The following is a 140,887-nucleotide window of genomic DNA, read 5'->3' as shown; positions in this document are numbered from 1 at the left end:
AAGTGATGATGAGTGATTTACACGCGAAGACTCGTTTTGACGCAGAGGCAACAGGCAACTCGAAAATGGCCTGTTTTGCCTTGCAACAAGAATTTATAAGAACTTATTTACAGGACTTTCACTGAATCAACTTTGGAAATGCGACCTCGCTTTTTCAGTTTATCCATATTGTAAGCCGTTTTTATACTCGCCTTATTAGCCAGACCCTGATGGACTCCTCTCATTTTTCAACTACTGGTGCCTACAAACTCTAACACATTATTCTTGGGTTTCGAGCTTTCCGTATTGCTTTAAGAAACGCCTCGTCAACCTCAAGTTTTTTACTTTTCGATGCAGCGCTTGTAAAAACTCATTCACTGAAACTGCTCTGAAAGAAGCGTGGCTCTTATATCCAAAACTGATCGCAACAACAACTAAACCAATTGAAGATTAGGGTAAGAGAGTTAATTACCCTTGAAAATGAAAATGGTCAAATTTGAGCCAACGACGCCCAACAATGTTGCGATCGTTTGGCCGGGGCTTTGTGCACCAGTCGATTAGACCACAGTCCCCCGGTTCCCGGGACATAGCAGGGAAGGTAATTCATCTCGAGCTATTTTTGATTAATTCCAGTTTCGGAAATCGCAGGAAGGTCTAAAAATAGCCAATCCTGTGTCGTGCATTTTGCTCACGTGGACAGTCCAAGCGGCTTTACACGCTTTTTCCAGGGCGCTTATATGTAGGGCGGTGAAACGAGCGGGTCCGAGCAAAAAGGTGTGATGCAGTAGACTGGGGGTCTACTAAGACGAGCAGATTTCGCTTACTTGCACTAGAACTTAGATTTCTGAAGAAATTCCACGAGACTCCCTTCTATATGAATTAGCAACCTCGTTTGGTGCATTTTTTGTTCTTAGGCAATGGGAAAAGGTGAGTTTTTTTTCAGGGTTGAAAACAGGACTTCAAATTTCGCGCTGTGAATGAGTAAGATCTGCTCGCGCTAGTTGTACGCGTAAGCTTTTGACTTAAGAATAAAGTTTATGCAAGAAAACTCTCTACTCTGGTATCGGGTTATTTCTCAGAACAATGTTTAGTCATAACCGAAATCTGTTTCGATAGTTTCTTATTGTTTCTGCTCGTTTGGCGAGTTTGCAGAAGCTTTTGAACCTGGAAAGGAAAATAAATCTGACGCGTACAAGTAGCCAATTTGCATAATGCAGCGCGTGCATTTTCTAAGTCCGAGTCGGTGTTTTCAATTGTCAATATAAAATCTTCACGAAGATCATTTCTGTCATCTTTTGTGCTGAGATGCTGCAACAATTATCACCAACGCTATAAGGCTACTAACTTCATGTGTGTTACTTTAACATAGTGAAATTTTATACTGCGAAAATGAAATAGATATGGAGTTTTGAGAACTCAAACAACAAAATCGAAATTGAATCCTTATTCGGGTTGATCAATGAAAGCGCTACCGTAACTGTGCTGATTGTTTCTGTTGTCTTCCCATATTTTAAGCCAAACTTTTAATGTGTTCTCAAACATTCATCAGTCTTGAACATATTTTAAGCCAGAGATATTGTTTGAGTTCGATGTACGTTTTTACACGAAAGAGTGGAATTGAAGTCCAATTTGTCATGTTTATAGCTACAAAACACGCAATGGCGGGCGCTCTTTTTCATCGACAACCAACGATTTATTGGATTTTCACCGTGACAAACAAAACTGAGCAGTATTTACAGACAAAAGTGTTTATGCCTTGATGAAACATCGAATGTTGATTGCAATTCAGGAGAAACTCAAACTCGCAAAATTTTATTACTTTTCGGTCTCTATGGCAAAATCCAAGCAAGCGTTTGCCAAGAGTAGGGAAACTTTGAAGTTCTGAAACGCTGCTATATCCAAATACATCCAGCTGGTTTTTTACTATGTTATGTAAAAGCTATCGATCTTCAACATATGTAAAATTTAGAGCGGAGTAATGTGGAGTACTCGTAAAAGAAGAAGCGGATCACGGCTTGGTCATGATAAGCGGGACATACCTGCAGTCGACACTGTCTTACCTCACTCAAATTTGGGCAGCCTACGACGAAACTACCTAAACATCATTACAAAAGACATAAACATATTGCATTTTGGGTCTAAAGCATCAAAAACACTTTTGAAAATACAGCACTGGTGGCTCAAAAATAAAGAAAGAAAATTTGATTCCGGTTCGTTGAGAGGAAATTTTTGGCAGCCATTAATCTCACCGGAGGCGCGGAAAGAGCGCTCGTGCCAGTCCTTCCCCGCATTACACATTGGACCAAGAGCGGACTGCCCGTTTCACCGCCCGGCCTTTTTCCGCCCTGCTTTTTCTCTTCACGAAACCACCAACGCGCGTGGTAATATCCGCGGAAGGACTGGGTAACGTCTTAAAATGACTTGATAGATGAGGCATATGGTTCTCTCATTTCTCATGTTCTCTTACCAGAGCTTAGTTCAAAATATCAACGTTACTCTGACACATGTCGCAGCTAAGTGGCTGCATAGGCGCGTAAGCCTCATTCGTCGCCTGTTCTTATTTTTCCTTTATGTTTCACACCGGTGAAAGGGAGGAGAAAAAAACCGTGACCTGTTTTTGCGACGACTTAATAATAACAAAAACAATAACGGCTTTTATTAGTAAATTCAAGATAAATTGGCTCTTCTATGCTAATATAAAAGGCTGACAGCTAAAAGTACAAGTTGCTTACAATAAAAGACACTAGAAATTAATTATACGTTCTAAAAGTTTTAAAAGGAAGTTAAAACCGAAAATTATTGGAAAAGCCTTTCTTTAGGTTTTCTTTTAAAATATATTTTAATCTTTAAAACATATTTTATATTTTATTTACTTATTTCGTGTGTTACAATTAAATTCGCCGGCAGGAAAAAGGAAAGAAATATAAACCTTTTACTTTTACATCTCGGTTCTTGTAGTTTTTATTCCACCCGGCGATAACGATTAACGATAATCACTAGTTTCACAACGATATTCACGGATTAACGATATCCACTAGTTTTCTAAGCGCAGGCCGTTCCCAAAATCAGTAAAAAAAAAAAAAGTAATTTAAGTACTCGATAGTATGCTAATCATAACAAACCCCAGAAGATAAATAAAGCTGATCAATGCATGAGAACCTCAAATGCCCAAAGTCGATCCCTCACTTTTCTCGTGTGTGAGCAGGTGTAAGTTTTGATCCTGGTGGTGAAAACTTATACATCCCAACTCTGTGATATCTAAACCGCCCACATAAACGTGTTTGAACAGCTTTTGAAGTGGCTAAGTCCAGGTATGAAATTTCAAAGCTGGGGAGTTAACACACTCTGGAGTTAAATTACTACTTTTGTTATGTTTTATAGTGTACGTGCTCGTGTTTACAAGAGAGAAAGAACAATCAGAAGTTAATAGATAGGAACCTAAAAGGATTTTTTTCCTTTTTTCGCGCTGGCTAAACACAAGAGAGAATGATCTTTTAGTCCTTCAGTAGCAGTAATTATCATTTATCTATTTCCCGTTACTGCTTTAGTAGGAATGTTATAAGAATCGATATGTTGATTAGACTATGAGTTCCTTAGCTCCCTGTTTTCCCGTAATCGAGTAACAAGCAATAAAGAGAGCGAGTGAACATCTTATGGAGACATCTTGTCTTCTCCCAATCAAATTCTCCCGAGCTTGAAGAGGTGCGAGTAAGGGGAAATACTCAAAAACTCTTTCAAAAGACATTTAGGAGTAGTGTTTTTTTAATTAAATGCTTCTTTGTTTTCTGTTTTCTGTTTTTGCTTTCGTTTTTGGTGTTGTTCTCCGAAAACTCCCGACTCGGCGATGCTTGACAATCTCGCCAGCGCTGTGTTTAGTTTTGAACTGGACATACTCAGCTCAGGGACCAGCTTATAAGATTACCAACCCGGCGAGAAGTGGTTTCTCTTAACACTTCCGGACAGGAAGAGTGCTTCCGGCGGAAGGAAGATAAAGATCGCTATATACAATTCCAACAGGGGTAGAGAAGTAAAAACTTTCAATCAGTGAAGAAATACTTCAAACATCACATCAAGATCTTATGAATATATAACATTGGATCACACTTTAGGTCTCTGCCGTGTTAAAAACCGCCTGAGCACCTGTGAGAGAAGACGGGTTACTCATCGGGGAATTTAGACGTGTTTTCTTGCATAGTGAGTTTTTATTAAGTCTACCACAGAACAGAGCTCACAGGAATAAATTACTGCTGTTTACGTCGAGCTGAAATTTCTTATTCATTTTGAGAAGAGGCACGTGTAAAATTATTTTCTTTTATGTTGTTTCTCTGTTTGGCATAAGAAAAGTGGGCAGCATATTTTCCTTGTCCCTCTCTCTCTCTGACGTCTTCAATCACCGTTGCCATGCAAGTTAGTGAACCTTCCTGACATGTCTCGTGCTTGATTGGATCGAATGTTAATATCGCTTGCAAATGAGCAGTTAGCATGGTTAATGGTTTTGAAATTTTGCATAGTTATTAAAAGTCAGTTTAACCCTCATCCCATCGTCATCAGCTAACAATCGGATCTGAGGGAAGAGCAACGCGAGATTTCGCGCAATGACTTTGTATATTATTTTGTTCGGGTTACTTTTGTGTTTAGCGGTACACAGTGATAAGAGGTTCGAAGATGTTGAAACTGATGGCGAAATTTACACCAACGCTTGGGCAGTTCAACTCGACACGCATGACGAAACAGTGGCGGACGAAGTCGCGGCAGCGTCAGGATTTAAGAATCACGGAACGATAGGTAATCTACCTGGATATTTCAAGTTTGTCCACGATCAAACGCCAAGCCGGCATAAGCGAAGCGCAGAACATCACACCCAGCCATTACTAGATCACCCGCGGGTCGAGTGGGCCAAACAACAAACTTTACTCTTCAGGTACAAACGAGGCTTCGAAGCATTGGATCGGTTCACGCGCGCCGAGGAAAACAGAAGATATTTCAATGATCCGGAGTGGAATAATGAATGGTATTTTGGTACTCTCAAAGCTGACGAGACCAGAGGGAATCTGGGTATTTTAGAGGCTGTTAAAGATGGTTACACCGGCCGGGGAGTTGTTGTTACCATTATTGATGATGGCTTAGATCATACTCATCCCGATCTAAAACGCAACTTCGATCCCCATGCGAGCTACGATGTAAACGACGATGATCCTGATCCACATCCAGATGACTCCAAACCAGACAATGCTCACGGCACAAAATGTTCAGGAGAGGTAGCAGCAGAAGCCAATAACGGGGTATGTGGGGTAGGAGTAGCCCATAACGCCAAAATCGGCGGTATAAGAATGTTAGATGGGCCAGTTACTGACGCGTTGGAGGCGAAGGCTCTGGGTTTTAATTGCGATTACGTCGATATATTCAGCGCATCTTGGGGACCGAAGGACGATGGAAAAACCTTCGGCAGGCCTGAGGAATTGGCCAGAAAAGCCATGAAAAAATGCGCGGAAACCGGCAGACGAGGTTGGTGTTTCAGGCTTATGTGTTAGTGTGTGTGTTGGGTTTAACAGTTAATGAACTGTCGCTGTTTTTCCTTTCTGCGACTTTACCTATTTCTTTTATGTTTTTGTCAGAGCAGTGAAACAGATGGCCGTATTTTATACTTCTGTTTATTAATTACGGCTTTTCTTGACACTCTCTAAGACTGACTTGTTAACTAACTGAATTATGCACATACGTTAACTATTATGATAAACAGTGAGTTGTTAGAACAACACTGGCTTGGAGCAACAATGCAATTAGCGTTGGCGGGTTAGATTTCCTTCTAACTTTTATCTCTATTTTTTCACACAAAAAATCCCACAGAGAACATTAAGACACGGTACAATGATTTCTTTATCTTAACAGTTGCAATTTTTTTGCAGTTGCTATAATTTTACATGAGATCGAAAGCAAATTCTGCCTCTGTTGTTTCTGTGGGGGAGGAATGCAGCGTAATATTGAATGTTTATGTTTTTGGCGGACACTTAAGGAAACAAACAGATTCCCACGTAAACTTGGAAGCAAAAAGTATTTTTGTTAATGACATTTTACAAGGTCGCTGCAGATAATAACACATGTTCTTTAAACTGTCTTATTTGAAATGCTATCGTGGGACTTGTAGGAAATCTCCTCGAAACGCATTTAAATCATATTCTGAACACGCTCTTCAATGTTGTGTCTAAATGTATTTGTAATTTGCCCGAGAAATGGTAAAAAAGAGTTCTTCGCAAATTTCAATCAATTTCTAGAACGTTTTTGCCTGTTATGATATTTTACCCGGCTTTCTATAAGCCACAAAGTTGTTATATAAACGTTATTCTATAAAAAGAGAATTTAGTTCGTATTTTAATTTTGAACAATTAATTTCGCGTGTTAATTTTCTCCTCTATTTAAACAGCTTCTCTAGATCCTTTTTCTTAAATACGTTCACTGTTCAAAGATAAGCGTTCAAAATGACTCTCGAACGTCATTTTGAAGGGCGACTCACAACTTGAAACCTTTATTGGAAGCGATCAACTTTTTTCAAGCGACCATGTTTGAGTAATGATATTCTGTCCGAGCCACCTGAAATGTTGGCGAAAGCTAGACTGCAGGTGTGTTTTAATACTAGCTAAGAACTTCAAGCTTAAACAAACCACGAAGCGACAATGGCAACGTAAATGTTGCCAAACAAACGGTTTCAATTCGTGACCGTTTCTCTCGATGGGTATGTACAGTCATGGCTAATACCAAGCCTGCTTGTTTTCATCGAAATCGTCTGTATATGTCGTCAGGTAAGACTGAACAGAGACTTCAAAAAGCGTCGACGCTAAAAGCCTCCATTTAGCTTCCAAATTTGGAGTAATTACAAATGAGTGTTTTCCATCGTTTTTATTGTGGGTTAATTTTAGACGGAAAACGCCTTAAAATTATCAACTAAAGGGAGAAACAATAGGCAGGTGAACATATTAGGTACGTCTTTCGGTCATGCGCGTAAAGGAATACTTCAATAAACTTAGGCCCAGTTCAGACCTTCTGCGGGGCCGAACTAGCACGGCAAAAGCACGTCGTCCGAATCAAACTTTTGAACTAAGTTCTTCAAGAAATTAAGTTCGACAACCTCTGTCGTGCTACACGACTCTGGCATGGCGGCGATTCAAACGTCGTGCTTCTGCCGCGCCAAACAAAATTCATAAATTATGTTAATGATAATGATCTAAGGTGCGTACATCACAGAAGTGGTGATGGTGGGATTGCGTTTCCGCAGGGAGTTACGAGGAGAATTGTTACGTAGCTTCAGTAAATCTGGACTGTGGTACGGCGCTGAATCAGAGTCCGACAGAAGCACGACGTCTAAACTGCTCCTTAGTCGCAAATCATAGTATCTGGTTATTTTTTTTTCTTGGCGATCTGATTTGCCACAACCTAAAAATAATCAGAGTCGTGTTTCTGCCGTGCTGAAGTCGAGCGTTATTAAAATTATGCTCGACATTGCAGAAGCGCGACGTCTTAACTGCTCCGTAGTATGAAATCATAGTATCTGGTTATTTTTTCTTGGCGATTTGATTTGCCGCAACCTAAAAATAATCATCTAGCTATAAACGTTCAATTATTCCTTCTAGGAAAAGGCAGTTTGTATGTGTGGGCAAGTGGAAATGGCGGCAATTCCTTGGATGACTGTAACTGTGATGGCTACGCTTCGAGTATCTACACCTTAACCATTGGTTCAGCCAGCCCTACTGGATTTCGACCGAGCTACGACGAGAATTGTCCGTCTACAATGGCTGTAGTGTACACAGGAGATGCTGGCGCGGGAAAACGGGAACCCTACAGTCACCTGGTTACCACCTCTCTGTTTCATGAGTGCGTCACGCATTTTTCTGGTACCTCGTGTGCGGCACCTCTGGCAGCAGGAATCTTTGCGCTGGTTTTGGAGGCGAACCCCGAGCTCACTTGGCGAGATATGCAGCATTTGGTTGTCCAGACTGCCGAGAAAAATGATCCTAAAGGGGCCTCTTGGAGTAAGGTGAGATTCTATGATATTCTACCAGTGGAATTGAGCGACGGGCCTCAAGCCAGGAATAGGAAACGTGCTCTGCTTTATATTTTCTTTTCGTTGCTTTGTTTTGTTTTGTTTTGTTTTGTTTTGCTTTGCTTTGCTTTGATTTGATTCGATTCGATTCGATTTGTTTTTTGTTTGTTTTGTTTCGTTTTGTTTTGCTTTGTTTTGCTTCGCTTTGCTTTGCTTTGCTTTGCTTTGCTTTGCTTTGCTTTGCTTTGCTTTGCTTTGCTTTGTTTTGTTTTGTTTTGTTTCGCTTCCCTTTTCTTTGCTATGCATTGTTTCTTTCTGTTTTGTGGCTATCATAGGTGCTGCGGCACTGGTGGCAAATAAGACCGTGAGAGATGTCGCTCGCAGCCTCACCTATCGTGCTGCAGTTACTGTAAGAACCTGCTCACAGACTAGATTGCGACCCGATTTTGTGGCCTCCGCTGTAAATGACTACTAGCTTCTCGGTTCGGCCTCGAAATCACCAAGAGATCGAGCCACATCGTCATGTCCTAACCTCTGTTTTTTTTTTTTTCAGAATGCCGCTGGTCATTTCTACAGTCGTTCGTATGGTTTTGGCGTTTTGAACGCGAACTCTTTGATAAAGAAAGCTAAGGAATGGAGGCATGTTCCACAGCAGCTTTCATATAAAGTACCAGGTGCCTTAACAAGAGATAACGCAGAGATACCTTCTAGGAGAGAGACGGTTTTGAAGGTGACAAAATAGATAACAAGTTTTTATGTTCCTTTATATATTTGTTCGTTTTCTTTACGTATACGACGCTTACTGTTTGTAAGAGTTTGCAGCGTTTGTTATTCACAGAACCGAGGTGGTCAAAAAAGCAAAATAGCTTTTATTGCAATATTATCAGCGGTTTGTCATACAGACGAGGCTTAAGGCGGCGTCCACACGAGGCTGGAGAAATTTGAAAGCACAGCTTTATTTCTACGTTTAGGCCTACCGTCCACACTAATCCGTCGCGAAAACGGAGCTTTTCGAAAACGCTCTTCAAACCGGGGGAATTTGAAAATGGCGGCTTTTCGTTTTCGTGTGGACGGAAAACATTTTGAAAACGGAGCTTTTCGAAAACGAGAGAATCATACTCTCTTTGTAAAGTAAAAAGTTTTATTTGAGATTTTGCCTAGACTAAACAAGTTATTTCTCGTTACTAACAGCTAAACAATAGAAAAGACGACATCAAAAAGTTGGAGCATGTTCAGCTCGTCTTATCGGTAAGCTACCGCCGCCGGGGGGACATGGTCATTGATCTTGTTTCCCCTCAGGGGACCACTTCCCGTCTTTTGGCCAAGAGACCATTGGATAGCTCTAGTGACGGTCTTGTCAAGTGGCCCTTCACAAGTGTGGAATTCTGGGATGAAAAGCCGCAGGGAGAATGGACAGTGACGATCAGGGATGAAAAGGTGATGTACTTTGCAAGCAAGACTATTTTACAACGTCGAAAATGTTCTTAGAAAATAAAATAAAGTAAATCTAAAACTTCGTGATCAAAAAAGAAGAAAGCAACAAGAAAAACGAATAGCATAGACGGTTTGAAAAATCAGTCATCGATCGATTCCGCCGATAAAAAAAATGCTTTAAACGAGGGTATAACTCAATTTTAAAAACGCTGCGCAAACTGCTGACTTCCTTGATGTCGAAAAGAGATTTAGAAGACAATTTAGTGCGAGACAAGTCATATGGTAAAAATAAGCAACTAGGAATTGCGCACGATTTATATACAGTCGTAGCTTCCCAGCTCGTCCAAAAAAAAAAACCGTCGTGATTTCTTTTTGAAGGAGAAATTATCCTTACCCTCCCCTGCAGAAACCCCACATGTCAGTACACAGCCAATATAAGTTCAGCCAGAACATAAGTGGCCAGCAAGAAGGCCAGTTCTAAACAATTTTTAACAGCTAGAAAATAGAAAGCCAAAACAATCGTAGATCTAATATGCAAACTCAACGGTATTCTCCAAATTTAAATCTTTCTTTAACCACGTGCGTACATTCTTTTGACAAGTTTCTTTGACAATTTTCAGTCTGAAAACGAGTTTTCTCCGAGACACGGCAGCGTAATGTTCGACGAAGGAGAGTCGCCTCAGAGAGATCAGCCCGCTAACATCGCCAATGATCTTTCTTACGGTCGCTTCAAGGAGGATTACATGAAGGTGACAAAAAGATCAGTCGACACGTTCCCTCAACGCGACGATGAACCCAGTTTCCAGCGCGAGCTCTCTCACGGACGCTTTAAGGACGATTACATGAAGACAGCGGATGCACCAAAGCTGCCTAACAATATGGCCAGTGACGAGGGAGACTGGTGCAAACCATCAGCTGATCTACAAGGACCTGTGGCTGGGTGTGTAGCAGAATGGTCTCTTGTCCTGTATGGTACAGCCTAAATGGAATCTTAATACAAAACTTTTGCCAATTCAAAAAAGAAAACCTTTTAAAAGCTTTGGTCACACTACACATCTCCCCTATTTGGTCAGAACCTCCAAGCATGCGCACAGCCAATTACCCGTGGAGTGGTAGCCACATGGAGCTGTTTTGTTCTTTTTCTATTTTTGTCCTCGTAAAGACCCTCACTAAGCAATGAACGAAAGCCGAAAACCCGTTCTGGCCAAACTGCGGGGTGTGTTGGGTGACCTTAGCTTTTAATGATTTATTTTGTAGTCCCATCCCAGGGCAGTTTTCCAATTCAAATCAATTCAATTCAAACCTTGAAAGGAAAAGTGGCCTGGGGACGAGACGAAAGGAATCGTGAAGCGGAAAACTGGCGAGTTTGATATTTTGAGATTCGTCAATGTTTTCTATTGTTTTCTGGCTGACCTCTGCGTATATAGGCCCCGTTCACACTACACAGGAAAAATTTGAAAACGCAGCAATCACCGGCGACAGAAACGCTTGAGTGCGCCCTAGAGCATGCGCATAGTAAGGGTCTTATTAAATCCACGTGGCTACCCTGTTGTTTTTCCCGTCATCACATGTTTATCGTTACGTCATCGTTTTCGAAAAGCTCCGTTTTTAAAATGTCCTCTGTCTACAATGAAACGCAAAGCCCATGTTTTTAAATTCCTCCCGTTCGAAGAATGTTTTCGAAAACCTCCGTTTTCTGTGGGCAATTTATCCAGATTTGTTTGGACGGTAGGAAATAAAGAAATAAAGCTGCGTCTTCATATTTCCCCAGCGTAGTGTGGACGAGGCCTTAGAAAGAATTTTGGGGGACCTTGCGTCATACATATAATTTATGTTAAATTCGGGGTGTTTGGGGGTTTAATTGAATTTTCGTGTTTCGTATTTTTGTTAAATTATGACTTATGTATTTTACAAATATGCTCCATCCTCCTTTCCTCTCCCCTCCCCCTCCCCCCCCCCCCCCCGTCCTTCCTTTTCGTCTTGGAAGGATAAAAATAACGAGTGACGGCATGAACAGTAATTAAACAAGTTTAAAAAACCACGATTATGGACTGTAATTGGTAGAGTGCGATTCATTTTAATTGTTTCGCTGGTTGAGTCGCAGTTATCATTGACTGCAGCCAAAAACGCGATCGTAGTTTCGCGTGTAAATGCCGCGGGCGGCACCGAGAAGGGACCAAAGAACTCGGGCATGTAAGCAAGTGGTATTGCGTGGCGACAACTTTTAGGACCGCTAATAAATACTGATTTGACCTAATTATTCTCTTGCAAGAGCAAGAATGCGAACTGTCCCGATTTCACTGAGAAGCAAAACAAGCAAAAACCAACGAAGAAAAAATAATATGCCTAAGTGTTGATTGATTTGATTTGAACGGAGACTAGGAAAATCGGACTGGTTCACAGTCTTATTCAAGTCATACCGGTCAAATCGGCCAGACTTACTTGAATTATTTAGTATAGGGGATAAAAGGGTTGAGTAGAATTAAATCTTAGAAAATAAACCTACTGTCCTCGTTACAAGCTAGTGTAGCAACAGCTAAATCTTTCAAGCTCCGGGGACGAATTGAGTGTATCAAATGGTTGATGTGAGGGGATAAAAGGGAAAGTAATTTATGATCTGTAAACCTAATATGTAAGCCTTAGTTGTGCCTGAGAAGAATTATTATTATTTTCAATGAGACTTTTACGTTTGACGAATAAATTTCTTGCTCCATTCGCCCAAAAAGTGACATTAACTATTCCAATATTACAAGAAAATGACAACAATTATATTAACAATATATATATTGATGGAATTGTTGAGGGTTGTTCGCTTAACAGTGAAAAGCTGTTTTTAATGGTTATGTCCTATAGTGGGATATAGAAATAAAAAACATTTTTATTTCGATTTAGGCTGTCGACATGTCTTGTTTTGTTTCCTAGCGCCTGAGCAACCCAAACGTTTTTCAATGAAGAGAGAAATAAGTTTTGCCCTGTTTCATTGACTGCTTCGCTTATTTCTCTGCTTCCAAGGCTAATCTGCTTTGTATGAATTTAAAGTGGCTCTGACATCTTAATGGCCGTTGATAACGACATCTTCGAACGTCTGTGAAAGTGGCTCGCTCCAGCCATGGTGTAGATATAATAACAGTTCTCTTGGAATCATTTATTTGTCTCAGTTTCACGAGACAGAATGAAAGGGCGATAAAGGAAACATTTTATGGGGATGGTCTTATTTAATCTCCACTGCATCTTCTCAAAAGCAGGATCACTATCCTCTCTTATTATTATGATGATGATGATGATGATGATGATGATGATGATGATGATTATTATCGTATCTACAACAAAATTGTCGATCGTGATTGGTTCTCCGCGCGCCTATTTGTCACGTAATCGGCGCGGGATCACGTGGGTGTCCAATCGCAGGTATACAATTTGAACTTTTTGTAATTGAATACCTATAATTGGATACCCATGTGATAGCCAGCTATTACCCAATTTAATGAGGGTCTTTAATTGGCAACCGACCTGTTTTCATGTTCTGCTTTTTTTCGTTAAAATGTGTTGTTGTTGCATTGTTTTTGAAAAGCTCTCAGTTTGTTCGAGATCAGCTCTGCTTCAGTCATTCAGATTTCTCCAATATTGCGTCGCGGATCTGTGCCGGATACAATCGAATTTCTGTTCCAAGCTACCTATTGAGCTGAAATCCCTGGGATAGCTCAAAGCAAGAGATTATCAAGGTAAGAGTGTGAATCCCCCATATAGGCCTTGGTAATCCCTCTTACGTTATTTTTAGACATGGTACCCAGTTCTTTCGGGGATGCTACTCGCGCGAAGCGTGGACAGTCCAAGCGACTTTCTCGAACTACCTGAGACGAATGGCGGAAAATTCATTTTATATGTTTGGATTTTCAAATGAAGTTTCATAGCAGAAATGTTTTATACACTCTCATCCGTCTCTTTGTTCGGCTGGGCTTTGGTTTGTTTTGTGCTCGTTTTGCTGTTTATTATTATGCGTGGTTATGCCGTTTATTCGGTTTTAGGGAGTTTACGTTACGTCAAACGGCAAACGGCAAAAATGAAACTTTTGCTGTCTTCCTTCAGCTGTCTGTACAGTAGAGTGAAAATATTTGTATTTGCGGTGAATAGTAGAAGACATTTTTCTATTTTTGTCTGATTTATTTAAGGATTACAAGAAAAGAATAAGAACTCAGAGGTAATTTTTGTCGTTTGCCGTCTGCCGTAGACATCATGCTTAAACTCTCTCATAAACAAACTTCAACGGCAACGGGTACAATAGGGAGCTTAAGAAAACCACGACGACGACGGCAACGGTAACGTCACTGAACAAAAGGTTTACTGAGCAGCACGATGGCTGTGCACGTGCGTCATAGTTCTTGGTGCATTTCTCTGCCGTCCCCTGCAAAACAACAACGTGAACTGACCAAGTTCTGCGTTGTCTGGAGAACGTGAAACAGAACGGCTAAATTTTTTGATTGTTATTTCAAATTTATCGCTGTGTTCCGGATTTAGTTTTGCGATAATTTTGACAGTGATAAACAAAGTAAAAGACCTTATCGCGAGATTAATTAATATATCGCGAGATTAATTAATATAAATTCATTTTTAATCGACGTTTTCCTCGGCGTCGTTCTGCATATGCACATTCTGCATATTTGAGAGAACTACGACGACCAAGTTTTAAAATTTCTTTTTCGAATTTTGACGCTATCTTACATATTCTGTTATATATATTATAAAAACCCACGAAAGACCACGAAGCAATGTAAACAATATGGCGTCTGTGGTGTATTTTCGTTTCCTTTCTGAGTGCCGCTTTAAAGCTCAAGGGCAAATGATTTTTTAATAATTTGCTACCATCTATCAGGAATTCCTCTTCCTTGGTTACTTCCTCACTTCAGCGTCATGTCTTCGGCGTCACTTCCACTCGCAGCGACCGAGAAAAATCTCATAACAACGATCGCAGCTTTCCTCTCAGAGTCCCACGCGGATTTACGAGGCTCGCAGGAGTTGTTTATTCATTTATTTTGGGCATCTTTCCTACAGAATGTGTTGGAGAGGAAACGTCCAGTGAAACTAAAAAAGAGGTAGACGGAAAAACACCTAAAACACAGCCCATGAAGATCGATAGTTGAATTTCGTGACACGTTTGGTCGCGTTTCGTCGTTAAGCTTCGTTTGGCAAAATTCAAAAGCTAATAAAATAAAAACGAAACGAAACAAAATGCTCGAGCAGTTACTTTACTCAAAGGCGATATGGCGAAAAGAAAACCTCGTTTGATGGGGACGAGGAAAGAGTGGTACAGTCAGGGTTACGGTTAGTGTCTCGGTGAGATTGTTTAGTTTACTTCTAAATTTTCAACGCACTGGTAAAACCGCCCATGCGAGCTTTGAAATTGAATGAAACCACTACAAGCGATCGTTTATGCACATAAACGTGGGCTAATATACATTTATCAAACCCAACCTAGTTTTAATTTTTATTTTCATTACTCACACATTGTACATATTTGGTCTTTTTATTTTTTTTTTATTAGATGTAAATATTGTAAATTAGTAACGCCGGTCCACATCAGCCAACGGCTGCCAGATCTTTTTAACCTGCGAGACCAAATTAAGTATGTATGTATACATGTATGTATGTATGTAAAATGAAGATGTGAACACCACAGTTGTAATGATGATTTAAGCAGTTGCAAACTAGGCGTGAAAAAAGTATTTCTGGACTTGAATGTCCACGAATAACAAACAACATTAGACAAATGAACATTTCTTGCATTAAGACTTTACAGATATTCAAGCACATTTATGCAAACTTAACCCGCCCGATTTTGTCACTTTTCTTCTAATCCATAAAAAGATCGAACAAAAAAATATCTCCTAAGAAAATACAAATACTTCGTACTAAAGCTCTAAGGTGACATATGTCATTCCATTACTTTGTGGATTGTTAATTTCCGCGCGCGTGGACTCGATTGAGCGCGCGTGAAAACTCCGCGGATACGTTAATACGGATCTTTTCGATTCGAAATTTGTCCTCATTTTCAAATTCGCGTGTCTATACCTCCGCTTCTAGTCGGTAAATTTTTTTTTAAATTTTCGGTGACGACTAAGAGCCATTGGCTGCGTATATATACCGATATATACGCAGCCAATGGCTGCGTATTATATAGTATATATCTAGTATTAGTACCTCTATGTAAACCACTTTTAGTGATGGAGCTTCCTAATAAAAGATTGTTACTACTACTATATTTAAAAAATTCTGTAGGAAGGAAACAAAAATAAGAAACGAATTACTCTACTCTACAGAATTTTTTAAACTTAAGAATGGCTGACTGTTAGGATCGAGAAACGCCGGTCAACGTCCCATTTGACAAATCGCTCATATTTTGCCCAAAGATACCCTTAGGTGACCTAATTCTAAAAATCATATTTAAAGGTTCCAGCGAATTTTTATTTTTCAGAAATTCGCGAAAATTTGAAAGCGCGGTCAAAGTGCGGTTTTTCGTGTAATAAAATGACCGAAATAAGGTGCGAGGACGAAGCGCTGCTGAAGTCTTAAAATAAACTCAATTGACTTCAAACTTCACACAAATTTGGAACAACCACTCTAATTTATTCCTCGCTTTAAACTAATCTCAGATATGTTGATATAGTGGTTTTCCGAACCATTTTAAAGACAGCTATGAAGCGTGTGAAAAATAACGGCAAAATATAGGTCATGTTTAACAGCATAAAAATGCATCTGGTACCTCACTTTCCGATTATTTTACTTTACAGCCTTAAAATATCATTATTAAAGATATACCATGCCAAGTTTCATGCTCGAACTCGCAGTATTTCCCTTTGTGAAAAACGAAAATCTATGTCAATGTGTTGGGCGTAAATAACACAATAATTATGCACGAACCAGAGACAAATCAATTTCAATGGCGAAAGTAAAAGGCTATCATTAATTAGAATCCCGTCAATTCACTGCTATCAGTAGAAACATAACGTCCACTGCATAAAAACTGTTTTTAGACGTTTTCGAACCATTGCGCGTTAACTTTGTTTAATTTCGTGTCCGCCGTCATGTCTAGTTTGTCATCGCGTGTATTTCCTTAATGTCAACAACACGTGAATGGTTGTCATAACAAACGCAAGAGATTTCCTGGAACCTTAATGTTTTCGATTCACCAAAACGCTTTAAGTTCGTTAAGACACAATAATGTGTCAACTTGGTATGCTTTTTAGCATCAAGGACGTTAAAGGACTGTAAATTAATCGAGTTGAAATATCTTGAAGCAAATCCGGCAAAATCGCGCCCTTATTCTAATTTGGTAAACAGCCGATCTCCGCTCAAGTTCAAGAAGTCGAGAGGTTAATCCGGCAATGTATTACCGGTACAACAACAAAATCAAACCGAGGTCATAAAAAGTGTAAGTTTAAAAGTGTAGTGGCAAGTTCCAAATAAATTTCGCCTATATAAATTGGAAACAAGATGTGAAACGGTCTGACCCGAAACAAATAAACAAAATATTAATACGACTAATTTAACCCGAAAATGTTACAGAAAACATACCTAAAAGCCGTCGATTCCCCTCGATACCACTCCGCATTGCCTTAAAGAGCCCAAGCTTTCTGCTGTAAGAATCAGGGGCCACATGAATCTGTATTTATTATATCGGCAACCATGCTGCGTGGCTGATATTCGAGACTCAGTAAAAGTTGTCACACAACCGTACGAGCAGCCCAGTCACGCTTTCACTGCTCTTGCACAAATGTTCAACATTTCGCAATTTACATAAACCGACTACAAGTTTAAAGTAGTGACAGTAGATTGAAATGCGTCTTTTAAAGCTGTCCTATCGAGGAACAATTATTTCTTGTTTTTGAATGGTTCTTAGTTGTAGCTACAGTCGGGGAGGCGGGGGGGGGGGAGGGGGGGGGGAGAGGGTATTCCCGGAAATTTCGGATATCTGTATGCCGTGGAAGATTAAGTGGTCTCCAGCTCTTAACGCCAACACTGAAACACTAGATACTTCTCGAAGTATCACAGGGGTCACTAAGCTAAATAATTTTGAGTGTAGCACCGCTGAGTCAATTAACCGTTGGCGCGCATATTGCATTGACTGTAGACAGGTGGAAAAACAGTTAAACCGGAAAAGCCTGTTGCACATTGTAATTAAGCGTTGTCCAACACGCAGTCGGTCTGGTTGTAATGTTAATCGTATTTGAGAGAATCTCAAGTTTTCTTTCGACACATACTGGGGTGACATACTACTAGATGGGCGTGGCCGGGAGCCACGAGTCAAGTCAGTCAATTTGCCATGCTTAACCGAGAAGAGTGATAGTGAGCCACTAGTGGAAGGACTGCAGATGGTCCCTACGCTTTACCCTAATAGGCCTCTGTGTTATTCTAATGAACTGATGCTGAGCTCGCTCCAGGGGGGTGGTGAGATGAGAGACCCTGGGAACGAGGTTGAGACGATTCGGCCGTTAGTTTTTCCTCTTAAGTGTCTTCCTCCTCTACTCCCTCCCCTTCTCTACAAAAATTTAGCGATCCTCCCCCCCCCCCCCTCCCGCTAGAGGTGCCGGTGTTTTGCCAAACACTGGCAGTTCCTAAGAATACTTCCGCCAAGTGCAGTTGTTAGTAAAATACTTCAGAAGCGCCGAGTTTGGAGCTTTTCCGCGCACGAGTGGGAGAGGTATATCTAGTCCCATGTCTTCGCACCCGCACGGTAGCATACACAGTTTTAGGTTCTTTAGGTCACCCTCCATCGCCAAGGCATAGGAGTCTTGCTGGTCGTGTACCAAAGGATGCTGGAGCTGGAGTATTTCTACAACTTCCTTTGCCTGACTAAAATTTCTCTCCTCTTCAGATGCCTGAACATGCATCTCATCAGGATCACTTTGGCGCATTGCGGCACTTAGATGAGAGAAAAAATAGCACCTGAAAAAGACGAAAATTATAAGGATCCCTGGCACTGCGCATTCCCGCGCCACCAGTTCGGCGTCAACCTTTCGGCCTGTCGTTTGACCAAAGCGCAATTTTGCCATAAGATACGATTGCTGCTTGTCACTGACTGTCCTGAGAGCCCAAACCTTTTTTAAAACAACGAGGGCTTCCTGGTGACCTATTGTGGCTTTGAGTTAAGCGCCAACGCCTGCTCCAAGGAAGGTTTGTAGCACATTTTGGCTAAGTCCATAAGGGAATAGCTTTCCAGGGACTGAGTACATTTCTCCAGCGACAAGCGCCTCTCTAAAGTAGACAGCCTATAAAAGACACGAATGCAGCGGCCTTGAAGACATCAGTACACCCCTACCGTGCATGGTTACTATCTATGGAAACCTCAGCAGACGCTTCCTCGGTCACACCCGTTGATAATGGCACTGATGTTAAGGTCGCAGTCACTCCTCTCGGTTAAGCACGGCGAGTTGACTGACTTGACTCGTGGCTCCCGGCCACGCCCATCTAGTAGTATGTCACCCCAGTATGTGTCGAAAGAAAACTTGAGATTCTCTCAAATACGATTAACATTACAACCAGACCGACTGCGTGTTGGACAACGCTTAATTACAATGTGCAACAGGCTTTTCCGGTTTAACTGTTTTTCCACCTGTCTACAGTCAATGCAATATGCGCGCCGACGGTTAATTGACTCAGCGGTGCTACACTCAAAATTATTTAGCTTAGTGACCCCTGTGATACTTCGAGAAGTATCTAGTGTTTCAGTGTTGGCGTTAAGAGCTGGAGACCACTTAATCTTCCACGGCATACAGATATCCGAAATTTCCGGGAATACCCTCTCCCCCCCCCTCCCCCCCCCCCCGCCTCCCCGACTGTAGCTACAACTAAGAACCATTCAAAAACAAGAAATAATTGTTCCTCGATAGGACAGCTTTAAAAGACGCATTTCAATCTACTGTCACTACTTTAAACTTGTAGTCGGTTTATGTAAATTGCGAAATGTTGAACATTTGTGCAAGAGCAGTGAAAGCGTGACTGGGCTGCTCGTACGGTTGTGTGACAACTTTTACTGAGTCTCGAATATCAGCCACGCAGCATGGTTGCCGATATAATAAATACAGATTCATGTGGCCCCTGATTCTTACAGCAGAAAGCTTGGGCTCTTTAAGGCAATGCGGAGTGGTATCGAGGGGAATCGACGGCTTTTAGGTATGTTTTCTGTAACATTTTCGGGTTAAATTAGTCGTATTAATATTTTGTTTATTTGTTTCGGGTCAGACCGTTTCACATCTTGTTTCCAATTTATATAGGCGAAATTTATTTGGAACTTGCCACTACACTTTTAAACTTACACTTTTTATGACCTCGGTTTGATTTTGTTGTTGTACCGGTAATACATTGCCGGATTAACCTCTCGACTTCTTGAACTTGAGCGGAGATCGGCTGTTTACCAAATTAGAATAAGGGCGCGATTTTGCCGGATTTGCTTCAAGATATTTCAACTCGATTAATTTACAGTCCTTTAACGTCCTTGATGCTAAAAAGCATACCAAGTTGACACATTATTGTGTCTTAACGAACTTAAAGCGTTTTGGTGAATCGAAAACATTAAGGTTCCAGGAAATCTCTTGCGTTTGTTATGACAACCATTCACGTGTTGTTGACATTAAGGAAATACACGCGATGACAAACTAGACATGACGGCGGACACGAAATTAAACAAAGTTAACGCGCAATGGTTCGAAAACGTCTAAAAACAGTTTTTATGCAGTGGACGTTATGTTTCTACTGATAGCAGTGAATTGACGGGATTCTAATTAATGATAGCCTTTTACTTTCGCCATTGAAATTGATTTGTCTCTGGTTCGTGCATAATTATTGTGTTATTTACGCCCAACACATTGACATAGATTTTCGTTTTTCACAAAGGGAAATACTGCGAGTTCGAGCATGAAACTTGGCATGGTATATCTTTAATAATGATATTTTAAGGCTGTAAAGTAAAATAATCGGAAAGTGAGGTACCAGATGCATTTTTATGCTGTTAAACATGACCTATATTTTGCCGTTATTTTTCACACGCTTCATAGCTGTCTTTAAAATGGTTCGGAAAACCACTATATCAACATATCTGAGATTAGTTTAAAGCGAGGAATAAATTAGAGTGGTTGTTCCAAATTTGTGTGAAGTTTGAAGTCAATTGAGTTTATTTTAAGACTTCAGCAGCGCTTCGTCCTCGCACCTTATTTCGGTCATTTTATTACACGAAAAACCGCACTTTGACCGCGCTTTCAAATTTTCGCGAATTTCTGAAAAATAAAAATTCGCTGGAACCTTTAAATATGATTTTTAGAATTAGGTCACCTAAGGGTATCTTTGGGCAAAATATGAGCGATTTGTCAAATGGGACGTTGACCGGCGTTTCTCGATCCTAACAGTCAGCCATTCTTAAATATTCTGGAGATCATTGCTGATAACATCTAATATAGGGGTTTGAGAAGATTTCGCCGACCCGTTTTCTAAATAAGACAATAGATTCAAATTTTGAGTGCACAACTGAATGCGTCATATGATTGCCATGGTAACAGGTTTTGGGAAAAAAATATAATGAAATGAATCTATGATGTGTCTTTCATTTCCGTGGTAAATTTCATGCTGGTACTATGACCAAACTGTATTTAGAGGAGAATTTGCAAAACTTGTTTGGCGTACAGTGAAAACTATTTCGAGCTACTTTGCAATTTGGACCATCTGTTTGTTCGGTTGCGTTGTGTTTGGGCGTTTGTTTGTTTTGCACTCATTTGTCTGAACATTTCTCTGCGGTTTATTCAGTTGTTTTTGTTTGTGCAGGGGACCGTCTGTCTCTTATTTAAACTTTTATTAAAGTTTCGAAATTAATTGAAACAAAACGAGGGCCGAAGCTCCTTTGCTTGTAATCAAAATATCAAAGAAGTCATCCCACAGCATTGGAGGTTTCCTTTTGCTTTGAAACGAAACGAAACATAAGCAGATCCTCCACGCACACATCCAGGCAACACGCGAGTAACATCTGCGAAAGAACTGGGTACCATGTCTAAAAATAACTTAAGAAGGATTACGTTGGGTACCTTGATACTCTCTTGAAGTCAGAATACCACGTTTTTTAGCTTCTGGTGACAGGTTTAGCATATTTTTACCAGGGTTGGCGGTTCAACGGGAGACGTTAGTTTCGAAAATGCTCAAAAAAAGGCAAAGCAAACAGTGCCAGCAGTTACAATTTTCGACTTTGCACCTACACTCACCTCACACAGCGGATTTCTGTAACGAACCTCTGATTCAAAAGTGAATGTACTGAAGAGTATACAAATACAAACCGGCTTGTATACAAACCGGCTTGTCAAAATGGAACAGCAAATTTTAGTCCCACCGGTCAAGTATTCCGGTCGGACCAAACCGGAAACCAAAATTTCCTGAATTTTTGGCATAATGGCGGGAAAGATGTCTTTGTAAACTTGTGGGATGAGCGGTGTGAGACGAAAGAAACAATGAGCCGACAATAACCGACACCCACGAGAAACAACATAGATATCCTCTTAATTTCAAATTTATTTTAAACACGTTATCTTATGCTTCGCCCCCGCTCCCTCCCTAAACCGATAGCGAGCATGTTGAAAACCCCATCATCGCTTCAAAATTTTTAATTAGCGAGTTCTTTTCTTTTTTGATTCCGGTATATCTTTCGCCGACTTTGAATTTCCTCTTGCGAATCGAAGTTTCTCTTCGAGTCATCGTTTTAACTTCTGTAAGCCCCCACTTACTATCCCCTCAGTTCTGTAAAGCTGTTGCCAGTTTTTAATTGTCAGTTTCATTATACGCTTAGCGTATCCTTACTAGCTTGCTAGTGATACCAGGCAGCTCCATCGCACAACGCAAATAAATGTTTGACTCTGAATGATTTATTCATTCCTTAAGGATTTCACTCTTTACGGTTTTGTCTGTGGTTTTGAAGAAAAGACAATCCGGACTTAAAACCGAGGAAGGCATCTGTGAGTCGTCTGTATTCCTACCTGCTTTGAAAGCGTTTCTTTCAGACTCTTTTCAAATTATCTTCGAAACAGTCACCGAGGCAGGCTGTTTGGGATTGTTTTCTATTTTCAATGAATATTTTGCGTGGACTGTTCACAAAAAATTAAGCAAGTCAACGCCCTAAAACTCACGACGTCAGTTGTAGCTGACAAAAATGAAAAATTTCAGTCACCTGAAAAAATCAAATAAAATAATTAATAGGAAGTGGACAATGCCGGAGAGGTAAAGGTCATTCTATTGGCGCAAGACAGCTTGAAATTGTTTTTTGTTTTGGTCAAAAATCTGCGGTCAAGAGACTAGATCTAGTCTCTTATCTGCGGTATATTCATTCTTTCAGTTGGGATAATTGATAATAATTCGTGTCTGTTGAATAGTCGGATTATTTTGCATGCATGTCAGCTGCGCCAGCTATGTTGTTCAGCCAGCTATGCTGTTCAGTTGCTGTTGGCTGAACAGCTGTTGAAATATCCTTTCTTCGAGTTGACTGCGAAATTAGTCATAACTGTTTCAATAGGGCCCCTAATACAGGACCACATTGATCGCCCAAACAAGTCTAACTTTTGCGAGCTGTGCAAACTCCCGGTCTTGCAGATCCGGCCAGCACGGACCATTTTTATATGAATTCACTGGGAATTAATCAAACACGACGATAACTTTTCAGTAAGATCTACAAGGTATTAAACCATTTAGAGCATTATGCGTCTAGCCCTGAGAACGACAGTATCTTCCAGCTTATATAGTAATCCCACATAAGATCTACAAACAGACTTGAAACAGCAATATAGTTATTTGATAAGAGCCGTAAGTCGATAATTATGATTTACACTGGGTGGTAAACATCTTGCTGTGCAATGATCATTGCATATGAACTTGCTCTTAAGCCGAGCCGGCTTTGAAAGCGGAGCTCGAAGCGAGAACAGCCACTCAAAACCCGAGTTTGAATTAGATGAAAAGCGCGAAAAACATTCATGCCAGGACTACCAGCAGGCAAAGGACTTCGAGAAAGTCCAGTGTCATGTCAACCAGCAGCTGAGTTGAATTATACTGCTTTAGGCTTTAGGGCTTTCCGGGCTTCCGCTCAGCCGCAAGGCTGCAGCACACGCTTACTAGCACGAGTAAACTGGCCGCTCATTACTTACTAGTGTGAAAAAACTAATAATCTGAAAAAGCAACATATTAGGGAATCTTAGTTTACCTTAGAAGTGACCAGCGAATTTTAATAGGGCTCAGTACCTTAGTCGCCCTCGATTTTCACCAAACATTGTTGTTGTAAATATTACAGAAAAGTTCTAGCGGTCCGTCATATTCCTCTCGGCACTGAAGTGGGGGAGAAGGTCGATCGACTGTTTTTGTGATCTTGACACTTGAATACTCGGCCATGCACATGCATAACTCAATTGTCCCTGAGAGGCTAAATGCATTAGCATGTACATACGGCCTGTTTTATCTTGAATCCGATGCAGTTTTCACACTTTCTTTTGCTTACCGGCTGAAGCGGAAGTTTTAACAGGGTCATAGCTAGTAACAAGCGAACCAAGACACTTGCCTCATACATTTTCTTTCTTTTTTCACTGTTTATAGTCATCGTGAACACCTTAAGTTTCACACGGACATTGCCTCATGATTTTTTTCTGTAGCTATGGTCATGTTTAATGAATGACAAGAATAATCGAAACTTTATCCAAACTCACCCAGAATCATTTATTGGTCTCTTCAAATCAAGCAGAAGTATTCCTCTTGTGAGAGAAATTACAGAAGTACTCGTTTTTGGGAAAAAGCAACAACAACTCTACATCGTGTCTACCATTGTTCGCCGAGTCAAGACTAAGGAATGTTATTTTACTTAGGGTTAAAACGTGAGCAAAAATGTGTTTACACAACACCGGCGGATTAAACTCTCACAGGCATATCTTAAAACTCTCAGTCTTCCCAAAACAAGAAAAATTGTTTACAAAAATAAAGTCAGTTGACAATTGCTTCAGTGTGCCTCGATTTACCTTGTCAAAGCCGAACATGAGAAGTTTCTTGATCAACAGGGTGACGGCCAGCGCAGAAAAGAGGTTTAATTCAGTAAACGAGAAAATCTTATCAGTCTTTTATTTAACATGAGAAAAAAATCCATTGTACTCTTTAAAATGAACTGTACCTGACGTTGATCGTCAAAAAGATAACTTTACGTCTATTGAAATTTAGTTCCTGAGAGGCGGAAAATCCTTTTCGTGAACTTTCTTGCATTTCTACTCATTCAAAAGCTTTCTAATTGCACCGTGTAGGCCCTGAATAAGCTATCTTTGGCCTTAGATTTTAATAGGTTGCTATATTTGTCTTTGTCACATTAGAAAACATTATTGTCATTACAGTTTACTTTTTTTTGCTTCCTCTGACGTTGAAAAAATCCTCTCTCGTTGCAGCTGCTACCAGCTCGCTCTGTTGTTCTCAGTTTCAATTTATACATCACTAAGTAAAAATGAAAAAATAAAAACAATAAAAAAATAAAAAAGCTCCAGGCAAATTCTCATTCAAGCACTCATTCATGTCCCTCTGTGTGAAAATAGTGAGTCGAACGAATTTATTCGAAATGAATTTGTCTTCGAATCTTAATAGAACCTTCACCACTTTTTAAATGTAACCAGATTTTCGTCTCAGAAGCATTTGTACTTCTAGGAAAATAACCATGATACAAAATAATATTCTTTCCTTGTAAAATGAAATCACATATTAGGCATGTTATAAAACCCTCTTCCAGTGAACGTGTGAAAATAAGGTTGCGAAATAAGTAGTCTGAATCTGCCGGCCTTACCCAAGTACCGTATCTATTTTCGGAAAAAAAGTATTTTATTGCAAAAGCCATGATTGTAAAGTTTATACCATGTTTACTTTATGTGTCGTCTCATCAAGTTTGAAAAAAGCTGTCCCGTTGATTAGCAATACTGGCTTCTTCTATTTGCATTTCGTCGCTAAATTTTCCGGAGTTCTTAATTTTTAGCACCCACAAGGCTTCAAGCGAACCAATGATATGGAACTACGAAGAGATTTAACTAACGATAGGAGGGGTGGAAGCAATTTGTCACAGAAAATAGCTCGAAAATTGTTGATCAAGTTGAAAACTTTAAAACTTTAATGCATTTCCCGGACGTAAATTTGAGTATAAAACTCATTCAAGAAACTAATTCTTAATCGTCGTCTTGAAATTCCACATTTCTGTTGCAATTGAGAAACTCATTACCGTCCCACCTGGGGTAGTGTCCTGTGTTGTCTTGCGTGTGAGGATGTTGTGAAAACAACAGCCGTTAGGCATAATAATGCCTTTCGGTCATCATTATATAAACGTCGGGTCAAAGTAGCTGTCGCTTTGTCGATAGTTAGGAACGGAGAATCTTCTTCGTTTAATAATCCTTTCAAATGATTCTGAGAAGACTACTTTTCACGTCGCTACTTTTTGTAGCAGCTTTAACAATCCCTGTTCAACAATATGAAATGGAAGACGAAATAGAAACGAGCGATCATCTTGGCGAACTTTTCGAAGATGGCAAGCGCGTGTACACAAATATCTGGGCGGTCGAACTAGACGAAGACAACGAGAAGCTTGCCGATGAAATAGCAAGAGATTTTGATCTAAAACACAATGGCAGAGTCGGGAACATGCGGCGAGTATTCGAGTTTGTCCATGAAGGAACGAATGCTCGAGTCAAACGTCGAGCAGTGGAAAGAACGCGGCAGCTGAATGATCATCCTAGGATTAAATGGGCCGAACAGCAACTGGTACTTGAGCGCAATAAGCGAGATTTCTTGTCCAATGGTTACTTGAGAGAACGAGAATTGGAGAGGAAAGTCCGCGAAGAACGTTACAAAAGGATATTTAACGACCCAGGATGGGAGAAGCAGTGGTATTTGTTAAACTGGGGACAAAATGATGAGCATTTGATCGGGGCCGACATCGAAGTGCTAGATGTTTGGCGTCGGGGTTTTACGGGCAACGGTGTTGTTGTCAGTATACTGGATGATGGTTTGGATCACACACATCCTGATTTGAAGAGAAACTACGATCCAAAGGCCAGTACTGATTTAAACGACAACGATGATGATCCTTTCCCTAACGACAGCGATCCTTACAACGCTCACGGCACAAAATGCGCTGGTGAAGTTGGCGCTCAAGAAGATAACGAAATATGCGGAGTTGGAGTGGCTTTCAACGTCAAACTTGGCGGCGTTCGAATGCTTGATGGAACTGCAACAGATAAGCTAGAAGCGAGCGCCCTTAGTTTTAAATCTGACTATATTGATATTTACAGTAACTGCTGGGGTCCTAAAGATGACGGGAAGACTTTCGGAAGACCAGGACCGTTGGGAAGGAAAGCTTTCGAAGATGGCGCAAAATTCGGACGAAACGGTAAGCTTAACGATCAGTAATGACAACATGGTAAATCTCTTCTCGTTAAAATCGGTGGGGTGGAAAAACGATGCGTTTAGTGTAATAGTGAAGCAATCAAAATCGTTTGATCATGTGCTACTAAAATATTTCGTCTTAGTATTCGGAAAGTTGTGGTTTCCATTCCGCATTAATAATGCATTTTCTGACCCTAGAATCAGCTCTCAACTCTGACTAACACATAAACATCTTACTGTAATGTAGAAATGTACAGAATAATTTTATCTCTTCAGAGAAAAAAAGATTTATGAATTATTATATTTTGTGATTTTTTATTTCAAATACCAAATACCGAATATCAAAATTTTAAAGTCGGACACGATATTTATTCAGTATTGCGTGGGAGTTCAGCTTTAATGTTGCCTTGACGTACTTATTTCGTAGGTTACCCCACTCGTTTCACTTAATCCACACATCTTTCAAATTAAAATTGAAAAGGTAAAAGAGTTTTGTCGTTTTTGCGTACGTCATATGAGTGAAAAGAATCACGAAGAATTCTTAGCTCGATAATCGTTGGATTCTTAGCTCGTATTACAACTTTATCTGATTTTGCATGTATGCGGAAGAGGAAATTAAAGTTATATAATAGTGGATGTGTTTTTTCACAGGGTGTGGAATTTTGAAAACCTGTGAACAGGGTACGTTTCACAGTGATAAAACCTGTGAAAAAACCTGTGAAAAAACCTGTGAAAAAACCTGTGAAAAAGTCTCTTGTTCGGAAGCTTTTCATTAACAAATAAAGAAGCCTAAGCTGTGTATTACACTGCGATAAAACACCACAGGCATATGAGAACACGATGGAAAACACGAACCACAGACGAGTGTTTTCTACATTTCTTGTCTGAGTGTTCTCAAATGTCCGGAGTGTTTTATCACAGTGTAATACACGGCTTAGGCTTCTTCATTTGCTCAATGATATAGAGGCAATGTGGTGAAAAACAATAAAACATGCTTTTTATATGTTTTATACTCTGATAAACATGGATTTTTGACCAATCAGAGCACGCACAGGGTCCTGTCAATATTATAACAGGGTCTAAAATCTCAAAACCTGTGAACAGGACACTTTTAACAGGGTGGCAATCTGTGAAAAGACCTGCAAAAGATAACTTTGTTTTTGAGCTTATTTACAGCTGCACTAGCACTGTTACCCGTAGGGTCTAAAATTTCAAAACCTGTACATGTGATATTTACAGAACATTTTTCATAGGGTTGAAACCTGTGAAAAACAACCTGTGAAGAAGAAGTTTTGAAACAGTTTTGAAATGAAGCCAATATGTACAACTTTCACCCAAATTTGCTATACTAAACGCAAGTACAAAACGTGCACACGTTAATTCCTTCGCGTTGTCAAAACGGTGTTAAAGCGAAGTTTGGTTCGCTTAGATCTGAGTGATACTGTAGATTTGTCCATCAAACCAAAATAAGAGTTTCACAGTAGGGGCAAATGTAGGCAAAAACAATGCAATTTATTCTCTTCTATAAATTATCATTGGAACACATTTAACACATTAAAAATGCAAATTTCTAAACAGTTTATTCACATTTCTGCAGAAGCACTCAAGCATGAATTGTAAGTTAATTTTATACCTACTGTTTTGCATTACTATTCAGTTAAGAGACTATATGCTTGTATTACAATTTCATTTGCCCCAGAGGCAAATGTGTCAATTTGCACTTGTGTTGCTTTGCTTTCACCAAGAATTTTGCATGATTAAAATCTTTGAATGGTTGTTGTACAATTGTCACCTCAATTTCAGAATACTCCTTCCTTCCAACTCAGTGCTGATACAGTTGACCCTGCTACTGTCTCTAACTCGGTTTTCTCCAATCTTCCCACTAAGTTGAACAAAGTGAAAACTTCTGTCAACTAATTTGTCGATCGTTCCTGAAACATTAAAACAAAGCAAAACAAATATTAGTTCTTTTTAAGGAGATTAACATTTATATTTACTGTCCGTCTGCATCCTTAGGCACATGATACTTTCAGTCATGCCAATGATATTATGCACATGCCATGTCACGACTCAAGCATGCAGGCTGAGAATAAAACTGGAAAGATATGCATACCATGTAGCTAAAAATGTTGCTAGTGGCTGGTGTGATGATTTGGCATGCCTAGTGTCCAGTTTATTCTTTTTGTAGATCACTTCCTTTGGTGATTCTTTTCCTTTTAACAAAGGAAGACGAAAATTCCTGAATGAGAGAAGTTGTATTTACAGTATACTCACATGCAATCAAATTTTCGTACTAAGAAATGTGGGTAAATGTTGGGAAATGGCTACATTACTTTCAAGCTGACTTAAAAGACGTGCCATAGGCAATATCGTATTGCGAGTGCCACACAGGAGGAAAATTAATGCTTATGAGCTCTTCTTTGCCCTTGCAGTCACTTAACTACTAGCTGATGTCAAATATCAACAAGTTATTTTTCTTACCTTGAGTTCTCAAAACATGGGAAGGGTGATCAGCCCCAGCAGAGGCAGTTCCAAGGGAGGGGTTGAGGGGGTTGCAAACCCCTCCCTGCTATTTGAGCAACATTTTTTGTTACTTGTTTGACTCATCATAAAAATGATAGAATGTAATAGTTTTACATGCAGTTTGTTTCACTTCCACCAATAGACTGATTGTCAAGTTGAGATTATTGAGAACTTCAATAGAGGTTTTTATAAGTTGTAACAACTGTAGGGAAGATTAAGAGGGAAGGCATTAAAGTTTACATAATAATAATTGATGGGCAAATAGTATAGGTATTCAATTGAAGGTAACCAGTTGCAAAAAGTTAAAATTGGAAACCTGAAATTGGACACCCATGTTATCGCACACCAATTCCTTGACAAATAAACACCCAGAGAACCAATCATGAGTGAGAATTTTGTCAGTGGTGCTGTCAGGAATTCAAATCTTTCAGCAAAATATTGGTTGGAAATGACAAGCAATGTTCTTCAGGATTATATAGAAAGACGTGTCCAATTTTTTGAAAGGAGCCACGCCACCATTTCAATATTTCAAGAAATGTTTTTGATGTACAAGATTCCTTTCAAACTGTAGAAATAAAACAAGTTCATTGAGGAATACATCAGAAAGAGAAGGATAAAATAATCAAGAACTTGAAACTAGCTGTATAGTTTCCTTTTTAATTTGTTTCTTTACTCTATAGGAAAAGGTTCAATATACGTGTGGGCAACTGGAAACGGAGGTCTAGCTGATGATGACTGCAACTGTGATGGTTACACTTCAAGTATTTACACAATTTCAATAGGAGCAGTCAGTCGTTATGGTCTTTCTACATATTATGATGAGCAGTGTTCTTCTACCATGGCTGTGACATACACAGGGGACACTCATCGTGGAGGTTCCAGTGAAGCTGACTTGGTCACTACTGATCTCAAGCATAAATGTACGACAAGGTTCCGCGGCACATCTTCGGCAGCTCCATTGGCGTCCGGCATCTTTGCCTTGGTTCTGGAAGCCAACAAAGATCTTACCTGGCGTGATCTGCAGCACCTGGTTGTTCATGAAGCAGTGAAGACGAGCCCACAAGATGATGGCTGGATCACTAATGCTGCTGGGTTGCTGTTTAATCACAAGTTTGGCTTTGGTCGCCTGAGTGCTAGTAAGCTGGTGACAGCCGCACTGAACTGGACATCAGTTGGTGAACAGCATAACTGTTCAGTGGATGGCCCTGTTGAAGATGGACACATTCCTCTTGGTGGTACTCTGGAGTTAAGTGTTGACACTGATGCTTGTAAGGGGACAGAGAGGTACGTCAAGAAGCTTGAACATGTGCAAGTGACCGTCAGCTTCAGATTAGCCAAGGCATTCCGTGGAGACATTAGCATAGATATTGTCTCACCAGGAGGAACAAGTAGTCAGTTGCTGTCAACCCGCCATAGCGACAAAGACACATTTGGACTGACTGACTGGGACTTCATGACAGTGCACTTATGGAGTGAGTCAGCAGAGGGAAAATGGAAACTTCTCTTTCATCACAACAAGCTTGCGACAGAGGAGCCCAAGAAGCCAGACATCGAAGAGCGAGAACGTGTCCTCATACAGCATGATCTACTGAAGGCCCGCCGAGATGAAATCACAGATGATTACGACGATTATCATGATGAAATTCATCATGGCCGGTTTGGAGGAGACTACATGCGTGATCAAATTTTCCCAGTTGCAAATGATGAGAGTGATCTGGATGGGTTATTAGAAAGCAATGAAGATTCTGCTGCTGCTGGTGATTATGCAGGCAAGGTGACCAAATGGAAGTTGACACTTTATGGAACAGGTGAATAATGATTTATTAACATTATTATACCACATGGTAAATTGAAACAAATTTTCCTGTTGTACAAAGTTTTAATTTATTTACTTAATGTAAAGGTTAACCTATGTGTAGTTAATTTTTGTGTCATAGTTTGGTTTGGTGTGACTTAACATAGTTAAATGCTTCTAGTATTCAGGGTGACTAGATGCAGAATTGTCTGTTCCTCTAATTTAGCACTCAATGTTGTGTAAATTTGACGTTGTATGTTCTTTGTAAAGAAGGCCCCTTATTTTCATTTTCAAAAAAGTGAATTTTATTATAATTTATTATTAAAACAGATTTTATTTTGATATGTGGAAATTACCTTGAAATTTATTTGAATTACTCACAATAGACGCTCCTTTTAACAAATTACATGTAAGTACTGTTATGTAAGATAAATTTGTTTCAAATACAGGCATATCAATAGATCTTACATATTCTTAAAGAAACACTGTTGTCTACAAACTACAATAATTATTATTATTATAATTTGAAGGAAAGTTCTGAAGATTTATGGCAATTGAAACTAGAATAAGAATGGAAATATAGAAAAAAAAAGGTTCTAGTAAAATTTTCAAGGGAATCCAAGTCAAACTAACTAGAGTGTTGGAAACTCGGCTTTAACAGTTCCTTGTCATCACCATCCTCAAGTTAATGGCTTGTAGTCAAGAGTGCTATTTTCCAGAATCAAATCACTGTTGAATCTCCTATTACTTATGCCACTTTGAGCTTCATAAATTATACCAAAATATATATTGGACAGTGCTAGCATTTATTTAAGATACAATCATGAATGAGTCAAAAGAAAATGATTCAATTATAAATTCTTATTAATATTAATAATAATGCAATACTCATAGTGGTGCCCATTGTATTGTCTTTTTTTGTGGAGGAGGGTAATTGACTTGAAAATAAAAGTTAGAGTATCATAATGAGGATAATCATCATGGATATTGGCTCTCTGCTAGTTCCAATATTACGCAGCTCATTCAAAGCATGTCCTGTGAAGAAAATGTCTATCACACTATTAAATGGATCTTTTTACAGATGTTACACAATATCAACAATTTTTCGTATTTTTCATATGAAGGAAAAAAAAAACTCACGCTTTTTCCCTCTGGTGTACATTTCTTTGTATAAAGTGGCAAGTTTGGGGTCCCACATTTCCTTAAGTTTGCAACAGATGGTTATGAAACTTCACATTTTACTAAATTTGGCATGATAAAGCAACTGGTTGGACTTAATTTTTGTTGCAATGGAAAAATTGGAAAAGTGTAACATGGGTAAACAGGTCCATTAGACTCAAAGGTGTCTCTTCAGATCTGAAGAGCACTTCAGGGTTTTTTTTAAGATTTTCTGTAGGAAGGCAACTGGTTTTCACATTCAGGCAAAACTATTTAAACTGAACTCCTTTGTAAGAAAAACATTCCTCCACATGGTCAAACCATGTAGACAAAATTGTCTTCACAGCCAGTCAATTTGCTTAGTTGCCAGCTCTTATTGAAACCCCTTGATGTTCTAGTCATACAGACGTATAATTAGCAGACATTGTTCAAAGATTCTTCTTGCAAATTCTACAATAATACCATCACATTATGACATGTAAATATACTACAGTACGTACTGGATTCTATCAGCAAATTATGATATATGTTAAGTTATAAGTTAGTAATGGGTGTATGAGAATTACTACCGTAGCAACCAGTAAATACCACAAATGCCACAATATTTTTGTCAACTAATATTAATTAATAATAATTAATTGTATCAAACAAAAACTGAGTAGATTGGCTTGAAGTCCTTCTGATCGCAGTTTAACTTGTCCACATTTACAACTGTTGAACAACCAGTAAATTTATGCTAATTAAAACAATAAGATTATTTGCTTGTAATTTCTGTGCAGGAGAGTTGTTTCTGGTTGCGCTCCAGTCCATCATCAGGTGATAGAAATCCTGAGCTCATAATCTAATTTTTAATTTGAAATGAATTATCATGTATGCCATGAATTACAACGGCATCCTCATTGAGAGCTGGTAAAAAATTAGCAAAATTATGCACTTTTCATTGTCAAATGAAAGAGAAAACTTGCATTGGGCAATGGAAGGTAACTACTTCAAGCTAAATACGTAACTGACAATTTTTTCTTCTTCATTCATGTAGTTACAGTGAGGGTACAATTTAAGGGGTGAAAAATAGTGACATCAGTAAATTATTGAAGCATTTGAACACTTGAAAATCTTATATTTTGTGACTACCATAACTTCATTTTGGAATTTATTGCTATGATATTGAAACCTTGTTTTAAGGTATTAGCTAGTGTAGTACTTCCTCCTAGTTCTTGGAATGGTGGCAATAAACTTGAAATCAGAGCACTTCATTCTTGTGTTGTTTTTACTTTGGCTATTCCTCCATTGTTTCTGAATCAAATTGAAGTAAATTGAGTGAATTGGGAAAGTGTTGGTTTTTGTGGAGGAACTGTACAAAAATGCTCCAACCAACAAGAAACTTGGCCCACATGCAATGCAGGGTCGGGAATTTAATCTGGCTACATTGGTGGGAGGCGACTGTGTCACACCTGCTCTCCAATGTAAGTGAACACTCATAACCTAAAGTTGTATATGTATAAGGTGCCCCACAAGTGGAGATCAGGGCTGTAGCCAGCAGGAAGGAAATCGAGGCACTTGCTTCAGTTAATATTTTTTGGGAGCAGGTAGGTAAAATAATGCTGAATACTTAGGAAGAGAATTTGACCATGGACATTGCCCCAGCCATAATTTTTTTTCTGGCTACGACCCTGGGGATCCTCTTGTTGTGGATATGTCTGGAACTCATAAGTACGCCAAATGTAACTGGAGACCTTCCATTAGGTGGACATTCCCATAAACAGTATTCATTTATACACCTGGCTCCAGTTGTTTTAAGGGTGGATAACACAATCCACTGGATAACACATTTCCTAGTTGATAGTGTAGTTTATTTCGTCAACACTTCTCCACTGCATAGGGATAGCAATAATTTATCCACGCTTTGAACAACTGGGCCATGGGTGGAGAAGGGCACTATTACACGACACGATGACCCCACCAGTGTGCAAACTTGGACTGTGTTAGTCCAGTGAACTAACCATTTGGCCACTGTGCCTCGCGCAGGGTAAACAGTCAATTTTATTTCAAATCAGAAGCATATCACCTAGAATAGGTGATACGCTTCTGTTCAAATAATATACATGAAAAAATTACTTGATTCTGATTGGCTGAGAGCAGTGCAATTTAAGTGTAACACCATTCAAAAAGTGTAACACCAGTGCAAATTACACATTGTAATTCTGGATTATGATTGGCTAAAAGACAACAGGAAATTCTCTAAGCCGATGATATCACATGAAATGATGGCAAAAATTTTGTGTAAACTTTGAAAAAAGGTTTCTTGAATGAGAAAAAATGGCTTCAAGAAAGATCTTCTGGCACTTCCTCCACACGAATATTTTCATGTTTATATTATTAATAAGTAATCATACAGTTGTTCTCGATCAATTTGCAATTAATTTGCACTTGCGAGTTTTTCGAAGCGGCTCGTGCAATTTCAGCTATTTGAAAAACTCACTTGTGCAAATTAATTCCAAATTGAACTTGAAACTGTATGATTACCTATACAAATTTCTTTTTGTATAAGAAACTAATGATCCCATCTTCAAGAATTTTTACATGTATCAATTTTTCCGTAAAAACTACTTTTTAATTTCTGTCAATCCACATTCAACACAAAGCTATAAAATGTATCCCATTTGCTATTTGACTACTGGAGAAAAATAATGGCAACTTACAAAATAGTTTATTGAATTTGTATCATTTTGTTTCCCACAAATTATGATGAAAAATTGTTAATAAGTTGGTGGCTGGCTCGTAGAATCAAATGGAAGTTAACATAAACAAAAAAATTGTCAGCACTTTTAAAATTATAAAAGAAACAAACCAAACATCAAATAAAACTTCTTTTTAAAGAAGTCAAATTCACCAAACATACCTGACAAACACCTAAATTACTTAATTTGACAACCTTATGTTCTTCTTAGAAGAAACAAATAATTTTGCCAATCCTTCATATATAACCTTATGTCAAACAAAGACACATTAATATATAGTTAGAAGAATTAACAGTTAAAAAGAAAATAAATAATATTGCTACATTTGGTTGTGTTGTGACACTCATCACAGTGCTTTGTATTCTGGTGCAACACTATTTTCTACAAGGTAAACAATTTTTATCTCAAGAAAAATTCTTTAATCTTTTATACAAACTGACCTGTCAATTTCCTTCAAATTCAAATAAATTAATATAAATATGAATTAATTCTTTAAATAGTTGGCTATTGCCTCATAGAATTCTATTTTCTGGACAGTAAATGAATAAAGCTTGTGCTTATATTGATAAAATTAATAGAATAATTAAAATTATTGTGCATTTATAATTATACTGAATCATAAATCAAAGTGAAATCAACTAAAAACCATTGAAAAAGTTACTATTCTCGCCTTATTTCCAAATTGCTTTCACATTTTATCATACCATTTTAAAGCATATATGATATGCTTTTAAGCACCCAAATGGTTAAATTTCAAAGATCATTCTAATCTAACCAGAACAATGCTCTTAAAAAAATTAAAAAGGCACTGGAAAAGAAAAAGAAAAGGCTATGACGATAAGAATAACTGTTTAAAAGAGAGCTTTTGGCAAAATGTCTAGAGGTATGTATTCAGCTAGGTGCTCTTCATTCTTGATAAACACAATCTTGTTTGATGTCACCTCATGTAACCTATAAGAGTAGAAAGCAGAAAACGTTTTTAAAAATTTGGTCTATAATATTTTCTGTAATGCTAGCCTTGCATTTCATATCATCTTTACTGCAACTTGAGTGTCAGTCCTGAGGAAGATCCAGAACAGGAATAGCAGTATTTAGTTTTTCATGTCCTGTGCATTCAAATGGTTGGAAATATTGTTGTACTGTAAGGTGCTTTACAGACAACAGGGAATGATTAGAGATGTACAGACAATGAATATTAATCAAATAAAACTGTCCTGGAGGTTGTGGTTTGGACAAATAACAGTTTTACATTTATTGATAAATTTACGTCATCTAACTTTTTTGTCCTTGAAGTTTCTGTAAGTACTGGATAATTTTGTCATGCACAACTTAAGGTGGCTTACTACAGTTTTTCTGAGACTCAGTAGCGCTTTAGCATTGCCTGCCAGACGTCAGTATTAATTGCGCATGCAGAAATGACGCAAGTAACTCAAAGAAGAAACGAAAACTACTTCAGCACTTGAAAGGCGTTAAACCACATCGGTTTCAAACTCTGTACAAACATGTGTTTAGGCCTAGGGCCAAAAAAATATGACAAAAAAGCTCTATAAATAACCGGTAAAAGAGCTCTACTTTACTCTTGCTTTCTCGCATGCAATATGTGGCGTCACATGAGCACGCGCTTAAATAAAGAGCATGCGCAATTCAATTCTCGTCCAAGGTTGTAAAAGCTAGTCTTGATCGAGGATTGCTCGAAAACCTACTGTACAACCCATAATAAATTTTCACATTTGACTTGTGGGGGTGAATTGCGTTTAGAGCCAAAATTAAAAAAAACAATCAGACAGATTTTGAGCTATTTTTGATCTCACATTTTCTTGGTTTGCGGAAAATCTGTGTTACAGATTTTTATTTCACTTTGCATGAAAGTTAAATCAGAGCCAATTTCTTATTCCTGAAATTTTGAGGTGGGGTCATATGGGTAGATTTTGAGAAAAACGTGATATAACATACTAGTGCCCAGTCTCTTCATGGGTATTTGGTCATTTATTTTGGCCATTTGTTGATGTCAAATTGTTCAAGTTTCATATAGAATGGTAAAAGACTTCAGCAAACAGTAAATAGAGAAAGGAAAATCGTCTTGGAACATTTTTGGAAAGAGTTAGAAGTTGGGTTGTCATAATCCATCAAAACTATAGTAAGCCACCTTAAGCAAGTTTTAAAATGATAAACAAATAAAATTTTCTCAACTAAGCGATATCTTGCCTAGAGTTTAAAGTTTTTAGATTTTCATAGCATTTGAGATCTGCAAAGTTTAATGTATATTACAAATTTTGTTATTATATCATAAATTAAGTTATACAATATATATTTGATGCAAGATTGAAACCAACCATAATCTGATAAGAGCCCAACAGCCTGTGAAAATGAATGGTGCATTAACAATCAAGCACTTTCCAAGTCTCTCTGGGTACCGTCTGGACAGAAGCCAGATAAGCTGTTTCACAAAGCCATAGTCCATATTACTAAATGAAAAACCCTGTGAACCAAACAGGAGTAGATTAACGATATAAATTTTTTAATACCCTTATTGCAATCTTGGGAAGTTCTTTCAATAACTTCTGAAGTAGGGAATGTATCTAAATTAGATGGCAGTGGTTCCACAGTGCTGATTGTGTTTAGTGGCAGCCTGAACCTTTAATACCTTAAGTTTAAACCTCTACTTTTTTGTTTTCTTTCTTCAAGATTATTTGGATACACTGACTCAGAAGGTGACTGAGAATTAGGGTTCTTTAGTCTCATGTAATTCACCTACCTTCAAATCAAAAGTGATGCAGAGATTATCAATCACGTCTTCATCACATTTTCTGGTTGCTTCCTCCTACAGACAAAGCAGTATAGTAAAACATTATGTCCTGGTAATTAAAACAAAATTGAAAGAGACACAGCTCAAATTTTTCTAGCTAGGCATGAGAAATTGGTCTGTAGGCATGAATGGGCAAGAAATCAAAATTTTTGACCTGCAAACTTGAGTTTCAAGCCTGTAGGCTTGACAGTTGACAAGATAGTATAAGTGCCACTTTTTCTTGGATTATAGTTACACTGGAAGTTCACACAACAGACTCACCAAGATGTAAATTATAAACTTAGTGATGACATTTAGGTCTCTGCTTCTTGCATCATGATTCCTCACAGTCACAATAACAATAGGCCTAAAGATGAAAAGAACTACTGTCAGGCTAAGCAAAGCAAGTGGTTTGTACCGTGGTTGGGGTGGCTATGAAAAGGATGACAAACTGACCTTCCTTTGTGGTCAGGGAAGTCCAGGACTTCAGCTTTGTCCAAAGCTATCTGTTCTTCTATATCATCATCTCCTCGGCTCAAACAGTTCACACCATACTCCTCTCTCCAGTTTATGTACTTAATTAAGGCAGCATATGCCTCATCAACATCTTCAAAGGCACGCAGGAATCGTCTCAAGCAAGAATCAGTTTGAGCCTGAATTAAAAGAAGAATTACAGCATACTGTGTTCTTTGAACTTTCTCATGCATATATAACTCTATAGAACTGATGCACAAAAATCATGAACCAATTCTTAGGTTTTTAGAGGGGTGGGGGATGGGTTTCAAACCTTACCTGTACCCTATCTCAGACCAAAATCTGTGATTTTCTATACCTTAGTTTCAGACCTAGTCATATCTATAACAAAATTCTCAATCGTGACTGGTTTTCCTGTGCGCCTATTTGTCATGTAATTGGCGCGCGATCATGTGGTTGTCCAATTACAGGTATCCAATTTGAACTTTTTGTAATTAGATACCTGTAATTGGATACCCATGTGATTCACACATCAATTACACACGTTTTAATGGCTTCCTTCGCATTGTTTCGTACAGTTTTCAAAACTGTAATGAAAAGCGCTACAGACGTTTTCACCCAAAAGAAGTTCCCATAATACAAATTTTAATTCCCAAATTTGTCATAGATATGATTCACTAGTAATTCAGGAAAGTAATAGTGCTCATAATTTCAAATTGGCCTCGCCTTTGCGTTCGTCCAATTTTGAAATTACTCGCGTGATTACTCCCTGAATTGTACTCCACTCATTCCAATTACTATTATAAAGTGAAAATTTGATACCCAATTTCAGATCTCTAATATTAGTACATGGCTCTAATATATGACTGCGCCTAACCAGAAATGGCTTCCATTTGCATTAATATATTTTGAGAAGGGCTACAAATGCCAATGCTAATGTGGAAAAAATAGCTCCTTGTAAACAAAATATCCAATACCAAGCCAGAGTGAAAAATATACCCTATTTCAGACCAAAATGGTCTAACTCTATATATTTTTCAGACCAAAACCGCTTATAAACCAATTCGCTTGTAAGACCGCACATACTAATATAGCCCATACAAGGGAGTACCCCACTGCAGGGCCTTGGGTGTGAACATTTTCTGTGACACCAAAATGCACCAAAAACTGCACACGTGCCACTGCTAGTGTTGTTAGTTTTGTTGTCATTTATCATTGAATAGTGACTTAATTAACATGTCAATAGCGTTTAACCTGAGTTTAGAAACCATGCACCTTTGAGGCTTCTTGCTTTCATCTAAATTATATCTCACAAATTTTTTTCCTAAAAAATCACAAAATTATGGAATTTTTTTAACACTTAATCATAACCATTGCCTTGAAAATGTCAAGAACATTTTAACCATTTCAAAGCCACTTTACTATTATGAAGCAATCACATCAAAATTATGTAAAAAATGTCTTTGACATTTATAATCTGTATGTTATAAAACCTGGTTTTTTTAAAAGTAATTTTCAAAGAACAAAATTTCAAATTTAAAACAAGTGGTAAGGTTACTTTTGCAGCAACGACCTCACCTGCAGGCTTTTATACATCATAAAATAAATCATTCTGACATGTATTGTAGTCAAGTTAATACTGTAAAATATGTAGGCTTTTCAGACCTTTTCACATGCAAATGAACTTCAATGACAACAAGAAAGTACATTTGCTTAATAATCTGAAGGCGCCACGACATTTCGCATGGTGCAAAAGTGAGTTGAAATCTGTAATTTTTTTTATTAATTTAATTGCAGATACAATATCTAAGATACGTACCTTTAAGGGTTCTGCATCGAATAGTGGCTAAAATGGAACGTAAAAAGTTCATGTTAGCTAAAACCATACAGGTAGTTAAAACAGAAGACAGCACACGTACAAAGCCGTTTCTAGGTTATAAAGAGAAATCCGACAAAAATTTGACAAGATAGGACCCATAAGCTTGTGAAACCTTCCAATAACTTGAACGCTTTTCCAATTTAGGCCCGTCCTAAGACGTCCTAAATGCGTAATACTAAAAAAGCAGCAATAAATGCACATGAAACGGATTCAAAATGGCTAAAATCACCTCGAGTCGATATTTCAGTTCTTGGAAATCCTCGTCGATTGACTTGCCGGTTCTCTCTATAGACATGTTTCGTTGAATCTTGCCATTTTTCGTGTCCGTTTACAATATTTACGAAAACCCGATGTAAGCTAAGGTAAATGTATCCAGATGGTTAATAATTCATCTCCGATTTAAGGGAAAACCTGTGCATTACCAATTTCAACCGGAACATAAACATACGGACCACAGTAAACAGAATTTGACAGATTGCGCGGCTTGAAAGTTGCCCGCGAACAATGTGGGGAAAAACAAAATCTGATTGGCTAAGAAAATAAAAAGGATCAATCAAGTCACTTACACGAAGTAGCCAGTGGAAAAAAGAGTCAAGATGGCGACTGCAAAGCTACAATATGAACACATGGAGCCTTCTTCTAGTGTGAAACCTTTTGTCGGTTAGTCTTTCGGAAAATTGTTCTTTTATAACATTTAGTGACTGCAGAAAAAAATGTCGACTTACTTTCGTTTAGTTTTAACCGCGCCAAGCAAGCGCAACCACAAACATAGCAGTGTCACCACAACAAAGTTCTTTCTTGGGTGAATTCTACTTGTTATTTCCTAAATATGCCTCTAGGTGTGCTTAAACTTAACATTTCTGTTAATTTTGACCAGCTCTGTGAAAAGCAGTGTATACTTTTTGTGCTACTCTTAATATATTGGGATAACAACAATAATGTTGTTGTTGTTATCCCGTTTAACTTTAAGAGCTACCATGTGTTTACTTTGTTGGGAGAAAATATATATACATATACATATCTATCTATCTATCTATCTATCTATCTATCTATCTATCTATCTATCTATCTATCTATCTATCTATCTATCTATCTATCTATCTATCTATCTATCTATCTATCTATCTATCTATCTATCTATCTATCTATCTATCTATCTATCTATCTATCTATCTATCTATCTATCTATCTATCTATCTATCTATCTATCTATCTATCTATCTATCTATCTATCTATCTATCTATCTATCTATCTATCTATCTATCTATCTATCTATATATATTGGGATAACAACAATAATGTTTTTGTTGTTACCCCATTTAACTTTAAGAGCTACCATGTGTTTACTTTGTTGGGAGAAAATATATTTCCTCTGCAGTCTCTATCTTTTTCTTACTTTCTGCATCAGCACTTTTTCCTGCTTGATCCTTCTTTTGTGTTGTATTTGACTCTCATACAAAAAAGATGGGGTGCTCATTGGAAATTTTGAAAAGACCCCCTAAGAGGTACCAAGATCCGGTTTTGTGGGGGTGGCTCGCAATTTTTTTCTACCCTAAGAGGTACCAATTCTCACACAACACATAATCGCCTGATAAAGCTTTTTCGGCTCAGTATCCTAAAAGGTACCACAAAAGCTGCCATTGTGCACCTTTTGAGGCTAAACAATCTAAGAGGTACCAAAATGGCATTTTTAACCCCTTAAAGGTAGGACGAGCACCCCTGTCATTTTATATGACAGTTTCTCCCAGGGATTCACACCCATGACCTTCTAGTCCAGTTCTGGCCCTCTGTCTGTCAGACAATGCTACGGGTGGGCTCTGTAACCACTGAGCTACAGAGAGACTCTTGGTGAACCAGGCCATTACTAGGTTCATATTTGACGTGCATCCTACTAACTGCTAGGATCAGCAATGTCCAGAGCATCATGATTGTGTCTAGTAAAAGAAACCTGATAAATATGCAGATCAGGGAATTTTGGTCATGGGTTCGAATCCTGTCAGGGACTCGGATTTTTCTTTGTCCCATGCTTGTGGCAACATTTCTTCGTAATCATAGTCTTAACTTTATTTCTTTGCTTTAAAAGACTAGTACCTAAATTCAAAGCACCATTACTGGCCAGGGTCTTAGAACTATATTTTGCAATTCAACCAATAACATTGCTGCTGTCCATTCTGCAGTCCATTTCACCAATGCTGCCTTGAAACAAAACATAGGTGATAAAAAAATACGATTTGGTTGTTACCAGTGGGCAGACAAGGCAGATCAAAGGAAGAAGCAAAGACGAACTGTGGTAAACTTTTGAAAATATTACATTATAAATTTTGTAGTATGTTGCTTATTTTAATTGAAGGGGTGAGTGCAAAACCATGCTAAGTGACGATTTGGGTGAAAGAAAAAATTTCACAAAAGGGCTTGAATTTTTGCATGTGGTCTTCAATGTAATAGAAAAATGCGGCCCTGTATTTTTGTTGCTGGTTTTTGCTTCGTTTTCGAGTTATAACGTATGCAAAAATACTTGGCTTTTCCTAGCCATGTCTTTAGGAGTTTATTTGTTGAATAGCAAACAGGCAGACTGTTTATAGTGTATGAGGTCAAAATCAAATCTCACAGCATATATAGAGCGGAAATCTGGGAACAGATTGTTTGCATCGGTTATTGTGATGTCAACACAACATGTGAATTGATCGAGTATGAAACGAAATACATCAAACAAAAAAGAGATGTGCCGCATTAGAGCTCTGTCAACTAATATCTTAAGCACATACCTGCCTGGTGGTTGAGAGGCATCATAAAGTCTCGATAAACCCGTAAGTCATCAGCACGTTTTAAAGAATCAAAACATCCTTGCTGTCACGTGTTAACGTGAAATCAACATTTTAACCTAGTTAGACCTGAAATCAACATCATTGAGCTTATGCGCTGCGTGAAATCAACATTTTGTTGGTTTCTAGGTGAAACCAACATCCTTGCCGTCACGTGTTATCGTGAAATCAACATTTTAACCTATTTAGACCTGAAATCAACATCATTGAGCTTATGCGCTGCATGAAATCGACATTTTGCTGGTTTCTAGGTGAAACCAACATCCTTGCCATCATGCGTTAACGTGAAATCAACATTTAAACCTTTTTTGACCTAAAATTAACATTTTTGAGCTTATATGTTGCGTGAAATTGACATTTTGCTGCTTTCTAAGTGAAATCAAAGTCCTTGCGGTCGCGGCGGGCCGATCCTTTGTTATAGTAAACTGAGGTGAGACTTCGACTTATAACAAAGGCTTGGCTTGGCTAGGCTATTATAACAAAGGATCGGCTCTGTTTATCATAACAAAGGCCCGGCTTTGTTTATTTGAAGGCCTCAGCGGGAAAAGGACGTTACTTAGCATGGTTTTGCACTCACCCCTTTAATTTTATTATTAGACACAAGCTGGAGGGATTGATGTAGTCAAATTTTTGGACCTCTTGATTTTAATAATGCTTTACTCTGATATTGAGCATTTGGTTATCTTTTAGATTGCAGAAACAGAAGAAATGGAATATATTGGTCAAAACTTTGGACAATTTTCCAGATCTAGTGGTTTGTGCAAGTAAGTTCATATATTGATTTTGTTACCTGTTTGTTTCCAGTAACATTCCAGTAAATTATTTGTAAAGAAGTAGACTGCGAGCAGCCTGCTTTATGCTGTAAAATCTGGGGGGAAGAATGTAAAAACTGAGTGAAAGGACATAACATGTTAGGACCAAGTGGCATTAAACCACAAGATGTAGTTAGCATGGTGTCAGAAGACGAGCGAAAGAGAAAGCATTCAACTTGTTTTTTGATACTGAACAATAGTATTGAAGCCCTTTGACAGTTTGCCGTTGTGATACCTCCCACCTTTTTTAACATGATTCTCCAACAAATGCTACTTTACCTGATTAAATTCAAGTAAGTGTCATTCTGTTATAAGATTAACAAAGTTAATATGTGTTCCAGGTACGTCCTTGGTGTTTATGATAAGAAAACAGAGGTCATGAAGATGTATGATACAGAGATGATCACTCTTCAACCACAAATCCTTGGTAATGATTTAATGAACTCCTTATGTTCAATTTGTTTCTGATCTGCGCTGTTCATGTTTATCCTCTGGACATCTTCGACTCCCATTTATCTTTCATGGGTGGACATCTCTAGTACCTCCCATAAAAATACAACTCCTCTAGTACGCGGCTACATCTAAAAGGCTGCAGACACCTCCTACGAGGAGAAACCTCTCATAAGCAGATGTTTCACATTAATGGATGATAGTAGCAGCAGCAGTAGTTACTGTAGTGAGAAAACTTCATTTTAATATAATTGTTTTTCCATTCAAGTCAGGGGCTGATCCAGAAAATTCAGACAGAGGGGGCTGAAGAAATTGCAGCGGGGTAAAGGCCACTCCTCCCCCCAATCCAATGAAAAATGTTTTTCTAAAGACAGTTGGTCAATTTTTTTGGATTATACAACAAAAAAGGGGGCATTTCCTTAGCACCCTCCTTAATCCTCCCCTACAGATAAACTTTACAATTCTTATTAAATGAGATAAACACACCAGCTACATGTATACTCCCTCACAACCTAATGTCTAGTAATAAAATTAATAAATTCATCTGCTTTCCAAGGATGCTGGGCAAATATCTGAAAATTACTAAATGAGCTCCCTTTGGAAAGTCTCATGTTTTGGGTGTATCCTTTAATCAGACAGCTCCCAATTAAGCAAACACCTCTAATAAGGATGTGCCTCTCCTACACCGTAAATGGTAATCTTCAGTAACCAGATACAGTACCATGATCCTTACTTTGATATCTCCAATCAGTGGACACCTTTATTAAGAAGTCACCCTCCAGGAACAAACATTTCCCATAACTAGCTGACCAGTGACTTAGTGGCAGACACTTGCATATAGACACTGCTGCTCAAACAATTATTGGTAAGCAATGATTTGAAGTGAACACGTGCATTGTAAAATGCTTATTTAATTCTGTATCTGTTCACAAGGTACTGCTGGAGCAAACCAGGAAGAGGATGCTCCAGATAGTAAACTAGATCTTTCTTTCATGGAAAAGGTAATTAATAAATATCTGTTTTAACTTGAAAACTCTGGGTGGGTTAACTTTGTGACCTTTGTATTTTGATGTTGAAATCGAGCACAAAGAATAATCTCCCACTTATTCAGTGCTGTTATAGCCTGGATAGGAATTCAAGATCCAAGAGTTTGGTACTAGTGATCTGAACAAAGGACACTGATAACTGTTTTGTTTTGACTATTCTGGAGGCAACAGTACAAAGTTCCTTCTTCCACCAGGTATTAATTTTTTGCCAAAAAAGTACCTTTCTCACACACTGCTGGGAGCCATGCCAAGCCAAACCACACAGCCTGACCTTTGTTAACATAAGAACATAATAGTCTTACAATGACACAAAAAAGTGGCTAGAGAATAATTTCACCTCAACTTAACACATTCTACAAGTACTTCATGGGTGGGTGAGTGGGTGGGGCATGTTGGGCAATGGCGGATGGCAAAACAAAAACTGAAATCTACACAAGCCACGTGACCTGAAACCCCCTGCACACCTGTACCCAGACTCTCAGCCGTGTGTGAGGAAAAACGTTTTCTGCTTCTTTCGTTCCTCAGCCAGCAGAAAACCACACTTTACAGGAACTTTACAAATTAAGCAACTGGTTTTTTCCACAATGATAGTGTGTGTTTTTGTTATTGAATAAAAGGAAAAGGGGTTGATTTAAAGTTACTGTTAGCAGTAGTTTTACATTCCAAACCGAAGATGCAAGACATCGAGATAGGTGTTGTCAGGTGGTTCATGCATGTACACACCCATCACTGTCATGTTATTTTCAGAATGACCTTCTTACAGAAGCCTTTGGCAGCAATAGGAAGAAGCGAGCCATGGCTTCTCGACACCGGAATAAAGTTGACAAAAATGAGCTAAATGAAACAGTTTCAGATGTTTTAGAATCACTAGCCAAGGGACCAATGGATACTACAGGTTTGCTGAATTATGTTTATTTAATGTTGTATTTAAACCTAAAGCTGTCACTCTGGCCCCAGTAGTTTGAAGCTCGGATAATGCTATCCACCAGATAAATCACTATCCACTGGATAAGTGTTAACAAAACAAACCACGCTATCCCCTGGCTAGTGATTTATGCAATGGATAGCGTTATCCACCTTTTGAACAACCCGGACCTAGAAAGCAGTGTGCGTCCTTTGTAAAGACTAAACATGTTTAAAGAAGGCTAAAGTAAATTGCAGTTTTTTTTTTATTGGCTTGAACAGAATTTAAATAATAGAAATATAACTTACGCAGGGCCCTTGTTGATACCAGCCAATGACTGATGGGGCCACCCTGTGTAAATAAGTTTGATTCAACTTGACTTAAATTTCAGTGTCAAAGTTGTTCCAAGCTGTGAATTGGAAATAGACTACCTCAATTACAGTTCAACAGGCACACTTGCCACGAAGGGTAGAAAATGTGTCTGTTTTAGCCTTCACATTATGTCCAAGTTAATTTTTGTGACGTAAAATGCATCAACAGTATTTATTTTCTCTTGCATTCAATCTTTCAGCAACAGTGTAAGTCATGATCATATTTTTGACACCATGTTTTGATTCATTGCAGATGGTGGGGATGAACAGCATCCATACCTTCCACCATTTAATATCAATGCTATCACAGCCACTGACGTTTATAAACTGGACGATAGTATCCTTTTGAGCACGATCAGTCAGGTCGAAAAAAACAAACTTGCTGAAGCTATGTTAGTACTGTGAGGAATAGTAAGACTGCCGGTACTTAATTTTTCCTTGTCTTATGATGTCCTGTCAGAACACTCCTTGACTCACTGAAGTCATTACTCCTTTGGAATACGAAGCTTTACAGCCAGCATCTCTTGAAATCAAGAATGCAAATAAGCAGAAGATAAATGAATGGAGAAAGAAAGAGAGGTTGTGAACTAGCAAATATATATTTATCTTGTTGTGTCTTGTTGGTTAAGTCTGCATATGTGCCAAGTGGCCCATCAGGCCTGTGCTCATCTCCAGTTTCTATAGCATGAAGCAACTAGGAGTATTTCTACTCTCCTTAGATAGGATGCTAGTCCATCGCAGGGTTACCCCCAGCATTAAATTCACCAGTACCCACCTTGGTTTAGTGAAGCATTTTGAGTGTGAAGTGTTTTGCCCAAGAACACCACACAATGTCCCTGGCCTGGGCTTGATTCCAGACCACTTCATCCGGAGACGAGCACGCTAACCATGAGGCCACAGCACCTCTGTGCCTCCATTTTGGTGAAAGAAATTTTTTTAAAATCTAATTGTTTACCATTGTTGAGTACGTAATATATATTGGGCAATCTGTTTGGAAAAGGGAGGAATTTGCTGAAACTTGCATTATGATAACTTGACTGGTTAGAATCCTGGGGCTGGTGGGAATAGGCCATTAGGTCAATTTCTTTGACCTTACAAGGAGGTCAAGGTGAAAGTGTTTTGTGATGAAAAGTTTAGAAATTTCACCTTCAGTAGTCACCCTGAAACACTCTGGACAGATACCTCTTTGTAATTTCTACATTATGGCACTGCTAACTGTTTCTGGTGCAACAGTTTTAAATAAGAATCCAATTCTCAAATTGTAACATTTTGTGAGCATGCTGAATTGATTCTGCAACCCCAAAGTATCAGCTCCCCCGCCCCAAACAATTCTGGATCTTTGCATGTCCAGTGAGTCTACGGTGTGGTGTGGCAAATAATTGTTGGAGGCAAGCTGCTGGCACATTTTGACAGGGCTGTATATTTACATAATTTGCATAAACTATAGCTAAATGCATAACACAGACTCTGTATAAATCTAAATTAATCCCTTACTATGCAATTTTTTAGGTTTCCAGAATATGTTTTACAGCATTTAGATAGGATGTCAGTGAACTCGTCACAGGGACTTCATCAGTCATGCTGTTGTCTTCTTTATTTATCTTACATGATGACAATGTATGGTCTTACTAATAAGGACTTGAAAAAGAAAGGTAAGTAAACAAACAAACAACCAAACAGGGAATGGCTTTGGTGTGTATTCAATGAACAGGAGGTTTGTTAAGGTGGCTCGATTGGATTTTTCAATAGTGACACCTTCTAACTTTAAATATAAACCACAACTCAGTAAAACATAATACAGGAGATTGATATCCACACTCTTGCTAGGGATAGACCAAAGTTTTGAGTGCAATGTATTTTATCAAGATCAGAGTTACCATAGCAATGCAATGACGTCATTGCTGTTTTAACTCGCGGTCGATTTTCTTGAAATCTAGAGGCTTCCTTTCTAAACTGTCTACTGTACTGGTAGTTTAGATAGTGTGCGTGATGTGTAACCTGATGTGTAGCGAATAATGATGTGCTATCCAACATTAGTATCACCCAACTAGTGGACTAATGCAAATCCTGCATTTTGATTGGCTACGCTACTAGGGGACTATTAGTAATAGTCATCGAGTAGCGAAATTGGCGCCATCGAGCGTGACGCTTTCTTTCGTTTTATTCCCAAATAAATATTTCTTCAACTTGCATTTGCTAGCTTTATTATTACCTTTTCTGTCCGACTAGTTGGGTGATACTAAAACAATAATTAGACCCTTCGCCCTCAAGGGCCACGGGTCTAATTGTTAAGTATGTATCCACTTAAATATCATGAATTATGTATACAATGTGCCTGGTTTGGATTTGATCTCTGCTATTTTGATTTCCAGATCCTTTGCCTAGAATGCCAAGGGTAATAAAGGAACGATTGCTGTCAATGTTTTCTTTGGAAAAAGAAGAAGCTAGGTAATACAGTGAAACCTGTATTAAGGGGACCCCATATTAAGTGGACTCACTCTTTTAAGTGGATAGCAGCCTGAGTCCCAAAATTTTCTTCCCACATTAATTATTATTTTATTGTAAAATAAACCTGCATTCAGTGGGTACCTCTGTTAAGCAGACGCAGACACCAATATTAAGCCATTTTGTTGCACAAATAAGCAGACACTTCAAGGGCTTTTAACTTCTAAAAGCTCAGCTCTGACACATTTACCCGAAACGCTTTGTTATTCATGCAAGTAAACCGAAACGGCCTTCTCAACAAACGCCTGCAACTGCACTGGATGACAAAAAAGGTTTCTGCATTTTACCATATGTCAAGGGCACTATGGAACTGATTTAAAGAATCCTAAGCAATTACAATATCAAAGTTGCTTTAAAACCACACCATACCATGGGCAATTTATTTCCCAAACTAAAAGACCCAATCCCGAAAGATCAGACTCGTGGTGCAATTTATTCAATTCCCTGTCAAGGTTTTGACAAAAGCTACATCAGGGAAACGAAACGAAAATTTTCCACCCGGCACAGAGAACATCAAAAAGCGGTTGTAAACAAACACTCGCACAAGTCAGCTTTAGCATAACATTGTTTACACTCTGGCCACACCATCTCCTGGGAATCTTCAAAGAATTTATGTACAAGCACAAATTGGCGCAACAGACGTATTTTAGAAGCATGGGAAATTAACACTTGTAGGAATCCGCTGAACCGCGGTGATGGCATGCATTTACTGCACGAATTTTTAAATTTAGCCCTAAGGGACAGGACATAATTAGCTCCGATTTGCTGATTTGCATAGTATAAGAACGTTCCTTTTTACAAATTCCTTGTCACTTTCCCCTGATGAAGGCTGAAGTTTTAGCCGAAATGTTGGGACTTTCACAAAAATTTTTACTAACATTTTTACATTTTTAAACCAGAGTAACGTTTTTCAATCATGTACATTTAACATTGTTTAGCGATGTCGTTTTTAGGCTAAGTATAGATTATTCCAGATTGTTGCATTGACTGACTGGACAGTGTGCTATGAGCAGTCTTTGATCTTACACTGTGTTACACTGAGTTACAAAATGGTTAATATATAACTATTACTGCACAATACATTAGAACCTGCTTAGAGTGGACACCCTGTATTAGGCAGACATTAGCGAGGGTCCCAAGGGTGTCTGCTTAATACAGGTTCACAGTAGTCTCATAGTATGCAAATAATCTTGTATTAATTATTATATTAAATAATAACTATAATAAATTTTTATGTTGCTTTTTCTATCAGATCGAGTGCTTTACAAAACTGAAAATAGTCATTTGAGCACTGAGTTTACAGTTAAAACTAATGAAACAAGTGATTCAATTATAACCACAATTATCTGTTGAGTGAGGTGTGACTGAAGTTTGGTGACCAGGTTTTACATTAAAATCGTGTTGTTATCATAGGCAACTGCCTCCATCTTCAGTGGCAACTTGATGGCCTTTTGATGTCATTAGCAGCAAAGCTCACAAAATTGTAGGTGACACAGGGCTGTTGATATTGTCACCATTGGAAACAAGGGAAGTTGCCTGTGACAACACTGTAATTTTAAGGCCAAACCTTCATCATCAAAGCTCCTTCATACCATTCTCAACTGATAATTGTAGTAAGTGTTCACACGTTCAAATAGAGGCTAATGGAAATGTGAGTTTGGTGAGTACAATATGTGGGTTTGTAAACACCAGCTGCAAGAAAGTCTTTACATAGATACTTTTTAGCTGTTATAAAATAAAGGTAAACAATGATGACATATCAAAATCATAACCGCATTTAACTTCATGCAAGAAATGTGTTTCTTTCCTACAGGGAGGTTCCCCGGAGACTGAAGGATAAACTTGTGTCATACATATTAGTGCTGGCCTTGATGATTGATGAATTTTCGCTGGATTGCACAGTTATAGTGAGAGATCTTAAATTGCCCATGCCAAGGTACGGAAAAATAATTTGCTTTACTTACGACTAACATCACATGTTAATTTCATTGTGTGGACTGCTAACTATCCCAACTACAAATACTAGAAAATCACTGGGCAACTTTATAATTATTATTAACCCTGATGTCTCATACTTTTTCTTGTTTTTGAGTCAGATACCCTCGCTGGACCATGTGTCTCTTCACTTTTGAGACTTGTCATTTAAATAACATATTTTATGGTTTCCACTGTACACTTCAGATAAACCTTTAAGTGATCTAAGGTATTGCTTTCCTCCCAAGGCTTTTTTTGTTGGCCATTGTCATATTAAAATAATCATTTTAAGCTGCAAGTATAACCCATTATGTAAAATTGAATACTGATATGATCAGACGAGTACCATTTTCAACAAAAAATGTTTCAACACAGTTTTCAGATTGTGGTCAACCTATTACTAAACTTTAATCTCATGGAATGTTCCTGGTGATGCTTCTTTAAATAACAGTAACAGATGGACTGGGGGGGGGGGGGTCAGTGTCAGTGTTGTACTATTTAGGGACATATGGTGTGAAACAGCCATAATGAGATTTCAGGACTCCATTAAAACTAGCTATGCTAAATTGGATGCCCCAGAATAAATAGATGTTAAATTAGATTATTCGCTCTTGATTTATCTTCACAATAGAAATCTCAAGCTCATAATTTAATTGTTAAATGAAATTAACCCCTAGTCTTGAGTTGCTGAACATGTTGTCTATTTCACAGGTTGATCAAACATCTGAGAGCCGTTGGTTGTGTTATAACATCATCAAATGTACAGAGAAAGCGCAAACTTGAGGACAGCAATGGCATTTCATCAAAAACTGCAGTTCTTCAAGTTCCACTACCTCCTAATTTTCTAGGCCACAATTTACATGGGAAATGAATGCCCCTAAATATTGAATTTTGATCATGGAGTGCACGAAAATTGTGTTAGGATTCTGATCTTTGCAGTGTTGGTGGTTTTTGTTTTCAAGATTATAGATTTTCCTTCATGAGCTTATTACAAAATTAAAATGATAAATAGTATATTAATTACTGTATTAGTTCTACTTCGGCCAAAGTCCAGTCCCACCATGTTGCCCTCATAAAAATTTCAACGAACCTCTCTCATGGTGATCTAAGAAAGTATATGGAACATAAAACCAAACAAACCACCCATGCCAAGATGATAACCAGTTTATTTACAAAAAATGTTATTTAATCTGACATCTTCGTTGGATAATGTTATAAGCAATAACAAAGACAATTTATCATTAAACTAAGTTTTACAGATTGAAACAGTTACAATAGTTGGTTGCTTGAATATTACAATAGAGTTTTATGGTGCCAAAAAAAAATCCAGTTATTTATCAATTTACAGTTGATAAAGGTAAATAAATATTAGTTATGCAACATTTTTGAGTGGTATATCATGAATATCCCACAAGTCACTTGTACTTTCTTGGTATACACACAAGCCTTTTGGTGAGTGAGGATACCAAGAAAATACAAGTGACGAGGAATATCCCATGTTATACCAGGAGAGAGCGTTGCATAACCATTTTATACCATGCCATAGAAAATACAGTGGCCAACACAACCAATGCGACGGATGCATGGCACACAATGGGTAGGTTGAGTGTCATACCATCGAATAAACAACGGCTTTCCTGTATTTTGATTGGCTGTATTTTCTATGGCATGGTATAAACAGCTGTAGGGAGTTTGTGAGTTTGTTTGAAATTCACAAGCTTGATACCATTATCAACTGCAAGTTGATAAAGATAAACGTTTCATTTGCCACATACAAAGCCCAGCCCTATCTTTGTTCATTTACCAACACCCATGTCTAATGTTATTAGTTTTCTCTACATAATTTATCAATACCTTGTCAAGCAGGGGAACAGGGTGGGGAAGTATTATTAGAAAGGACTATTAGAAAGTCCAGATGGGTGTCACCTGTTTAGGTATAAATCAGTCAGTGTTTACAGATTAATATTCCCCCCCTGCAGAGTTAACAGTCATGGATACTTTACTATTTGTCAAGTCTACAATAATGATTGATTTTCCTAGGACTACCACAGCTGGTCATTTCACAAGAGGGCACACTCTGTCACCATCTTCTGAACAAGTCATTTCTTTGTATTTTTTAACTTCCTCCATGTATGCTTTCCACGCAGATGACTTGCTCTCAGCCTGGCAGGAAAATAAAGTAAGAGACAGCTGATAACACAAAATAGCTCCTAACAATATCCAGCAAGCCTCCGGACTGTATCTTCCCATGAAAGGACAAAAGGGGTAGCAGAGAGACGGGCAGAAAGTCCAAGAACTCTGAATTGTAGTTCCAGCAAATAAATTGTTTTGGCCTTAAAATATGGTTCACAATTCCTCAAACAGCATATTTTTATCAATGGGCCATTCCCTCTATAACACTTGTACGCAGGGAACCATGGTAGTGGTATTCATCTCGCGGACAATTTCTTTGAGACATTGCATACAACTACCATGATTCCCTGCATGTATGTTTCATGGAAGGAATGGGGTGTAAGTTTGCCAATTCTGTTAAGGCAGGCCACAATGGCCTGCCTTAACAGAATAGACCATTTTACAGTTGTCTGCTTTGTGACCTGGCCTTTGGATGACAGCAAGGCTGGAGTTGACCTTGTTTTGATACAGACCTCACTGCTTTTGTCATGTAAATGCACCTAGTTAGCATCAGAGCAACTTGTTTTACACAACAAAAGCAGTGAGGTCTGTATCAAAACAAAGTCAGCTCCAGCCTCGCTGCCATCCAAAGGCCAGGTCACTGAGCAGACAACTGTAAAATGGTCTATTGGAGCAACCAGCTGGAGCAAGTTGCCACAGTGTCAGGTAAGTCTGTTGTGAAAAGGAAGCAAAATTTGCTGAGCAAAAGAATGTTGCCATCATCCAATAGCTGTTATTGCAGTTGAGTCTGCAGTCAAATATTCTTTTGTTAACAAGGGATGCGAACAAAGCAAAAGGGTCAACACAAAGGAGAATTGACCCTTTTGCCTCATTTGTATATCAAACTGCCATAACAGCTATTGCTTGGTTATTGCATAGACTTTGAAAATGCTTCTTAGTTCTAAGAATTTGGAGATATATTGAGACTATTTTTCTAGGTTTATGACTTGTCTGCTTTTGATATATTTTGATCTATCAAAGAGGGACATTTTACCTCTTCCTCTGCCTTTTTTGCTGCTTCAGCGGCTTCTTTCTCTTTCTTCTTTTTCTTTGCGTGCATTTGACGTGTGGCGCCACCCATCTTTCCAACAGCAAATGACCTCTTTCCCTAGATTTATTAGATTAATACTAACACCATAAGAAAACATCAAGCTCACAGAGCTGGTAAATGCCTCTTGAAATGCTTTAACTCACTGCCTGATTGTGATCATTAACAATATTGCAAATTAAATATGAAGTTTGATTACTTCACGAAATACACGTTATTCTCATATGTTGATTAATCTAGTATTTTCACCAAAAATGTGTATAGTACTCAATTCAGTCATTTTCATGCAAAAATACAAAAAGTAAGAATTTCCACGCGGACATTTAAAAGTAGGACTTCATTCGTAAAAGATAAAATGGATAACAGCAGATTTTTAACCATTATAAAGACAAAACACAAGTTAATTGAAAAAAAAAGAACCATTTCGATGCAAACCCTCAAGACTCATCCTTTTGGTGAAAAACCTATCGTTAGGTCTTAATCGATTGAGCTCATTTTGAATTTCAAAGCCATGTGCCCGTCTTAATAATTTTTCTTACAGTACACCGGCTCTGAAGTTCTCCCAAAGTGGTAAAACCCTAGAATTCTTTCTTCACTTAACCAGACCTGCTGTGGTAATGAAACTGAAGGTCCAGGAACCTTTCCCTCACTAAGTTTCTCTTGGCAGGAGCCTTCATCGACTTCCTTTCCAGCTTTCTCTTCCCGATCCACAGTTTGCTCGACCGTACTTTCGGTTTTTGGTTGCAATATTTGGGATTCCGCTTCCATTCGCTTTTTGAAAAGTTCCAGAAAGCTGCCGTCGTTCGCAAATGTATTCATCGCGATTGCAGCACCCCGATTTTGTCCCTCTGTACTTGTAGTACTCGATGATGAACTCGCGTGTTTCTTCGCAGGATTCCGCGCGGAGGCCATTTTTTCGACTGAATTGAATAACGCTAAGACTTCTGGGACTTCTAAATTTTTACAACAGCGAGAGGTATTGGCACGAGTGTTTCCCCTCGGGTCGTCACGCAATGCTTCTTTTGCGTGACAACTCATAGCTGACGACCCCAAACAACAGCCGTGGCTGCGACTATCGCGGTTATAGCTCCTCTACCTCGCTTTCTTCGCACACAAGTTTTGAGCACCGCAAATATTCTTCTCTCCGAAATCGACTTTCGCGGCTCCACGCGTTCCAGCCACCTGCTTGACTACATAGAATTTTTCCTTTCGCGCGTACTGATGCAAAAACTCATGGGACGGTCTGTCAGCTCCCTTCTACCTTTCTTTTTTACCCGTAGTGGATGTGGTTCTTGCGCAATTAGTTTTTGCACCAGTCAACGCTTACGCGTCGCGCAAGCGAGGTACAATCTTTGCCCATGCGCCTATGTACACTACATATACCCGTCATCCAGTCCGCTCGTGCAGAAACTTGATGAACATCAAAGACCCTAGGCTCGATTACCAACCGCTGTTTTGGAACGTAGTAACCTAATTAACTTAGTGTTAGCTCGGTGACATCCTCTGTAAATATTGTTATTATAACAGGAGCCATAATCGGGGACGGAGACCGTAAGCGCGCGCCATTTCTAGTATTGGGGTTGTCCCCACGATATGGGACAATAATTCTATTTTTAGTTAACAATTATAACATAACTAAAGCAAAGCGCGCGCTCTGATTAGTTAATTTAGCGTCTACTATTTGCCCATAGGTGTACGCTGCTGACGTGTGTGCTAATGTTCACAAAGCAAATCTTTTGACAGACATTGTTTCCAAAGTAATGGCCGACGTCCTTCTCCGAGAAATGCGAAACTGTCTTCACAGTTGTGTGAAGATGAAACTTTATCGAGTTACTGGTGTGCAGTCGGTTGTCATGAATGAATTTTCGCGCGCTTGTTTTCTCTTGTCATGTAAGACTACATTGTTTTGTGATGAAGCTCAATAAAAAGACTTCTGTTGTTCCAATGTTTCAATGTTATGTTATAAAACAAATGGTAAACGCCGTAGCGTGTACTATTGAGTTATGGATGCACTTGGGAGGTTTGCTAAGCACTCAAGAAGCTAGAGTCGCACTCAGCATATCGCCTCGTGCGACTCTTACGCTTCTTTCGAGCGTACTCTATAGTTTTTTTACAAATATGTTTAAGATTGATAAATGTTTGAGAACATATTAAAAGCTAAGCTGAAAATAGGTGAATAAAGCAGAAATAATCAGCAAAGTTACGATGACGCTTTCTTTAATCAACTTGGAATAACGATTTCGATTTAGTTGATCGAGTTATCAAAACTCCTTGTCTATTTTCATTTTCGCAGTGTAAAACTTCACTATGCTTATGTTGAAGAAACACACATGATGTTAGTAGCCTTTTTGCGTTCGTGAAATTTGTCACAGCATCTCAGCACAAAAGATAACGAAAGAAATCTTTGTCAAGATTTGTTGACAATTGAAAACACCGACTCCGACTTGAAAGTGCACGAACTGCACTATGCAAATGAGCTAATTGTACGCGTCAGACTTTCCTTTCAAAAACTTTTGCAAACTCACCAAACAAGCAGAAACAACAAGAAACCGTGAAAACAGGTTTTGGTTATGATGAACCATTGTCTGAGAAATTCACAAATTAACTCGATACCAGAGTAGAGAGTTTTCTTGCTATATTCTTAAGTCAGAACAAACGCAAAAGCATACGCGTTAGCTTACAACTAGCGTGAGCAGATCTTATTATTCATTCCCAGCGCGAGATTGAAGTCTTGTTTTCGACCCCGAAAAACCCACCTTTTCCGCTAGCTCAGAGCATAAAACTACATATAAGCGCCCTGGTTCGTATTCCCTGCCTTATTCCCTGCCATCGCTGTGAAAAATACGCAAGAGGATCTCTCAACTCTCACCATTTGATCACGCAACGCGACAACATCCACGCGAGAGCCCCCGACATGTGCGTGAATCCGCGCGGATATATGACGTCAGGATGGCGCAATTTGTTCTAAAAATAGAAAAATTGTTCCATATCATAGGTGCGCGCGAATCCCGAGACTTAAGGTCTCCGTCCCCGATTATGGCTCCTGATTATAATTATCATCATCATTATCATTACATTATCATTATCATTATCATTATCATTATCGTCATCGTCATCGTTATTGTTATCGTTGTCGTTGTCATTGTCATTCGAGAGAGCAGCGAAAAACGGAGGACCCTGCTCAGGTTGCCCGTTGGATCTCAGAGGAATAGAACTGGTAATCACAGTAAAATAAGACTTCTGTTAGCAAATCGAACAGTCCCCAGTGAGTGACCGGTCAAAAGTACAAAAGAGTGCTGTCCATTTGTAAAAATCTCCATCGCACCTACATTCCTTGCAAGAAAATCCAGACGTTTAATTTCAGACACTTTTTATCTCATTTGGTAAAATTTTGGACAGAAATTTCGGACACTTTGCTGAAACATAGCCAAAGTGAATTTACGTGTAAAAAACGCGAATTAGGTTAAAACATCAGCTGTGAAACCCGAGGAGAAAATCATACCGTTACATATCTCAAGCAGTGTTGCCTCAACCAGAGTTCCTTTCAAAAGGTAAATCAAGAGCTTTGGAGCTACGTTAAAGTTTACGACTGAACTGTAAATACTTCGGACGCTTTAGTTAAATTTCGGACTGTTTTATTTTCCGACACTTTTTGTCCGAAATTAAAATCGTCCGAAACTTTTTGCAAGTCATGTACAAGTTTTTGCGACAAATTGAATAAACTGGAACCTTCCACAGTATGAAAAGATAACTATTATAATTGTGTAAATGCAATGCTACTTTTCCATTTTTCTAAACATGACTTGTGCACTCAGTATACACTTTAAAGTTTCCCCAGAGAGTAAGTAAACAAAAGCGAACTTTAAAAAATCGACACAGGATGACTCGCTCACATAGTTAAAAAATATTGATTTATTTTGAAGGAAACTGTACGATGTACTTGACAAAGATTACTGGTAAGTATTTTTCTTGATAATAGTTTGTTAAATATGTAAAATAAAACTTTTATTACGTAACTGCTTTGTTTTCAGAGAGGAAGTCTCGAAAGCTTTATCACACAAAATGAGAATAAACGTACTAAGTCCAATCTACATATTTCTCAGTATTCTGTCTTGTATACAAAGCTTCACTGCCGTTCATTTCTACTCCGTCTTGTACACAAAGCTTCACTGCTGTTCAAACTGCTAGAAATGTTTTTCACAAAACTATCCCTGATGACATTCGACACCACCCGCATATAAAATGGCTTCAAATTGTAACAGTTTGTCTGCAAATATAAGCCTTAATCGTCTAAATCTGGTTCTATTTGCTTCGAGCTAAACACCCGCAGTATTCTAATTCTCAATTAAAATTGTTCATCCTTAAACACCGATGCGCGCATAATTCTCATCGAAGGATTTGATGCATCTTTTAAGGTACTCCGTGCATTAAAGTCCATATAAAGACAACCCGCTGTATTAGGAGAAATCATCACTCTTAGACCTTACACTAAAGGGGCCTGGTCAACCATCAAAGCGTGTACATAGCTGATAAACAATCTGGGCATTTTCTACCACGGCGACAGATGTTTCATCTTTGGTATAATTACATAAGCAAGTTAAATTACACTTTGCCAGTGGTAAAGGATGCTTCATTCCAAAATCTCAAAAGCACACAGTTTGCATTTTGCGCTCAAAAGCTGTAAAATGTGGGAGTCAGAGTTACCATCCCTTTTGTAATAGAAGTTCTTGTTTACAGGGTTTAAGGAAATTTCTGCCTCGTACGCAAGAATGACTTCGTGTCACCAGCAAATTAATTTAGAACGGCGGTCGAATTTCAATGTATAGAGGGTTTTAGAAATCTATAAAAGAGTCTTTTACAAACTGCCAGGTTCTTTTTGATGGAAGCGTTAATTGCTTATAGTATTCTTCAAATTATTTTTCTTGTTTATACAAAAATACAAAATTACAGCAAAAATTACGTTACTTGTCGTCGCATAAAAACAGCTGATATAAAAATAACTTATCCCAAAAAAGTTTGATAACAATACTTCACAGAAATATAATTATATAATAACCAGTATCACGCTTAAAAGGGCTAGGTCACACGACCTTCGATTTTCCTGTCACACGAGTCACGCTACTCTTTATTGTTTCTCCTGCCATATAATCTATTGTGGTCCTCAAATGAAAAATGTTCAAATGATGACAAGAACTACAGAAATAGACAGTTGTTAGAGGAGGACAGAATTTGATTTTCGATTTTAAACGCTTATATATGTTTACAAAAATGAATTCATATCAATTTGTAGGAAAGTTTTTTTTCTATGTTACAGGGGTGATCCTATTTGTTACATAGCCAAGTTTTTCTTCAGTAAATAAACATATTATTTCATATAAATAAAGGTGAAAGAATTGCCAATAAGGGGTGAGACCTAGCCCTTTTTCTGATACCTGGTACACATTCACTACTAGGGAACGGTGATTATTTCATCTATGTTGACTCAATAAATTCTATTGCGCCATCTTTCCTAAAATTGGAAGTATCTGGTCAAACCGTGGTCTTTTAGTTGGATCATTATTCCAACAAATAGAAATAAGCTTCGACATTTGTGATGACACACCAGGGGGAACAGATGGCCTTAAACCTTCAAGAGCGACCTAAAACAAAAAAAAAATCTGTCATACAAATTGTTACTCACTTGTTTCTAACCTTGTCTAAATTGAAAATTTGGTTTGAAAGTTCAGTGAGAATAAGAACATTAGGCTGAGTCAACTAAAATCAATGAAACCCCAATAATAAATATTCTAACCCATAATAAGAGGGAGCTTTTTGTTTTAGTTGTAGAGGCACGGCCAATGGCCTCATGGTTAGTGCACTCACCTCTGGATTAAGCAGTTCGGGTTCAAGCCTTGAGTGGGGACATTGTGTTGTGTTGTTAGGCAAGACATTAGTTCTGCATCCTTGTCTCTAATACTGTTAATTCAAAAGTGTATCACCCTATTACCTTCATGCCGACTTCCATTGGCGACAAGTGTCCAAAAGGCACTTCTCTTGTGACAAGCTCCCAAAGGATCATTGCATAACTCCACATGTCCGCTGAACGCTGATCAACTTCCTCAGGGCTTTTTTGAAGAACTATAAAGAACACATGTTACCAAATTTGCATGAGACAAAAATATGCAAGTAGTGGAAAATTACGAAATTTCAAATAAACAAAACACAATTTGATTGCTCTGTGAAGTCAGTAAAAGGGGTTATAACGTTCTGATAATACAATAGTACATGGTTAACCTTCTGGAGCCATCCAGTTAGGGCTTTCAATTTTGCTAAGATTCATGAAGGAAAATCTATAATCAGCCATGCTGACTCTTGCTGTTAGGTCATCATCAATCTAGAACACAAAAGGTGATAAATATTTCATATTTAATAACCAGCTACACAAGTCCTAGTATTGGGGCTTACAAAACATACTTGAATATAGTAATTAATAGCACATCTCTCACTCATTTAGAAAATTGAGTAACTTGCAAGTGTAAATGCATGCACTCGTACCCTACCACATGAACATCTCTTCCATTTTAAGCCCTCCAACCATTTCAAAAAGTCTAGTTAAGCCTTATACTTCCCTATACAAAGTTTGGCTTTTGAGATACCCACTCTCTTAGAATTTCCAGTGACCTTCCACAGAGCAAGGGATGTAGCATTGAAAGATACACTTTATTACAAAAAAGGCCTAACTTCCTTAACTGGATCACAAATAACAAAATTGTCACAAAATAACAATCAGCCCCCATTCAATGTTGTTCATGTATGTTGTGTACATGATATTGCTTAACTACAATATTGGAAACTAGAGGTGGGGGGAATTACATGAGATGGTGCAGTGAAGAATTGTCTCTTGTTAAGGTAGGATGTCTCAACTACTTTTGCAACTGGCTGTAGCAGTTGATTCAGAAAATACTAACAATGTTTCCCATTGTGATTGCTGTCACATTTGTTTATCTTCATTTATGTTGCAAGGGAAAAACAAATGGACAGTGTATGATCACAAAACCCAAAGTTATTAGACAAGTTTATACTTACCATGATGTGTGTACTTTTCAGATACAGTCTTGGAATAAGCTGATCTAAAGAATGAAGGTATTCCATTCCCTTGGCAATATCTAATGCAAACTTCATGCCTTGCTCATGATCCACAATAATACCTGTCAGAATTATGATACAGATGTACTGTTAATTCTGGGTCTGGGAAGAAGTGGCACCTACTGGAAGGCGTGAAAGAAGTTTTGTTTCAAGCCTGGCTGGTGTCACCTTGTTGCTAGGGTCCCTGTAAAAGTGAAGCCTTAGAGCCGATGGCTCATAGCTGCTGGAGCTTATCCCGATTTCTGTAGCATGAAGTGGCTAGGAGTGTTTCTACTCCCCCTGGACAGGATGCTAGTCCATCACAGGTCACTCCCCCGCAATTTGTTAGGTTTCCCCAACAATTCGCCGGTACACATTTATACTCCTGGGTGGAGAGAGGCACTGTGAGAGTTAAGTGTCTTGCCCAAGAACACAAAACTGTGTCCCTGGCCAGGGCTCGAACCCGGACCGCTGGCTCCGAGGACGAGCGTACTGACCATGCGGCCACCGCGCCTCCCTTAGGGTCCCTGTGCTATGTTCAAAATTCAAAACCTAGCAAGAAATGTATCAGATACACATCATGGATGTCTATTGATCTACTGTTCTCAGCTTGTTCTTTTTGTGTCAAATCTCGATAATTAAATTTGTCCCTTGACTCAGGAGACAACTGAGCAGGAGAAGAACCAAGCACACAAGGAGAGATTTCTGTTAAGCATAGTTGGTTCTTATAGAGTTCAATCAAGAGATAGGCTTGATTGCTATCTGTTTGTGAAAGGCGTTCAGGGAGGAGTCAGGGAGTGTGAACGAAAAATTATTTGCTTCCCACTCACCTGTTCCTTCGTGTAAGACATTGTAAAGTGAGCCAAATGGGAGGTACTGTGAAAGCACTATCAAGTGCTTGGAGTCATTGACTGCACCAATTACAGGTAAAACATTTGGATGGGAAAATATTCTGGAAATCAAAAGAATTTCAGTCTATATAAACAGCATTGATAACTAGAATACTGAGATTTCATGTTTAAATTTTTTAATTCAAGCAGTGATGTGTTTTAAACTTCTCTTTCCGATGACACACAAAACAATAATTTGGATAAAATAATACACCAATATGGATATAACTACAAAAAGTCTTGATAAAATGCTAATTATGATCTTCCTAAGGTATTAATTTGTGGAACCTGTAGAACTAAGTTTCGTACATCAAACAATTTAAATTGGTCTATTTTAGTTTCTTCCCCTTTTAATTTTCAAAACAATGATATGTAAATGATAACAATAGATGTGGGTTATTGAGCAAGCCTGAGGTCAAAATGGCTGGATGTTGGGCAAGTATTTTTTAGCATGTTTATGGACATGCAAAAAAACCCAAAAAGAACGAGGCCAATATCGAGCCATCTTGACTGCGCAAGCTTGACCAATAAAAGATTTATTATATGGAAAAAGAAGAGTGTTTTCTTGCGGGACACAGGGGTTAGTCCGAGCAGGCAAGAGAGTGCCATTTTGCCCTCTCAGATAGCCAATCACAGACAGCACAGGATTCAGTTCATCTTCTCCAGTCACAGAGCTAGCCATATAATAATGGCATTCATTAACTGTTATCTCATTATGACAGAAAGCATTACCTTAATTTTGAGTATTCTTCACTGAAGTCTCTGGATATTCTTTTGTTGACAATTTTTATTGCAAGTTTTTTCCCAATAATATTGAGGTCATTCCACTTTCCTTTCCAAACCTGAAAAAGTACATACAACACAACAAAATAATTTAAGTGGACTTCTAGCTTCTTTATGAGCCTAATGTTACTAGCTACAATAATAAGTAAATGAAAACACAATTTTATTAAAGCAAACATCCCATGCAACAACATATAAGTTAGGGACTGTATTCAAACGTACATTTGTCAAGTCTTTAGGTTCTTATGGAAACTCCCAAGTGGAAGAGTTATTTAATTTAAGCCCGTACCTCTCCAGTAACAGTTTTGCCTATCTTGTTTGTCAAGTCAATCTCCTGTGGCTGGATCCATGAAAGTCTTGACTTGATATCCCGTAAATCTTAAAAATGATGGGTAAAGAAACATAAGTTCATAGCTATTACTGAGAGAGTATTAGTAAGATTTAAATCAAAGGGGAAAAATGAAATAATTTTCAGAATTAGCTGGAAGTAGCTGTTAAACTCAAACAATTCTCAAATACTACTGAAACAGCTGTTTACAGAGAATTAATATTTTTGACAGAGGGTAGACAATAGATGAGCAAGTGAGTCATGCTAGCTAACTTAACCAGAGTGCTATTACTTAACAGAGTGCTATTTTGGCTAAAAGGAGTGTTATTTAGAACTAACCAGCTAACCTGCAAGCAAGCCATGCCTGGGGTCATGTGAACCAATAATTTTTACTGGTTTTAAGGCTAACTGCAAGATAACTACGGAACACTACTCTTGGAAGCTATAAGCTAACCAGGTTCTATAAATAAGCTAACCAGACAGTTATTTAGACTAAATTGAATGGCTTGCATGTTGGCTTGCATGGCTCGCTGACTCACACTTTACGCACACCCTTTTTTCACCAGGCTGTCAGTACAGTGTGATTCAGGTTCTCATGATACATTTTCACTTCTTACTGTTGTTTAATGAAAGAAACCCTAAGTTAGAGCATAATGCAATAAACACAATCAAGCAGTCACTTTCAAACTTCTTCATGACAGCATCAAGAGGGTCAACAGGTTTTTGACTCATAATATCATCAGTGAGAAACTTGATTGAAATGCAAAGAATTCAAGAGACATATGACAAGCACCTCAAGTTAAAAAAAGACAAACATTGTACAAAACACCCTACCATCTTTTCTGCCCAACTTTGAATGATGATCTAGAATATAAAACGATTTCTGACATTACTGTGCATTATTTATAAACAAAATCAGCCACTGCATCTACATGTATGTCCACCACATGGCAGATGATTATATCAATTCTAAGTAGGACAGCAGTGTAGAAAGTTTCATTTATCAACACTCTAATCACTGTAGTTGTGATTAACGTATTTAATATTTTTAGGAGCAAGGTTTGTATGGAATGGATTAAATAAGAAACACTGTTAAATTGTTTTTCTAGGCACCTACTTAGTATTAAGCTTCTTTTTACCATACTCAAGCACACATTAGTGGAGGTGACAAGGCTATATTGGATGCTCTTTAAGCGGTATCACAAAAATATCATCCAGAACTTTCTAATTTAGTTCTCAGTAAAAAAAGAGTGGTATCTGGAACGACACCATATCACCAAAACATAAAAATGCCCTTGTGTTAAGGCTCTCAGCATGAACTTATTAGAAGTGTTTGCTAAAATAAGAAGAACTCAATTAGATCATGGTCCAAGCTTGGTTCTTTTGTTTTGTGTGAATAGAGAAATCAGATTTCTGGTAATATTGACTTTGTTAATCACCTTTATATGGTATTCTTTTAAGGTCCTGCCCAAGTTGTGCAGCCAGATCTGTGGAACAGAACATAATATTTAATAGCAACATTGTTCTGTATCTTCCTGCATGATGCATATCTCAAGCAAGTTTAAATGCTTGCCACCCATTGCATAATTACATCTCTCTGTTGGTACATTGTGTTCTGATATGTAATGTCAATAGAAAATGGAGGTGATGAGAAAGTAGGCAGTCACCTTAATTCAGTAATCAACTCTCTCTCTTTACAAGTTTGTTTCAAGCAGCCTCTCTCCTCTCTCAGAGAGTTATGTCTGAAATTTGATCCATATCAAACGGCTCTACAATGATCTAGTATAGTGTCTCTGAATAGCTGAATTTCTGGGAAAATTTGGGTACAGTAAATACCTAATCGAACCATTATGTTATGCTTTATGGCATGCAGCATTTCAACCATATATATATCAAGCTTGTTTGATCTCGTTCTATTTCATCTCAGGAGTAGTTTGGCACAACCTAACATGGCCATTACACCAACAAAGTGCACTGAAAAGCTAACATTAGGTATTATAGCCAATAATAATACAAAGAATTTATTTAGTAACAAATTTAGTTTACCTAATAAGGTGGAACCCCGTTAATCTGGTCACCAATGGGCCACAAAAATCTGGCCGTATTGATGGGGTGGCCATAGTTAAAGGGGTTCTTTAAATACGAAATGAAAGACTGAGCTTTTGTTAAGGCCGGAATAACATGGCCGTAATAATGAGGTGGTCTTATAAGCGGGGGTGACTGTAAGGTGGGGTTCCACTGTAATATCAAACTGGTGCATTTTCTGTGAAATATTCAAATGTGCCTGACAGCAAGAATATATTATACACTTTACACACAATTTTGTTTTCTTACCTCTTAAAATTTCTGCCAAGTAGGGTTTGCACTTATCAAGTGGAGTCTCTCCATACCTATTACACTGTGATACCAAGGCACCCCGTTTGACAAGTTCCTATAAATATATGAACAACATAACAAAAGTCAGCTATGGTCCTAACTATTATTAGAGGATACCTCAAGGACTGTCTGAGTGTAGTCTTATTTGAGACCTCAGGTGTTGTCCTCTGGTGAATGCTATACTGGTACTGGTGAGCCCCCTTAAACAGGAGGTGTCACCTTGTTTGCGGATGCAGTTTTAGTGGAGTAACTGTCTGAATGGCAACTAACTGTTCTCTTGCAGAAATGAGACAAAGAGTAGTAAGTCAGAGTTCCTGTTTTATGTGCAGTGGAACCTTGATTTAACAAACCTTTATTTAATGACGTTCTTGGTATAACAAATAGTATTAATAATTCTCTGCCCCAGCAATAGTGATATGGAAAAGAACCCTCATACAACAAAAACCTTGTAATAGCGGACATAGTTTGCCAGTCCCTTGACCCTTCATTATATCGAGGTTTTACTGTACCATGATTGTAGAATTACTGCATTACCTCAGCGCAAGTCTCAGAGTTCCAAAAACATGCATAATGAAGAGGTGTGTTTCCATGATTGTTGATTCCATTCACTGGACACTTATTCTTAAGCAGCTGCAAAAAAAACCAGCCAAATGAACTAAGTTCAGCCAGTGTGACAATAGGTTAGAAACAATCAACCTAAGAATGTTTTATGGTATATATTTATTATATGGATAGTATTAGTAGCGGATATAACATGCGCTCTGATTGGCTAATTCTAGGGCATTATTCTCCTGTAAAGCCCGGGGGCCGATTATGGGCCTGCCAAAACAAAGCAAAAAGCCATATAATACAGGGGTAAATCCAGGATTTTTCTTAGGAGGGGGTGCACCACCAAGGAATGGCGAAACTGACTGGTAAGGTAAACAAATTTAATAAGTGAATATGAAGGAGAAGGCTTTATCTCAAGGGGGGGAGGGGTGTGCGCACCCCCTGCACTCTCCCTCTAGATCCATCCCTGTAATAAACAACTTATTAACCTCGGACACTCAGTCTTTACAGGAAAATCTCAATTTTTGACTTTGCCTTATTGACCTTGCTATCTTGCTCGCTCAATACAGCAAGGTCTTGGTTTCAGATTTTCCCATTAAGACCTCGCTTTCAGTAAATAAGTAGTTTCAATAGTAACTTTGGTAAAGTTGCACTGGTCCTGACGAACTAATGGAGTCCACCACAGTTTCCATAGCATTAAATGACTACAAGAGTTTCTCTCCCTCTGGGTGTGAGGCAGGTTACATCAAAGCCTTTTATCAGGCTGCAGTGAAAGTTTGTTGGTACCCATTTGTACTCCAGGATGAAGAAAAGGCACTGTGAGAATCAAGTGTCTTGTGCAGGAACACAACACACCAACTGTAACCAGGTAGGGTTGCAAGTGGTAATAAAAAAAAATTGGGTCTTGGAAACCTTTGTTCTGATCTAGAAATTTTCTGTGTTTTCAATGATATCTGAGTCTAAAACATATATTAAGTCTAAGTCACAGATATAAAAAAAGGGCTTGGCATCTTGGCAAGTCAAAGATTTAACCAGTGATCTAGCCTGCAGAAACAGCCGTCCTTCATCGCTCTCCGCCCCAAGTGACATTTCGCACGTCTGTGATTTACCACTGAAAATGTAAATTGCAGACTTCCTTCTCGCGAAACGCCACTTGGGCTGGGGCATAAAGTAACCTGCAGTGCAGGCATCTTATAGGGGCGAGTTAGCGTTACAACCTTGCGACTGCCATGTTAGCCCGCCATGTTACCCTATCCTTCCTCTTGCCTATCATTCACCCCCTTGGTAAAACCTTCTTGCTCTCTCCAGTCTTCCACTGCATGAAAAATTCAAGATGGCCGCTAAACTTTTTGCGATGTGAGCGCTTGCTTGAAAAAATCTCATCTGCTCTGCAGGCTAGGCATAAAGAAGGATGGCTGTTTTTGCAGGCTACCAGTGATCACCCTCACACTGCCTGTGCTTGTTTAGCCTTTATGCAACCACAATGAAGAACAGGGGTTGTTATAAGTGGTTTGTTAAAACTGCTCCACTCCAGACAGAGAAGACTGGGTTTGATCCTGGCCAGGTTCCTCAGCTGTGTTCTTGTAACCAAGATTTCCTTACTGAAGGACACACCCAGTAAAACAACAAAATTGATAGTGCTGTTTCAAAATTGCTTCAGATGTAAGAGATCCTAACAAAACCAACTCAGTTGAAAACAGTGTTGTTGTGATGTGTATGTAGTCATGTGGGCAAAAAACAAAACAAAAAAAACAAAAACAAAAATTAGGCCATCTCAATAACAATCTCCATTTATGAGATTTGCAGCTCTTTAATTTACACCCTTTGTCAGAAATACATTAGCATGTGAATTAAAATAAAGGTTACATTTGTTGAATTTTAAAGGTTATCGCGTATTGTTCACTGAGTCACTTTATTTACAAGACAAAAAGAAACGGTTAATTTGTTAACCCATCCAAGTTTCAAGGTCATAAAACACTCCTTGATGAGATCTGTTGTTTACTTTAGCAAATCTCGAGTTAATTTTCTTGAAAGCAAATTACTGCGCTAAACTCTTCATTGTTTACATGTAGTGACTGACCCCCGATATTTTAGAATTTTCAAGCAAGGGATTAAAATATGCCTACCCGTTGAATAATTTCCTTGTTTCCTTTACTCGCTGCCAAATGCAATCCATTATCGCCGCCATCGTTCAAAGCAGTTATTCTTGCTCCCCTAGACAAAAGTAAATCGAACACAGCCGTCTGGCCTTCTCTTGCTGACCAAAGCAACGGGGTGAAGCCATGGTCGTCACTGTAATAAATCATAATAAAGACGATCGATTTGACACCAGAAGGGTAAAAGAAACACAGTTTCAGCAGAATGCAACTTCAAAAGCGAATAATCCATATTGTTGAACTTTTTAAAAAAAAAAATAAACAGCTGTAGAACAATACAGTACAATACTACAGCTCAATATGCTGGAAAACTTGCGTGAAGCCAACAAGCTGATTACATTGAGTTCTCATCATAAAAGCTAGCTGAATGGCGAACGAATAACGACTATTTCTAAAGTTCAAAATCTTTGCTTCTAGTCATTCCTTGTAGTTCTTTACTAAACCAGAAGTGACAGTGTTTTCAATGTTACAATCTGCTCACCCTTGATTTAGGTCGTTCGAAGTGTTTTCTAGCCATGTCTTGACAAATCGAAAATTGCCTTCCCGCGAGGCCGAAAATATATCTTCCATCGCACGGAAATCGCTCCGATGTGTACAAATTTAACAGCTTAACTTGCTAACAGAACGGAAGCACTCGGCAATACGCATGATTAATGCACAAGGGCTTAATCAAAGGCGAGAAATTTCTTTGGGCGGTGAGACGTAATCACTTCAGGAATGACAAATATTGTACGTTTTGGCGGGAAGCCGCTGAGCAGACAATTGTTGTTGGTGGGGTGTGGAGCATCGAGGGAGGGGTGTGTGGATTTTGCTTCCTGTTCCTTCACGCCCCCTTTTCTCTCGGATTCCTTTTCCTTCCAACTGCCAGACCAGGATCATCCGCATTTTACACTGGTTAATACAAGACCAGACAACCACTTAGCCTGTGAACGCAGATGTATTTCCGGCTGTCACATGGTTCCGGCAGAACCAAGTGACAGCCGGAAATACATCTGTGTTCGCAGGCTAACGATCACCTGGGTTGATACACTACCTGCTCTATGTCTATCAACTTCTAGCAGCCCTCTTTTTGTTATAAAAATTCAAAGAAAAACAAAAGAAAAGAAAAATTGAAAACTGATAAGGTGAAGTGACAGGCTACTGATAAGGTAGAAAAATGTCAGCGTCATCTTTTCAAAAATCGCAAATGTTTTGGGCATAGCCCTTCTTCAGTGTCAAAATATGAATTTAAAAAAATGTAAAAAAAAACAAAATAAAACATTTCATAAATAATATGAATTTTTACATTCAGGATCGAGGGAGAACAATTTATTTAAAAAAATTTAATTTTTGTACATCCTAAACGTTTTTCTTTTCATTTAGTCCATTGAGCATGGTGTGGTAGAACACACAAGGGGGAAATGGCCCTGCTATATCAGAGGGTAAGAAGGCAAGTGAAAAGAAAACCAGTAAGTTACAATTTTATAACTCATATGCTAAGCCTGAGACCTCACATTTTAAGGGGTTTTGATTTTCTCTGCAGCTACTATAATTTTTTTGCTTTAATATGAACAGAATGCCTCCAACAAAAACCAAAATCAAAGTCAACACTTTGTTGTTTCATTTAATTTGCCTGAATTAAATATCTCTTAAATTTTCAACTTAAAGCCTCTAATTGCTAAACAAATAACGATTGTTCTCAATCCCTGTGCAGTAAACACTTTTTTTGTAACTTCATCAATTTAATTCAATTCAATTCTTTATTTACACTATAAAGGGCATTTACACACATTTTATATGCATCAGTTCTGAGTTGGTTCTAGTTATTTTCTAATGAATTATCATAATTTGTAAAAAAAGCTAATAGTAGTACTGTGAAATGATATGCTTCATTTTTGCCAGACCAGCACATCATTTCACTCTGAACTTATGACATAATTCACTTGTTTTTTTATTGCTTTCTTAGATAATTGATTTTAAGTTTTATGTCTATCTATAATAACAGACACAAGCCTATGACAATCTCAGCCTTTGTGGCTTATACTTATCACACAATCTTTAAAGAAGGTGCTACTGGAGTGCTAGATGAATGTGAAAATGTTTTAAGGAGTACATCAGCTGCCATGCCAGGAGTCACATCTCCATCAGCGACTAACTTCTCATAATGAATAATTTCTCTCTGCACATCAGGATTTGACTTAAATCTTCCCATAATTTGCTCTTTAATGTGATTCCACATCCAGATCACATGCTGTTTACAACGTCTTTGTTCAAGTTCTCCATTTTCCAGCATGATGTGGTAAAATTGTTCCATGTTTCCCCAAGCTTTCTCAATTCCTTCGCCAGTTTGAGAGGAAACACGCAGAACCTAAAGGAACAGTAGTAACCAAGAAGTGATCAGAAAAAAGTTATGAAGACCAAGAGGTTGCAAAGCCTGCATGCAGACATCTAGTATTGCCTTTGTGTTTCACGAGTCAAAGAAACAAAGGCTATAGCAGAGGTCTTCACACAGGCGAGAGACCCAGGGTAAGAGAACTGCATAGGATGAGGTATAACGCAAAAAAATGGTTGTGCAAGGAGAATCATACCGAAGGATTCCACTGAGGTGATTTTTTCCTTAACAATTTCAAAGCACTGATATATTCTGTCTGAATTCTTTGTGCCGGAATGATAAGTTCTCCATCAGCTTTATTAACTAGTACAAGATCAGCCATCTCCACAATGCCTTTCTTGATTCCTTGCAACTCGTCACCACCGGCTGGTGGAATTAACAACACAAACATGTCAACCATGTGTGCAACAGCAATCTCTGACTGACCAACACCAACTGTTTCCACTAAAACAGTGTCATAACCAGCAGCTTCACAGAGGAGAATGGCTTCATTTGTACTGCGGTTTACACCACCTAAACAGAACAAGATAATATCTTACTGTTTGTGGCAATTTAGAATCAGTGTTGGAAGTCTCTGTGTAGTCAATTTTTTCCTCATGGACAGTTCTTTAATAAAGCACCTCCATGTTACAGTAAGTTTATCTGGTCCCATAGAGACAAGAATTCATAATTATCTCTTCTCTAAATAGACACCTGGATCATATGGATACTCTGATCTCACCCTTTAGTTTAGGTAATAAAGAGGTTTGACTGTAAAATTATGATCCAACCTGGTACTGTTTCCTACACAGGGAGAACTGGCAACGATGATGATGACGAAATAAATAATGCTTTTCAGTTACAACATGTTTTGAAAATTTAACAATAATAATTTAACAATAATGTTATTACCCAGAGTTCCAGAAGAGGGTGAGGGTCTGATGTATGCATTAGGATTTCGTGACAGTTCAGTCATGCGAGTCTTGTCACCCAGTAGGGATCCTCCTGTTGTGGAAGATGACGGGTCTACAGCCAACACAGCAACTTGATGCTTCCTATTGGTCAGAAAAGTCCCAAATGTCTCAATAAATGTAGATTTACCCCCTCCAGGAGGCCCTGATAAACCAATTCTAAAAGAACAATGTCGGCCATTTGAGAATGGAGGAGCATGTTTTGAGTACTTCACCACTCTCGCGAGCAGTTTTTGGGCGTGATGGTATTTACTTGGATGAAGTGTTTCCACCAATGTAATTGCTTGGGCTAAACTACCACGGTCCCCTCGAATTATTCCCTGAAATAAACGCTGAATTAGGTGACTTTCACTCGAAGATTTGCCTTCAGAACTTGTAGCAAGGTTTCTCTTGGCCCCTAACGGGCGAAGGCTCGTTGAAATGCGAGTAGAACCACTTAAAACGAAACGCCAACACATTTCAGACTTTTTACGATTCCGCCATTTTGGATCTCTTGGACAGACGGGGAACGCTTGGAGAGAGTCACGCCTAGTCACGCAATCTTTCGTCATTACGTGCGAGCCTGCGTGGTAGGGTGAACATCCTGCGATCCTTCACGTAGGTGACAATAAAATGTTTTGCAGTGGGATATAAAAGTCTGTGTTAAACAAAGAAGCAGATGCAAACATGATTTGAAGTGCCTACAGCATGAGTGAACGTCAGGAAATTTTTTCAAAAAAATTTTGCCAGTGAAAATGGAACAAGACGGGGACGCGATTATCTTCACCTGCAACGACCATCTTATAAAAGCTCTCAAGAGAATGGACGGCTTTCGGAAGAATTCTAAACTTTGTGACATTGTTTTAGTGGTTGGGGAGAAAAGGATAAAGGCTCATCGCCTTGTTCTTGCTGCTTTTAGCGATTACTTTAGCGCTATGTTCACTGGCGACCTGGCCGAAAATCGCCAAGATGTCGTTCATTTGAGCGATATGGACCCGCAAGCAGTTGAAGCCCTCATCCAATATGCCTACACTTCTCACATTGAAATTCGAGTGGATAATGTCGAAGGACTTCTCTCTGTGTCTTGCATTTTACAGATTGATGAAGTGAAAGAAGCTTGCTCGGAATTTATGAAGCATCAGCTACATCCATCAAACTGTTTGGGCATTCGTGCCTTTGCTGATGGCCACAATTGTACCGAACTTTTCAAAATTGCTGACGCTTTCACAAAAGAACGCTTTGTTGAAGTTGTCAAAAATCAAGAATTCCTGCTTTTGAACGCCGAATGTGTAGCACAGCTTCTTTCTAGTGATGATCTAAATGTTAACTCGGAATCTCAAATTTTTGATGCTCTATGTGCCTGGGCAGAACACGATGAAGAAAATAGAAGAAAGGTTTTGCCGAGATTGCTTGGACTAGTTCGGTTGCCGCTGCTCGCGCCAGAATTTCTTGTTGATAAAGTCGAGATGTCATCTCTTTTTCGTGATATGCCCTGCAGGGAGCTTATTATAGAGGCCATGAAATACCAACTTCTCCCCAAACGGCGCTTTCAATTTCAAAACTCAAGGACAACTCCGAGAAAATCGACAGTGGGAAAACTTTATGTAGTTGGTGGTAAGTGGAAAGCATGACTAAATACGCTTAAAATAAAGAATAGGCTTTCTCCATCTTTTTTTTTTTTACTCCTTTGTCCTCTAAAATGTCAAATCAAAATTGAAATGTTGGTGTTAAGTGCTACATGACGTAAATTGCATTTAGTTTACATGTTAAAGGTCAACTCGTGTTTTGTGGTAAGCTTTGAAAGCTTACATCTTTATTATAAGCAAGCGTAACCGTTGCATATAAAACTCGTGTTTCAAATTTAGAACAATGACATATTCGGACCACAATCTTGTCAGGTTGATAGATAGCGTTTTCTGGTCAAAATATTAAAAGGCCTGTTGTTTTGCTGTGGAGTGTATAAAAAAGCGCTTCAAGGGGTTTTAGCTGGGTGTGACTTCAATATTTCCTGATCTTTACAAACATCAACTGTGTAAATTTCCCAGCTCTCTGTTCAAAATATTAGTTCACCTTTCTTTCAATATTACTTATGACAAATTGGCAACACATCAACAAAGACAACTTCTCTAAGTTCAAGGCTTGTTTATTCTCATCACCGTTTTTGAGGAGAAATTTAATTTTGATCACTCGTGGGTTCTCCCATTCTTCTCTTTGCAAATGTGCCAGATATGGAGTAAGATGCTATCAATACATAAAGTATGTAATAGACAGTTTGCATAAATGCTGCCAATGTAGCGGTATGGCTTTTTATTTTCATTGGTGTTGTCTGTGTTATGGACATGCTGTAAGGAACAAAAGGCTCTTTTCTTCCAAATTTAGGAATGGATTCCTCCAAGGGAGCGATTCAAATTGAGCATTATGATCCTCGCAAAAACCTGTGGTCTGTGGTGTCGCCAATGGTCACCAGAAGGCTGCAATTTGATGTGGCTGTAGTAGATGGCAATTTGTATGTTGTTGGAGGCAGAGATGGACTGAAGACGCTGAATACTGTGGAATGTTACAATCCAAGGACAAAACAGTGGAGTCCTGTGCCATCCATGAGTACCCATCGTCATGGATTGGGTGTGGCAACTTTGAATGGCCCTCTCTATGCTGTCGGTGGCCATGATGGTTGGTCTTACTTGAGTACTGTTGAGAGGTAAGGAGCAATTTTGGGACCTTACCATATAGAGGCAGGTCTTTTGATCTGTATGCCAAAGTAAATCTTGGCTATTTGTCACTGCTAGCATTGATCTCTTAAAGATCCAAACAACTGATAAAAGTGCACAACGAGACACCAGCAGGTGACTAACTATCACATATTTTATTGCATGTCAAGGAAGCCCTTAGTTGTTACTGTCTTAAACAGAAACTGAAGCAGTGATACATTTTCATTTTCCAACTTTTTTTATTTATGCTAGCTGCACATTTCAATATGCACTCTATTATTTGGAATTTGTGCTAAGTTTGTGGGTATACTTAAGTATACAGTGTAAGAGTAAAATTAATTTGTAAAATAATCATTTTGTAGAAAATCAATTTTATGATGAACAAATTTTACCCATTTCCCGTGTTCATAGAATGGAACCCTGCTTTACGGCCACCCCATTATTACGGCCACTTTATTTTGGCCCAAACAAAAGCTCGGTTAGTCCTTTTCTTATTTAAAGAACCCCTTTAACATGGCCACCCCATTAATACGGCCAGATTTTTGTGGCCTGTTGGTGACCGGATTAATAGGGTTCCACTGTACTAACATTTTGAATCTTATGATGTCAAATGGTTGTCTTGTAGATTTGATCCAGATACCAAGCAGTGGAGTTTTATTGCAGCCATGACGACGGCAAGAAGCACTGTTGGAGTCGCTGTTCTTAATGGCAGACTGTATGCAGTTGGAGGTAGAGATGGTGCTGCATGCCTTAACTCAGTGGAGTGCTATGACCCTCACACTAACAAGTGGTCAATAAGATGCCCAATGTTGAAGAGGAGAGGAGGTAACATTTTAGAAGAATTTTTATGTCCTGGAAATGCCTGTTAGAGTGAATTTTACATGATCTAAAGCTGCTTTCAATATTGATATTGGTGTAGATTAGATTGTTTAGTTTTACTGAAAACTGTAAATTAAGTAGTAAGGTTTCAAGTTGTACTGTGATATTTTTATACCTTAATTTTTTTGGTATTCAAGCCATGTTTGTATTAAAATACCCATGGCAAGACCAATTAAGCCATATATGCTGCCTAAGCAACCAAAAAAGGTATGTTAGGGTATTTACTGTATCCAAATTCAGTCAAGTGACCATATCAGGGTTGTAGTTAAGAAAATAGTCTCCCAGCTAAGATTTTCATTGAGCCGGTCACCATTTTTCACGAGAGACCTGGAACAAAATTTTTGTGCCCAATCTTTTGCAATGCCTTGAATGTGGGGCTACCAAGCTTCATGTTTACAAGATGGTGGATGCAGTACGTGGAAGGAGAACACACCAAACAAGTGCTTAAAACAAGGTTTTTTTCAAGTACTTTACTTGTTATAAGGGCACCGATAGTCAGGAATTTGTTCCAAACTTTTCGTTTAAACGGTTCGTTGGCAACCAGTGCTTAGCAACAACCCTGCCATATGATGATATCCTAGCCATATCAGGTCACTCATTGACTTGATATCAGGATAGGATATCAGGCCCCAGTTGTTCGCAGACTAGATAATGCTACACTGGATAAATTGCTATCCAGTGAATAAATGTTAACAAAGCAAACCATGCTATCCGCTGGCTACTGATTTATCTGGTGGAGAGCCCTAACCCCCTTTTGAACAACCTGAGTCAGGACACCACAAGTTGACATGGCTTCTAATTGGCTTATGTGAATTTGGGGTTAAGTAAATGCCCCATACCCATAGTGTTAACTGACTGTGTGTTGTCATTTCTATGGTAGGTGTGGGCGTGGCTGTTCTTGATAATTTCCTGTACGCACTGGGTGGACATGATGCACCTGCAAGCCAAGACTGCTCTCGTCAATTTGATTCTGTGGAGAGATACAACCCCAACACAGACCAGTGGACTATGGTTGCACCTATGATCAACTGCCGTGATGCTGTCGGAGCTGCATGTCTTGGTGACAGACTGTACGCCATTGGAGGATATGATGGATACAAGTATTTGAGTGCAGTGGAGTCATACGATCCTGAGAGGAACAAGTGGGAGGAAGTTGCCTCTCTAAACTCTGCCCGAGCTGCAGCATGTGTTGTGTCTGTGCCAAACAATCCAGTTGCAAGTTAACACTTGTGGCACATTGCAAGGAGGCAACTATGTATAATGTAAACATAGTGTTGACACATTTTAACTCTCATACCCTTCTCTCCAAATGTAAGCTAACCATTCTCAGCCTAGCACAACTGCTGTCAATCAGGCTGTCAATCAGTTGAACTGAAACTGGTTTAGAATCGCTCACAGATAGTCAGAATCCAAAGTCAGATATCCTTAAGATTTATTCTAGTCAAATGCAGATCATCTGATTCCATAAATAAACATTTCAGCTGTAAAAGTACAAGTAAGGTATTTATTAGACTGTAAGAACAGTTTTTCTTTGTTATCACTAATCAGGGTGTTTACTGTTGTTTTGTTAAATAGTAAAATGCAAAATATAAGTAACTAGAAAAAATCCCTTGTGGAATATTATGTAAGTTAAGTGGTGTTCTTCAGATTTTTGCCATGGTTTTATAATTTATTGGGTTCATATTTACATATAATTTTCTTTGTAGCAAGACTTAGTGGTCTGAAGTAAAACTTTTCCGCAAAAAAGATAAAGATATGCATCATCCAGATTTCCAAGCACCTCGATGTGTTATGGTTTCTATATTTTGACTCATTGGAAGTATTTCAAGAAAGGTTTTAATTAATGGTCTGTTTGCACATGTAATATTTAACAGAAGTTTCATGCGCTAAAAGTTGTGTTATCAAATGTATATTGATATTTATGAACAGAATTATCTTGATCTTGAGATTTATGACAGGAACTGTGAATAAAAGCCAGTTGGTTCTCTAGATTCCTACACAAATGTCCCAGCTCGCAGCTCATCACACCATTGAGAAGAAAGACTGGGTGATAAGGCACAAGGACATCTGTGTAGCAGGCTGGTGATTCTCAAAAAAGGCAAAAAGAACAAAATAATATCAGGGCCAAGTTGTCAAAAGCCGATTTAAGCCTACCCAGGATTAAAAGTTAACCGAAGTATCAATTTTTGTTGTGTGAAAATGTCTTTCACTGCTTATGTTTTGTGTGGTTCAAGATTATGCAAGCTCAAAACTGAAAGACAAATAATATAAACATAAAACCTCGTGGAAAAACTATAAAACTGAAATCAAAATTCTCACTAATCCTGGGTTAGCTTAACTGGGCTTTGAACAACCCGGCCCAGGTATCCTGAAACTGAACCAATGAACTCTGTACAAAGTAACAGATAGTAAAATGATATTGAAATAAAGTTGTTTAAAAATGAGCAAATATCTTTTTCCTTACATGTTTTGTGGCAGTTGATACTTCAAAACTGAAGGAAATGATTTAATAACACTTACGCACAATCAATAAGAAATTATCATCATCATCGTCATTAGCCATAACCCCCTGGGGGTATTGGGCCAGCAAAAATAAGAAATTATGACGAGGCAAAATATATTAGCATGATTATAACAGTTATTATTGCAATGGATGACTTTCAGATTATGTCGATTGAGTGGAAATGTCAGTGATAGAGGTTTGGAATAAAAATTGGTCCGAAGACTGGTGAACTCCACTATCTCGAAGTCTAAAGGAAATGAAACAATTTGAGATCTTGTTGGTTCAAGAGAGCTGTTAATAAGTGATAGAAATTCAAAGAACTATATCCAACAGAAAATGATTTGAGTTCAAGTTTGCTGGGAATTCAAGATAACCAAGGCTACAATAGCTAAGTTCCACATAACTGTAATTCCAAACTCGACACATGTGTTGTTTGTTAATATTATTAATAGATAATGGCAGGTTCAAGTGATAGTCAGAAAACACTGTAATGTAATCATATTGATGCCATTTGTTAATAAAATAGCTGTCCATGAAAATTACTTGATTGCATTCCTGTTCACTCTTGTGAAGTTTATATGAAATAGTAAAGATCATTCTTCACTTTTATCCACAACCGCAGTTCATATATGAATTATTTGATATAAACTTCACATCATTTCACTCCTCACGGGAAGATATGAACTCGATTAATTGACCTCGCTCCCAATGTGTGGCTTCATAGCTCAGTTGGTAGAGCATCGCACCGGTATCGCGGAGGTCACGGGTTCGAATCCCGTTGAAGCCCTGATTTTTTTTCAGGCTTCTTCTTTCCAATTGCTTAAATTGGAAAATTAACTGCGATGATCATTCTTCACTTTCATCCACAACCGCAGTTCATGTATGAATTATTTCATATAAACTTCACATCATTTCACTCCTCACGGGAAGATATGAACTCGATTAATTGACCTCGCTCCCAATGTGTGGCTTCATAGCTCAGTTGGTAGAGCATCGCACCGGTATCGCGGAGGTCACGGGTTCGAATCGCGTTGAAGCCCTGATTTTTTTCAGGCTTCTTCTTTCCAATTGCTTAAATTGGAAAATTAACTGCAATGATCATTCTTCACTTTCTGTTCACTCTTCTTTCAGGATTGTGTTTTTTGCTACAGTACCTGTTAATCATAACAACAAAGATATTCAATCTACCTTGAAAAACCAAACAAACAAACAAACAAACAAGTAACATGAATCAAAACCTACAATAAATTATTCACATTTCTGTATACCTTGTGAGGTCACAAAAATTGCAAAAAATTTTCAGTCCATTATCTGACAGTCAACTGGAAAACACTATAATGATTAATTACAGGAATGATTAATTACCTCCGAATGCACTGGGAACAAGTATGGTTACCTATTTATAGCACCCCGGTTAGTCTGCTTTTCACTCAGGTTAGCCTACTTTTAACTCAGGTTAGCCTACTGTTCACTCTAGTTAGCCTAACTAGGATACCGGTTAGTCCACAGAGCGCTCTGGTTAGCCTACTCGGTTAGCTCTTAATATTTGCAATGGTAACATGATATACTCTTAAAATAATCTCTTTCCGGCAGCCAGCTCCCTGATGGTGAAGTGGTCACGGGACTCCCTCATGACCCAAATGACCCGATTTCGATTCTGGCTTTTAAGATTGTCATTTTCTTTTTTCCTTGTTGAGAGAAAAAACCTCGGTGTTTGGAGCCATTCCTACAATTAATGCCATGGGGAAAACACTGTTCCATTCACTCTCAGAAATTGCTGGAAATTTGAACAGTATTTTGAAAGAGCCCCATGCTTGCATGACCATATGCAAAACAACTGCGTAACTAATCAGAACATGGTATATTTTCAAAAAGGAATAAAAGCACGTCCACATTTAAATCAAAACTAATCTTTATTATTTTTCTTGGAGAGTGAATGAACATTCTATGAAAACATGTTCATCTAACGAACGGAAGAATGCAATATAATATATAGCACATCATGTAAAAGTACTGCAATATAAAACATATTAATGTGAGGGTGGTAAAGGGGGTTGAGTTTACATCTTGTGGAAAATTAAAAGTTTTATCCCAGTTCATGACCATTCAAAATAATGTATTACGGGTTGAAGCCAGAAAAATCAGTTGACACCCAACTAAAAACTAGATTCTTGTCATTTAAGTCAAATTAATAGCAGTTCAAGCTTAAACTTGTCCAAATGCTGAAATGAAGAGACGCAAAATAACTTACTGTTTACTGGGCAATTCTGAACTTGGCACTCCCAGTGGAGTTGAGCTCAGGCTATGCCTGCCACACAAGTAAATCTTGACTTACAGCTGTTTACCCGAGCATATCATGAACAAAGGTGGTTATTTGTTTCATGCAAAAAAAAAAAAAAAAGAATGCTAAAGCTCAGTTTGTGTTCACATCCTTTACCAACCTCACTAAACAAATACATGAAACACAATATTAGTTTGCTATCACAGATACCAAGAAAATGATAAGTTTAGCTATAACACACATAATAATGAATTTTATTGATCTCAAGGCCCAAGCCATATTTTAGAAGTGTATATGCAAGAGTATCATGACAGTAATATAAGCACCTCAAAAGATTCTTGGAATCACATTTTTGGATACATGTAGAAAAATGTTTATATATTCTTGGAATTTAATTCTATTTACATTTTAATTGCTGAATGAATCACCAACTGACAATGATTAACTCCTATCTTCTCTATACCTCTCTTGGGAATTAGTGCAAATATAAGCATTTTAAGTTTATTTTTTTGATAAGACCGTCAAGACAGTATATTATTTCAAGTTATCAATGGTTGTGGTGTGAAATTACAGGAGTGTAGGCAGGATTCTCTCAGAGAAGGTCCTATGCTAGCATGTAGTTGCAATACTAATATCATGCTCCCACCCCACCCCTACCTTCTCTTGAAAATTTGGAAATGCAATTCCAGAATAATTCTCCATTGGAAACAAATATTAAAAATGTGCCCACTAAATTTTAGCATGTTTAATTTCATGGATTAGTGATTTTTGTTATTTATTCTTTACAACCAGTGGGTCACAAGCACCCTAGTAACTCCCTCGCAATGCACTTGCGCAATACATCTGCATTCTGGAAAATGTATGGAAAATGATAAGTTTTGGCTAGAAATAGGGAAAGGGTTTCAACACCTCCATGAAAATTTTCCCAGAAGTGCTGCCCCACCCTCACTGGCTTCTTCATTGTAAGGACTCCCACATTAAAGTGACAAGGGTGATCACTGGAAAAGAGTGTCTCAGAGGTAACTAGCAAATTGCTGATTGCAGAAACAACCAGGTAGTGAGTCTGATTATTTTGCATTCCTTTTGCCTCTTTGCTGGGGGCTGGGGGGGGGGGGGGGCGTTTCTCTGGAATGAGTCATAAATTCAGATTTTCAAAACTGACTGAAGTCTATCTTTCAGATTTTAATCTTGTCATCCAGGAAGTCTCTGATTTCATCATATTTTGAAAGATATCAGTATAATTCCAGGTAGTCATGTAAGATATTTAAGTTCTAAGTTGTAACAAGCCATTAATATGATTATCACCCAATTCCCCTTTATATGGGACTGACCCCTTCCACCCCCCCCCCCCTTACTTCCCACTCCTGCCCCTTCTAGAGGTGAACCTGATTTCTACACAACTATTTACAATATTTTATATTAAACGTAACATAACTAGGCCTTTTCGATAACTTATTTTCAGTTGGCACAAGATTCATCCAATTTTGTTGTCCAGAGTTTTGAGGTACTCTTTAAGTTTTTTAACTTCCTCGCGCAACTGTCTGTTCTCCTCTTCCAGTAATGCCGCTTTCTCCGCAACGCACATTTCTTTCTGTCTCTTTAGATCTCGTGATTTTTTCGCTGCTTGATTGTTTTTTCGCCGCCTTTCCCAGTACTTGTCATCTTTCGCTTCGTCGTCCACTGATTGCCGGGAACCTCTCTGGCATAGCCCAACGAGTTTAGACGTTTCACCTTCGTTCACGATTGGTGCTGAAGCACCACTCGCCGCTTTCTTGTCGGCGTTTTCCGTCTTTCTCCGTCTCCTCCTCGGCGCTGCTTTCTGAGTCGCCGTATCATTTGCTGCAGATTTTCTCTTCCTCTTCCGCGGCACCACCTTGTTGTCGTTTTCGTTTGAATTGAGCGACTCGCTGGAGCTCAAGGAAGCAACATTTTCAGAGCTGACACTCTCACCTCTTCCTTCGTCTGTATCACTGCCAAAGCAACTGGGAGATAGCTGTGGAGTATTGAACTGGGAAGACGGCAAACCGTAGATGGTAGTGTTATCTTCATCGCCCACAAGATTGGCAATGTCCTGATCTATTTCGTCCTCCGAGTAATCACTTTCGGTCCGTGAGAGGCCAGTACACAAATCCTTGACGGCCAGGAACTCGTCCAAGTCCATGTAATCCTTTAAGAAATTGGAATTCATGGCGTTTGCGCTTCGATCTGAGAGAAAAACGGAAAGGTTTAGGCAAAAAGTAGAATCAAGCACTGTACTTAAACGTCTGCAATGTTGTTACCGACATTGAGCGTTAGCTTTATATGTAACTCGTAAACCAAAATACCGTATTGTTGTTTTCCCCACCTGGATGTTTCGTACACGGGCTGCAGCTGATCTCTACATTCAACTGAATCAGTTACGTTTGTGCTCTTCTCTTTTGGAATTGATCTAAGCTTTTAATTTAACTCGCGCTTCTTCCACAAGCCGTTTCCTCTAACCGTTTTCCTCAATTCCTTGTTTATTTCACGTGCCGGGAAAAGATTTGCGAGCGAGTGCATCATCCGCGCTAAAAACTGAGGCTGCCGGGAGTTATCAAAACCCCTTGTGATTGGTCCGCAGCTGTAAACAATAACATTTCTTCACGTGCAGAATTTGTTTATCATCACGCAAATCACTTGGCCACTTGCAAAAAAGGTGACTTGGTCACGTTTTCTGGGCATACACCGTGAAACGTGCATGCGGATTGTTCCATGTGAGCTGTTTCGCCGCGCGATCTCAAACGGCTGGGAAGTATGAAACGTTTCTTGCCTAAAACGATGAAGGCTTTTAACTCAGGCGAAAAACGACTTAAGATCGATCGACTTGTGATCTTGGATTTGAAACGTTTCTGTATGAAACAAATCGCAATATACCAACTGGATACACCTATCCAACCTTATTTCAAATCGGATTTTAGAGTAGCAGCAAATACTCTAAGATCTCCGAAATCGTGATTTTATTTTGCATTTCATGTTTCTTTTCGTATAGAAACTGACAAATATAAACTCTTGATTTCGTGTTGCAGGTTTTTCGACCCAAGGCCTATTAAAAATCATTAAGTGTTATTTTCGCCGACAGCTGTGCCATATGCCCGTACATGAATAGCTCAACATGGGTATAAAATAAAAACACTGAAACGCCTCGCTCAATATCAAGAAGAACAAATATTCCGCAATGAAGCGATGCTATCATGTGAATTTAACTCCAGAAACGTTTTTGACCGGTTGGAGGACAATTTATTCGAGCGTTGGAAGCATCGAATTATGCACGTGTCGTGTCTGTTCAGGTGCATGTGCCTCGTGCGGCAACTTATCGCACGTGAAAAATACTGAGCCCTCAGTTGCCAAGCAACTGGTATCGTCGTGATGGCGTCAAAAACCTTCGGAGTACTCTCGATCGAGCGCTCGTGCTGTTCTGATTGGATAATAAAGGTCGGGAGCTAGCTGTGCTCGAGCGTCGCATAAATTCAAATTTACCAAAATAAATAAATAAATAAATAGAAAAAATCGAACTGGATCCCTTCCCCCTACTCTTGCGACTATGAAAACACACAGCCGTTCAAATCGAAACGAGCGAGTGATCTTAATAACTTGAGAAATCTTCATCCATGTGCACAAGAACGTAAAATTTTAGCCTGTTGCCGGCTACATTTAATAATAATAATAATAATAATAATAATAATAATAATAATAATAATTTTTTTAAATTGTAATAATAACAATAATGTTTATTAGTAACTTATAAAAAATTACAACTGTAAAAATTCTTAGGACAATATATATGTCAGGGAAATACTAACTTACAAACGAATTACAAATTACACTCATTCTTTACAACCCTTATAAATTTGTCTATTGTCATTTGTCGAAAAAATTTAAATAAGAATAGTAAAAAATACTCTACACATTTAAATGGCAAAAATTCTACTCTAAAAATACACTGTAGCTATATGCAGGTCCACCTCTTGGCTCAGTGTTCGTGGCTTCGGCTAGAGTTCCCCAGAAATAGTATTCTCAATTGCCTTAACGAATAATAACATTAATAATAATAATAATAATAATAATAATAGTAATAATAATAATAATAATAATAATAATAACAATAATAATAATAATAAAAGCGAGGAGAAGAACTGAAAATATTCAAGACTGGAAAGAAAAGCCGTTATATCGACAGTTTGCAAGACGGGGTGAAGAACAAAGAAGTGAGGAAGCATGGACCTGGTTAAAAGAAGGAAAGCTCAAGAGAGAAACAGAAGCTCTTATCATTGCTGCACAAGATCAAGCAATACGAACAAACTATATTAAAACGATGGTTGACAAGTCACAGAATGACCCGAAATGTAGAATCTGTAAGCAGAGTAACGAGACCATCAGCCATATTGTAAGTTCGTGCTCGAAACTGGCACATGTACAAAAAGAACACAAAAGGAGACATGATAACGTGGCTAGAGCAATCCATTGGGACCTGTCAGGAAAATGTGGGTTTGAACGAAAGGAGAGATGGTATGACCATGTTCCAGACAGTGTGCTTGAAAATGAGGATTACAAACTTCTATGGGACTTCAGTGTGCGAACAGACCATGAAATAGGGGCTAGGACACCGGGTTTGGTGATCATTGACAAGAGAGACAGGAGCTGTGAGATTATAGATGTGGCAATTCCAGAGGATAATGGGGTGAGAGAGAAGGAAGATGAAAAAGTTGAAAAGTATCAAGATCTAGCAAGAGAAGTTCGAAAAATGTGGGGTGTGAGGACAAAGGTTATTCCAGTGGTAGTGGGAGCATTGGGATCAATACCACTGAGATTGAAGGACAATCTGAGAGCCATTGAGGTGGGCATTCCTGTTGGACTGATCCAGAGATGTACATTGTTGGGTTCGGCAAGAATTCTTAGAAAGGTGCTGGAGATGTAGAAAGAAGAGAAAAAGCAAACAAGGGGTGTTTCTTGGCTTCCCTAGGCAACTTGTTGCCCGGAGCCAATGACGAAACCAGCTTCAATATCATCAATAGCTGTGCGAATCTTTAATAATAATAATAATAATAATAATAATAATAATAATAATAATAATAACAATAATAATAATGACGATGATGGTGATGATGATAATAATAATGATAATAATAATAATAATAATAATAGGTATGCAAACGAGGCGAAAGGGCAGCAGGGTCAGTACAATACAGAATTGACCCTTTCGCCTCGTTTGTGTGTCAAGCCGCTGATAACTGCTATAACAGCTATTGGGGACACCTAACTTTGGCGAGTTACATGTATCAGGGCTATAGACAAATTAAATTTTTAAACAACGTAATTATTTAGAAGATAAAAGCCTATCCATCAAAATAAAAAATACAAAAGTGAATAAAGTTACAAATTAAGTTAACTAAGTATGAAGAAACTAAACAAGTTGAACACATAATGACATTTGCATCCACTGCTCGCATCAATTTAATATTCATAAAGTCTGACAAATATGCATTTGCCAAATTTAGTCAGGCGCAGCATTTTTCCTGTTGTAATCAGTAAAACAGCAAAAAGATCTGCGTTTGTTTGGCGGCTGATCAACGTAAGCGATGGTCTGGTTCCAGCTCCGGTCCACTGAAATGCCGTCACTTCGGCTTCTACAGAAATTCTTCTGGAGGACCCTAGTCAGCCTCGCCATTTTCGATGTCATTGAAATTATTGATATTGCATGGTGAAGCGAAATCTTATTGCCTTTACTCCAAGTTGTGTCCCTGAAAGCATGTTTAATTATCTTTAGAACTGAGTTTCACAGTGATTTCCTTCGTTTCGACATGCTCCGTATAAAATATAATAGCCAGATGCTCTCAAGACAGAGCCCTTTAACTGGGGTGGCCAACATTTTTCCTCTTTGAGGCTGGTTGCGTGTGCAAAGGCGCCAGCCTTTATTGGGGACTGAAGGCAAGAACCCCCAGAAACTGTTTTAAAAACGTTGTTTTCCAACGTTCTTGAAACCGGAAAAACAGTTTACCTCAATATTTCTCCTGATAAAGTTATAATGTGATAAGCTTAGGCACTTAGTTGGGAGGAGAAAGGAATCGGAACAAAATCATTTTCAACGGACTCAAGATTCGATCAGACTGAAAATTTGTTTTTTGATGGCCTTTATTTTTATAGCGGTCTGTTACGCTCTAGTTTATGAGTGACTTGCAAGATACTCGAGTAAAGAATAAACGGAAGTGGGCATGGCCGGTTGAACAACTGGCCAGGTTTACCCATGAAATACCTGCTTTGTTATTGAAAAGTTCGTTTTTCACGTGTTGCATAGAGTTTCACGTGTTTCTATATTTGATTTCCTCCTCGCCTATACAGCTCCCGACGCGTGCACGTGGTAAAAAACATGTCCCCAAGAAATTGTGCTTCTATACCCGCCAAAATTCGACTTTCGCTTTCAATGTTCAGCTTACATTTTATCTTTGTTCTCTGACATTCGACATTAAGAGTTTCACAATGCGGCGTTAGAGTTTCAGAATGCGACATTTGTTTTTCCACGCGACGTTCGTTCGTTTATTCATCCCGTAAACGTGCGAGAATAGGTCCGTCATGTATGAGGACACAAATTGTACCGGAGCAAACTGGACCTGGGCGAGAGCGCGGGAAATGTGGAAAAATGTCATCATCGCTGGATGATCGAAAAAATATTTATAACAGTTCTTATGAGGACGACAGTTTCGAAACAGCAGAAGAGTCAGTACTAGCTGGTCATAGAAGTTCTCATTTCGCGATGGGCAGACGCGAAAGTGTATTTCTTGCAGAATCTTCCACTTCGGCAGAAGAAATTCAAGAGAGCTCACCATTTGGGCAAACTATTAGTGAAGGCTATGATGAATCGACTCCCAGCATAATTGCGACAGTTTCCGCGAATAAAACTGGTGCAATAACAGAAGAACAAGACTATTCTGATCAATTTGAGTCCATAGCTGATAACTTTAGCGAAGATGGATCATCTACAAAGGTGTATGTGAGCGTATTGGCTTTTAACTGTGAAGCTCGGAAAACCGTCGATTTGATTCTGACAGGTGTACTGACCAACCACAATAACGTTCAGAACACTCAAGGAAACCTCAAAAGCACAAACAATATTACCGTTAGCGTTTGCGGTTAACTTTTCTCTCACCGTATTGACTTTTTTCTTGCGACACAATAACATTCCTTAATTTCTTCTGGTATTCACGGTTTTCCGCGTTTCAAAGTAAATAATTTTGTAACCTACTGCTGGTTCTCACTAGCTCATAAGAATAAGCCGAGATACATAGAAGCAGTAAGGCGTTGATAATTAGGCAGTGCTTTTTTTAGGAAAATTTCCAACAAAAGCGCTAATTATCAAAATCTTACTGCTTATATGTTATTGTCATCTTCATGGCATAACAGGTTACCATAGTGATGATGCTGGTAAGAGCACCTTAATTTTAACTTAAGTGTGATATTATTCAAAAATGGCCCCCAAAAACCCCTATTTTGCTGTTTTATAGTTCTGGAAATCACACCATCTACAAATATTAACAGGCTTTCATAGTGTGCTGTTGTTATTTCTACTTTTGAATGGTTACTTTTAATGTACTGTGTGGTATTTCGTTTGCCCAGACTGACATGTGTGGTAAAAGTGGTCAGACAGCAGGTATACATGGATTAAAATCAAACTTATCACATCCCAAAATTTACTGTAATATTTTGATAATTTTAGGATGAATCTATCAGTGAATCAAGAAAGGAAGAAGTACAAGAGAACTTTATTAAGAAGAAGTTAGCAATACTTTTATCCAAGCAGGCCAACTCCAACACAAAGAATTATGGAAAGAAAGATGAAGACAAAAAAATGGATGGTGGGAGCTATTCACTAGATTTTGCAATATATCACTGATGTCAACTCTCCCAGACATCCCTAGACTGAGGAGTCTCCCCAGATTTCCGTGTCCCATATCATATGGGTCACCAAATTCCCCAGAGACTGAAAGGCTCTAAGTACATTTTTTACACTGATTTTGGCTGATAATTTTTTGACATAATTTCTCAGGATAAAATTTATTTTGGGGGCTGAAATGGCATAACTGACTTTTAAACAACATAATGATGGTTGAGAAATAGTCATTTTGGTAACTTGATGTTTATGTCATTTTAGTTGGCATCTCTGAATATATTAAATTTTTGTCTCATAAGATGCCAGGGTGCATCCATAACTATGGCCTCTGAACTTCACTTTATTCCCCATATTGAATACCGTATCTTGGCTGATAACGGGCATCTTCAGTGATCCATGCGAGTCCAGATTTTTCCAGTGAACATAATACAAAGAAAATTGGGATTATTTGAAGAGACCAATAAGAGAAAGAGACTGGATTATGGCTGGCTGTTGGCAGTGTGGCGTGAAATTTAAAAAGCCTTGGCATATCTTAGGCGTGCAAGTCTTGCGGAATGCACCCTGGATAAGATGGGGGTTCTTATGAAGAAAGAGGGAAAAAAGAAGGAAAAGGCAGTTGTGGGGGACAGGGAGCACTCTAGTGTGATAAAGACCCCTTCATTTGAAATTATGGCAATTTTTTTATAATTGTGAATCTTGTTCACCACTCTTTCTTCTTTGTTGTGACTACTTTTGTCATCACTCTCATACTGAAAACTGAGAAGAAATTCAATCACAGTTTTATATCTAGCAAGAGGAAATAAGATTGTAAAATTAATAGTCTGAAAAGGAGTGCTGATCAAGGTGGATTTCCAAAGCAACTAAAAAATTATCCCCTGATGTCCCTCCCTGAGTACCTCGACAGGCAAGACTAAGAGCTAGTGAATCAGTTTGGGCATCTTTATTAACAAGCGAGAGGGTCTGGAGACTCAAGTGGAACTCCGGGAGGGAGGGAGGGAGGGTGAATCAAATGACTAGAGCAAGCGAACGAGAAACAAAGAGAGGTCAAATGACAGCTGATGATAATCAACAACTGACCTAGAGTCAGTTTGGAGAACCTTGGGCTAACTAAGTTATTCCTCATAAATACTAACCATGTCAAAACCCACCCCTGCATATAAACATACAGTTAATGGAAACCAGGGTTATTGATGGCAAGTGTTTATCATTGAGTTTAAGAAATATTAATTATGTGAACATTATAGTACAAGATTTGACGCTTTTCAGTCAATTGGTGAAAATCTTATAAGGATGAAAACTGGCGTCATTTCATTGTGTTCAAGAAAATATGGATAATCCTCCCATTGAGGTATTTTGGTTTGATCTCCCCTCCCTCTGGAGATCTGTCTGGTTTTGGTTCACACTTAATTCCTTTAAAAATTTTGGCTTTGGGCAAGGGACCCTGCTTGGAATTTTAAATAACCCTCCTTGGGGTTGGTAATTGGATATTTTCTGGAACCTCGCATTCTCAGTGACCAGAATTCACAACCAATTCAATCAACTGGTATTTTTCTCTGACAGGACCAGACATGAGCAAAAAGTGGACAAACTCACTAATCATTAGAACTTCATTCTTTATCTTTTAGGTTACCAGCAAGAGAACAACTTCTGTTCAAGAAAATTAAAAATTGTAGAACTGGGCAAACAACAGGAAGATAACCATAGACATTGTAAGCAGCATAAATATTTTAATTTGTTACTTTCAAATATAACATATATTTATGATGTGCAGAACATTTAGTTTTGATTTTTTTTTTTTGCATGTTGAGGATAATAGATAAATTACACAACTTGTGAGTTTTTGTGGAGTACAACTAAATGTGTTTGTTTATCTCAATTGGTTGCACAAGTTTTACAGGATTGTACTTAGCCGTTGACATTATTTTCTTTAGTTAAAATGTATATTATAATTAAGAATGAAATACTGTCTAAAATATATCTATATGCTCTACTTTAAGGTCAGTTTTAAGCATGAACCAATTTTTTTTTTTTTCGCATCAAAATGAATTAAAATATTTTCGCTGGAGATATTACCTTTGATTAACTTTAGCTAAGTATTAGGGCATTGAGGTTTAAGCTAATCTGACTAACGTCTCTCTAAAGAAGAGAAAATGTGATGAAATTATCAAATATGAAATTTTTTGTTGCAAGCTGCAGGCAAGAGAACTGTGTCTGCTAATGGAGGGAACCAGCAGACTTTACAACCTATCGATGGGAACAAAAGAAAGATTGAAAGTTTAGGAATTGAAAACTTGATGAGGAAAACAGAAAAGGCTAGTGTTATTGATTGATTTCAATAATTGTTTAGAAACAATAATATTATGCTAGGAAAATGAAGACTTTTGGCAAGAAGGGCAAGACGGGTTTTTTGTAGGAAGAACATTACAGCTACATTAAAGCAAAGTAGCATGGTCTTGTCCTTTCACAGGAAAATCTTTTCTGGAGACAAGAGAATGGTGTGTATAACAGGTCATGGCCAGACCAGTTCAACTCTGCTTAAGTGGCCATATGAGAACTAGTACAGTGAAACCTGTATTAAGCAGACCCCATATTAAGCGGACACCCTTGACTAAGCAGACACCAGCTCAAGTCCCTAAATTTTCTTCACACATGTACTGTAAAATAAACCTGCATTCAGCAGGCAGCTCTGTTAAGCGGATGCAGACACCAATATTAAGCCATTTTGTTGCACAATAAGCAACAAAACTTCAAGGGCATTTTACCTCCAAAGGTTCAGCTGAGATTCCTTTAACGTTTTTCAGTGATGTCGCTTTAAAGCTAAGTGATTATTCCAGACTGACACATTGACTGACTGGACATTGTGCTATGAGCTTTCTTTGACTGTTTTACACTGTGTTACAAAAGGGTGAATAATTAACTGTTATTGCACAACATATTGTAACCTGTTTCTAGTGGACACCCTGTATTAAGCAGACGCTAATGAGGGTCCTAAGGGTGTCCGCCTAATACAGGTTTCACTGTATGACATAATCAGAATTTTTGAAACATTACTGAAGAATCAGGCAGTTGTCATATCAGGCTATTACCTCACTAGCTTTGTTTAAGAGTTCCTGTTTATTTAGTATTGTTACCAACTACTTGTTTCTGCTTTGTTATGATAATTTTTTTTCATCTTATCACATCTATTTATTTGTTTCCTGAATAAACCATTATTGCATTGTTTTGTATCAAATCAAGAAAAATCATCACAGTAGTGTATTCTTGATATCATAACTACTGATGACAGTTTCAATAGTATGTGTTACATACTAATCAAACTTCCACTTCTCTGCTCATATAACAGTTAAAAGAACAGGAATTTCACAACCCAAGACATTGTAATGACTGTAGGTAATCATCAATATTCACTTCCTGTGTTCTTGTTTTGACTGTTCAATGGGTAAACATCAAAAGGAATCTGTGTGACTATGACTCAGTCTTGTGCATGTGTATATGAAATTACTTACACTGTAAAAATGTTTAAGTGAACACAAATCTCACAACATTCAGATTTGAGTTTTATATTCGCTGACCAAATGGTGGATGGGTATTGTGACTGTGTGTCAGGGATGCTTGTCAGAAATTTTGAAAACAGCCAGACTACAATGTCCAGGATGCAATAAAATAATATCAGTAACTAGTACCTGTTACACTAAGAGGTACAAAATAATATGAATTAATATGGAGCTACTATGAAATTTTAAAGTAGGACATCCTTTGCATTACCAATAAGACCAATAAGTATTAGTGGAAACACAATTTTTAAACCTAGATTTTATAATAATTTCTATCAATGCTATGAAGGAGTTCCCTCCCCAGAGGTTGCTGTGTGTTTCAAATTTTGAAATCTCTGTATAAATGTCTAGTTTTTTATGCCTTTTGGAATAAGTACTTAGTTTTCTGCTATTCCTTTCCAGGAAAATGAAATCTGATATTGCCAACCACTCATTCTTAAAGAGAAAATTAGACATAGTGAAGAGAGGTGAATTTGAGGAGAGGCTACAAAAACACATGTATCAAAAGGCAAGTTTTTATGTTATTTTGTGAGGTGCTGGTGGTGGGGTATGTTTTACCCTCGTAAAATAAAGTCTTACCTACCTACCTACCTACCTATGTGTCTGTGTGGGGAGGGGGAGCAGTGGGCAGGGTAACGGGTGTTGAATAAGCATCCAGGATAGCAATATTCAAGTTCCCTTCTTCTGGCTTCACTGGTGCACATTCTGCTTTTCTAGGATTATAATCCATCAAATATTTTCACTCACGCACGATTGGTCTAAACATGTCACACGACAGAATATGCCCTAGCTAAATCTGGGTAATGTCTTAGTGTCTTAGTATTTTCGCTCGCGCACGATTAGTCTAAACATGTCATGTGACAAAATATTCCCCAGCTAAAATTAAGCAATTTTCAAAACTGCACGTGTTGCAAAAAATATTTAAAGGATAATAAACACGATAGCCTCCATTTGGCGTGAGAATCTGCTCAGATATTTGTCTTCGGACATTATCTGTTCCTTGAAGCTCACAGTTTTCCTTGAGCCATGCTCTCTCAAAACTGTTCGCTTCTTGGAGCAGATAAGGTCTACAGACAAATATCTTAGCATAATCTCATGCCAAAAGGAGGCTATTGTTTTGATATTCCCCAATATTTTGACAAGATCACATGTGTTGGGAAAAATATCTAAGGGATAATAAACACAATATGCGCAAAAATATGCTCTTGCATATTTTTCCTTGGACATTATTTGTTCCAAGAAGAGAATAGTTTTCCTCAAGCTTTGTTTTTGGAAACTGTTTGCTTCTTGGAACAGATGATGTCTGCAGACAAATATCCTAGCATATTTTCATGCCATTTTTATTCTATTCTTGCAGGATTCTGCCACCCTCCTAGCTGAGATAGTAAATTCTTGTACAAAGGCAACTGTGCCTCCAAGTGAGGTTTGGGAGATACTACTTCACAAAGAGGAAAACAAATAATTACTGGAAATGATGGTACAGAGAGAAACAGCACATTTGTCATACTCACTGACAGAAATTTTTCATAAATTTTGAAGATCTCTAAAATTGATTTTGTTTTTTTCTTTTTTTGTTGCTTGATCTTTAAAGCCAAGTTATTTTGCAAGAATAATACTAGGGGTGGTGAATGGTAAATGCTAGACTTTGTGAGAAGGTGAGACTAGCATTTTTCTTTGCAAGCCTGAGACATTTGGACTTCATCAATTGCAAGCTCAAGACATTCAGATTCTAAAATGTTCAGACATCATTTACAAACCAATGACATACAGAGTGCATTACTGAGTAAAGAAAACAAACACATCAGTACTTCAAGACTTTCTTAGCCTTGCAAAAAAGGCTAAGAGACTGCGAGCTCAACACAGCTTTGTGAAAAAATTGAGACTGTAAGACTGCTTAAACAATAGTGCAAGATCCGTGAAATTTGACAAATTTTTGCAAGACCCATGGTTTTTGAATGACCATCTGCCACCCCTAATATTATTAAGTACCCTAGAAAATATGTGGACTTATACCCTGGACTTACAATTAATATGAAATAAGTAAAAACGTTTGGGACATAAGATAAGAAAAGAAGATAAGAACTTTATTAATGTGTTGAAGTCGCTAACATACAATGTATATAATTGGGGACACCTAACTATGATTACTTATCTAATAATTAATAAAATATGAAATACATGTACGTAAGTGTTTTAAAATATATATATATAAAACAATGAGTCATGGTAATGCTTGTTGGCCTTTTACATTGGCCCACCTTTTACATTAGTTCCACTTTGATGTTGGAGGTTTATGTAAGTAATTTCATTTAAACTTTCAGGTACATTCAAGCAGGCTTTTAGCTGGGCATCCAGACATGTTGACAATAATGGAACAATATTTAATTAATGATAATTTATTTTAATTATATTTTATTAGAAAACATGAAATTAAAGTCAGCTCTTTATGAAGAAATCAAAGGAGCTTGTTTTATTTGTCAAGTTTAAAGCTCAGTTACAAAAACCTGAATTGTGACCTTTGCACCAATTATTTACTTTTACAAAATGAGCATTTATATAGGTCAGATTTGTTAAGAGGCAACAAAACAGAAAGTGAGACAAAATGTCCATTAATGCCTTGCCTGAAACAATAGTCTATTTCCAAGTTACATGTTGTCTCCATGTCAAGGCGAGAAGTCTTCATGCAAAACCATTCTTATGAAAAGGTGTTCCACTTGTGTGTTCATTTCATGCAGATCAAACTTGAAACTCTTCTTTGTTCCCATACATTTCCCATAAATTTCAAAACTACAGCTGCCGCACAATTTGTGATTCCAATGTGAACTCTTCGAGCAAAACTTCACAGCAAAATGTGTACTTTTACTGTACACCCTTTACCTTTATCTTATATATCGACACAAAGGTTTAATTGTCCAAATTTTTATTATCTAATTCCACTGAAATTTACATGGATGTTTAATGAGAAACTACTTATTTACACCTACTGACAAATAATATTCAAGAACTAAATTTCTTAGCTAAACAATTGCACCATAATAAATTATTGAACATGACCTAACAACCTGCCCTTAAACCTGTGAGTACACAATAGCTGCACATGATCTGATATGGATTTATTCATCACTGACAGTTTTTCAGTAGCAAGAATAGTAAACTCATTAAAACAAGAAAGCTTTTGCACTGCAAATTTTCAACATCTAATCTAGTGCACTTTGAAGCTCTCAAGTAATAAATATTGCAAATTATCTGATGTGATTCTCATGTTACCCACTAAACTTTTACAGAACTCTTTTTAGTGATGAAAGATAGAAAACACCAGAAGGGGGAAATTCCCACCAGGGAGGCTTTCCAAGGGGTAAATGTGACAAGTGACACAACCCTGAAAACCAGCGACATGGGAATTTCTAATTAGCAACAACTAAATCGAGTGGGCCACTAACATTCAACAGTGACACAGAGAAGCACTAGAAAAGACAGTGACATCGACCCTTTCGGACATTTTTTCCTATTTAGAAATTGTATCCTCTTGTAAAGTCTGTAAATTTCGGAAACAATAAAATTCTAAATGTTTAAACCATGCACTGCATTAGTTTAGAGGGTTATTTTTACAGGAAAATAACCTGCTAACCTGTTTGACAGCAACATATGACTTCATGCAGAAAAACGATGGCGACATTTGCCTCTGCTAGTTGGGCAACATTGGTACACGAAAGGATGTGACATGGCCACCCCCCTTGGAAGGCCTCACCAGGGGGAGGGTACTCCCATGTGAAAGAATCAGGGATGCTTGTCATCTTGCTTAGGGGTTGAAATCATGGAGTTTGGTCTCACTCGGGTATTCAGGATGAAATGCCACTATTTTTAGTTGTCAACGAAGGTATCTTTGAGGGTTTCACACGGAGAAATTATGAAAAATGTATTCATGTCTTTCTTAAAGAGATATCTTTTAAGGGTCAAATAAAGCCTGAGCCACGCCCAGAGAGGTCTCCTTTTTCTGACAGGCATCCTCAACCTTTTTACAAGAGAGTCCCCCTCCCCAAGGTAAAATAATAGCCCCAATTGAAGTCTTCAGCATAGGATATTGATTGTGTTCTAAGTACCGTGTGAATGAATCATGGAAATTCACAAGAAGGGAGAAAATGTAAATATAAAGTGATTTAAGTGACAACAAAGTGCCTAACTCATGTTAATGTTAATATTGCTGCTTTGGCTTAACTTCAAAAGAGTTCCATCTGACTCTTCCTAGAGCAATCTAGTGTCACCTTTTCACAATTTTGTTATCTGCAATATCTTAAGAAATAATCGGTTACTGATCTCTTTTGTAAAACACCTTTGTTTAAATCTTCTGGGGGTAACTAACACTGTCAGAAATGCTAAATAATTTAGAAGAAATTATGAACACCAATATTACTAAAAGGCCCAGTTTTTTATAGGCCAGCAGTTAATGGGGTCTAGCCGAAGTGAGTATCATGCCCATAGAAAACAAGGATAGGCAGTCAGTCTTTAACAGTTAAATTTGTTTGGTAAAAGTCTAATGGAAAAACCAACAAGATAACCTGAGTGAATTTTGTTTAGGGCAATCCTTGGGATAATCAAGATCTGTCAGTAAACATTGATAATAGGAAGAGAACACCAGTCAGGTTCAGAAAATGTAGAATAATAAACATATGATCCACAGCTAGGACGGCAATCACCTTGTCCGTTTCAATCTAGTTCTGTTAGAGTGCTGTCCTCTGTTAGCGAATAGACATTCTTAAGTGCAGCTGTGCCTGAAAAAAGAGTAGATGTAAATATTTACTGTTATTGATATTTTTATTAAATCAAAGACCTTTATGAAATCAAACAAACGACAAGGCACTATTTTTCATTTTGGCGTTAATTGAAGTTGAATCAATATCCACATAAATAATCATCCAGCTTTGTACATGTCTAATTTTGTTAATCATTAAATTACAAACAGAACTGGATGAGAGTCTTATTATCACTGTTGAAAAGAGGACGCCCTATTAGGGTTTTTATGGGAAACAATATTTAATAGGTAGAAAATTAACGGGATGTGGGAACCTCCAACTTCCCACCCCACTGATAAGGCCTCCAAGATGTAAGGTATTATTTATAATGCTGTGCATTGCATCGTTGTCAGCTTGACAGAGAGCTTAATCAATTTTTATCACTTTTCAACATGTTTTTCACAACTTTCTGATGGGTTCTGAGACTTGACGGAGATACAGTATTTACTCAATAATATTAAACGCCGCAGCGTTTATTAACTTTTTCGTGACTTGAGTGCGCCGTTTATTTAAAATCCAATTTATTTCTTGCAAACAATAGTATGGTAAGAGCATTGAAGAAAGCTCACTTTGAACTGAAAACATTGTTATCAATGAAAGCAAACTTCCAAAGCTTGTTTAAGCTGAACTACCGTATATTGTTCTTGTGTTTTGATTATATTCCTTTGAGCTTCGAATGTACTGATATTGAAACATTGTTACAATCAAGGAAAATAATTTTTTTAGGATTGCTTAAACTTGATTATTATCGCATTTGCATTTTGAGTTTATTATGTGAATAAACACTGCATCATTCAAAGGTGATGTTAATTAATATTTCTGCTCTAAAATGTGTTTATTTGAGGGTGGCGTTTAATCGAGTAAATACAATAACTCTCATAGTTCTTCCACTTTGATTTGGCCAAATCAACATAGAGCTATTTGACAAAGAAATAATGTTTCATTCCAGAAGGATTAGGGTGTTGGTAAATTTGGGGTTATCCACTGGAGACCTAAGGATTAAAATGGGCGCTTAAGCAATGACAACAACGACCCCAAGGACAACTCTTAGTAAAAAGTTCATTTATATTTTACCCTTGAATGTCGCAATTGTCTAGATCTCTTCACTGGATGGCTAAGAAATGTTCACAGATTTAAACGCACCTGTACAGCCATTGTTTTGCTCATTAAACATTTTGTTTGGGGGCATTCTTCTTGCTCAGTGTTGTCCCTGTGGTTTGCTTAAGCTCCCTAATATGCTGCTGGGCTTAACATTACTTTTCAGTTAAGACTAAATTTATATTATTTCAGTATCAACTTTCAAATTCCCACTACCGGTTTCCATACAGATCTTATTATACTAATTGAGAGATTTACCTTATAAGCATCAAGACAATCATTTCTCATGAACTACAGTGCTTGATTATTACACTCAAGTTGTGAGAAGTTGATGCAAATTGCTCCACGTAAAGGCTTACCTTTTCTGAAGTCTTTGATTTCCACTTTAAATGGGCTAGTAGATTTCTTAGCACCAATAGTAGAACTTCTCAAAGAGAGTGAAGGTGTATCAGTTCGTAATTCTGCACCATGTGACAAACTGGACAAATTACAAGTAACAGATCCTTCAGGCTCCCTTTCTTCAACACCACACCAAGGCTTCGGTGATTGGGTTACATCAGTTGTCTTGTCTAAGTCAGCCAGGTTTTCAAAAACTTCTGGCAGTTTTGCCAATGGAACATCTGGACGCTGCTCTATGCCTGGTATTTTAAGCATCTCTTGAGTCAAAACTGTCGAAGAAGTTGATGGTTCTTCTTTGAATATATCATTGGAAATTGGGGAAGGACTCTCAGAACTTGTTAAATTATCCAGTTGATTGCTGATGTCAGTTTCCAAATCCACACTCGCAGAAGGCAGATCAGGTTCTAAACAAATGGGTGGATTTGAAGCTGCTAGTTCTCTGGGCACCAGATTGAAGGGGTCCAAACAGGTTTTAATAAGTGGTGTACTTGTAATAACCTTAGAACTGATACCAGAAGAAGATAAGGGCTGATTGAGAGTAGAGGCTGTAAAGATGCTGTTTAGAGAAGAAGAGGAAGGAACAGATATGATGGGTATCACAGAAAATTTCCTCGGCTGGACTGGGCAACTTCCTTGTGAAGATGCAGCAACATGGCTGCTTGTAGTTCCCATAAGTGTTGTTATGGTAGCTGTGGGCAGTGTGGGTAGAACAGATGTTGTAGATTGCATCTCAGGTTGTCTAGGAACTACCTTCATCACAACATTTTTTAAACCACTAAGAATTCCAGCAACAGGATTCTCATTAAGGCCTACTGGTTTTGTTACTGTCCCTGCTACAGGAGGTCTATTGGCTTGTAACTGGCTCAGTGAAGCAAGTGCTCTCAGCGTAATATCAGCATTTGTCTGACCTGTGCTTTGTGGTATCCCTGTGGTGCTGGTCGAAGCTAATGTACTAAGTGGCTTTCCAGAAAAGATCAATTTGGCGGTGGATGAGATGGGAGTAGTTGTTGATTTCGGAGGAATCTGCGAAACCAGCACAGTGTTTTCGGAATGTTTTTTGGAAGTCTGTCCATTTGATGTGCCAGGTGTTTCAGGCATTTTAGCAACACCCAATGTAACAAAACCTGGCACCCTTGCTGTTGCTGGTGTATTTAACACTTGCTGGCTTGATGATGATGCTGGTGCTGTTGATGAAGTACTACCACTGCCATTGTCCACATTTTTCAGAGCGTCGTTTGTAATCTTGAGATGCATAACATTCTTGCTGTCTAGGTTCTTCATAAGTTGTCCACTCCTGATGATGCAAATGCTGGAAGGACTACTGGGGTTTTGTGTGGTGCTTAATCTTGAGAGATTACAAATAATCTTATCACTTGATGGCTGCTTCACCTGTCCAAGTGTATCAATGATGGCTTTGTGCTGTGTTGGATTCAACTGAAGAATTGTTGTTGGCTTGGGTAAAATCTTCACCAAATTTGCTTTGGGACCTTCTTGACTTGCTGATTCATTAAGTGGTTTGCTTTTTGCTGTGCCGTTGCCTGGTGGCAAACTCTGTGAAAGGGGAGGATTTCCTGAAACAAATGATTTAAAGGAAATGCTGCTAGCTTCCTGAGTCTGAACTCCACAGGACACATTGGATATGTTCAAGGATGGCAAAGTCTGGGATGATGACGTGGTTGTACCTAAAATCTCTTTGGATGTTCCTAATAGGCTTGGTGTACTAGCTTTCTTGACCAAATTAGCACCAATTGTGTTCTGATCATCCCTGCTCTTCAATGCTGGTTTGTTGTTGGAAACCCAAGGAGACAGCAATGTTTTCTTTGCTCTAGGGCGACCTTTAACAGAAGGTTCAACTGCTAGTTTTGATTCACTTGGCACATCCACAACTACATCTTCACTGCTGTTTAAATTCTCTTCTGTTTTTGGCAGTTCTTCATCATCCACTTGAATGTTAAGGCGCTGAAATATGGTTTCAACTTTTGCAGAATCAACGTCAATTGATTCTTTACCAAACATCAACAGATTCCTCTTCTCTTTCAGTGTTTTGTTTGTCTTCATCAACTGTGTCTTTTTATTGTTCAATTCCTTGGACCCTTTTTCCAATTCTTCAATAGTACTGATTCCTTTGCTTAGTATAGACTGCTTGCTGAAATACAAGTCTGCATCCACTAGGTCAGTAAAAACTTCCAGCTTCATATCATTGAATAAATCCCCCAAGTGGTGGCGACGTTTTCTTTCCGTGGCACTTCTTGTTGCTTTCTTATTGGAGGTATCTGGATTATGACCATTTTTCTGCATGAAATGAGAATGCAATTCATCAGAATCATCTGGATTTATGATCTTTATCATCTCCCCTTCCTGCATCTTGGCACATTGCAAGAAAATATCAATCTCATTGGGTAATGCTTGAATGGATGTATCTATGGTCCCATCCTTTGTCATATCTGGGTGATAACTGAAATGACCTGCCTCAATGCCGCTCACCACAAGAAAATTTTTTCTCATCTCTTTCCCAACTGTTTCAACATCGACATCCACAATTTCTTCTCCCTTCTCCATTTCCTCCTTTTCAACCTTTTCAATCTTATTGTTCAACAGAAAACAACCACAGCGATCTGTAGACATCTCTATGTCTGAGGAATGATCACTTAAATCAGACAGAACACTAACACTTGTTGTTTCGTCATCTCGATCGCTACTGTGGGGAGTACAACCGTCCAGGGAATTCTTTTCTGCCATTTTTGCTTGACTGAGCTCTGAAGAAGTATTACCTGTCAAGTCTATTAAACGTTCTCCACTGGGTGATTCTGAAGTAAGAAGTTTAGTTTTGAAACTACCATCCCTGGAAAATCCTGGATAAACTGCAGTACGAGCACATGTGGCATTTTCTATCTTAGGCTTAGATGATAAGGATTTTGCCTGAGTATTCTTGTTGTCTTCCTCACCATCATCTTTACCCTGTGAATTTTCAACACCTGGAAAATGAAGATCTGGAAATTCCTCAGGATTTGGAAATTCATCATTTTCCAAATGATCCAATAACACATTGGACATGCTCTCTGAAACTTGGGCTTTTGGTTCAGATTTCTTCTTTTTCTTTATTCTAAATTTTGTTTGGCTCGTTTGATCACAATGTTCATTTTTCCGTTTTTTCTTCTTTTTTTTCTTCGGTATTGGATCAGTGGAAGTGCCAATCCCCTCTATCGCACCCTCACTTTGGTTAAATTCAGCAGCAGACAAATCAACTTGACCATCCCCCCTGTCCACCACAGCTTTTTCAGGTTTTTTGAAAATGTCTTGTGCTGTGTCTTCGTCATCTCCTAAATCTACAGTTTCTGAACACAGGAGCGAAATTTCTGAGAAGACATTCGTCGAAGATTGCGCATTCATTTCACTCCCGCTAGCAGAAATGTCGATTGAAGTAGACTGAGAAAGCTCACGGTCATCTAAAATCGTACCTACCGATGACACTTTATCGATCTTGGACTTGATCAAACCATCTGCAGGCGAACTGTGCTTCGGTTTTGACGCCGCCGCCGTTGTCAAGGTGGAAATTTGTTTCGGCGGCTTTTTCTTCGAGGTCTTTGCCGCTTTCTTCTTGCTTGGCGGAACAAACAGCCCGCAGTTATCTCCGAGACGTTTGCCAGAACCCTCAGCTTTCCTCTTTTGCCCAACAGTTACGCTGATAGCTGCACAGTTCGTTTCGTTGTGTTCAATGTGAGTTTCGAGCTCATCGAGCGATTCGAAAGACAAGAAGGCAAAGCCACCCAGAAGGTCCAAGTCGGGCTGTAAATCAACCCTTCTAGAAACGCTAGCAGGCGATTTTCCCTTCCATCCGACCGCTGGTAGAAAGCCGAACGTCGCATTCGTCAAGTTAACGTCCAAGATTTGAGTTGTGGGGCCGAATGTTGTGGCCTTCGGCTTGGATTTGCTCCCCATTGCACGCGATGCTTCCGGACACCGATAGTCGCTACTACGCCCTGTTGAATTCGCACTCGGTATCCCACTGATCGACCTCTTAGCAGCTAAATTAGTTAATAATATTGCTATTCGACCGAACTATGGTACATTTTGTGGAAAATAAGCTCCAGAAGTCAGCGAATTTGACCTTGTTTTGCTGAAGTTTTAGGACTACAGCCACGTGTTTTCCCCCAGAATCCTCCACCCTAATCGTCGCCATTTTGAATTCCAAATAAAGCGCCTATTGTGCTTTTGACCAATCAGATGTCTCGTATGTAAATGCACTGTACGTATGTTTTTTCCGTGGCGGCGCTGTGATCGTGTGACCAGTTGGGCAAATTCTTACCAAGCTTGTGAAGTTTTGCCTAATAATTTGGAAAATGAACTTAAAGACCAAGAAGAGTTCTACCAGGATGTGCATTGGATTGTTTTTCTTGCTTGGTGGAATTGAATATGGTAAGTAACGGATAAAGTTGATTTGGCATGCTTCGAAAACTTTCCCAACACCCAGGGAATCAGGTTTGTTTTGCAGGTCTGTGATTGATACTTATTTGAATCATTTTTTTGTTTGTGCTTAGAAAATATGACTGCCTGTTAGCAGTGTTTTCTTTTTGCTTGTTTGGTTTTCAGTTGCATGGATTTTAAAGAGATTAAATGAAGATAAATGCAAAATTTCGCGCATTCTGGCGGTTATGCAAGCTTATGTCACGTGAAGTTTGGCAATATTTTCATACGCTTACCGGCGTTTTATAGGAATCCTGACAGGCGTACGTAACTTATCTTTATTGACGATAAGTTATTTTAGGATTGATCAGTGAGTTTATTTCTGATAAGAGTTCATTTTTTCCCGAGAATAATCGTTATATTTGTTCATTGGAGTATAATTTGCAGGTGTCATAGTGTGACCCCCCCCCCCCCCCCACCCCCCATAAGCCGAAACATATTTTCAAGCTTTCTGGACTTGCATTATGGAAGATACTATGTTTATTCAAGAGCTTGTTTGAAAATGTAACAAACCATAGCACTTTGGTACTGAACTAAGCCCATCACAGACATCTCAGACCATCAACAACTTACATTACAACAACAACAGCATCTTTATTTTCTCAATATAAATATAAATGTTATAACATTTTTAGTTTACTTAATATACATATAATGTTTTAGATTAAGTAACTGTTATAATCTTGTTTCAGTAAGACTGGAAGCTAAATGAACCATTTGGTTTTCGAGTTAGCCTCCAGTCTAGTTATGGCTGCAATGTAATAGTAGGACAGGAGAGATGAAGGAAGAATTTGGAGTTTACAGTTTGGTTTTGGGGAAACAAAAACTAACTAGAAGGGTTATTGATCTGACAGTAAATAAAGTTGTATTTTTTTGTAAAAAGCAAATATGCCAAGTTCTTTGAAATGGATTGAAAGTTCTTTCCAAAGATCTTCTTGAGCTTTTGTCCTCAGCACATGTGCAATTGTACAACTATAGAGAGCCACCTTAAGGTAGAAAAATAAACAATTGTTAGGAATTTTCCCTGCATGTAAACACCAGTCTTGAAAATGTAAGCTTCAACATCCCAAGTTCAAATAGCGCACAAAATACTGATCTCTGACGTTGTGTGTACTAACCTCTGTCTTACCATTTTTATTGTGGTAGCTGTTATCCTTCCAACTCTGTGGTTGTATTTGGAGCACAGTTTTGATGCCGAGCAGTGGTTTTTTGGAGTGGTGTTTGCATCATTTTCTTTTGCTAATTTGTTGTCAAGTCCACTGTTTGGTTTCTGGGTTGACTACACACGCAAAACCAAAACTGTCATTCTAATTGCAAATCTGTTTGAGATAGGAGGTTAGTCAACATTTGATGTACAATATAAACTTATTTTTCCAAGCTCCCTTCTGTAATGCCAGGGATTTCCTTGTTATTTATTTCCCTGTTACATGCCTTTTTTTTCTTACATGTGGCTAGTGGTGCTACATTTGTCTAGGATAACTCAATCCTGAGTGGAGGCAGGGGACTGAGTGATCAGCGCGTTGACTTGCAATGCAGCGGTTCCAGGTTTAAGTTCTGCTCTGCCCACTACCTGGATTTGTTTCACTCTAGCCCCAAGTTCAAATCCTTGGTGCCTGCCAAAAAGAGTTTATCTCAACAACAGATATGCATTTAGGTTTCTGGAATTTAGTATTTTGATATAAAATTATCCTAATAAGTTTGAGAATGGCTGCTTAAAAATATCTTGAAAATGGGCAACTGTTATATTGGAGTCTGAAAATTTCTTAATACAGTTAATGTTGGAAATGTTTCATTACTTCCGAGGCATCAGTTATCTTAATTTGTTATGCTTGTTGTAATCCATGAATACCCCTTGACATCTCACACAGTGTGGAAACAACATTGATACAGTAATGTTATCCTTTCAGGTAATTTCTTGTATTTTATTGCTTGGTCCAAGTACTGGGTACTCATTGCACGATTCACTGCAGGTGAGTTGAATAATGCAGGCTCTTGTTCTTCTTATTTACTTTGTCCTAGTTTTAGTCTTTATCGTCATCATCATCATCATCAGCAGCAGCATCATAATCCTCATCATCATTTATTTGCCACACCATAAATAATAATAAACGATAATAATATTAACAAAAAGGCAATGAAGGGACTTCCAAAAAACTACCAGGTTAGAGGAGACCACCTTAGTTGTTAATATAGTAGAAATTTTAAGTTTTGCGTATGCCGTTTGGCCAATTCTTGTTTGTGTATTGATTTGGTAGACCTCAAATTCTCACATAACTTATTCAACATTTTGCTATCCTGAGCAAGTCAACTAGCCTTCCAAGCAGATCTCTTGAGACTTGTCGCATAATCAATCCTAGGGAGGATTGCATGACCAGCCATAAAAATGTCTGCATAGGAGCCTTCATATTCAACAGCACTAACTGAGTGTGACAGAGTCACTAGATGTATGATTGATTGAGGTAGACCGTGTATAGCTAACTTGACAAAATTACGCTAACTTTCTCAAAATACCTACCTGTTGCATTGTTTCTTTAACAAAAATAATTTTAATGTATAGTTACACAGTGTTGCCTCTTTTAGGCATAGGTGCTGGAATAGGAGCTGGAATATTTGCACAGATTGCAAGAACAACAACTGAAAAAGAAAGGACTGGAATGTTCTCCATTGCCATGGGTTTGCGCCAGTTTGGTTTGTTAGTAGGTATGTCCATCTGGTGAGATATTTAAATGGCATGAAGTTATTTGGTTATGTCGAGCCACTGCTGTGTTGAAAATTTATGTTAAACCCACAATCCCAGACAAAAATGTTGGGACACCAAGTAACTTATCCCCTTCCCCCCAGTTACTATGTTGATAATCAGGTATCTTTTCCCATTCAGTCGCAAAAAAATGCAACATTTTCCAATATTGATCTAGGGAGATGGGGGATACATCATCCAACAACTACTTTTGTCTGGAATAATGGGTTGTGTTGTCAAATCAAATTCAAGGCACATGATAACATAATATCCAAGTGAATTTAAAAGCTTATACATGTATGACAGAACATAATTATTTGAATTGTGAAGAAACTGAAATATTGTTTGTTTTGCATTTGTTTGTTTTTTTCAGGGCCTGGCTTTAACCTTTTTTTGAGGAAATTTAATTTCAAATTAGGACCGTTTGAGGTTGATTCTTATAGGTCACCTGGAGTAAGTTCAAGTTTTAAGCATTTTAAAAAAGATTAAGAATGTGTGCAGTTTGCTATCCATGATAAATTATGGTGAAAAGCATTTAATAGTACTGAAATCCCCAACAGGTCTCAGTTGTTCAAAGATTGGGTAGGGCTATGTACCGGATGAATCACTATATCCAATGGATAGTGTGGTTTGTTTTGTTAACACTTAACCACGGGATAGTGATTTATGTGGTGGATTAGCATTATCCACCCTTCAAACAACTGGGCCCTGCTTTAGAACATTGGTGGCCTATTTTGGGTGCTTCCGCTCTCAATAGCCAGTCTGGCAAGCTGAATCTTAGAACAGTCAAGTAAGGATATTTTTTGGAACTACACAATAGGACATTATGGCCTTGGACAGTATTTGCGTCCCACTATGGGATGTACTACACCATTCATAGTTTGTTGTCATGCATTTAAGTATACTGTATTTGTTTTTTCTGTCATTAGATTTTTATGGCTGCAGTATGGCTGATACTGGAGTTCATCATGCTGTTCTGTTATTTTGATTTTCCCATGGTGAAGCCCATTTCTAATGATGAGGAAAGTGAACATCCAAATGGGTACAATCACAGTGTGAACAGCAGTATTACATCTGGAAGTGTCAATGCTACCAGGGTGGAGAGAGGCTACGACTATACTATTCCCAGTGACACAATTACTGATGATTTGACCAGTAGCGATGCAGTTATTGATGGCGAAAAACAGAAACTAGTAAATGTTAATGCAGTAGGTCTTCACAGACGACCGAAGAAAGCTTCTGTAATGGACAAATGGCACTTGGCTAGAGGTAGGCGTGAAACATGCCACTGAACTCTTAAGTGCTTTGTTGTTATTTAGAGTAAACTTAGTAACAGTTTATTGTAACTGATGTCTATTTCATAGATCTTGTCAGAGAGGAAGTGATTGTTATCTTGGCTTCACAGTTCTTGATGTTCTTCAATCAAACAGCATTAGAGGTTTGTTAGCAAACAACAAGGGATTTCTTCTAAGCATCAGTCACAATCAGGGTTCTTGTTAAGTGCCGGCTGCCAGCTAAAAAACTGCCTACTTTATTTTTGATTCATGGCATTTTGACCTTGTCCAAAATCGATTTTTTTTTTTCAAGGAAATGTCTCCAAGAGAATGTATTTCAGAGCCAGTTACAAAATTTTCTGGGGGAGCATGCCCCCAGACCTCCCTAGAAGCTTGTCCCTTCACTACTCAAATCAGTGTCAGCTGTCTACTTCATGAAAATAGCCCTCTACTCTCTAGATTAATGAGGAGAACCCTGACAACATCAATTAGAGGGAGGTGACTTACCAGTAACAGAAATGCTTGTTAATTGGAATTACACTAAAAATGTTAAAGTTAGTGATTAAGGATGAAGTGTTCATTCAGGCAATTCAACATGAGACACAGTCTGAAAAGTAAGCATTTTCAATTCCAGTTTCCCTTATTGAAACTTAACTAGCAGGTAGACTAGCTGCACTGTTGGTAATTATGCAGTTCCAGAAAATATCCATACTTCGCCCACAGAAGGGATTGGAACATCCTGGCGGTGGAGGTTTCTGTAAGACCAAAAAATTTAAAGAAATGTATGAAGCATAATTGAAATTTCCAGAGGGGTTGGTGTGTGAGTGTGTATGTGTGTGTGTGTGTGTGTGTGTGTGTGTGTGTGGGGGGGGGGGGGGGGGGTCTTAGAGGAAATCGCTTCCATGGGAGAGGTATAGATATTTTCTGGATCTACACCGTCAACTTTTAGAGCATCTCGACCACACTGATTTGGTGGCAGATAATGCTATGCTATTAAGAAAATTGCTGTAGGAAACTGAAAGAAATTTCTGTACCAGGCTGGAAATAACAGTTGGTCATCTGAAATTATCCAAACAAATTTTTGAAATTGCCCTAACTTACTAATTTTTATCAAACATCACGATCAAGTTCTGAAATGACTTTGGCTTTTAGTTGTCAAGGTGCTGTTTGCAGGCCATGTCTGCTTTGAAACCTGAACTAAAAATCGCAACTCTTATGGGTGTGTGGTTTGTTTTGCCTTAATTGCCCTTCCAGACATGCATTATTTGTGTAATTAATATCAAACAAATTTGTGATATGTCAAGCCAAAATAGAGATCTCAAAGGATCTCAAAGCCTTTTTTATTTTTTGTGAAAAAAAACTTTACACCACTTGTAAGTGATATTTATTGTTACTTTAGTTCAATATCAACATTATTTTAGTGAATGGAAGTAAGCCTAGCAGGTTTTCTCTGCCCAGAAATTAAGAGGTTAAAGTGTTGCAGACATTATGTTGTAGACATTACAGATTCTCTCTCTTACTTTTATGATAAACTACATAGCTCTGAAAAGAACATGATTCATTTTAGCATCAGTGCTTTCATGAAGTAATCAAACGAATATTTCTCATTTTGAAGAGTCAAGGAAAATCTATAATATAAAATCTATATGTTCCTTCGCAATGTTTCCTACAGTTTTCAAAACTTATCGAAAAGCACTATTATAGACATTTTCCCTCAAAAGAAGTTCTCAACAGACATTTTTCAATTCCGAAATTTGTTATGGATGCGATTAATTGGTAATTCGACCTCATGTCGTACAATTCAGGGAATAATTGGGCTCATAATTTTAAATATGCTTCGTGCTTTGCTCTTGTCCGATTTTTAAATTACTTGTGCGATTGCCTCCTGAATTGAACTTCACTCGGTCCAATTACTATAACTAACAAGTATTAGTTACTTTTATCACAACAGCAGAGTCAGGCTAATTGTATCAATTGTATCATTCCAGTGGTTTGGCCATCTCAATGACATGCAGCCCTGCTTAATATGGCACATTGTGCCCCAACACTGTAACATTCCTCAGTTTGACTGTAAAATCTATTTTTGTCATGATTTATATTGCAGGCAATAGTTACCCCTATGTCAGAATATCTTCTGGGCTGGCATGAAATTGAAAACAGTATTGCCTACTGTCTAATAGCATTAGAGGTAATAAAAACATAATTTTTGTGAACATTTTTCCTTCTTGGATGGACATAACAAATCACTTAATTCTCTTTGATAATTCTGTCAAAATTAGTGGAAAATTATCATTTTCTCCAGGTTGTTGTTTATAAAAATTAATAATAATATTATGTGAAATGTTTAATTGTGTTTTTCTTATCAGGCCATTCTGGTATTTATTCTTGTCAAAGTGCTGAGCCAAAGGATGGCAGACAGGTAAATGCCAAGCTTGTTTTGCTTGATTTGTCAATGGTCTGTAAATGTGGAATAGGTCATTTTTAATTAGTTTTTCAGAATAAATTATATTGGTATCTATCTTATGGTTTCTATAAACTCAAAGTTTGTTAGTTTAACTCATCAATGTCTTTTGCTTTTCTTTCTAGATGGCTAATGGTAATTGGTATTGCATTTGAGGGTTTTGCCTTAATCTGGTATCTTTTTCTCTTAGCCAATGCAAAGCCATGTAAGTTTGCATATTTTCTCTCAAAGCATGTGATGTTTAATTTTTCAGCGTTTCTATACTTCATAGATGATAATAAGTGTCTAAAATCATGAAGTTTCCTTGCTTCAAAATATATTAGGTTTGATAATATTGTTGTGCGATCCATATGATAATATAATGTCATGTTTCTGACAGTACATCTTGAAAAAATCTACTCTCCTTGTTTGCAGTTCATTAGTCTGCTTCAATAGCAGAACACCTGGAACAGGCTAAAGCCTGGGGGAACTCCCTTATTAAAAGGAGGAGGGAAGTTTTGAAAGGAACCCCTAAGGGTACATGTACCAATATCCTGTTTTGTGGGCGTTGCTTGAATATTTTTCACCCTGAGGGGTACCAATTCTTAAACAACACATCTCCTGTCATATTTTTTCGGCTGAATACGCTAAGAGTTACTAAAGCTGCCTTTTTAACCCATCCTTTTTAAATAGGAGTACCTCATTCCTCCCGCCGTTATCCATCCTTTTTTCTTTTGTTTTTTCTTTCTTTGACATTTTCCAGTTGAAAAGAACTAAAGACAATTTTTGAGATCACTATTAAAACATGACTTTGGATACCTGCCTGAAGTGAAGTTTTCTTTCTGTCTTTTCAGATGACTCGGTTGTTCTTCCTACCATCATTGTTGGCACAATAGTTATCGTGTTTGGCTTGCCGTTTTTCTCAGTGGCAAATATTTCACTCTACTCTAAAATCACTGATGAAAAAACCCAAGGTGAGTGGATTTTTGCAGGAATAAACTCTCTTCAAACCCTAAGATAGATGAACAGCTGCAAGTAGTCTTATTGATGAAAGATGTTGTGTAATGATGACAAATTTGCTCACCAACAGATCTGTTTTTATTAAAGAGAAGCATTTTTCTTCATCGTGTTTTACTGCAATTTTCCTACTCGTTGGATCTGAGCTAATCTAGCTTATAAGTAAGAACAGTCATAAATAGAAGTAACGGTGACATCATCAAATTTGAATGTTCACACATGACCATTGTCATCGTGCTTTGAATTAGTCCTAAAACATTTTTCAAAATTTAAAAATGTTCCGTGTCGTTAATCAAATTGCCGTAAGCAAATTGTAGGTTTGATTTACACAAATAATTCGTGCCATAGTTACGCGTGTCGTAAGCTTGTTACATACGGCAAAGTTGCACTGTCTAAATTTGCATTAAGGGAGCTGCAACATGGCAGAAACGGACAAAAAGTCCTTTAGGAACAGTGGTCATGACTGGTCTTGGACAAAGCTCCTACACAGAAACATTGATGTAACAATGTGTGAAGGATCATAATGTGGTTTATTTCCGAACCTCAAGTTGTGGTCCTCTTTTCAGGAATTGCTCAAGGTGTTCAGAGGTCTATAACAGGAGTGGCTATGATCCTAGGGCCCTTGTGGGGTGGGGCCCTCACACGGAGGCTCTATCTTATGTTAGGAGTTATGGCAGCTCTTGAAGTCATCTTAGCAGTAAGTGGAAAAGATTTGTTAGCGTTGTCTTTGGGTATTCTCTCCATCAAAGTCTTATATAGGTCGTCACGCTACCGTTCTCCTAAAGAAGTGTTCCGTGACGTTGCAAAGCGGTTTACAAAGTAACGGCTGGAAAGTTTGACCTCTTGTTTCGTGCAACTTATGTCATGATATGGGTCACAGGTGGAGAGCTATAAACTATCTTGATTTTTTTCCCGTTAACTGTATTTTTTGTTTTGTTTTAGTATCAGTTACAATGTAGCCTGTAAAGGCTGTCTAGTAGGGTATACAGTCGAACCTCCGGTTGCGACCACCTCTCGCAAGCAACCACCTCTCCTCAGCGACCATTTTTCCAAAATACCAAGAGTTTCTAAGGCCCGGTTCATACGTCGCATTTCTGCCGTGTCGAATTCAATTCAACGAATTAAGTTCGGCAGAAATTCGACGTCTGAATCAGCAGTCGCATTTCTGCCGCACTTAATTGAATTGAATTCGACACGGCAGAAATGCGACGTATGAACCGGGCCTAAGTCAAATCAGTATATGTGGAATCTCTTTTAAGCGAACGCGACCACATTTACAGCTAAAAGTTTGAAATTTTCTTTCGTTTTTAACCTCCCATAAGCGACCACTTCGCAGATAATAGAGCGGAAATTGGATAATAAGGTGTCCATTGACATTATCGTATTCCTGGGTAGTACACGAGACGGAAGTATTTCAATAGGAAGCCGGATTTTTTTCTCGAAATTGACTTTTTACATGAACAAAATGTTTAAAACATGGAGTAAGTCTCTGCTGTCACAATATGCTAATGAGGCAAAGTTTCGATCCACTATGGTCTAAGCTCCCGTAAGCGACCTCCTCCCGCAAGGGCTTATGGGAGGTTCGACTGTAGGTTGAAAACAAATCTGCGAGTGGAGTGAGCCTATTGTCGAATGGAAGATCTCACCTGCAATAACGCGCACGGCACATTCCGCCCGCCGATTTTCGTGTTCGCCAATTCACCGGTGATTTCATGTCAGTCTGTTAGTTTGGGTTTGTTTATTATGACAAATTTAGCAATATCTTGTTGTTGTTTTTTTTCTACAGACATTGATGTTTCTCTCTTTTGATCGACTTAAAGAACCCCAGCAACAAATTCCTTCCTCGTATGACCAAATAGAAACGGAAAATGAACGACAACCTCTGCTGGCTTGAAACTACCGTGTCAGCTAATAAGATCGTAGTGAATATCTGCTGAATAAGACGAAATAGTCCGGGACGAACAACTAAGATTGAGGGGATCTCCTGCTGCCCCGCCCACCCGTTCAATGTTATGTTCTTATACCAAAGCCCTCCTGTAGTTCCGTAAGGACTTCTCGCGGATTAAGACCCCCTATTTTAATTTTATTTCCGATTTCAGTAATGAATGTCTAGACGTAGGTTCAAGTATTTTTCTCAATTTCTGTTGATTTCTCAAGTTGGAGTTGTTTTTCGAGCCATGTACAAGTTTATTAGACAACCGTGTTTTGTTCGTACATTATTAGCCTTGTAGATAAGTTTGGGCATTTCGCTCGATACGTATATTTAGATTAGTTATGTTCACAGTTTTGTCTAAGTTGAAGTTATAAATTCATTCACGCCCAGAAAGGGAGTCAAAATACGTGAGAGGGGAGCTGAAGAGAGAGGGGACAAATGTTGTGTCCTGGAGGTCGATTTCCTTCACTATGGACTTTATAGGAAGGTTTACTCCATCAGGATACAGATGAATTTATGGACGATTTATATTGGAATTGGACGATGTTTTAATCGTCGAGATCTTAAATTACAATTCAACTTGTATCTGCAAGAGAAGGACATTTTTCATCATGTTGTACAATGTTAAGAGAATGGAATGGCTTGTTTAGTTACGCAATGTTCCTTTGATGTTAAGATACAACAAAACAAACATATTCAATGGTTTATAAACCTTTCCAAACCTACAATACTTCGATGAAAATGTAATAATTTATTGGTAGAAATGTTACATTAAATACTGTACACCTTTACACTTGCATAGTGGTTTGTCCTCCGTGCAGTCGTTTCTTTCTTGCACAATTTTCGATCCTCTATGATTTCTTGTAATCCATCAAATCTTTTGCTCGCGCGCGATTGGTGTAAATACGTCACGTGACCGAATATTCCCCAGCTGAAACTGGGGAATATCCGAGAACATTCCCCAATTTTCGAAACTGCGCGTGTTGCGAAAAATATATACTTGATTTTTGCGGGAGTTTGTTTTTGCGAATGGACGTTACTTTGTATTTTGCGGAACTCATTTTTGTGATTGTAAAAGACTGGTTTTTCTTGCTGGGTATTCATTTTTGCTATTTCCGGGAAGTCGCGTTTAATTGAAATAATTAACACATTTTCGCGTTCGTAAATTAATCTGCTCGCAACTGAAAAGTGAAACAACATGTAGAGATGTAAAACGCAGTAATCCAGTAACCAGTGTCACTCTACCACAGTTTCCTCGTGCTTTTATGTGGCTGATGGTAGCAACAAGATTCTACTTGTGATGTTTATTTTTGCGACGAAATTTTTTTGCAACAATATGTTTTTGCGGGAACTTTTTTTGCGGATCGTGGAAAAAAACGCAAAAATTGCAAAAATTAGAACCCGCAAAATTTAGTGCCACATGGTAGTTGTGATTTTGTTGGTGCTTTTGTCAGAGTTTATTACCGGAATACCCCAAACCAAAAGCTTTCTTCGGCTAGAATAGTCGAATTAATTTCCATCATTGTATGGCTAGCTCACTGAGTGGGCAAGATGAACCAAGGTGTAGTAAGCTCCCCGGGTCGGCAAGATGGCTGTAATTTTCCCCGCGCGGGACTACCCGCTGTGTCCCGCAAGAAAATAGTGTTCTTTTTCCACGTGATAAATCCTGTATTGACCAAGCTTGTAAGGTTAAGATGGCTTTACATTGGCCTCGTTCTTTTTTTTTTTGCGTTTTTATGGATCGCAACTCCGTTTCGGTTCATAAACCCGGCACACAAAAAGAACTTGGCCAATATCCGGTCAACTTGACCTCGCGCTTGGTCAATAACCTGCATCTCTTATTTCGTTACTCACGGGGAAACGGGTCGGGGGAGGGAGGGCTGGGGTCTGTACCCCAGGAATTTAAAATTCGGGATCTTTCCGCTTTCTGGCAACATTTTACGAGACGAACTACCTTTATTTTTTGTGGATTTTATTGGCAAAGGGAAGACTAATACCTCAAGAAATTGAAATCGCAACGAGATTCAACCAAGGGAGGATGATCTTGATACAACTGATGTGATACCAAGCTGCAGGTGGAAAGTTTCGGGGCAAATTTGTAATCCGCACTTGAATAAGTTGATGACAATTAATTTTGAATTTCAGCAAGGATATAGAAGGGGAACTGATCGGCGAACGGAGAGAGCCAAGTCACGAACCAGGTAGGAAAATCGTTCAAGAAATGAAATAATTATTGTTGGGCCTGTAACTTGCTTCACGGCGGGCACTTTGAGATCATTTGAAAGCACTCAGGCCGATGGTTAAGAGTGCAGACAAGAGGTGAAAACGATGACTGCGAAGCTCGTGTGATCGTTGAGTGCTTCTATTTGAAAAAACGAAAAGGTTATCATAGTTCTAACAGTGGTGGGACTCCATAGGAACTTACAGTCACGTTAGAGTGTACTACTAATCCCAGGGGTATAGATGCAACCCCCGTTGCTAAAGAACAACCGAAGCGCGTAAAACACGTTTGATGACTGGAATGCAGTGGAGCCTAACACTGCATTGATTTGTCACAAGATATCAGAGATTGGCAAAGGACAACGTACTCCAGTGATATTGTGCTACGATCATCCACACCGCTTACGAAAAAACACAGTTCTTGGGGAAATATATGATACGAAATATCACAAACAGAACACAGTATCGCCAAGCCGGTCAGTTGGAATTGAAGATAGAGGATAGAGGTAAGATCGCTCGATAATATTATTTCAACAAATTGCTGTGCAAATCAAAACCTAATGTTTTGCCGTTGAGTCCAATGATAGCTTTACTTCGCCAAACAGGTAGTATGTCCCATGACTTGTACTGTGTGTAATCATAAATCGTTTTCATGAATCGGCGTCTGTTTTCATCGACAAGTTGTTTAACCACGAATGTTACTGGCTCCATGCAAATGACAGCTTCGTGGTCTTCACTCGACCTCTGTCGCGAATCTTTACATAAGGAAATTTGTTTTCTTACGGCGAAATATTAAATGCGGCATTTTGTGAGCACTCGGAGACAGTTTTATTTTTGGTGTCTTGCAGATCTTTTGTCTCCGACCATCCGTTTATGCCGAATCGGTTAGAACTTGACATCGGTGGACGCTTTCCTCGTGGAAGTTTTCCTGAAAGCAACATTTTAGTTGGACTTCGATGCTTATTTTGAAATCTGCAAGCCCTCCCTTCGTTTTACAGGTTGTCAATTAGAAGGTAGAAGTGTGTGTATTCTGCACTGCCTGCCTGCATGCATGATTTTGTGTTGCGATTTGAAAACAGCTGAAAATCCTGAAATTGATGAATGCTAGATAATTGACCGTACCGTCATGAAACGAAACTGTGTCACAACAAAACAGAAATCGATCCCTTATGTCCATGATGTCTGTAGATTTCTAGAGCCTTCGAATTTTTTTTAGGTATGGCATTCTTAGGCGAAAGCGTATGATTGGAAATTTAATTGCAGTAAGTCTGTTTACTTTAGATCTGCCGTGACATCCGTTCTCATCGCGTCGGTCGTTCATCTCTCCGCCGATGTAAATTTTCATGAGTAATCGTGAGTGTTTATATGTATAATATCAACGATTTATTTGATGGAAAAACCCATCACACATTTCTTTTTTCGCGCGAGTAGTTAGTGGCGCGCGCGAAGTACTGATTTTAGTATTATTGGATAAGTTCTCGTTCAACTAAAATGGCGACTTCCATGAAGTTGCTCGTTTTGTCGAGTGTTGGGAATTTTGTCCTAAGATTATGATAGATTTGTGATCTCCTTGTAGTAGTTAAGAACTATTAGACTAACGTTTTCAGCATTTCTTGGAAATTAAGATGATTTGTAAACCATTCTTTATTTATGTTATGGATGCAGTTGGTTTTGTTATCTGAAATCCATATGAAATTTTTTTTCTGTCAGTTCAATTCTTGTACATGTACTTGTTGATGCTCAATTTGTCTGGTTGTACATGTGATTAAGTTTGGTATAGTTTGTAATTTTTTGCAGCCCTGTTAGAAGTGTTAATAATTGAACTTTACAGTTACATTTGTTTTGATGTGGCCAACATTTTAGCCTTCCTTTTGTCGCGTAGAAGCCAAATTAAATTTCTTTATGTTGCATGTCGTAACTTTTTATGACAAATTTGTAAATATTTTGTGCATAAATATTTTTTAGAGTGTCCTAAAAATAGACCTTATCATCACATCTGAGTTTCCAGCATAATGGTTTAGCCAATCAAGAATATGTTGCTACTTGATCAGGTGTAGCACTTGTGATAGCCAAATATTCAGTTAATCAGCAAAATAATATTGTAATTTAAGAGACTAGTGAGTTCCATCTTAGTCTATAGCTGGCTGTATCAACTGTTTCCGTTGCAGAATAGGATGTGATGTAGAACAACTTGAGCATGGGAAGTCTTTCAATGTTGACAGGGGATACATCTCCTCGAAGGTTAGTGAATGACGTTACTTAGACATCCCTTAAGTGTAAACAATCGGGTACCAGAATAAAACAACAGTGTTGCCTGTTCAAGTGATAGATTCTCCTTCCAAATCGCCCTATCATTCAACAAAAGGAGAAGAAAATAACACGAGATCAAAATTCATTTAGAGGCTTTTCACAGGCAACCCAGTGCTCCATATCTTAAAACCTGTTAATGTTTGCATTTTAATGTTAAAAAACCCCTCCAATGTGGTGAATGTAAGCTTGTAGATTTACAGACTAAGTCAAGGAAACTTTGGTAGGAACAAGTCAGATTAGTACACTGTATGACATGTTACATTTAATACCAGTATATAAGTATATAAAGATCCATTTAATTGTTATCCAGATGAGACTGGCAAAGAAAATCATCTATGTGACATATAATCTGAGCTATGATATTCCTAATAATAAATATTCTGATCCACACTGGCTGTCCAACGAGTAGTATCAAGCTACAAGCTGACTCACTCGTAGTTTGATTCCTATCACTCTGGATCAAAAAAAAAAACCTTTGAAAGTTACAATAAGTGTAACTATAAAAGTAGCTGGATTCCATGTACATGTATTGTTTGAATCTTTGAAGGGAACATACATGTAATTAAACACCACCTGTTTTTGGCCACAGCGGGGTTTAAAGTTGTTTTCTTATTGATTTAAGGGTGGCTTAAACCCATTTTTGTTTTGTCACGAAAATCAGTTTTGGTTACACATGGCTAGAAAAAATAACTTACAGTGAAAACTAGTTCCTTTTTGTGCATTATCCTTGGACTAGCAGGGCATCAGAGCTTCACTAAAGCATCATCTGATAGTCTACAGTGCGAGATGATTTTTCTTACATATATGTATTGGGCTCAAACTAAAGGGAAAATCTAGTGACTGAAAACTATTGTACAGCAAAATATGTTTTGAGCTTTTTATACATATCAGACACTAAAAATAATAAACTATAATTTAATATACCTGTATTTAGGACTAGACAGAACAACTTTACAAATTCTGACTTTTTTATTTTCTACAGTCTTTCCAGATCCCACATTGATGTCGGCGACAGGCATGAAACAGAAGTGATTAATATTAAAAACTGTCACAGTGGATTAGGTAAGCATTTTTTTAATGTAAACAGGTATGTAATATTTATTGACCTTGGGATAGAACTAAGAACTGCTGGTAACTTTATTTTGACAGAGTGATCTATTCACTTCATTGGTACTGTAAAAAAAAAAGTCAGAGAAAGTGTTGAAAAAATCAGATAAAAATTGTTTTTAAGTATGAGAATCTACTGTTTTGACATAGAAATTCTAAATTTCTTGTTATAGTTGGAGAAAAGGTAGGTAATATTGGATATTGAGTATTGTTTGGGGATTCTGTCTGTCTTTCCCAATGTGTAGAGGTACATGTATATATACATCTCTTTGGTGATGCTCAAGCTTAAAGAGAGGAGGGACATATGGGAGGGGGAAGTTCGTAAGTTAAATGTCAAGGTTCATCTTTGTTTGTGGTGTTTAATTTGAGATACATGTATTTTAGTGTGTTTTGAAAAAATCAAAATCAGAAGAGGGATGGTGGTAGGGTGACATTAATTTTATCTTATGGGTCATACAAAAATAGCTTCATGAGGTCATGACCGTCCTGATACATCAGGATAATCTGGACTGTACAACACAATAATTCTCCATCTCTTTTCGCTGGGTACTCAGCACCCCCCCCCCCCTCCCCCCGTTCCTCCTCCCCTTCCTCAGCTATGCCTGCTAGACTGAAGAATACCACATGTCACTCTACAGTATGTAGAAAGAGATGTGTTACAAAAAATGACTAACTGTATGAACATTCAATCATATATTTGATGGATCAATAAAATGTAATGAAATTGAAGCTGTACAGTGTAGCTTGATGCAGTTATTTTGGTACATGTTAAGATTTACATGTTGAACAGTACTTATGTGAGATGTTCTATTTTCGTGATCAGGAATAAAAATAGCTGGAGGGAGATCTGTCCTTGGTGCTGATTTTGGAATCTTTGTGAAGAAAGTTTTGAGTGGAGGTGTAGCTGATCTTGATGGTAAGCACAGAAATTACTTAATCAGACTCTCAGTGTCTTGCCTAAGCTGAGGATGACACAAGGTCAGGGTTTAAACTTCAAATTCAATAATCAGTAACCACTGGATCACCACGTCTTGTAGATTGTTGAATCATTTGACAATTACTGTTAATTACTTATCTTTAGATAATATACAATGTATTTAAGATTCTAATGCAGGTATCACTGGTTGCGGCCCTTGATGACAGCCCTGGCCTCATTTTGTTGCCGTCATTTCTGTATTGATTTTTATTTATCAGGAAGATTAAGAGAAGGAGACCAACTTTTGGAAGTGAATGGATGCAACCTGCTTGGATTTTCAAATGACAAGTAAGGTCCTAGTTATACATGTGCATTTTCTAACTGCAATGGCTCCTTTAAAGAGCAACTCAAATAATTATGTACGTGTAGGGTTCTGACCACACATTAACATTGCATAAACCATCACAAGGGTGTCCCCATATGAGTTTTGGTTACATTCATTTAGTGAAATTTCAAACAATATTTTGTCTTCTGTCAAAGTCTGGTTAAAACCATTAATTTCGATAGTAATAAACATCTTATTTCTCCTTATAGTGACTACACTGTCAAGCAGAAATCTTGAGTTAGAATAAGGAAAATTATCATCTTGGGAACATTGTCTTGATCTACCACTTACTTTTCAGAACTAACTTGAAAAGAAATGTGAAGAAGTCAGTGAGGAGAATTCATAGTTTGAACCTGAGTTAAAAAATTCTCTCCACTGCATGATTTTCTTAGTATGTAACATTTTAGTCAGTCTAATCCCTAAATTTGATGCAATTATTTGTCAGAGCAATGTCAGTACTACGGAATGCTGCCCAGTCTAACAATGCCAAACTGCTCGTGAGTAGAGATGTTAAGGCCAGGTATGAAATATTTTGTTGGTCAGTTTAGAATTAATTAACACTTTAACGATAAATAAGCTGTCAATTAACAGGTAACTGATGTCATTTACTCAGGCAGGTGTTTTGCATTGTGGTTCAATCATTTACATAATGTACAATGTACTTAACATCTTGTAGACAGGAGTTTGCCAAACTGATGGAAGCATTGAATGGTGGATCTTCAGCATCTGGTCTCACCAATGGATTGCCTTCAACGGGATTAATGAGAAGTGGAAGTTTTGGCAGCTCTCGGACCTCAACTCCTTCACCAACCATGGGTGAGTCAGCCCGAGGAGTACACAAGCCAGACAAAGAATTGTTAGGCGGTTCTTGATTGATTATGAAATTGGATGGGACGTAAAAAATTTAAAATGTTGAAACCATAATGTTGAATGAGAACAGGATCTCTCAGATCGCTGGAGAGGAATGTACTCCTTTGTATAATCTTATGACAGCAATGTTGATGAGGGTAATGTCTTAATTTGCGGCAGGTATATTTTGCAGGTTGCAGGTTGCAGGTTGAAATTTAATTATAACTGGAGAACTACTGGCACTAAAAATAATTAATAACCTATATACTTGTCAGGGGTTGTTACATAAAGTAGTTTGCCTCTTTCACATAGTGAAAACACGATCAATCCACTATAAGTACTTATCGATTGACATGTTGAGACCAGTGAAATCTCTTCAAAGCCATCTGGATGGCCGCTCCACAGATGTTCCATTGATTCCAGATTTGGCTCGGGTCTTCCCTCAACAACAGAAGGTTGCCATCACAAATGAAGCAAATAAATAAAGAAATGAAATAATATAAGATTTTATCTGAGGGAATATACTAGCACAAGCTCAGTGTGCTTTCAGTTTGGTACTCAGAGGGAAGAAACCAAATTGAGCAGATATTTCAGATGATATTTCAGATGTTTCTTCAAAAACAATAATTCATTGCAGGCTTAAAATCATTGGAATATACTCTCCTCCCATCACTTCGGCTAGTATGGCACTTAGGTGGAAGCCACCTTTCCGAGTGATTGTAAACAGCGTCATGTAACAGTCACGGTAAGTCTACCACCTGTACACTTTTTTTAAGTGCCAGCAGTTTTCCAGTTATAATTAAATTTCAGCCTGCAACCTGCAACCTGCAACCTGCAAAATATACCTGAAAATTTTGCAACATAGGTGCTTTCAGTGTCCAGAGATAAGTTCTACCATACACTGTTCTTAACCCTGTTTAAAGGTTGACCAACATTTCTTACAAATGTTTTTGTACCGCTCAGTTACATTGATTTAATTTTCCCACTATTGTTTTTCCTCAGGAAAACGTTCATGGGTGATGAATGCGGGTCAGATGTCTCCGCTGGCAGGTGGTCGTCATGGCAGCCCTGTCTTATCACCCACCAACTCGCTTGACAGACCCTCAGCAAGCCTTCAGAGAATGTACTCCATGGACCTGCCGACACTTTCAGTTGGTCCTACTGTGGTTCAACATACTCCTGGTGGGCAAATGATGGCTTAATTCTTGATTATTATAGAGATCATCTAGTTATTTCTTGATATATACATTCAACCACTTCTTCTTGTGAATCATGTGAGACAACTGTATTGTACCATCAAGTTACCCTGGCTCCTGAAGACAATTTCAAGCATCACACAGAGCAAACTTTACTGTATTATATAATGATTTATATAAAGTTAAATAAGCTATTAATTAAATATTAAGCTATTAAACACAGTCAAAGTATTCACGAGTGTCTATATTATCAAATGCATGTGTCTGTTACTGTAGAGGTAGACATTAAGAACTTATATGAATTTGGGCTTTTCTGGGACAAAGCAAACTGCTTGTAATATAAACAGGTATCCAGGTGAATGTAACCTCTTGATGTCAGCAAGGCGGTTTTTGGTAGGGGTCTCTGGAAAGTGTTAAATATTGACTAGAGATGAATTCCTTTAAGGAACAAGACTTTTTATATTCTAATGGCAATGAAACCTTGTTGAAAGGCCCCTCAATAGCTGTTAAAAAGAATTAAAAGAATACTCAGCCGTGTATTTTGTTCTTACTAGGAGCACATGAACCTCCATCATACAACTCCAGCCTTCAGAAACTCTCAATGCCAGCAAGCAGAACACCGTATACCCGTCACTTCAATGGTGATGCTCACTCTTCTGAGAGATCCCCAGAATATAACGGCAATGGACATTTGACTGTGGAGCAACAAAGCGTTTCCTCAGAGGTCACTAATGATTCTGGACTACCTACTGACAGACATTCCACAAGTTCTTCTCCAACATTTGACCATCCAGGAGAATTGCAGACCATTCAGATTCAACATACAACTGGCCTTGGCTTGTGCATTGTTGGTGGAACAAACAGGCCAGAAGGTCCACATGTGTATATTGACGACATTATAGAGGGAGGAGACGCTCATAAGGTAACACTTTTGAGGATTTAATTTTAAAAGTTCACTGTGAGAAATGTTTATTTTAGACTCGCAAATAACCTACTTTCTGGAAAAAATAACTATAATTATGACTTAAAAATAAATCAATATTTGAATTTTTAAGAAAACAAATTATTTGTTTTCTCAGTCTAAAGTTAGGGCCATCTTTTGTTTTCAATCTCAAAAATTGTTTAAGTTTTTTTTAAAATTTTTACCAAATGAATGCCTACTATAGATTACTAAACACAAATGAATGATATTCATTTTCAACTCTGGTACTTTTACATGTATGTTATCATTGACGAAAAAAGTTAGGCATATAAAGCAATGCATTGCATCAATAATGACCTGTACGTAATGTACTTGCACTGTTTGCCAGAGGTCTTGTCGTAATTCAACCATTATCAGGAAACTGCCATTTGGAACAGATTGTGCTGTTTGCAAAATTTACAGTGCAATGACTTCAACCGGGACCCCCAAGAGTTCTAAACCAATCACAGCACAATTGTAAATGAAAGACTGACTTTGTTTTTGATCTCGTCAATCATGTTCTAGCAGTATGATTGTTGACCATTGGAACAGACAATTTTGATTGGCTGCTAAATGTGTTCAAATTTTGTTGATTTTAACAGCACTCATGACAAACAAGCAACAACATTTAATGTTGTTTGAAATCAGCATGTAGGAGACATCTCTTCATCTTACAGTGACAAAATCATAATGTGAAACAAATAACTCTCATGTTGACTAAAAAGTTAGGAAAATTACTCTGAGACTTTGAATGTGGCAGCAAAAATATTTTTAAATGAACCAGCTATTGTGACCCAACACTGACAAACAACTCTGCACGGTTTAGCAACTATAAATAAAACAATGATTTCAACACACTGTGGACATCCTAACCCAGTTTGAAAAATATGAACCGGTTTGCAAAATTTAAACTGGTTTAAAAAAAATTAAAACAAAAATATATTTAAACCATAACACATTCATGATGAGTGTCCATTCAATCTGTTTGTGCTGAGTTCAAATTATTTTCATTGCTCATTTGTTGTGCCATTCAAGTCAGCAAAATTTGAATGTAATTTGAGGCCAAAGAGAACTGTGTGTTCCGAGAGCTAACATTCACACTGCTAAAACATATTTTCTTATGGTTTAAAATTGTGCCCTGGACAGATGATTGATTGAAAACTCTGAGGTGACCCCAACAAAGTTGTTGCACTGTAAAAATAAAAATAAAAATAAAAAGTTTCAAGAGCCAGTAATTTGAAACCCTTGATTTAGTGAAATTTAAAGAACCAAAAAGATAAGTGAAAAGAATATTGAACAATAAGATTTAAACTTGCAGCTGTTATACTTATGAATCTTAAATTATTTCTTAATTAGTGCCAGCAATCTCACTCCAGCAAAATCTCACTTTTCAATTTTTTAAGAACTGTTTTCCTTCACTCTGTATTATTTCATTTTGAACCCTGCAACATGTGTTTGATATAAGTTAGTGTTGATTGAAATAAATACAGCTTTGAAAAAAGGAAGAAAATGTGTTGTAGATTGAAAAAACTCGATATTGTCATGTATTTGTAGTTCAAACAAATTATGCATAAATATATATCGATATTTTGTTACTTGATGAATTAATTTTCAAGATTTCACATTCAAAACAGAATCCATTTAACTATTCTGGCCAGGCAGACACTCATGAATATGTTTTGGGGCTTTCCACCAAAACCATATTCATAGTCTTTAAGCTGTGTATACACACTGCTTTGTTAGCCTCAAGACACTTTGAAGTCTCCAGGTGGGTCTAATTGCTGTGACCATTGTTTTGTTTCTCCAAAAAACAATACATATCCAGTGTAAGTCTTTTTAAAGCATCAAATAGCAAAAAATGTAGATCGTTTAATTGACAGATTCTCAAATACAAAGCTCATGAACCTTTACTTTTGAAACTTTTATTTTTGAACCTGACAAAATTTACACTATTTTTTAATTTTTGCAATTTCATTTCAAATTCACTCATTCTGGATTATTCAGGGTACCTGCTGACACCTGCTCTTAGGTATTTAAACATAAATTGAAATGTAGCTTTAATCATGAAACTGGAATCCCTCATGACAACTACCATCTAAAACACATTAAAAGCAGGGACATTTATTTTGTTACAGGACAGAAGACTCAAAAGAGGAGATCGACTTATGTACATAAATGGAGAGACTCTCATTGGTGTCACACATGAGCAAGCAAAATCTCTGTTAACAAGACTTAAACTCAGGTATTACAACAATTTATTTGTCTGATGCATGTCTCAGGTGTCTAGTGTTTGTTGTGCCTTGGCAGCAGGTTGATCTTATCTTCCAGTGAACTGTGCGAGGGTCAGCTGTAATTCAAGTTTGGGAAATGGATATTTGTATCGTATTTAGCCATCTGGGACAGAGTACCGGTAATGATTTTAGGAAGATGAAGCAAGTACTAGAACAAACACTTGTTGAGAAACAGCTCTGCTTTAAGTAAATATTAAGTTAAGCTTGCTGCCATTGAGAGAAAGTTTATACCTACAGTACCTACAAAATTGCATAACCATTGCAATATGCTTAAGCACTAAGATGAAGTTTTCTTTAATGTGCAGTATAAATGTTCACACAAATACATGACAGAGAACTGCCGCTAAATAAGGTGCAATTTGGGTTGTCAAATGTTATTACTTGACACTAAGTTTCTTCTGTTTGATGCAGGGCATAATATTATTTTAAAATTCGTTACTAATATGTTAGTAGTGATTTCATCCTTTAGAATCATGTTGTTTTGTGTTATCTGTACAACTGCTGTAGCGTTGAAATTTACACATCAAGAGCAATACTAAGTAGAAAGCAATTTAAAATCAATAATAAATTAAGTTTCAAATTTCGCAGGCATTGTGAAGGACAAGAGTACAATCATGGAATACAAGATTTAAGTCTCTTGAATTATGTTGAATGTTCATGCTACCTTATAAAAGTAAAGCTTTGAGAATTGGTTTTACCATTAAAATCACAAGTCCCCCAGATGATGATTTTCTGTTTTTCATCACTGATCTCCTTGATTAAAAAGTTGTCCAAAAGCTTTAGAGCAGGGAAAGCCAGTTTATAACTGGAATAATTAATATTTGATGTGTTGTTTATGAACAGAGGACAAGACACAGAGGTAACATTTATACGAGGTGGTCACAGGCCTGGCAGTCAGACACCAAATGGCTCAATCAGTCCAGCGCACAATAGTCCAAGAAGAGGATCTGAAAATGGATTTGCTCCTGAAGAAAACTTCCAACTGAACCTCAGTGGGATTGATAACTCAAGCTCTCGACCTTCATCTAGTAGATCATCACGCACAAGTGAACCAGATCTTAGTAACACTGACATATTTATGAAAGAGCTGTTGGCTGGAGGTGTGAGCCAAGCAGCTGCAGATAGCCAGCAAAGCAGTCCAAGTGTAGAAACATTCCAAGGAAGTCCACACTCACAGGTTTCTCCACCTGCTATATCAGATACCCAGCCAGCTGTTTTGCAACCAATGACGCATTCAATACACACTGTAGCTAATGGTGTGAACCATTCTGCTGTGCCCAATTCACACCTACAGCCTGTTAATGGCTTCTACCAGGCACCCACAGCAATCCCACAGAGGATGTTTGGTGGGTTTCAACCAGCTATGTCATCTACGCCAACAACTGTTGATAGCGTACCTAATGGATTTCCACTGAATTCACAGTATGGGCCATGGACTAGTCCTCCATATGTTAATGGAGGTGTTGTGAGCCAACCTCGTGTAAATCAACCCAGCTCATTTGCTGCAAATGGTGAGTTTTTATTATAAATATTTTGCCTTCAGACATGGTTCTCACAAAATTTGTGTTAACTTACTTGTAAACATGGTTTTTGATCCCAAAATGTTCTTCGATTCATGAATTGGTGTGCTTTACTATGTATAAAATGCATCCAGCTCATTGTTTATTTCTGATAAAAACAGCTACAACTAAATTTGCTTTTGACATTGGACAAGGATAAATGAACAGTGTGTAAGGCATTACTTACAGACCCATGTCAAACTTGCAATCAAGTTAAAATTAATTTCTGATTTTATTTAACTTTAAGAACTTGGATAATTTCTGTTATATAGATATTTTTTCACAGGTTAAGGTTTTTCCAAGAACGACATAGTCTCCTGTTACACACAGCCAGCAATTTTTTTACTTGCTGGAAACTTTTATAAAATACAGATTACACATTACACTTCTGTGCTAATGGATTTGTCTATGTCACGTCTTGCATGTGTGCTAGTTTTAACATGAAACTTGCTAGATTAAATACAAATCTTCTTGCACATGGATATTAAACAAGAGGCATTAAATGTGGTAAATTATTCCTCACTTACACATACCAAACTACTTTGGAATTCTCTCCAGTTTTCGTAAAATTTCTCTCTTTCAGTTAATCATGTTAAACCTTAAACTGCAAGTGATTCTGTAAAAAATACACTTACGTTTTCTGTAGTGTAAATTGATATAACACTTCTGTGCCAATTCTGTGAAAAAAAAAAACACCATTGAAACAAAAAGGAAGTTACATCCATTTTTGGCCTCAAAGTTACAATAAATAGATTTATTATTTGGCAAGATTTGACAAAACAGTGGTTACTTTTAATTTAATTATTAATGAAAGATTTTCATCATAGTTTTCTTAGTGGCACAATTTTTTTCAACAATAAAGCCAGTGTGAAAACTCAGTAGATCATTGGCTCTGTAGTTGTTTACAGTATTGTGATGAATTTTTATGGGATGTGAAACCAACAGAACTTTTACTCAATTTAGCATCATTGTTATTGTAAATATATTTCCTTGTATTTGTGTAAAGCATCTTCTCTTTAGAGGACTTCTGTTGAGTTTCAAAAGATTTTCATTTCAAATTATCAGGTAGCTATAACATTTCTGTTAATTAGTTAATTCAAACTTGATACTGTCTATTCAGTTTCTGCAAGCAATGTTAATGCAATGTTTATGGATCTTGAAACTAAACTGCCCACCAGTATGTGTAAAATTTAAAAAAAAAAGAGTATATATCAATCAAGAGTTCATTTTAGGAACTAGATTTAGGCTGCAATTTCAGTAAGGACACTCAAACCGTGAACGCTTGACATTTTTGTGTACATTTTTTTGACGACTATGGAATAGAGGCTCTTCTTATAATGTATAGTGTTAGCATTTTTAAAGTGTAAAAACACTAAATACTCTTGTCAAAAGGACGATCCCGCACTCTATGGTCACTGAAAAAATGTACAAACAAATATCAAGTGTTCACGGTTCGAGTGTCCTCACTTTAACCTCCTTCTGTAAAATGAGATGCTTTTAAAATATGCAATTATTGTTTCTGGAATAAACTATTTGAAATATAGTTTTCCACAAATAAATACTGAATACACTCTGCATTACGCACATTTCATGGTCATTTTCATTTTTTAAATGTTCTTATTATTGTGTGGCACAAGTTTCAGACATTTTGTAGGAAATGTCGCAGTATATTTTTGTTTATGTTTTCTCACGATATAGAAGAGGTTTCAAGGCCATTTGAGTTAGGCCACCTAGCCCTATAAACACATAACAATTACATTTACTATAGTGTGGTACATTTTTCCCAATCTGTTAGGCTGGGTCCACATCTCTGAATTACATGAGAACACATTCTGTTCTTTGTGCTTTTCTCGGATATGTAACTGCTACATGTTGTAGTTTTAGAATATTATCTGTAATTTATTTGCTCAAGTCATGAAGCCTTCTCAGCAAGGTTTAACTCTGGTTTCTATAACATGAAGTCGAAAGGTTTTGATTGCAACTCTTCTCCCCCCCCCCCCCCCCCACCCAATTCCCTGCACTCTGGAAGGTTATCATTAGAGTTTGATGTCAGTCATTTCTACACCTTTGTACAGAGGCACTGTGAGTCTCAAGCAACTTGCCTAGAAACACGAAATAAATTCCATCACCAGGCTAGATCTCTCTTTTTAGTTACTGATCTCACACATGTTGCACTGGGGCTCTACAAGTCTCATATTTAAATTGAGAAGATTGAGAAGTTGCAAACTCGAGACTAACCATTTTCCTGTCATTGTGTTCTTTGGCAAATACTGTACCAGCATCTTCTGTTTGCCTGGTGCAAAAACTAGCTATTGAGGAGTAAGCGGAGTAAGGAAGACTCTGAACGCTGCTACTTCCCCAGGTGGGGAAGTACATGTAGCTGCATTCCTCCTAGTTGCCTCCTGAAGAAACCAAAGAAACAGCTGTGGTTGTTTAAGTCAGTTGGTCTGAAAACATCAGACATCGTCCTTGACAGAAATTAACCTGGGTATCTCTTGTTCTTCCATTAGGAGCAGGGCCAACTGTCCCGGGAACGCAACCTCAACAGCTGTCACTAGGATCATTGCACATCAGCCCTGTGCAAACAGCATTTGAACCATCCTCAGTACCATACTACTTACAACAAGATCTGGAAGCTCTCCAGCGAGTCTCACAACAACACGCCTCACCATCGCTGAGCCAGCAGTCAAGTCCTAGCCCTGTTAATGGTCAGCAGTCACTCTTGATTACAACAGCTGGTGGTGTTAGAGCAAAACGGAATGGGAGGGGCAGTCGAAGACTTTCGCTTGATCCTCATACCAAGTTGAGGGTGGAGAGACTTGAAGTGGTTAGTCCATGGCTCTCGTTTGTATTTTTATTTCTACCCACGGGGAAGGGTCAATAAATTTGCTGTATTGTACTGGTTTTTTTTTTACCATGCCATAGAAATTACAGCCAGTCAGAATAAAGGAAAGCCGCATGTCGCGTTGATTGTGTTGTCCACTGTATTTTCTATGGCGTGGTATAAAATAGCAAAGGCTCGTGTGTATACCGACAAAATACAAGTGACTCGTAGGATATTCTTTGATATAAACTCAAAAGCATTGTATTACTATTATGTATTGGATTGTACTGTAAATACATCTTTCAGAGACAGTGATGTTTAGTATAGGGTTTAGGTCTCAACAGCATGTTGACAAGACATGTTAGTCCCAGGCAAACGTGGGTATGATTGAAGCAAAGTCTATAGACACTTCACTTGGTTAAAACATTTTAAAATGTTGGATTGGCAATAAGAAAAATTTCTCTCACAGGTCTTGAAAAAAAGTTGAATCCCAGCTTACCTTCCCGACAAGTAGCTCTCAAATTCTGCTTGTCCTGGGCAAACCTTAGTTTACCTTTTTAGCCGTTAGTTGGCACATGACTTGCCTGGATCCTTGCCCATTAGACAAGAGAGAATGAAAATTTACTTGCCCAGCATGAAAATCCACTTGGCACGGACGACCGAACGACACTTTTTTTCGAACCCTGCTCTCAGCCGAGTCGTGTCAGTGTCAGTAATTTTGGCAACATTTGCAATGAAAAACGTTGGCAATGAAGCATTTTTACAGGCAATCTTTCTGGTTCTAAATTTTTGTTTTATTGTATCTGCTGGCTAACAGCCTGCTGGAAATGAAGTGAAAGAAATCCACCTGGTTCGGCTTTTAATGTTTCCTGTGCCCTGATGTTTTCTTACGCTGAAATGTCATGAATGACGTTATAGGTCTAAGACAAGCTAAAGAAGCGTTAGTAAGCTTCAGAGTCTTTTGTGTTTACCAGCCAAATGTGAAACAAACAGCATGAATTGAACAGCTTTTCAAGATGGCGAAAGCCTACAAAGAAACTGTTTCTTGCTTTTCGAGATCTCCCATCAAAAGCTATATCTTGCACTAGTCAAAATTTTACTTACCATTTTCTCAAAAATCTGTATTTAGTTTTTCAATTGGAAAAACGCACACTCAAGTTCCAATGCTGCTAAATAAATGATAAAAAATTTTACGATTTTCTTCTCTGAAGCCAGCTGTGTAAACATACATTGTTTAAACTGCTTCTCCTTTTTGTCTAAAGCACCAAGGGTTGTAAATTATTCCAGTTTGCATGAGTTATAGATTTGTCGCTATTGTGACTGAGTATATACTTTTTCAATCTCTGATTCAGGCTTTGAGATATTTAGGATTTAACCCGACGGAGGAAGGGCAACACGAACTCAGGCAAAGACTGCCTGTTGATCATGGCGGTTTTGTATCGTATGGAGGTAAGGACAATAAACGTGTTACTACCTTGTTCTATATTTAAGCGATCTTTAAATACTCGTTTGTTTACACTGTAGAGGACACATGCAATCGTCGACTTTTTCACTTAGATGGAAAAGCTTTAGCTAACTCACATTAGAGCACTAAGCAAAACTGTGTGCCGTTCCGTCGCCCTGTTTTACAATAGATCTCTTTCCAGTAAGTAAATTCTAAAATCCATCAAGCCGAACCTGTTACATACTCGTTATTTCGTAACAGTGATTTACAAACGAACAGAAACTTGCCCGCTTATTCAACGGATAACTGAACTTCGTCCATTTTATTTTCTTAGTTTCCGTCTGCACTTATGCTGCATACCGAAGGACGTTATCTTTCACATTCACTTCCATCATGCCCAAAATAGAGGGGTCAATTCTTACCATTTACACAAAGTCTTGAACTTAGCTACATCTTATCCTAGTTTGTATGTAAATAACCCTCCTTAAACACTGGAGTAACTATGTTGATATCATGGTGAATTTCTACAGCTCAAAAACAAAAACAAAAACAAAAACAAAAAGTAGCGTCAACGTAACGAAGCATTTCATCATATCGTTGTGTATCTCTGTTGATTTGTATTAATGTGGCGGCCATATTGCCAAATAGATATAAACCCTGATGTTGTGGTTGTTTCATTTCAGATTTCGTGAATGTGGCAAGGCAGGTTTTTGCCCTGCAGTTGAACGACTATTCCCTGAGCACTTCAGCTGTACAGTTTGCAGTGCAAGATGTTAATTCAGTTCCCGCCGCTGCAGCCCCTCCTGAAACAGACACCTTTGAACAAGTCAGTGACAATTTATGTCTTTTTTATTAATTATTAGTGATGATTAGTGATTATACCATTTTCTATTGGTTTTCCGAAACGTAGACGAATTTGAACCGGTATGATAATTTAAAAGCTTTCAAGTTTTCGCTTTTATGTAGTCGAAATATTGTAATGATACTTTTTGTTAGCTGTCCGCCTAGAAGCTGCTATGCGAATGACTCCGCCGGCCCAAGGTAAAATAGTTGTTTTTTGTAACATATGGTGGATATCCGTCTCGTAACTTGATTTTTATATGTATTAATGCTCAGTGCATTAAATTCTAAGAACGTGAAACAGTCCTTATAAAGTCTAGTCTTTTATCGCTGGCATTAGAAAGGACAATAACGTAATTTATTATATGGCTAGCTCCGCGAGCGGGCAAGATGAATCAAATCCTGCGCTGTGATTGGCTACCCGAGCGGACAAGATGGAGCTATCTTGCCCGCTCGGGACTACCCGCCGTGTCCCGCAAGAAAAATTTCCCCGAAAGCCATATAATAAATCCTTTATTGACCAAGCTTGTTTGGTTAAGATGGCTGGATATTGGCCTCGTTCTCTTTTTTTTGCGAGTTTATGGACCTCGACTCCGTCTCGGTCCATAAACTCGCAAAAAAAGAACTTGGCCAATATCGAGCCATCTTGACCTCACACTTGGTCAATAACCCATATGTCGTAATTCAAGACCGCCTGTAATTAGCTTAATGACCTCCCTACTGCGAATAAACTCGAGTAAAAACATAAAAGTAACGAGGAAAACAATAATTATAGGGACAAGACAATCAGGTCAAAAAGTTGTTTTAGTTTCGTCACTGAGAGACGAAATGGGTATCGGTGTTTTAGTGTTTGGTTTGGATCCACTGACGCATGGTTTACAAAGGCCCTTAATTGGCAATGTAAACTTGTTGTGGAAGAAGCACAAACAAATTGTTGAACACGTATTGTCAAAGAGAAAGAAACCCTTGACTGAAATTCCTCTAGGTTAAATAAGGCGATGTTTTGTGGGAAAATCTACCAAGCTTATTCCTTTCTGTGTTAAATCGTGGTGTAAATATGGCGTCGAAATTACCGCCAGCGAGAAGAGGAAACAAAGACGAGATCTTCCCCTTTCTCTGTTGTATTTGCGAAAAACAGTTTTTGCGGATTGCTGTACGTTTCATTGCAGATAAGTTAAGAGATGAATTTCATCTGGATTATGTGTTAATTTAGATTCGATATCCTATTGTAATTTTTAGGAGAAATTTGCAGCTTTGATTTTAACCTGTCTTTCGTATCGGATTTTTTTTTATTAGTACTTCATATAGAGAAAATGCACCGTATCGACCCGCGTCGATTCAAGCAGCGCAAGCTCTGTGCAGTTTGAGCAACTGTATAGTTGGTCAAAGTTTTGTGAATGCTAAGATTTTTCCAAGAATTTCTTTTTTAGAGTAATTCATTGTGTCAGAAGGAAATGTTGGGTGTCGCACTAAATACAATAGACCATTTTACAGTTGTCTGCTCAGTGACCTGGCCTTTGTATGGCAGCGAGGCTAGAGTTGACCTTGTTTTGATACAGACCTCACTGCTTTTGTTGTGTAAAACAAGTTCTGATGCTAACTAGGTGCATTTACATGACAAAAGCAGTGAGGTCTGTATCAAAACAAGGTCAACTCTAGCCTCGCTGCCATACAAAGGCCAGGTCACTGAGCAGACAACTGTAAAATGGTCTATTTAGCGGGAAAACGGCCCACCGCCACGTCATGGTGTTCCCCATTCCTTTACGACAAATAGTATGTTTGTTGTTTTCAGATGCAGCAACAGTCGCAGCTGGCTTCATTAGAGGCCTTGGCCAAACAAAATGCGGAAGACGCTCAGCGAATAAGACGTGAAAGGGACGAGGCTTTACGTGAAGTTCAACACCTAAAGAAGCTATTGAAAAAGAAAGAGGAAGAATGCTTGACCGCTGAAGAAGAACTCATGAAAGCGAGAAGGGTAAGAGGCAGTATTATATGGCAAGGTAGTTTTGAGTTGAATCCGAACGTTCTGATTGGTTCTTTTTTGGTCGGGGATTTGCCATACGGACCGTTTCCGTGGACACGGTCATAAGCCGTGCATTTTTTGTTTTCAAAGGCTGGCAAAATCAAGGCTCGGGTCCTATATAATAAACTACTGATTAAGTGAGTTTACGAACCTAGCTTGCACGGGCCGTACTGGGGAATGTTGGTCCTCGGTCGTTTTTTTACGGAACTTGCTGTGCTCGGTCGATACTGCCGCGACTTTGAGCCAATGTTCCCCAGTACGGCCCGAGCGCTCGGTCAATAAGAGGTTAGTATTTTCTTTTGTTATCTTTTCATTTTAATGTAGTAAAGAATTTTATCATATAGACACGATTGTTTTACTGGAAAATACACCACTCGTAAAATTCATACGAAACTACATCCGGGACTCGAGTGGCGTATTTTCCATCTCATTAGTGAAGATATTGATGATTTCACGATATCAAGTTTGTCTCTGAAATTGAAGTTAAATCCGTTGGTGTATGATCGAAACATCTTCGGATCTTCCTTGAAAGTCTTCGGCAATTTTCGGTAATCCTCGGAAATTTTTGGAAAATGGTCGGCAACATTCGTGTGACCTTCGGACAAGTTTTGGAGAATCTTCGAAAATCTTCGGAAAGTAGTCGGAAATCTTCGGAAAATCGTCAAAAACGCCGTCATCAGTTAGCTCAAAGATATGAGTTTTATGTTCTCGTGGCAAGAACAATATCTCACGAGTGAGCGTAGCTCACTCGTGAGATATCGTTCTTGCCACGAGAACATAAAATTCATATATTCTCGCCACCATGTAATATCCTCTATTTCCATTCTGTCTTTCTGTTAATAAAAGAACAGTAACAGTATTTCTAGTGGTCAAGACATGTCTCTGATTTCCTTTCTTGGCTAAACGAATGTAACTTATGTAACGTAACGGAAACATAAAGCAACAAATGTAACATAATGGAAACATCGCGTAACGAATGTAACATAACGGAAAGACAGATACGATGTCGAATTTTATTCTTGTGAAAGGATGCTCAAGGTTTGCTGGAGGAAAGCAGATCGCTTGAGAAGAAAGTTCATCTGGCGTCTGAAGCTCAGAAAGCTGCTAAAGATGTGGAACAAGACTATGCTGAGGTAAAAGAGTCATGTGGGGTTATTTGATTGGTTCTGGGAAGGATTTATCTCGCATAGAGACCCAGCAAGGGGGCGGGGCGGAGCATGAAATGCCCTGGGTTCTCGGAATCCATTTAGCTGTATAATGAAAAAAAATTGTTTCTTGCTTTGTTAGGTTATAAAACTTCTGGAAAAAGAGCTGGACTCTTACAAGGCGAAAGAGGCCGAGCCGACACCTGATGTGGTGAGTTAACTTATTTGTGACTGCTCGTCATCCTGCATATTCTCCTCACTTGGCTCCCTATACCTAGCTGGGAGAATTTGGTTGTCTGAGTCAACTTCCCGTTTGGTGATCCTTTTTGTATTCTCATTATCCCTGTGCTTTCCGTATTTTGATATTTAGGGTCACTGTGGATCTAATGAGTTGATCTTTGTATTCCAGAGGGAACTCCAAGAGTTACAGAAAAGACTTGTTGTTCTCGGCTGCCAACTTCAGAAAGCCGAAGTGGGTAAGCGAACTTACGAAGTGGCCACGGAGAAACTGATTCACTTTGCCGAGGTACGAAAGCGTGTTTTGAGCATGTTACAATAGTAATTAACCACTCCGTAAAAGATTCGAACTATATTAAACAAATACAGTTAACCGAGTATTTAGTCCAAGGTTGTTTCCTTGTCAGTCACGCTAAGCTAACGTCTTTGATGTGTTGACAGTAATCATGCCCTGCAACAGAGAAATGGACCCTTTCCCTCGTCCCCTCCACTCATAATATCAAAGTCTACTCCAATGCTCATCGCCTTGCTTGTTGGTCAGTGATTGACGTATTTTGTTTGTGTTGATTGTTTAGATGGTCCATGAAACTCTTACAGAGCGAGGCTCGGCAAGGTTAGTTGATTACCATGTTCAGTATACCTTGATTTATTTTTTGGATTGTTAATCTACTTCTCAGCCCTGAATTGTTTGTTCAAATAACCCTTTTCTCTTGGCTTGTTTCCAGGCCCCAGCAGCGTGGTAAAGGAGAGTCCGTTCGTCGTGACGGAGGATCAAATCCTAAACCGCCATCTTACCTATCCCGACATGCCAAGTACACCCCAGCTTCTCTAGCGAAGGAAGCTCGTGAAACTGTGAAGTCAGTCAAGGCACTGATAGAAGAAGAACGTAAGTATGCCTTCTTCAGCTACACGAGAAATATCTAGTGACATTGTTTGAGTCGACAGTAGACAAAACAATCTTGTAACATTACCTCATTTCAGTTAAGTTAACAAGCACCAGTTGGTGGCTAATTCCAATCTCCGAGACGAAGTGCGCAGGTTTTAATCCAGAAGTTGCTAAGCAACCGATCACGCTAAGATGACGTCACAACTTTCAAAGTACTCGCGAGTGCTCGCGCCATTTTTGTTTGGAAAATAAAAATCTGTCTAAAGCTTCGGGGTATTGGTTAGACTTGCCACAAGTCGACCTCATGAATTTCAGGGTAGAATATGTTAGGCCGCGAAGCGGCCGTTTTAAGGTCGCAAAGCGGCCGAGCGAGCGACGAAGTCGCGAGAGCTTCATCCAGCGGGTACTGAATAAACAAGACGAAGGACTTTTCGGAAAGTCTAGGTATTGGTCAGTAAGATTTGGAAAATACTCGGCTACGTGTACGATAGTTTTTTCTGTGTTCTTATGTCTTGTTCTCTAGCTTGGGGGTTACTCCCATATATAAGCTATATTGGTATGTGCCGCTGTAAAGGATGTGGTTTTTTAGTCTGGGATAGGGTATAGAAATCAGACAGGTTTGGTCTAGGATAGGGCATAATTTACCGGGAAAGCGGACAGTGTTTAAATAATTTGGTCTGGAACAGAGTTCTTCACCCGAAGTTGTATAATAGAAGTTAAAACTCGGAAGCGACTTTGTAAGATATTGGTTTCGTCAGCGTACGTTGAAATACGATAGTGATTACGTTTCTGCATAGAAAATAGCTAGTCTGGTATAGGGTAGGGGTTTTTGGTGCCTAGCCTAGAATAGGGTTGCAAAATCAAGCTGATCATGGTCTAGGGCAAGGGTTTCAGTGTTCCAGCGGTACACCCCCATCCAATGATTTACAGAGTATCCCCTCCCCCAGGTTCTCTAGCTCCCAATGTTCCAATGAGCTCTGAAATTAGCTCTGCTCATCAGGTCAGTGTTTATTCCACAGCACTTCCGTTTGGATGGGAGGAGGCTTATACCACAGATGGAGTCAGATATTATATTAAGTAAGTCTCATGTTTAATTCAGACATGTGGTTTTCTGAAACAAATCGCCTGAAAGATATATTTGTCGTGACATCAGAATTGAGAGTTTGGAAATTTTCTTTGAAAATTAAAGCCAGAAAATGATTTGACTATTTATCCACATATTTCATATCATACATCAGTACTAATGATTGTTAGGAAACCCATAGCTTTGCCAAACTCCAGTCAGATTCAGACTTAACATTCTCTCGTTTGTTGTGTTGCCTTGCAGTCACGTGACGCAACAGACGTCATGGCTTCATCCTGTCAGTCAAGTTCAACATTTGCCGCCTATTGCGGAAAACGAAGATGGCGTCAGGGAATCGCCAACGTGACTCACACTCCGGGACACGTGATGTACACGTGCTAAAAGCAATAGAAGTCCACGTGATTTACACATGATTGTAGCATTAGATTACGTTTGATGCGAGTTGTTGTGAAAAAGCTGCTTTTTTGAAGTGTCGATAATACTTTCTCCTATTTATTATATCAGATATTACTATCAAAGAATGTGCTAAACAGTATTCTGTAAGATATTTTCATGTTGAGACTTGAAGGACAGAAACTGTGAAGAAATGGCTATTGGCGTAATCAGTGTAAAAGTGATGAAAAATTTTTTATATTGAAGAAAAGAAAAAGGAGAAAAATGGAAGCGAGTCCCACGTTTTGTAAGCCTTCTTTTATTGAGAGGCAAGCATTATATGCGGTTTGGAAATTATTTTGGAAGAGATGAAACATGGCCGATTAATTTCAATCGTTTTTTAGCTCCTTCAAGTTATTATAGGTGGCAATTAGACTGAAAATGTTTACCTGAAGTTTATGCATCCAGTATATTAATTTATTTTACCCGTGTGCCCAATTGGATATTATTATTAAAAGTCTGACTAATTTTATAAATCACTGATAAAACCGTGAATGAACGTTGCATAAATTAGTTTGAAGCAATTTTTTTTGCTCTAGGACTGTGTTTTAAATAAGAGCGCTTACGCATGCGTGCTAAAACATGTAAATAATAGTCTATCATACAATAATTGCCATAGTCGGACCTAAACTATCCATTTAATATTTAATCCCATCTGGAAGAATTTCTCTTCATTTGTAAAAATATACCAATCATATAGAAATTGTTCCTTTATCCCTCCACCCCAGTCGTGCTGGTATATTTTTATAGAATTAATTCAGTAACGTCAGAGAATTTGTCTGACTGTGGGGTGGTGGGTGGAACGGCAACCACATTATCGCGTATCACGTGATCAATATATCGTTGATTGTAATCATTCTGGCCAATTACAAAGGACGTAGACAATCCATCAAACCATTCAAAACTTGGTTTTACTTCTGATTGGTTGACAAAGTGTCGCGAGTATTTTCAGCCAATCGCGTGTGGTAGTAATGCAAAACCAGAGCAGCGAATTATTTCAACTGTCAAGTGAAACAGCTCTATCAGCTGACATGGACACAAATAACCAACCCCATGAATAAAATCAATTACAAATGACTGTGTTGTTGCCATTTACTTTTCAAAGGGAGGAGGGGTTCACGGCTCATCGTATGTACAAGCTCCAACGTTAACCATTCATTTTCATTGTTTTAAAAACAATCGGAAGCGTGGAGCTGATTCTTGAGGGTTTCCCGGGGAGGCATTCCCATATGGTGCGGAGGCAGCGTGGCCGAGTGGTTAGCGCGCCGGACTTGAAATCTGGAGGTCGCGGGTTCAAGTCCCGCTCTGACCACTTAGCTGTAGTTTGTTTTTTTTTCAGTAGACCCCAGTTCAACTCCTCGGTCATGCTTATAAATAGCCAACTGGTCTGCCTCCCGCCAGCTGGGATTTTTAACCATGTTATGTTTATTTGAATTGTGTCATCATCTGGTTTCATTGACCCTGAAAAGCCCCATTAGGGGAGTGGTCAATTAGGGTTTTTTTATATGAAAAGGTCGCGGATGCTCTTCGGTATAAATCAAGGATTCTGGTCTCACTTAGTGCGTTCATGACGAAACGCCACTGTTTTTTGCTGCCGAAGTATCTTTTAGGGTGCACTCGAAGAAATAATAGTAAAAACCGCTCTTGTCTCTATTTTTACGTAGTAAGTACATTTTCGTTTTCGTGTCAACCACTTGTATTTCAGTAATCGCAGACTATTATTTTGCGAGAGCAGAATGATAGCCTTTGTACAGGAAGACTAGCAGAATGAAAAGCAAATTTCACAGAAGATAGCAACGGAATTAGACAAAATGTAGAATTTAGTATTGCACGTCGTATTTGTCTTTTGGCCCTACGGGTTTACTCTGTGTTGGACGCACTAGTTATCTACTAGATCCACCACTGTTATCCTGGTAATCAAAATTCCATAATAACAAATAAAGGTCATCCGGCTCTTTTAGAGCTATTAGCAGTTAAAGCTAAAATAAAGGGTGTTTTACCAGGTCATGCTGTTGCTACGGTGACCTTTGTGCCATGAAGATAATAACAACTTGCTCACCAATGATTGGGTGGTTTTTGTGATACCATGACTGTAGCATCAACTGATGAAAAGTGGTAAAAATGACTCATCAAAATCTTAAGTCTTAGAAAGTGTTGGAAATTGTTACAAAAAAAAAAACACCCTCAAAGGGAGTTTAAGAGGTGGACCCTATCTAAAAAAACATACTCCTTAAAATAAAATATGTATTAAAAGCTAATGTTCAGTTTCCTTTACAAATAATTATTTACAAATACATGTAATTGCTAAAAATTTAAAAACTTAGTAGTTTGGGAGACCTGTGGTACAACAAATGCAGATATAAAGGCAGGTAGGTTAATTTGTTCATTATTTTATTCTTCAGCCACTCGATTTCTGACAATCCAAAGAGAGAATGGAGAAAATATTAGAAATCAAAAGTTATTAAAAAGAGTTTTTTGAGCCTCAGTAGTTATGTTTCAAGTGAGAATCGCTTAAATAATAAAAGCTTGTACTGTAGCCGTGATAGACCAAATATCTAGTCTAGCATCTCCATTCCTGTCACTTGTTACAGACACTGAATACCTGGACAGTCACTGAATCTCATAACTGCATTCTTTGATTTCAAAAAATAACAATAGAGCCTACGGTTTTCATAAGGAAAATGAAAGCAATTTGTCCTAGACTACTTTACTAGACTGGTTTCAAGCTGACATGAGTGAGTTCACATATGTACGAGATCTAATAGTAAAGAAAAAAAAATGTGAAGTTTCCTACAAAAAGTTTTATTCCAAACTTATTACTTTTAAAAAAAGGCTTTAAAATATATAAAAGCTAGGATAGTTTAATACTGCAAGTGAATATATGAAAGACCATATATTTGAACTGTGGACAAAGATAAAAAGATATGATTGATCATCGCAGTTGTACAACTGCAATTACCCCTGGCCAGTTAGCCCCCAACCAGAAGTTGATTGGCCCCCAAGCAGAAGTCAAAAACATTGTCAATTTCTCATTCTTTAATCGACTTCAGCTTGGAGGCTAACCAGCTAACAGCTACTTGAGGGCTGAACAGCCAGTTTTTGCAATTTTAGAAGAATTCTCAAAGATCACTCAAAGAGTAAATCTTCAATGCCCTTGCATAAAAAATAAAAATTAAAACATTTACATACATATTACTTCACGCACAGTCATACAATTACTTAAACATCCGAAGAACGTGAGCATGTCATGACCAATCAATGGTGAAGCACGCAAGTGACATAACTCTGACAAACAAACAAAATGGAATGGTGCAAGATTTGAAGCTTTTTTCAAGCGCGTAAGCAAGTGTTCCTAGAGCAATTTTTGAAGAGAAAATTTGGCGTTCATTTACCTTCTATTTCTCTCTGAGCATGCTTATGTTGTCTGACTCTCGCGGGGTTCCAATAATTTGCATTCTATTTTTAGACTTCGCGCGCTTTCGTATTTCACCACAGGGTTGCAGCTTACAGCTGTATGACAAAATAACTTTCTAGTGTTCACGCTGCTCTGATAATCAACCATTAACATAATTTATATGCATGTTGCGGCGTCATAAATAAAGAAATAACATGCAATGTTAAATTGGGAACATTCTTTATGTTCTCGACCCTCAGATCGCATTCTCTATTTCTTTGTGAATTATACTCCACTCGGTCCAATTACAAAGAGTACGTACTTATGGAGCCATTTGGAACGCTTTGCGTAAGTGGTCGCCCGAAATATTTATGTAAATAGTTTCTAAGAAACATACTGTGTGAAAACACCAAGATGTTGTTCTCGTTTCGGCTTTGCAGAAACGAGTGAAACTGCTCTATTCTTCGCTGAAAATGTTCGTCGGTTTCACCCATTAAAAAGGTCCCGTTGGTCACTATCCACTCGTAGCACTTCCTCTGATCCGTTAGCTGATCTTTCAAGCTTTCTTCCACGTACCACCAAACGTTTGGCGGCAGATCACTAAAATCAAGCGTTGGATACATTTTCTCGAGGCTGTCCTTTGTGTTGCCTATGTCGCACAGTGATACCCCTCTCTCGCCGCACCAGTGGGAAATAACAACATTCTGGCTCCCATAGGATCGCAGGCAGGTCTCAATGGTTCGCCTGTACGGGGAACTTATGGCGACTTCGGCGTTTAATTCCAATATTTTCTGCTTTATGTCCGTCGCTTGCTGTTCGCCATAAGCGCTCAATGGTGCATCCAAGTATGCTTCGGACTGCATTTCCTTGTGTTCACGTGGCAATTTAAAAACATGTTGTGCTTCGTTCCATGTAGACTGATAATGGCGAACGAAATGTACGGTCTTCTTTCCGATTGGCATAACTGATTAGCTGCTGTGACTGTGTTCTCGAATTTTTATCAACCG

General features: G+C 38.2%; 13 protein-coding genes across 18 annotated transcripts; 7 read left to right on the top strand and 6 right to left on the bottom strand.

Annotated features, from left to right (window-relative positions):
- The first annotated feature begins 3,817 nt into the window (after positions 1 to 3,817).
- LOC110043067 (PC3-like endoprotease variant B) lies at positions 3,818 to 12,335 on the top strand. The gene is made up of 5 exons (XM_020748475.2): positions 3,818 to 5,484; positions 7,605 to 8,008; positions 8,568 to 8,744; positions 9,206 to 9,451; positions 10,069 to 12,335. The coding sequence occupies exons 1-5, from the start codon at positions 4,575 to 4,577 to the stop codon at positions 10,429 to 10,431; spliced, it is 2,100 nt and encodes a 699-aa protein (XP_020604134.1). The 5' UTR covers positions 3,818 to 4,574; the 3' UTR covers positions 10,432 to 12,335.
- A 13,432-nt stretch (positions 12,336 to 25,767) lies between these two features.
- Positions 25,768 to 33,586, top strand: LOC110043052 (PC3-like endoprotease variant B). Its single transcript, XM_020748454.2, has 2 exons — positions 25,768 to 26,861; positions 30,061 to 33,586. The coding sequence occupies exons 1-2, from the start codon at positions 25,874 to 25,876 to the stop codon at positions 31,194 to 31,196; spliced, it is 2,124 nt and encodes a 707-aa protein (XP_020604113.2). The 5' UTR covers positions 25,768 to 25,873; the 3' UTR covers positions 31,197 to 33,586.
- Positions 33,587 to 35,021: 1,435 nt separating this feature from the next.
- Positions 35,022 to 40,712, bottom strand: LOC110043059 (uncharacterized). Its single transcript, XM_020748465.2, has 7 exons — positions 40,439 to 40,712; positions 40,150 to 40,176; positions 38,313 to 38,509; positions 38,139 to 38,223; positions 37,827 to 37,892; positions 37,405 to 37,550; positions 35,022 to 36,022 (listed from the first exon to the last, which is right to left on the bottom strand). Exons 1-7 carry the CDS (start codon positions 40,502 to 40,504, stop codon positions 35,923 to 35,925), a joined length of 687 nt encoding a protein of 228 aa, XP_020604124.1. The 5' UTR covers positions 40,505 to 40,712; the 3' UTR covers positions 35,022 to 35,922.
- Positions 40,713 to 40,771: 59 nt separating this feature from the next.
- LOC110043058 (DNA-directed RNA polymerase I subunit RPA49-like) lies at positions 40,772 to 53,434 on the top strand. The gene is made up of 12 exons (XM_020748464.2): positions 40,772 to 40,869; positions 42,388 to 42,500; positions 43,723 to 43,796; positions 44,186 to 44,271; positions 45,228 to 45,295; positions 46,088 to 46,235; positions 46,869 to 46,952; positions 47,098 to 47,194; positions 48,125 to 48,267; positions 48,988 to 49,063; positions 50,934 to 51,056; positions 51,806 to 53,434. The coding sequence occupies exons 1-12, from the start codon at positions 40,806 to 40,808 to the stop codon at positions 51,963 to 51,965; spliced, it is 1,236 nt and encodes a 411-aa protein (XP_020604123.1). The 5' UTR covers positions 40,772 to 40,805; the 3' UTR covers positions 51,966 to 53,434.
- LOC110043061 (uncharacterized) lies at positions 52,241 to 55,239 on the bottom strand. Its single transcript, XM_020748466.2, has 3 exons — positions 54,921 to 55,239; positions 54,261 to 54,374; positions 52,241 to 53,257 (listed from the first exon to the last, which is right to left on the bottom strand). The coding sequence occupies exons 1-3, from the start codon at positions 55,224 to 55,226 to the stop codon at positions 53,150 to 53,152; spliced, it is 528 nt and encodes a 175-aa protein (XP_020604125.2). The 5' UTR covers positions 55,227 to 55,239; the 3' UTR covers positions 52,241 to 53,149.
- A 2,969-nt stretch (positions 55,240 to 58,208) lies between these two features.
- Positions 58,209 to 69,414, bottom strand: LOC110043057 (scaffold protein ILK-like). The gene is made up of 13 exons (XM_020748463.2): positions 68,982 to 69,414; positions 68,471 to 68,636; positions 66,330 to 66,425; positions 65,754 to 65,850; positions 64,859 to 64,906; positions 64,254 to 64,283; positions 63,381 to 63,469; positions 63,041 to 63,150; positions 62,249 to 62,370; positions 61,380 to 61,501; positions 60,588 to 60,687; positions 60,301 to 60,431; positions 58,209 to 59,953 (listed from the first exon to the last, which is right to left on the bottom strand). The coding sequence occupies exons 1-13, from the start codon at positions 69,068 to 69,070 to the stop codon at positions 59,807 to 59,809; spliced, it is 1,347 nt and encodes a 448-aa protein (XP_020604122.2). The 5' UTR covers positions 69,071 to 69,414; the 3' UTR covers positions 58,209 to 59,806.
- Positions 69,415 to 70,077: 663 nt separating this feature from the next.
- LOC110043085 (methylmalonic aciduria type A homolog, mitochondrial-like) lies at positions 70,078 to 72,372 on the bottom strand. The gene is made up of 3 exons (XM_020748500.2): positions 71,763 to 72,372; positions 71,068 to 71,384; positions 70,078 to 70,847 (listed from the first exon to the last, which is right to left on the bottom strand). The coding sequence occupies exons 1-3, from the start codon at positions 72,370 to 72,372 to the stop codon at positions 70,527 to 70,529; spliced, it is 1,248 nt and encodes a 415-aa protein (XP_020604159.2). The 3' UTR covers positions 70,078 to 70,526.
- A 183-nt stretch (positions 72,373 to 72,555) lies between these two features.
- On the top strand, positions 72,556 to 78,429 carry LOC110043084 (kelch-like protein 5). 2 transcript variants are annotated; one of them, XM_020748499.2, is made up of 4 exons: positions 72,556 to 73,414; positions 74,180 to 74,498; positions 75,134 to 75,333; positions 76,268 to 78,429. In XM_020748499.2, exons 1-4 carry the CDS (start codon positions 72,556 to 72,558, stop codon positions 76,609 to 76,611), a joined length of 1,722 nt encoding a protein of 573 aa, XP_020604158.1. In that variant the 3' UTR covers positions 76,612 to 78,429. The 2 variants fall into 2 exon arrangements, with proteins under 2 accessions (XP_020604158.1, XP_089128728.1); XM_089272602.1 differs by having other exon boundaries at positions 74,159 to 74,498.
- A 1,355-nt stretch (positions 78,430 to 79,784) lies between these two features.
- On the bottom strand, positions 79,785 to 82,739 carry LOC110043079 (uncharacterized). Its single transcript, XM_020748492.2, has 2 exons — positions 82,516 to 82,739; positions 79,785 to 82,376 (listed from the first exon to the last, which is right to left on the bottom strand). Exon 2 carries the CDS (start codon positions 82,357 to 82,359, stop codon positions 81,646 to 81,648), a length of 714 nt encoding a protein of 237 aa, XP_020604151.1. The 5' UTR covers positions 82,360 to 82,376; positions 82,516 to 82,739; the 3' UTR covers positions 79,785 to 81,645.
- Positions 82,740 to 86,424: 3,685 nt separating this feature from the next.
- On the top strand, positions 86,425 to 96,592 carry LOC110043070 (uncharacterized). 2 transcript variants are annotated; one of them, XM_020748479.2, is made up of 8 exons: positions 86,425 to 87,168; positions 87,898 to 88,036; positions 89,697 to 89,780; positions 90,268 to 90,383; positions 91,415 to 91,461; positions 92,028 to 92,133; positions 92,983 to 93,102; positions 93,947 to 96,592. In XM_020748479.2, exons 1-7 carry the CDS (start codon positions 86,761 to 86,763, stop codon positions 93,085 to 93,087), a joined length of 1,005 nt encoding a protein of 334 aa, XP_020604138.1. In that variant the 5' UTR covers positions 86,425 to 86,760; the 3' UTR covers positions 93,088 to 93,102; positions 93,947 to 96,592. The 2 variants fall into 2 exon arrangements, with proteins under 2 accessions (XP_020604138.1, XP_020604137.1); XM_020748478.2 differs by having other exon boundaries at positions 90,262 to 90,383.
- Positions 93,179 to 102,079, bottom strand: LOC110043068 (uncharacterized). Its single transcript, XM_020748476.2, has 2 exons — positions 97,873 to 102,079; positions 93,179 to 96,394 (listed from the first exon to the last, which is right to left on the bottom strand). Exons 1-2 carry the CDS (start codon positions 101,849 to 101,851, stop codon positions 96,330 to 96,332), a joined length of 4,044 nt encoding a protein of 1,347 aa, XP_020604135.2. The 5' UTR covers positions 101,852 to 102,079; the 3' UTR covers positions 93,179 to 96,329.
- A 76-nt stretch (positions 102,080 to 102,155) lies between these two features.
- LOC110043080 (major facilitator superfamily domain-containing protein 8-like) lies at positions 102,156 to 112,574 on the top strand. Of its 2 annotated transcripts, XM_020748494.2 has the most exons (13): positions 102,156 to 102,328; positions 103,523 to 103,711; positions 104,284 to 104,346; positions 104,957 to 105,076; positions 105,487 to 105,566; positions 106,043 to 106,382; positions 106,478 to 106,551; positions 108,492 to 108,575; positions 108,754 to 108,806; positions 108,974 to 109,053; positions 109,682 to 109,801; positions 110,411 to 110,541; positions 111,631 to 112,574. In XM_020748494.2, exons 1-13 carry the CDS (start codon positions 102,253 to 102,255, stop codon positions 111,736 to 111,738), a joined length of 1,518 nt encoding a protein of 505 aa, XP_020604153.1. In that variant the 5' UTR covers positions 102,156 to 102,252; the 3' UTR covers positions 111,739 to 112,574. The 2 variants fall into 2 exon arrangements, with proteins under 2 accessions (XP_020604153.1, XP_089129552.1); XM_089273426.1 differs by lacking the exon at positions 111,631 to 112,574 and having other exon boundaries at positions 110,411 to 111,610.
- A 1,672-nt stretch (positions 112,575 to 114,246) lies between these two features.
- LOC110043081 (uncharacterized) lies at positions 114,247 to 137,563 on the top strand. 3 transcript variants are annotated; one of them, XM_089272827.1, is made up of 22 exons: positions 114,247 to 114,503; positions 116,171 to 116,238; positions 117,290 to 117,369; positions 118,238 to 118,330; positions 118,609 to 118,678; positions 119,161 to 119,235; positions 119,392 to 119,531; positions 120,567 to 120,746; positions 121,315 to 121,682; positions 123,857 to 123,963; positions 124,856 to 125,523; positions 128,082 to 128,398; positions 129,748 to 129,844; positions 130,523 to 130,665; positions 132,472 to 132,654; positions 133,731 to 133,835; positions 133,990 to 134,058; positions 134,257 to 134,373; positions 134,660 to 134,697; positions 134,810 to 134,970; positions 135,990 to 136,047; positions 136,298 to 137,563. In XM_089272827.1, the coding sequence occupies exons 2-22, from the start codon at positions 116,195 to 116,197 to the stop codon at positions 136,398 to 136,400; spliced, it is 3,216 nt and encodes a 1,071-aa protein (XP_089128953.1). In that variant the 5' UTR covers positions 114,247 to 114,503; positions 116,171 to 116,194; the 3' UTR covers positions 136,401 to 137,563. The 3 variants fall into 3 exon arrangements, with proteins under 3 accessions (XP_089128953.1, XP_089128951.1, XP_089128952.1); XM_089272825.1 differs by having other exon boundaries at positions 116,166 to 116,238; XM_089272826.1 differs by lacking the exon at positions 114,247 to 114,503 and adding an exon at positions 115,265 to 115,350 and having other exon boundaries at positions 116,166 to 116,238.
- The last annotated feature ends 3,324 nt before the right edge of the window (positions 137,564 to 140,887 follow it).

This window comes from Orbicella faveolata, unplaced genomic scaffold (assembly GCF_042242905.1).
Source record: "Orbicella faveolata isolate gen_17 unplaced genomic scaffold, um_ofav_v1 contig_35, whole genome shotgun sequence".
Taxonomy (NCBI): Eukaryota; Metazoa; Cnidaria; class Anthozoa; order Scleractinia; family Merulinidae; genus Orbicella; species Orbicella faveolata.
The sequence above is the reverse complement of the archived record's forward strand: the minus strand, read 5'-3'. Positions and strand labels throughout refer to the sequence as shown.

Coding starts and splice junctions, on each gene's coding strand:
- LOC110043068 (XM_020748476.2), bottom strand. CDS start 101,851: ATGGGGAGCAAATCCAAGCCGAAGGCCACAACATTCGGCCCCACAACT. Junction 96,395..97,872: donor AATCAAAGACTTCAGAAAAG/GTAAGCCTTTAC, acceptor CTCTTTTTTCAG/GCACAGCTGCACTTAAGAAT.
- LOC110043059 (XM_020748465.2), bottom strand. CDS start 40,504: ATGTCTATAGAGAGAACCGGCAAGTCAATCGACGAGGATTTCCAAGAA. Junction 37,893..38,138: donor AGTTTATAATTTACATCTTG/GTGAGTCTGTTG, acceptor CTTTGTCTGTAG/GAGGAAGCAACCAGAAAATG. Junction 37,551..37,826: donor GCATCACTTTTGATTTGAAG/GTAGGTGAATTA, acceptor TTTGGTTCACAG/GGTTTTTCATTTAGTAATAT.
- LOC110043052 (XM_020748454.2), top strand. CDS start 25,874: ATGATTCTGAGAAGACTACTTTTCACGTCGCTACTTTTTGTAGCAGCT. Junction 26,862..30,060: donor CGCAAAATTCGGACGAAACG/GTAAGCTTAACG, acceptor TTTACTCTATAG/GAAAAGGTTCAATATACGTG.
- LOC110043070 (XM_020748478.2), top strand. CDS start 86,761: ATGAGGACACAAATTGTACCGGAGCAAACTGGACCTGGGCGAGAGCGC. Junction 89,781..90,261: donor GGAAGATAACCATAGACATT/GTAAGCAGCATA, acceptor TTTTGTTGCAAG/CTGCAGGCAAGAGAACTGTG. Junction 90,384..91,414: donor TGATGAGGAAAACAGAAAAG/GCTAGTGTTATT, acceptor CTCATATAACAG/TTAAAAGAACAGGAATTTCA.
- LOC110043080 (XM_089273426.1), top strand. CDS start 102,253: ATGAACTTAAAGACCAAGAAGAGTTCTACCAGGATGTGCATTGGATTG. Junction 106,552..108,491: donor TCAATCAAACAGCATTAGAG/GTTTGTTAGCAA, acceptor TTTATATTGCAG/GCAATAGTTACCCCTATGTC. Junction 109,802..110,410: donor CACTGATGAAAAAACCCAAG/GTGAGTGGATTT, acceptor TCCTCTTTTCAG/GAATTGCTCAAGGTGTTCAG.
- LOC110043081 (XM_089272827.1), top strand. CDS start 116,195: ATGGGAAGTCTTTCAATGTTGACAGGGGATACATCTCCTCGAAG. Junction 120,747..121,314: donor TGTGGTTCAACATACTCCTG/GTGGGCAAATGA, acceptor TGTTCTTACTAG/GAGCACATGAACCTCCATCA. Junction 134,971..135,989: donor GGCACTGATAGAAGAAGAAC/GTAAGTATGCCT, acceptor TTTATTCCACAG/CACTTCCGTTTGGATGGGAG.
- LOC110043085 (XM_020748500.2), bottom strand. CDS start 72,372: ATGACGAAAGATTGCGTGACTAGGCGTGACTCTCTCCAAGCGTTCCCC. Junction 71,385..71,762: donor ACCCTCTTCTGGAACTCTGG/GTAATAACATTA, acceptor TGTTCTGTTTAG/GTGGTGTAAACCGCAGTACA. Junction 70,848..71,067: donor CACCTCAGTGGAATCCTTCG/GTATGATTCTCC, acceptor CTGTTCCTTTAG/GTTCTGCGTGTTTCCTCTCA.
- LOC110043067 (XM_020748475.2), top strand. CDS start 4,575: ATGACTTTGTATATTATTTTGTTCGGGTTACTTTTGTGTTTAGCGGTA. Junction 8,009..8,567: donor AAGGGGCCTCTTGGAGTAAG/GTGAGATTCTAT, acceptor TTTTTTTTTCAG/AATGCCGCTGGTCATTTCTA. Junction 9,452..10,068: donor TGACGATCAGGGATGAAAAG/GTGATGTACTTT, acceptor GACAATTTTCAG/TCTGAAAACGAGTTTTCTCC.
- LOC110043084 (XM_089272602.1), top strand. CDS start 72,556: ATGGAACAAGACGGGGACGCGATTATCTTCACCTGCAACGACCATCTT. Junction 73,415..74,158: donor AAAACTTTATGTAGTTGGTG/GTAAGTGGAAAG, acceptor AAGGAACAAAAG/GCTCTTTTCTTCCAAATTTA. Junction 74,499..75,133: donor TACTTGAGTACTGTTGAGAG/GTAAGGAGCAAT, acceptor GTTGTCTTGTAG/ATTTGATCCAGATACCAAGC.
- LOC110043058 (XM_020748464.2), top strand. CDS start 40,806: ATGGCGACTGCAAAGCTACAATATGAACACATGGAGCCTTCTTCTAGT. Junction 40,870..42,387: donor TAGTGTGAAACCTTTTGTCG/GTTAGTCTTTCG, acceptor TCCATTCTGCAG/TCCATTTCACCAATGCTGCC. Junction 42,501..43,722: donor AGAAGCAAAGACGAACTGTG/GTAAACTTTTGA, acceptor GTTATCTTTTAG/ATTGCAGAAACAGAAGAAAT.
- LOC110043061 (XM_020748466.2), bottom strand. CDS start 55,226: ATGGCCTCCGCGCGGAATCCTGCGAAGAAACACGCGAGTTCATCATCG. Junction 54,375..54,920: donor CAGTTTCATTACCACAGCAG/GTCTGGTTAAGT, acceptor TAATAAATCTAG/GGAAAGAGGTCATTTGCTGT. Junction 53,258..54,260: donor CAAAAAAGGCAGAGGAAGAG/GTAAAATGTCCC, acceptor TTTTCCTGCCAG/GCTGAGAGCAAGTCATCTGC.
- LOC110043079 (XM_020748492.2), bottom strand. CDS start 82,359: ATGAATTCCAATTTCTTAAAGGATTACATGGACTTGGACGAGTTCCTG.
- LOC110043057 (XM_020748463.2), bottom strand. CDS start 69,070: ATGGAAGATATATTTTCGGCCTCGCGGGAAGGCAATTTTCGATTTGTC. Junction 64,284..64,858: donor TAAAAGAATACCATATAAAG/GTGATTAACAAA, acceptor TTTATATTCTAG/ATCATCATTCAAAGTTGGGC. Junction 59,954..60,300: donor CAATGGAAGTCGGCATGAAG/GTAATAGGGTGA, acceptor TTTTTGTTTTAG/GTCGCTCTTGAAGGTTTAAG.